Here is a 144,179-nt window from a genome sequence, read left to right on the forward strand (position 1 = left end):
AGCATGCCTGGATAGCTACAGCTATTAGGGCATGTTGGGAGTTGTAGTTTTGCAACAGCTGGAGGGCCGCAGATGGAGCATCCCTGCCTTAGATCATATACATTCTCTTTGGGATACAACTTATTTCTCTTTAATTCTCATATTAAAAAACACACAACAAATGCCAAACCAAATAATCTGTAATCTCAGCCCCACCATTAGATGGCGCCTATAAATCTCATAGCATATAGGCCATCTGCACACAGGTGCGGGCGAACGCACATATGATCCGCACAAATTTCCTTGCAGATTTATGTGCGTTTCTGCAGCACATCCGCACTGTCTAACAGCAGTTTTTAGGGCAGATTTGATAAAGATCTCACGTTTCCACTTAGGCCTCATGCACACGACCATTCTGTTTTTTGCGATCCGCAAATTGTGAATCCGAAAAACACAGAAGCCGCCCGTTTGCCTTCCGCAATTTGCAGAACGGAACAGGCGGCCCATTGGCGACCCGCAAAACGGACAAGAATAGGACATGTTATATTTTTTTGTGGGGTCACAGAACGGAGCAACGGATGCGGACAATATTACACATGTGGTATATGTATTCCATGCATATATTATACAGTACATGGTATATAGTAGTCATGTATGATTTCTACTATATCTTAGCTTACAAAATAATACTGTAAAATAAATATATATGGTTTCAACCTATGGACACTGATGTGGTTGCAATAGTGGTTTATGAGACCACTGACTCCCCCCCTCCCCAGCAGAAACAGCGCCACCCTTGTCCGTAGGCTATGTCTGGTATTGCAGCTCAGCCTCATTCAAGTAAATAGTGACAAAGTGACCATTTTAATTTCTTTTTCACCCCAGTACCAAACTACACTGAAAAGGTAAAGGGGTTATCCATCACTGGAAGTAGATTTTGGGGGAGATTTATCACGAGGAGAATTTGTTGAGGTCAGTCTTCTTGAGTCTGCATTTCTGTCATTTGCAACAAATGTATCAAGCATTGCATGTTTAATAAATTTATGTATATTTACATATTTCTACTTTTGTTCCTCCAGTTTGTAGGTCGCACCCTTACTAGAGTGAGGTTGCGCCAATTTTTGCAGGTTTATGAAAAAAATCGTATTTGTTCAATTTGATTTTCACCTACTCACCTGGCTAACCATTCTCAACTTCCCACCCACCTATTAAAAGTAATGAGAGTGATGACAAATAAAAAAAAACAACTTGCACACTTTTTTGGAAAAATGGTGTGTGCCAAAACTTAAAAAAAAAATTACGCCATAAAACTGGCATGAAAAGCTCAATATATTCATGCCTTTGTGTCTTTTCCATAAAACTGTGCTAATCTTCTCCTTGGGCTGCAATACCAGATACAGCCCATGGGCAAAAGTGGTGCTGTTTCTGGGAAGTAGAAAATTCCTCAATAGTTTTCTTATTGTATTCACTTCAAATTTGCCTGAGATCCATTTTTCCATCACAATGGAAGAATGGAAGAGATCGGTTAATCAAAATGTGCCAGAATCCAGTCACAAATTGTGTAAAATCAATCTGTTTTAGACAAATTTTATACCTAACATTTGGCAGTGTTGAAAAAAAAAATGGGTGTGGCAAAGAAGCGCCAAATTTATTAAAACCGTGTTGAACTTTTTGGAATTAAATCTTGGTGAATATGTATAGTAGGCATGATGTGGAGTAGAGGAAGGTGTTAAACATGCCTATGGAGGTGAGGCAAATTTATCATTCACTACCCTGGGCTCACTTTGTCATAAGCTCTACTCATTCAATTCTTATTAATGTCTTTTTTAACCAGTTTGAAAGTTTTCACCATTCTGCCCTAACTGCCAAGGGCACACTACATGGTTTCCTTTAATATGTTCAACTTTTGGTAACATCACCATATTCCCAACAGAGCTAAAACATAACAATAGTTCAATTTTTTTTTTACAAGAATGTCCCACAAAGTGTAGAGCAAATGGCCAATTTCCTTCCAGTGGCAAGTTCATAAAAAAATAAAATAAATACAGTTTAAATGCTGCCAAGACTCATAAAGAAAGCCTGTGACTGTGAGTCCTGCTTTCCCCCTACCCACTTATAGAGAAAGTCTGTGAGTCTTGCTTCTCCACCCTCTCACAGATAAAGCCTTTGACTCCTTGTTACCTCCCGCTCATAAAGAATGCCTGTGAATCTTGCATCACCTGCCCACTCATAGATAAAGCCTGTTAGTCCTGCTTCCATATCCCACTCATAGAGAAAGCCTCTGAGTCCTGCTTCCACTTCCCACTCATAGAGAAAGCCTCTGAGTCCTGCTTCCCCCGCCCACTCATAGAGAAAGCTTCTGAGTCCTGCTTCCCCCGCCCACTGATAGAGAAAGCCTCTGAGTCCTGCTTCCCCCTCCCACTCATAGAGAAAGCCTCTGAGTCCTGCTTCCCCCGCCCACTGATAGAGAAAGCCTCTGAGTCCTGCTTCCCCCGCCCACTCATAGAGAAAGCCTCTGAGTCCTGCTTCCCCCTCCCACTCATAGAGAAAGCCTCTGAGTCCTGCTTCCCCCTCCCACTCATAGAGAAAGCCTCTGAGTCTTGCTTCCCCCGCCCACTCATAGAGAAAGCCTCTGAGTCCTGCTTCCCCCGCCCACTCATAGAGAAAGCCTCTGAGTCCTGCTTCCCCCTCCCACTCATAGAGAAAGCCTCTGAGTCCTGCTTCCACTTCCCACTCATAGAGAAAGCCTGTGCATCCTGCTTCACCTGCCCACTCATAGATAAAGCCTGTGAATCCTTCTTCCCCCAGGTAATCCTAGTGAAAGCTTGTGAATCCTGCTTCTCCACCCATGCAGAAGAAAAATTTGACTCCTGTTACCTCCCACTCAGAGAAAACCTGTGAGTCCTGCTTCCCCAACCCAATCATGGATAAAGCCTGTGAAACCTGCTTCCCTCTACCCACTCATAAAGAAAGCCTGTAAGTCCTACTTCCCCTAACCCTCTTAAGAGAAAACCTGTGAGTTCTGCTTTTAGCACCCACTCATATGGAAAGCCTATGGGTCCTACTTCCCCTCACCCACATAGCAAAAACCTGTAAGTTCTGGTTCCCCACCCACTGATACAGAAAGCCTGTGAGTCCTGATTTCCCTGTCCCTTGATAGAAAGCCCGTTAGTTCTGCTTCCTGCCCACTCATACAGAAAGACTGTAAGTCCTGCTTCTCTTGCTCACTCATAAAGAAAACCTATGCTCTGCTTCCCCGACTAATCATAGATAAAGCCTGTGAGTCCTGCTTCCCCGACTAATCATAGATAAAGCCTGTGAGTCCTGCTTCCCCGACTAATCATAGATAAAGCCTGTGAGTCCTGCTTCCCCGACTAATCATAGATAAAGCCTGTGAGTCCTGCTTCCCCGACTAATCATAGATAAAGCCTGTGAGTCCTGCTTCTCCGACTAATCATAGATAAAGCCTGTGAGTCCTGCTTCCCCGACTAATCATAGATAAAGCCTGTTAGACTCATTGCCCTATCCACATACAATGACTGACAGTTCTTCCTGTATACAAAGTCAGACAAGAAAGCTGTCACTGTCTGTGGGTGATGAAAAAAGGACTCACAAGCTTTATGAGTCCTGGCAGCAGATAACTAGCATTTTACCTTAAAATACTGAATGAAATCCTAGAAAACGATATATCCCCAAGCTGAGCTCTTTTATCATCTACTGCCCTCAGTGTGGAGACCTGACAAAGGCACTTTTACAGCGGCATGATCAGTAGAGCAAAATTGCCCTTTAGGTGATGCTACAGCTTTAATTAGAAGTAAAAGGTTTCATCCATACAGAATATAATTCTCTCTCCTCCTTATATCTCTGAATAAGTTTACACTGATAAATATTAATCCGTAGAAAAATAAAAACAAGCTCTTATGTCACACGTCTCCATAGTTAAAAAGTAGAATTCTGCCCTTTCCTTCTTAATAAAATACATTTCCCTTCACAGAAGAGTATTATCGGGTAAAGAGCGGCAGAGCATAGGCCCACAGCTCCTGGGATCTGCCCCTAGAACTCATACATAAACTCATTAAAAAAACGGGACTGTAAATCGACTAGGGGGGATGTCTAGTCCACTGTTCAACCAGATTTCGTGAATGATTTGTTCTCGACGTTCTATGCGTTCCGCGAGGTCTGCAGCGTCTTCTGTGCAATGGACGGGACGGGACGTTTTGCATAACTCACGGAACTCTTGGGAAAAGTGAGACTTGGTTGAAGCTTCGTCCTCTCCTTCCTCCTCCTCACTGCTGTCTCCATCCGTCTCTTCACAGTCTATCCCTTGCACAATTTGTCCGTTCACTTTCTGGTACTTACGACAGTCCTTCCTCCAAGAGATATGGATCACTAATGCGAAAAGCGTGACGATCAATCCGATGCAAAGACTGCACACAAAGAATAAGGACGCCCTTTCTGGATGATCTAGAGACGTACAATGAGAAGGATACAGAATATACAGTAAGTAGAGTATATAGAAATATACACTCATTAGAGATGGTCTTTATGGTGCTATGGGATTATGGGATGTCACGTCTTATTAGGAATGCATGGGGCCACATAAAGGATCCGAGCTGCTCAAAAGTCACCTCTAAATAGGGTTGTCTCCTGCTGGACCTATGGAACGGGTCTACTGAAGGACCCTCTGATATTCTGGGTGCTGCAATATAAGGTATGTTCATGACGTAAGAGTCATGCTTGATTTCCAATGATAGATTGAAAAATGTGTCTCTCAAATCCTCACCAGTTGTCCAGGTCTAGTGCTAGCCATAAGAAATACCCTATAATGACTTTATTCTACGTTATACATTGTCTAAGGACTAACATTTGACTATGCCAAACTGCCAGGATATATTCCTGTATGTATCTGCCATATGAAGGGGTTAACGACATGGTAAAATTCTAAATTTATTGCATTGCTTTAAAAGGAGTCTGTCACCAGAAAATTCACCGTTACACCAGGCACAGTGCCTTGTAGGACTAGCTCAGCTGAAAGTAATGATACCTTTCACTTAGAGATCTGTTGCTTCATTCTGGAAAAAAGTGCAAATTAGCAGTAAATTGCACTGAGGGCGGGTCCAAGCCACTCTGTGCACCTCCTACTTCCTCTTCAAGCCCCTCCCTCTTCCTAATCGACAGGGCCAGATGAGATGACTATTCAGGAACATGTCCCTCAAGAAGGAGAGGGAGATGCTGGCAGAGGAAGACAACCAGGCAATGGGTAGTACGCGGTCTTCTCATCCAGAATTAAAATAATTATCAGGATGGGCAAAGATAAGATCAATAATAGTCTGAAGACCTTTTTGCACGGGCCAACAGGCCAGGCAATGTTTGGGAACAAACATTGATAGGAGCGTTCATTCCTAATCATTGCCACTTTGATTGGGAATGTATGGGGATGAACAATCGTTAGTGCGATCATTTGTCCCCATACCGATCCCTGTTTGCATAAGCCAATGTGCTGCCAACTAATGATGGTTTTTGGTGCCACCTGAAAGATACAATAACCCAAGTGCTTGTTCATTTGTTGACTGCAATGCAAAGGGCCTTAAAAGACAGCTATAGAAGGGAGCAGAGTTACAAGAATCTCAGGTGGACCCTGGATTGTGTCTGGCAGCTGTGTTCAGATTTACTGCAGGAATCTTTACATATCTCCTGGCGATCAGCTGTTAGCGGTTTTCCTTCAAGCCGGTTTATGATGAGGCATCAGACCCCCAACCTGTGAATATTTCCCTGTTCAACGAATATCCGATTTGCTCTGATCAGGAGATACAACAGCCCAGACTGAGTCTTTACTTCACAGCACATACTTATAGGGCTTTTTGGGGATGGGAACATATTTGGCAAGACACAACTGAAACTTTGTTAAACAATACTGGTATCTGCTATATACAATACATGAAAAGGGTTATTTTACACGTTGAACAGGTTTACTCTACATGCTAATACGTTGATGACTTGTCATAGGTTGCTGTCATTGTATGGGAGATGTGATGTTAAATAGCCTTTTGTTAAGGGAGGCTGCTATTGTGTCCAGCAACTGGCAAAGGGTGTGAGATGTGCTAATTCGGGGTACTGCATTCCACAAGAGATGAGGCTTGTATAATCTATGTATAATCTGTGATGTATCAATAGTAAAATTATGGAAAATCCCTTTCACAAGCTATGTCTTGCCAGACACCTTCCCTGCAAAGAAAATGTAGCATCACATGGCAACCGTTTAAATTTATGCATGGATGTACCAGGTCCACCAGAGCAAGAGCCACTCTGACACATCACCTCAAACTCTCTCCATGACATCCAGATGCTCTAATTCAGGGTTTCTCAACTCCGATCCTCGGGACTCACCTACCAGTCATGTTTTCAGGATTTTCTTAGTATTGAGCAGGTGATATAATTAGTGTCCGTGCATCAGGACCACAGGTATTCATTCTGTGGGATATTCTCAAATCCTGACCGGTAGGTGGGGGGATATGCACCTAGCCTTTCTACTGCCTGAAGCAAAAACTGAAACGACGCCCCCCCCCCCATGCCAATTTCTTAACCTAACCCCTTTGCTACAATGAAAGCGCTCATTGCCCATTGCCCTTCTGCTTCCCCCTACCTGGTGCTGCCTGAGGCGATCGCCTCACCTGGCCTCATTGGTGGTGCACCCCTGTCCGAAGACCGGAGTTGAGGAACCCTGTTAGAAAGGAAAGGATCTGCTGCAGTGAGACAACCCTTCTCAATCTACCAGGCCTACAAGTCAGCACACTACTATAGTAATTTGCTTTGAAATACCCTTACCTCTTACATAGGAATACGCTGCAAGAAGGTCACTGAAGAAGAGTCCGTCCTTGCTGGGAAGCCGCGATTCTGAGAGGTCAGGTTTGATATCTGCGGTAAAAGAAAATGTAAAAGAATCACATGAAGTACAGTAGATTCTAGGAGCTGACGTGTCCTCCTCAGCCATTGTAGATGACTAGAATGGTTTATACCCAAATTATACATAATCCATGAAATGAGGCGTGTCAGTGTGATGAAAAGCACATTCTGATCATACTTTAGTATCAAGTAGTAGGTAAATAGGGGAGAGGCAGTAAGCTCTAGAGACGGGCCATGCAAGCTAACCATGCCGTACATGCAATTCACCACTAGCCAGTATAGGGTTCGTACACTACATTTCACACAGACTGTCAAGGACGTATATGTTCTGCTTTGGTATGGTGAATATGTGTACAATGATCAGAATTACTGTATTATTTCAGCATTATTTTTCCTAGAGAAGCCTAAATTTGCAGCCATTCAGCGATCACCTGTGATCTACTGCAGAACCTGGTAGCATTTGCTGCAGCGCCACCACAGGAGGAACAAGGCATTACACAAAGCAATGCTCATTGATGCTGTCTTTTGTCTAAAATGTAGGACACCCCTATGTGAACTCAAAATAGTCTAATGAGATATTTTTAAAACAGTTTTTCTAAGCTAGACAATTCCTTGAAGCTGTTGGTACATGCACTGATATATGTAAGATCCATTGACTATCTATTGAAAGGAGACGCATGGATCAGTCATGTTGGACTTCGAATTAACCTTTCGTTTGTTCTCCTGGTGTTTGATTGCTGTTTACCCCCTCTCCCCCTACCAGTACACATGAATGCTCTGCTGATCACAGTATGTATGTTCATGGGGAAATTGCAAGACCCTTGTCAACACTGCTCCCAGCACAGCTCTTGCGTTGGAGACCCAGCAATTCCCTTGGAGACTATAGGGGCCAAAATAACGTCCCTCTGTGTAATATCATGAGACCAGTAGTATAACTGACATGTCTTTTTTGGGGCCCAGTGAATATTCTGGAGCTTCAATTTATCCCTCAAAAGTTGAGATACCAAGCAGAAATGATGGACAAATCTATTGGTCACAGCATGGTCTTCTCTATTAAAGGTTGTGACTAAACCAACTCGCCACAGTGTTTTGGAGGGGGCTGTTTGCCAGCCTCCTGCCCCAGGATTACGGCCCTTTGAGATACTTTTGCTAACTTTTAAACCCCTCAACCTATTCGAGTGAATTTTGGATGGGTTTGTCCCCAAGTTATACTGGTTGGGTTGATGTGGGTTATGTGTATGTACAATGTAGGATCACAAAGTTGTGGCAATTTATGAGAGGTGTAACTTTTCAGCTTAGGAGATAGTTTGGTAGATACAGAGATTGACTCAATTGTCTCCTAGACAGAGGGGAGGAATATGCTGGGTGTGTTTCTATTGTCCCATTGTGCCATTGTCCCATTGTGTGTTTAAATGGTGATTTCTGTCCTGTTGTCTCCACATGTGTATTAGCGATTTCCCTTTGTCCTAAGAGATAAGTGGATTGCTCCTCGGGTGTCTCCAAGGCAGAGAGGAGGAAACCATGATGCATGCTGCATATCGTCCTGTGTCACAGTCTCCCTTCTGGTCCCCTAGGGGCGTGGCCACCAGATGGGGACCTGCATAAATACGGGCGAGTAGCCCTCAATAAAGAGTTCCTGTTTTATCCTTCATCATGTTGAGACTTGTGTTTGGATAACTGATCAAAACTGGGGGATTGCTATACGCTGAAGATTTGCTATACTCCCCTGGCATAACTACTAGCTCTTGTGAGAGCTGTTCCTGCTCTCGGGATTTAGGAGAGGTTCACCCACTGGAGCCTGGAGCCTTGTCGTAGGTCCAGGGTGGGTAGGAGACGGTGAGACCTCAACCAAGCTTCGGCGTTCGTGGGGTCTGCAGTGCGTACGGTGTCAAGTGGAGTGCTTGGAGTCCTCGGAAAGCACTAGGAGCATCTATCGACGGAGGTACCCGATAAAAACCAGAGATGCAGTAGCTATAAACCATCTGATCTCTGCTACAGGCTGAAGCAAACTGCCCAAAGACACAAGAATTTACCCTTGTGCTGATACATAGCATAAAAATATAAATAACCTACATCCCAAAACCACTAGTAAGGGTGGATGTGCAAGACCTTGGGTGGTATTCTCGTCTAGTGCAAAGAAACTGTCTTGAGAACTATTTTATCCCCTCACTACAGTAGGGCACATGGGGTGATAACTCAATACCTTCCTACCGGATGGGCCAACCTTAGCTGCTTAAATGCTACTTCCTGGCATTGTGAGAAGACTTTAGAGGCACTTTCTAGCTCTCTTGGTGGAGACCAGTAGTATAACTGACAAATCATAGTTGGGTCCCTAGGCTGTAATGATTCTGATTGGGGACCCAGGAGCTTCAAGTTATCCCTCAAACAGTGAGACATCAAGCAGAAATAATGGACAATCTATTGGTCATAACATGGTAAAACAGAGATAGCTGTAAACCGTCTGGTGTGTGCTACAGGTAGGAGCAGGCTGCCCACTCAAAAAGCAAAGATTGTACCTGATAAATAGGCTATAATATACAGATAACAAATGTAATCTTACACCCCAAAACCTCTGATGAGGGTGGACGTGCTAGACCTCAGATGTTATTCTGATCTAGTGCAAAGAAAGGGGTTTATGGGGTACTCTTTGGCTGACACTATTTATAGGGTACTCTCTGGCTGATACTATTTATAGGGTACTCTCTGGCTGACACTTTATAGGGCACTCTCTGGCTGACACTGTTCATAGGGTACTCTCTGGCTGACACTGTTCATAGGGTACTCTCTGGCTGACACTGTTCATAGGGTACTCTCTGGCTGACACTGTTCATAGGGTACTCTCTGGCTGACACTGTTCATAGGGTACACTGCTCATTTCCATGATTACGACCACCCTGCAATCCAACAGCGGTGGCCATGGTTGCACACTATAAGATAAAGCACTAGCCTATATGCTGTCCCATGGTCCCAGCCACCAGAGACACCGTTGCTTTTTCCTATATTGTGCAAGCATGACCACTGCTGCTGGATTGCAGGGTGGTCGTAACCATGAAAATGAGCAGTGTATAATGCGATGGAAAAATAAATCAAGCCAGCAAAGGAAGCAATATGGATAATCACAATACATCAGTAAGTGCCTTGTATTAACTTCCTCTACATAATAAATTTCATTTGTTGAAGTGAGAGAACCCCTTTATATAAATAGGGCTCCTTTCAAATCCGCATTTAGAAATATGGCAGGCTGTTCCAGATAATGCTGCGAACCACCGGACCCCCATTGACTATAAAAGTATCCGATGGGGATCCGGACGCTTTCTGACATAAATGCTGACTTTTGGCCAGACAAAAAAATCCTGCATGTCCGTCCGAGAGTCACCAAATGGATCAGGAATGTTGAAATCCAACATGCCTGACTTTTCTCTCCCCTGATATCTGCCATCAGGAGGCCCCCAAACATAGAGTATTAGTTTGTCGGCCGATCCCAGCATAATTGGCAGGTTTGGCCATCATACAATATAATCGGAAAGTTTTCAGACCCTTTGACTTTTTTCACATTTTGTTATGCCGCGGCAACAATTCTAATTTTCTGCCATTCTTCTCTGCAGATCCCCTCAAGCTCTGCCAGGTTGGTTGGTGATCATCAGTGGACAGCCATTTTCAGGTCTCTCTAGGGATGTTCAATTGGGTTCAAGTCAGGGCTCTGGCTGGGCAACTCAAGGACATTCACAGAATTGTCCCTAATCCGCTCCTGTGTTGTCTAGGCTGTGTGCTTAGGGCCATTGTCTTGTTGGAAGGTAAACCTGTGGCCCAGTCTGAGGTCCAGAGCACTCTGGATCAGGTTCTCATGAAGAATATCTCTGTACTTTGCTCCTTTCATTTTCCCACAACTCTGGCGAGTCTCCCCATCCCAGCGGCTGAAAAATACCCCCACAGCATGATCCTGCCATCACCCTGCTTCACTGTAGGGATGGTTTTGGGCAGGGGAAGAGCAGTGCCTGGTTTCTTCCAGGCATGTTCCTTAGAATTGAGGCCAAAAAGTTTTTTTTTTTTTGCAAACTTTCAGGTGTATTTTACTTAGGATAGGCTTCTTTCCGCCATAAAGACCCAGATTGGTGGAGTGGTGGACCTTCTGGAAGTTTCTCCCATCTGCAGGATCTTTGCAACTCAGCCAGAGTGACCATTGGGTTCTCAGTCACTTCTCTAATCAAGACCCTTGTCCCCTTATTACTTAGTTTGGAGGGGTGGCCAACACTAGGAAGAGTCCTGGTTGTTCCAAATATCTTCCATTTAGGAATTATGGAGGTTACTGTGCTCTCGGAAACTTTCAGTGCAGCAGAGATTTTTTATACCCTTATCCAGATACATGTGCCTCCACATAATCCTGTTTCTGAGCCCTACAGGCAGTTCTTTCCTCCTCATGGCTTGGTTTTTGCCTAGATATACCCTCAGCTGTGAGACCTTATATAGACAGGAGACTGACCTTCCAAATCATGTCAAATCAGGTGGACTCTAATCAAGGTGTAGAAAGATCTCAAAGCAAAGGGTCTGAATACTTATGTCCATGTGAAATTTTACTTTTTCCTTTTTAAATCATTAGAAAAAATGTCTATAATTTTTCACATTGTTTTCACATTGTCATTACATTGTCATTATGGGTGATTAAAGGGGTTATCCAATGAATAATATAAAAAATGAAAATCAGACCTCATATAGTCCATGACGATACCTTTCTAACAAAGTTGGAACCAGCCCTGTACCTCACATGGATCCAGAGATCTATCCATTCATTGCTCTGCTAGATTTATATCAAGCTGACAGCTCAAAGGGAGTGTCTTTTCTGCTGCAGCTCAGGGGGCGTGTCCGTGCTCTCCCTATCACAGCTCAGGAGGCAGTTGAAAGATGAAACTGAGCATGTGCGGCCTTCTCAGTGAGCAGGACAAAGAAATAAGAAATTAAGTGGCGCTATACATAGTAACATATTACATAAGGCCGAAAAAAGACATTTGTCCATCCAGTTCGGCCTGTTATCCTGCAAGTTGATCCAGAGGAAGGCAAAAAACAACTGTGAGGTAGAAGCCAATTTTTCCCACTTTAGGGGAATAGAAAATTCCTTCCCGACTCCAATCAGGCAATCAGACTAACTCCCTGGATCAACGACCCCTCTCTAGTAGCTATAGCCTGTAATATTATTACACTCCAGAAATACATCCAGGCCCCTCTTGAATTCCTTTATTGTTCTCACCATCACCACCTCCTCAGGCAGAGAGCTCCATAGTCTCACTGCTCTTACCGTAAAGAATACTCTTCTATGTTTGTGTACAAACCTTCTTTCCTCCAGACGCAGAGGATGTCCCCTCGTCACAGTCACAGTCCTGGGGATAAATAGATGATGGGAGAGATCTCTGTACTGACCCCTGATATATTTATACATAGTAATTAGATCTCCCCTCAGTCGTCTTTTTTCTAAAGTGAATAACCCTAATTTTGATAATCTTTCAGGGTACTGTAGTTGCCCCATTCCAGTTATTACTTTAGTTGCCCTCCTCTGGACCCTCTCCAGCTCTGCTATGTCTGCCTTGTTCACAGGAGCCCAGAACTGTACACAGTACTCCATGTGTGGTCTGACTAGCTATTTGTAAAGTGGTAGGACTATGTTCTCATCATGGGCATCTATGCCCATTTTGATGCAACACATTAATCTTATTGGCCTTGGCAGCAGCTGCCTGACACTGGTTTTTGCTGCTTAGTTTGCTGTTGATTAAAATTCCTAGATCCTTTTCCATGTCAGTGTTACCGAGTGTTTTACCATTTAGTATGTACTGGTGACTTGCATTATTCCTTCCCATGTGCATAACTTTACATTTGTCAGTGTTAAACCTCATCTGCCACTTATCTGCCCAAGCCTCCAATCTATCCAGATCCCTCTGTAGCTGTATATTGTCCTCTTCAGTGTTAATTACTTTACACAGTTTAGCGTCATCTGCAAAAATGGATACTTTACTGTGCAAGCCTTCTACAAGATCATTAATAAATATATTGAAGAGAATAGGGCCCAGTACTGACCCCTGAGGTACCCCACTAGTGACAGTGACCCAATCTGAGTGTGTACCGTTAATAACCACCCTCTGTTTTCTATCACTCAGCCAGTTACTTACCCACATACAGACATTTTCTCCCAGTCCGAGCATTCTCATTTTATATACTAACCTTTTATGTGGTACAGTGTCAAATGCTTTGGAGAAGTCCAGATATACGACATCCATTGATTCTCCGCTGTCAAGTCTAGAACTTACCTCCTCATAGAAACTGATTAAATTAGTCTGACATGACCGATCCCTCATGAAGCCATGCTGATATGGCGTTATTTGCTTATTTCCGTTAAGATGCTCTAACATAGCATCTCTCAGAAAACCTTTAAACTGTTTACCCACAACAGATGTTAAACTTACCGGCCTATAGTTTCCAGGCTCTGTTTTTGGACCCCTTTTGAATATTGGCACCACATATGCCATGCGCCAATCCTGTGGGTCATTCCCTGTCAGTATAGAGTCTGCAAATATCAGAAATAAGGGTCTGTCTATGACATTACTTAATTCCCTTAGGATACGGGGGTGTATGCCATCCGGTCCTGGCGATTTGTCTATTTTAATCTTTTTAAGTCGCTGATGTACTTCTTCCTGGGTCAGACAGGACACTTTTAATGGGGAATTTATTTTTACATTCTGCATGTCATCTGACAGTTTATTTTCCTCAGTGAATACATTGGAGAAAAAAATATCTAACAGCTTTGCTTTCTCCTCATCGCTCTCTGCGACTTCCCCCTCATTACTCTTTAACGGGCCGACACCTTCAGATTTATACTTTTTAACATTTATATAATTGAAGAACATTTTAGGGTTAGTTTTACTCTCTTTGGCAATTAATCTCTCGGTCTCTAGTTTGGCCGCTTTTATTTGTTTTTTACATGTTCTATTTTTTTCCTTATAGTTTTTCAGTGCTTCCGTGCTACCCTCCTGTTTTAGTGATTTATATGCTTTCTTTTTGTCATTTATTGCCTTCTTTACAGTTCTGTTTATCCACATTGGTTTCTTTTTGTTCCTTAACCTTTTATTCCCATACGGTATGTACCTCTTACAATGAGATTTTAGGATGTTTTTAAAGATATCCCATTTTGTGGCTGTATTTTTATTTTTGAGGACTTTGTCCCAGTTATGGCCTCTCTTAGTTGGCAAAATTTAGCTTTTTTGAAGTTTGGTATTTTTGTTCCTCCCTGTAGAAACGCTCTCTTGAATGATAATTGGAAGGTTATTACTTTATGGTCACTATTTCCCAGGTGTCCCCCAACCTGCACGTCTGTTGTTCTGTCAGGCCTATTGGTTAATGCTAAGTCCAGTATGGCCGTCCCTCTAGTCGGGTCCTGAACCAGTTGGGAGAGGTAATTGTCTTTGGTTATTGCCAAGAACCTGTTTCCTTTCTAGATATACAAGTTTCAGTTTCCCAGTCTATATCTGGGTAGTTGAAGTCCCCGATAATAACCACCTCATTATGATTTGCCGCCTCGTCTATCTTGTTTAGTAGTAGATTTTCTGTGGACTCTGGTATATTAGGTGGTTTATAGTAAACTCCTATTAGTAATTTATTATTGTTTTTAGCTCCATGTATCTCTACCCACAGTGACTCCACATGTTCATGTCCCTCACTTATATCTTCACGGAGTGAATATATACAGATATATGTAGATATATTTTATTGAATAACTTAGTAGCTATACCACATTTTTAATTAAATGCAATTACAAAAGTATTCAGGTCCAGGTGCTGGTTTGAAAACTGTAGAATATTTTTCGTGGGACAACCCCTTCAAGTGCAGAATGATGGGGAAAACGTGATTTTTTTATTCTTGCACAAGGCCGCAACATAACAAAATGTGAAAAAAGTAAAAGGGTCTGAGAACTTTCCGAATGCACTGTACTGTACATTAAATGTGTATGGCCAGCTTTAGGATACGGAATGAATTTCATATCGGGTGAAGTTCTTTAAAACACATAAGATATTTTTAATGTTAGCGCATAATGTTAGTATTATTTAAAGCTTGACTGATGTCAATGATGTGCATAGACGACAGGCGGGCCCACGGCAAATTTCTAAATGAGTACCCAATTTTGGTTCTGGGTTTACAGAATAATAATGAAAATGTATAAAAAAAAAAGTGGAAATTAGGATTTTAATTGATGGCCTATCTCCACCAATCGTCCTGGCACCTTCATTTTTTATCCAGGCACAGAGCCATGCATGCAGGTGTGGCAGGGTTCCGTACTGCAGCTCAGCCCCACTCACTTGAATAACAAGCTGCAGTACCAGACACAGCCACATGGCGTCCCAGGGGTCTTACACTGACTGGATAGTCTCAGGCCGCAGAAAACCCCTTTAAGGTGACCATACACATTGATGCATGGATCCCCCCCAAAAAAGAAGGATGCAGCAAACACAGCATTATTTCCTCCACAAAATGACTCCAATTTATGGTCAAGAACAGAAAACATAAAAGAGTAGTGGTGATAATTTGTGATAATTACCGTATTTACCATCGTTCAGCTTCGTAGGGGGCATTACATAAGAGACCTTGGGGTCAACCTCTTTCAGTATGATATTTGGAACTATAAATGAAAAAGAAATATTGTATTCCGTCTACCTCAATTATTAATAATTGCAAGAGATGCATCATTTTTCCGAAGTATTTTATGAGTACTTCTGACTGCTCAGGGTCAGACTGACCCACCAGATCGGAGGATCCTCCACTGGGTCCAGGCTGGGTAGCAGCAGAGGTTTATCACTTTTTTGGGAGATTATTGCATGCATGTTCCTGGTATAATATACAATTAAAGGGGACAAGCACCTCTGCTTACCACAAGTATAATTTACAGTAAGATATTTGACGACTCCAGGCAGACAGGGACTTCCGAAATGTTTATCGTGGACCACCATTCTGCATCTTTGTTTCCCGTAACACCTCTGTGCCAGAATGTTCAGGGCGGAATACGATACACAGTCTGGAAAATAGAGGAGGACAGGAGTTTTTTAGAATGTCTGCTTTTGGGGGATGTTATAGATTCATTGTTAAAGGGGTTTTCACAGAAAGGGGTATTCCCTTCTAATAGATATCTTTTGGATATGCCATAAATGCAGGATAGGTGTAGGTGTCCTCTGTCCACCAACCTATGGAGGTGGCGCTCTTCACAGACTTCAGTGATGAGGACCCCCTCTGAGCACCGCGGTACGAATCCGCAAACAGAGGTCAGGTCGGTGGAGGTGACTTCCTGTGCCGTTAACTGGGTTATTATGGGTGGCACAAGCACCAAAAGGGAGAAACAAGGTGATGTCAATGCTCAAGACCATAGGGTGTGGAGGTGGATAGCTGTGCAGTGTGGTCTGACTAATCACCTGCTCCACTTGCTGCCCCCTCTTCCCCTCTCACATCATGAGAGTGGCACACACAGGCTGAGACTGCAGCTGCACCTCCTCCTATCCCTCCTTCTCCTACTGTTTTACTGTAGGTCAAGCTTGTTAGTAACTGAGGAGGTTTCTGAACAGTCAGAGAGTACAGGCAGAGCCGCAGACTGTTGACATGGATGCCACTTTCCCCTTATCATATATATTACAAAATATGCAGTGACCAGGTGGTTCAATGTAAATGGGTTAAATTGTATTCAATGCAGTTGGTGTCCCAGGGTTAATTGTTTGACCGCCTAGATAAAGTTGCAGGGTGTGGGCTGGTCCCACCCTCTTTTAGTTGGTTGCTATAGCTGTGTAATTTGCAGTCTGTAGACAGTGAGAGCAGCTGGTTTGAGAAGCTAATGTGTCTAGATGATGTCTGTGAAGAGAAGCAGCAGACTGAGATACAGCAATTTATCAGACCTAAACAAATGCCAATCTCAGATAGAGAGAAGAATTAAACCCAGCAGAAGGTTTAACAGCCATGTTTAAGGGACAGTGGATGGACAAGAAGTCAGTGAAGGTAATGCATGTATTTTGACTGTGTGGACTTCACTGCATTCGGTTGGGGGTTAGAGACTTCAGGTTACCCTATCATATTAAAAGAGACAGATTGGCCATCTATTTAAGAACTATACCCCGCAGGTGGGAACTGTAGAAATATTAACTGAACTAGAGAATATAGTGAGAGATAAATTGCACCTCTTGTCAAAATTGGAAACACTGATCAGATTAAATGGTTAAAAGATTTGGATTGGCTCACCCTCCAATTATAGTGGAATGGGTGCTCCCTCTAAAAAGATATCCCCAATCTTCTAAAATATATAAGTAACTAATTGTTTTAAGAGGGGCACACCTGCACCTGAATAATCACATGGAGCTGCAGCCAATATGTTAAATACTATTTATTTATATCAAATATAATAAAACAGGTGAGGTACCTCAAATACTATACAATACAATATAAAATGTGTTCACTTAAAAGCGTATAATATGATATACTATCTGTAGGGGCTAGATGTTATATACAATAAAATTCCCTCAATTGTAGGTTTCTGTGCCGTGAGAGATCGTGATTGTACAGGTTTGTATAAAGTCCTTGATACAAATTACAATGCGCAAAGTTGGTTTGTAGCGCTATGTCTCTACTGATAGTAAATAGCAACTTTGACTGGTAGTTATAGGGTTAAGCATACAGTCTCGTTCTTTTAGTTGGTTACCTTCACAGCATATATCGGATAGTGTGCTGTTAAATATTCCTGTGTGTGTACACACTACTCACTGTTCTGGAGCGATGGAGTGGCCGATCCCTCGTGCTAAACGTGGCGTCCCACGTATTGCAGCATAGGTGATTTCAATTGCGGCCGCTCTTGTAGATGATTACACAGAATGCCGCAACAAGGAAAAAACTGTCCGTTTAGACGCCGGGGTCTGAGTGATTAAGACCCACTAGGAGGAAGGAGTCACTGCCAACTCCGAATCTAGACACAGTGTACACCAAGTCTCGAGTTAGGAAAGAAACCGCAGCATAGCATCTGCGCAACATATTTGAAGCTTTGGAAGCGCTTCTCTACAGCCGACAGGAAGAAATCTAAGTCCTGCTGTGTCTAGATTAATAGACACCAAGTAACGCCGAAGCTCCCAGTGGGTCTTAATCACTCAGACCCCGGCGTCTAAACGGACAGTTTTTTCCCTGTTGCGGCATTCTGTGCAATCATCTACAAGAGCGGCCGCAATTGAAATCACCTATGCTGTAATACGTGGGACGCCACGTTTAGCACGAGGGATCGGCCACTCCATCGCTCCAGAACAGTGAGTAGTGTGCACACACACAGGAATATTTAACAGCACACTATCCGACATATGCTGTGAAGGTAACCAACGAAAAAGAACGAGACTGTATGCTTAACCCTATAACTACCAGTCAAAGTTGCTATTTACGATCAGTAGAGACATTGCGCTACAAACCAACTCTGCGCATTGTAATTTGTATCAAAGACTTTATACAAACCTGTACAACCATGATCTCTCACGGCACAGCAACCTACAATTGAGGGAATTTCTATTGTATTAACATCCAGCCCCTACAGATAGTATATCATATTATATGCTTTTAAGTGAACACATTTTATATTGTATTGTATAGTATTTGAGGTACCTCACCTGTTTTATTATATTTGATATAAATAAATAGTATTTAACATATTGGCTGCAGCTCCATGTGATTATTCAGATGCAGGTGTGCCCCTCTTAAAACAATTAGTTACTGATCAGATTAACTAGAGAGAGACTCGGAGGGAGAGAACCACTTTATTGCCTATTCTTCCATATTTGCAGCTTTGGGACAACTGTCTATGAAACCTGAAGAGACTGTGCCTATTTTTGTGCCTGTGTCCACCATCTGCTGAGTTTCTTTAGTTGGCTTGTCTTCACCTACAACCGGCCCTATAATTGTGCCACAGTGCTGCCTTGCCTTGTACTTCAAGGGACCCCTGCCTTGTACCCTAAAACCCACTGACACCAAAGGCAGCCTCCGATCACCAGGCAGGAGGCCCCAAACCAGGGTGTGTCCCGAGGGAAAGAAAGGGTGCACCCCTCCCTTCACAGTATGGCCCAGGGAACACCAGAGTGAGGACTGCTACCATGAGTACTACTACTACTATCATCGCCACCACCACACCTGTCCTCTCCTGCTCTCCCCTCCCAGGCCCACTGCAAACGTATAACTGATTTATGCAAAGTAAAGATGAAGATTGGTGGATTATGATGGAAGAGGAAAAGAGAAAAAAACTAGTGTGAATATCGCCGATTCCTTATCGTAGGGTTACTACAGCAATCATTTTTTCCATGGATTTATTTAAGATTTTCATGAGGGTGGCCAGGATTTAAAAGACTGACACCTGTCCGCAGGTTGTGTGTGGTATAGCGGTGCACACACGATCACTTCAATGAAACTTAACTGCAGTGCCAGACACAACCCATGGACCGGTGTGGCGCTGTTTCTGGAAAAGAGCAGCCATGGTTTTCTAATCCAGTTCAGCCCCTGTGATTGTATTCCCTTGAGTAATTTGCAGCTGATTTATTTTAGCCACATGTTCAGATATTTTATCCCTTGCTACTCACCATATGGGGTCCCTCGGTCCAAATCATTGGTACAAGGGTTCTTTTCATTGGCAAACCTGCCGTAGACAGCGGAGTAGATATTGAGTAACTTTGGCTCTTTGCAGTGAAGCTTCAGCTCGTGGTTTTCACAGACAGATGTGGATTTGTATTCAGCTAAAAACAGAAGCATAAACTAAATAAACAGTCTGTACAAGTGTTAGCACTCTGCATCCTCCATACCACAAGGCCGGAGGATGGCAGACGGAAGGCTCGAAATAGTTCCTTCTGAAGATGCAAGACATCTGCACAAACTTTGCTCGGGACTGGAGCCAGTAGGCACTCAAGAACCTCTGGCCCCATCAAGTAGTCACAACTTTTTAAAACATTGGATACAATATTTCTTCTGATCTCTACATCTAGAAGGTTTCATCATCATCCGTGAGACTGCGGAACCCTGGGGGTTGTGTGATGTTTGGTTCATTGTAAAAGTTGTGATGTTTGGTTCATTGGTCTGCAAAAATATCGCAGGTTATGGGTTCTAAATGTATTTATTTATTTATTCTGATCTGATATATTTGGAGTCTGGAAGGAATTTAATGGAGTTCTCCAAAATTTCTTAAAATTAAGCAGGGAGCAAGGGATGTGTAAACTTAAAAACCTATCTTTAACATGTCCCTCAGCTCCCATGCTGAAGGTCCAGTCGCCCCTGGGCCTGTAGTTATGACGTCACATTCATCGTTCACGTGACCACTGCAACCAATCGCTGACCTAAGTGGTCACAATGTGCCAAAGCGACACGTGACCAAAGTGACTGCAGCGTTACGTGATTGATGACTAGCACAGGCCCCAGGGATAGGAGCAGCGGACAGCAGAGCAGCACAGGAGCATGGGGACATTTTAAAGGTGAGTAAGTTTTTTTATTTTTTTACACAGCTACCTACTTCCCGCCTAATTTTTATAAATCTTGGAAAATCCCTTTAATATGGGCCAATTGGTTAAGGCTTTATAGCTTTTTTTTTTTCCCCTCCACAGTAAGGCCTCATGCACACGACCGTTGTTCCGTGATCCGTTTCCGTTTTTGTTTCCGCGTGTCTTCCTTTATTTTTGGAGGATCACCAGACATGAAGGAAAGTAAAAAAAATTCTGTCAAGTTTGCGATGCAAATGATAGGAAAAAAACTGACGCGGATGACAATCTTGTGTGCCTCCGTGTTTTTTCACAGACCCATTGACTTGAATGGGTCCGCAAACCGTTTTCCGTGAAAAAAATAGGACAGGTTATGTTTTTTGGACGGACTGGAACCACGGATCACGGATGACAAACGGTGCATTAGCCGAGTTTTCAACGGACCCATTGAAAGTCAATGGGTCCGCAGAAAATCACGAAAAACTGAACAACGGACACGGAATGAAACAACGGTCATGTGCATGAGGCCTAAGGCCCCTTTCAGACGAGCGAGTTTTCCGCACGGGTGCAATGCGTGACGTGAACGCATAGCACCCGCACCGCATCTTGACCCATTTATTTCAATGGGTCTGTGCACGAGTGTTTTTTTTTCCCCGCATCAGTTCTGCGTTGCGTGAAAAACGCAGCATGTTCTATATTCTGCGTTTTTCACGCAGCCCTGGCCCCATAGAAGTGAATGGGGCTTCAGTGAAAAACGAATTGCATCCGCAAGCAAGTCCTCTCCTGCGCAACGGAAATGGGACGGATCCGTTATGCAGCACATAGACTTCTATTATGACGGAATGAATAATGGAATGCCTCTAAAGGCTTTCCGTTATACATTCAGTCAAAGATTTGCATTAGGGTCCGTGGTAACGGAATCCATAACGCAATTCTGCTTTTACCACCAAACGAAGCGCAAACGAATTTCAAAATATGAAATTCGCTCATCTATAAATGTGATCTCCAGGCACAGGTCCTCAGACAGGAGCAATCAATTACAGCACAGCCCCACCCACATTCAGCTGCTAACTGTGTAAACTTCAGAAACCCCTTTTTTGTTTCAAATGCACAGGTTTTACTGTAATCTTATATATTTCTTCAAGGCCTAAATCACGTCCCTTCTACAAACAGATGGACACTGCTGGTTGATACTGTATGGCGGTATGTTGCTGTGCTTTATTACAGGCGTCACGTAATATCTGCAATCGGTATAACTACAACAGGTATATACAGGTCCTTCTAAAAAAATTAGCATATAGTGATAAAGTTCATTATTTTCTGTAATGTACTGATAAACATTAGACTTTCATATATTTTAGATTCATTACACACAACTGAAGTAGTTCAAGCCTTTTATTGTTTTAATATTGATGATTTTGGCATACAGCTCATGAAAACCCAAATTTCCTATCTCAAAAAATTAGCATATCATGAAAAGGTTCTCTAAACGAGCTATTAACCTAATCATCTGAATCAACTAATTAACTCTAAACACCTGCAAAAGATTCCTGAGGCTTTTAAAAACTCCCAGCCTGGTTCATTACTCCAAACCGCAATCATGGGTAAGACTGCCGACCTGACTGCTGTCCAGAAGGCCATCATTGACACCCTCAAGCAAGAGGGTAAGACACAGAAAGAAATTTCTGAACAAATAGGCTGTTCCCAGAGTGCTGTATCAAGGCACCTCAGTGGGAAGTCTGTGGGAAGGAAAAAGTGTGGCAGAAAACGCTGCACAACGAGAAGAGGTGACCGGACCCTGAGGAAGATTGTGGAGAAGGACCGATTCCAGACCTTGGGGGAGCTGCGGAAGCAGTAGACTGAGTCTGGAGTAGAAACATGCAGAGCCACCGTGTACAGGCGTGTGCAGGAAATGGGCTACAGGTGCCGCATTCCCCAGAAACAGCGGCAGAAGCGCCTGACCTGGGCTACAGAGAAGCAGCACTGGACTGTTGCATGTCATTCGGAAATCAAGGTGCCAGAGTCTGGAGGAAAACTGGGGAGAGGGAAATGCCAAAATGCCTGAAGTCCAGTGTCAAGTACCCACAGTCAGTGATGGTCTGGGGTGCCATGTCAGCTGCTGGTGTTGGTCCACTGTGTTTTTATCAAGGGCAGGGTCAATGCAGCTAGCTATCAGGAGATTTTGGAGCACTTCATGCTTCCATCTGCTGAAAAGCTTTATGGAGATGAAGATTTCATTTTTCAGCACGACCTGGCACCTGCTCACAGTGCCAAAACCACTGGTAAATGGTTACTGACCATGGTATTACTGTGCTCAATTGGCCTGCCAACTCTCCTGACCTGAGCCCCATAGAGAATCTGTGGGATATTGGGAAGAGAAAGTTGAGAGACGCAAGACCCAACACTCTGGATGAGCTTAAGGCCGCTATCGAAGCATCCTGGGCCTCCATAACACCTCAGCAGTGCCACAGGCTGATTGCCTCCATGCCACGCCGCATTGAAGCAGTCATTTCTGCAAAAGGATTCCCGACCAAGTATTGAGTGCATAACTGAACATAATTATTTGAAGGTTGACTTTTTTTGTATTAAAAACACTTTTCTCTTATTGGTCGGATGAAATATGCTAATTTTTTGAGATAGGAAATTTGGGTTTTCATGAGCTGTATGCCAAAATCATCAATATTAAAACAATAAAAGGCTTGAACTACTTCAGTTGGTGTGTAATGAATCTAAAATATATGAAAGTCTAATGTTTATCAGTACATTACAGAAAATAATGAACTTTATCACAATATGCTAATTTTTTTAGAAGGACCTGTACAGATGTAACATAACAGACAGCAGTTTATGATCAGTGATGGTCAGTTCGCCAGCGAACACATGCGGGCCGCCATCTTTAGTGAGGTAGACTCACCCGTCTGGCGATGCACAGGTAAGCCCTTACCCGTGCCTGTGCCGGGAGCCGGTCTGAAATCAAACGCAGTCACAGGGAGCAGGCAGTTCCGAGAACAGCCCGATGAAGGCCCCCGGCGGCTGTTCTCGGAACTGCTTGCTCCCTGTGACCGCGTTTGATTTCAGACCGGTTCCCTGTACAGGTAAGGGCTTACCTGTGCATCGCCGGACGGGTGAGTCTACCTCACTAAAGATGGCGGCCCTCATGTGTTCGCTGGCGAACTGGCCATCACTGTTTATGATTGTTTAAAACCCGGCAGAGTATGTCAGTACTGGCAAAAACTTTTCCGTTTGGTCCTCATGCATTCTGAATGGAAAGAGGTGCGTCAGGAGGTTTTCCATTCCGGAAGTATTCCATTTTGTGACTGGACACAAAACTGCTGCAATCTGCGGTTTTGAGTCCGGTCATAAAAACTTAAAAAAACGGATCCGGCACTGAAAACAATGTAAGGCCTCATGCACACGACCGTTGGGCGGCCGCGGCCGTATTGCGGCCCGCAAATGGTGGGTCGTCAATCCACCGCCCCCGGCCGCGTGCACTATGCATCACGGATGAAGACCCATTCACTTGAATGGGTCCGCCATTCTGGAGATGCGGAATGGAACACCAGAAGCACTACGGAGTGCTTCCGTGGTGTTTCTTTCCGTTGTTCCGCACCGCAAATAAATATGACATGTCATATTTTTTTGCGGTGCGGACAGACCACGGACCCGTTAAGTTGAATGAGTCCGGCCCACTGCAAGGATGTTGCCCATGTGCCTAAGGCCTCATGCACACTACAGTATTTTTTAGCGGTCCGCAAAACGGGGTTCCGTTGTTCCGTGATCCGTTTCCGTTTTTGTTTCCGTGTGTCTTCCTTTATTTTTAGAGGACCACCAGACGTAAAGGAAAGTAAAAAAAAAGTCTAAGACAGGTTTGCCATGCATATGATAGGAAAAAAACGGACGCGCGGATGACAATCTTGTGTGCCTCCGCGTTTTTTAGCGGTTCCATTGACTTGAATGGGTCCGCGAACCGTTTTCCGCAAAAATAATAGGACAGGTTATATGGGTCCGGAGAACATCACGAAAAACGGCACAACGGACACGGAATAAAACAACGGTCGTGTGCATGAGGCCTAAGTCAAAGGTGACAGATCCATTTTTTTGGGAGCCTAAAAAACTGGATCCATCACCCATTGGCTTTCAATGTATTTAGTGACAGATCCATATTTTTTTTTTCGTTTCTTTTTCCGTTTTGATTTCACACAACCGCATCCTAATGGAACGGATGCATCCTGATGTTCAAAATCAAAATGGATCCAATTAATTCCGGTATTGAGATTCTCTGCCGGATCTCAATACCGGAATTACCAACACAAGTGTGATAGTAGCCTTACTTGCCCCTTGGCAAAGCTCCTTTCATTTTTCAAAGGTCATTTTGGAAGATGAAAGGATTAAACTGATTGGTTGCTATGGGCAACAAAGCCATTTTTCCTTTGCACCAGTTTTGATAAATCTCCCCCTGCCTGTAAAAATCTGCCTGTAAAACGCTTTACAAAAAACGCAAGTAATTTTGAGGTGTAAAAATCTGCTTTGATTCAGCCCTGACTCATGGGCGTAGGGATCACTATAGCAGCCATAGCAATGGCTATGGGGCCTTACGCCACTGGGGGCCCAGACTGCCGGCTGAGGATTTTTTTATTTTTTAAATTCATGCGGCGTTGCTACAGGGGTTGCAGGCCCCTCCAGGACAGACAGAGAAAGCGCTATCTGCAGGGCCTGCAGGCTGTCGGCGGTGCGATAGGGGGCGGCTGCAGGCAGAGAGGTGTACCTGCAGTGAGGAGAGGGAGTGGTCGCGCTCCCAGTGTGGGCGGCAGTCCTACTGGCTAGAAGTGGAGGAGCTGGAGCGTACAGCGAAGCTGCGTGCTGCTGGGCCTGGCAGCGCTGCTGAAGTGTGGGCGTGCAGACGTTCAAGTGGCTGTGAGGTGAGGGCTGGCTGACTCTGGGACTGGTGAAACTTACTCTGGAGTCCTGGACCATTATATCTGGGGAGGAGGGGGGAGCAGTACCCTGGAGGTCTGGACCAGTACATTTAATGAGAAGGGGGAGCAGGACCCTGGAGGTCTGGACCAGTACATTTAAAGAGAAGGAGGGAGCAGGACCCTGGAGGTCCGGTCTAGTCCATTATATAGGGGGAACAGGACACTGGAGGTCTGGACCATTATATCTGGGGAGGAGGGGGGAGCAGTACCCTGGAGGTCTGGACCAGTACATTTAATGAGAAGGGGGAGCAGGACCCTGGAGGTCTGGACCAGTACATTTAAAGAGAAGGAGGGAGCAGGACCCTGGAGGTCCGGTCTAGTCCATTATATAGGGGGAACAGGACACTGGAGGTCTGGACCATTATATCTGGGGAGGAGGGGGGAGCAGGACCCTGGAGGTCTGAACCATTATATTTAAGAAGTGGGGAGCAGGACCCTGAAGGTCTGGAACATTATATACGGGGGAACAGGACACTGGAGGTCTGGACAATTCTATTTAGGGGGAGCAAGACCCTGGAGGTCTGGACCATTATATTTAGGGGGGAGGGGGAAGCAGGACCCTGGATGTCTGGACCATTATATAGGGAGGAGGGGGGAGTAGGACACTGGAGGTCTGGACCATTATATTTAGGGAGGAGGGGGGAGCAGGACCCTGGAGGTCTGGACCATTATATATGGGGAGTAAGGGGAAGGAGGATCCTGGAGGTCTGGACCATTATATAGGCAGGAGGGGGGAGCAGGACACTTGATGAAGAGGGGATATCTGTGACATCAGGGGGTTGTATAGTATATGATGCAATTATATGTCATGGTATTATACACGGATATTTGGATACAGTTTTAAGTAAGTATAAAAGAATAGATGGGTAGTATTGTGTGTTTACATTAAATCTTAAAGGGACACTGACAGGCCCAATAACCATAATTAGCTGTACATATGCATGCACAGGTCTTCTAATGTGCATTAAAAACATATAAGTATCCCCCCTGTCCACATTATGAATACAGTTAACTCACGTTTTATAACCTGAACTAATCGCTGTTCTTTCTGCCCAAGGGGCGGGGTTTCAGCTCCACTTGCGCCCAGCCAGCATCAGCCCAACCGCCGCTTTGAAGCGCCGCCCAGCTCATCAATATTCACTTAGCTGGGCGGCTTCTGCTGTTCCCGACCTTCCGAGATCCGGCGCATGCCCAATAGAAAGCTATGGGCATCGGACTCGCTTTCAGCTTCTGCGCATGCGCCCGGCACCCATAGCTTTCTATTGGGCATGCGCCAGATCTCGGAAGGTCGGGGACCTTATATGTTTTTAATGCACATTAGAAGACCTGTGCATGGATATGTACAGCTAATTATGGTTATTGGGCCTGTCAGTGTCCCTTTAAAGCTTTCCTCTTTCCCCTCTCCTTTAAAGGTAACGTTTAATGATGACACGTCAGGAAGTAAAAAAAAAAAGCAAGTCTGTGAAGAGGACACTTCACAACTAGTGAACGTACAGGTCTTACAAGTAAGTCTAATTTCCCCCGCCCCCCACCACACACACACTTCACTTTAAAATACAATTACTAATTATTCGGTTTTTTTAATTCTTCATGTTTATCAGATTTGTCACTTTATCAGTTACTGAATGGTTTTCAATTTTGACTAAAAATGTTCAAATACTTATTTAGTTTTTCCTCTGACTTTTCTATGCTCATGGCGGTGGGAGATTTAGGATGGGTGTGGGGGTAGGAGGTCTAGGAGGGGTGTTTGGGTGGGAGCTCTGGAAGGGGTGGGAGGTCCGAGAGGTATGTGGGGGTGGGAGATCCGGGAGGAGGGCCCATAATTTTTTTTGCTATGGGGCCCAGACATTTCTAGCTACGCCTCTGCACTGACTTGGTGTCTTGTTATCAGTCTGACCTCTGGTGGTTGTTTTTTAGTATGACAGGTTTATATTCACTTAGGCCCCTTTCACAATTTCCGCCCGGGTGCAATGCATGACTTGAACGCATAGCACCCGCACTGAATCCGCACCCATTCATTTCAATGGGTCTGCGTTGCGTGAATAATGCAGCATGTTCTATATTCTGCGTTTTTCACGCAGCCCTGGCCCCATAGACGTGAATAGGTCTTCGGTGAAAAACGCATTGCATCCGCAAGCAAGTGCGGGTGCGATGCGTTTTTCACTGATGGTTGCTAGGAGATGTTGTTTGTAAACCTTCATTTTTATTTTTTTATTTCAATCATTTTTATTGAAAGTTTTTCAATACAAGCTAGAATAGACACCATCAGATACAGAAGGTATTGGTCAAACATACATGTACACCTCGATGGCGATGCATTCCAGTTAGCAATGGGTAATCTAATACAAGTATACCAGTATTAGAAAGCCGAAAATAAAACAGAAAATAAAACAAACAAACAAACATAACAGAAAAAGGAGTCATTGCCTTTGTGTGGAATAACATTATGGTCCATACCGACAACATCACAGCGATATGTCATAGGGCTGGCCCTGGGCTGAAACTGCATCCACAGCCCCCATTGGTGTAAGAACCTATCCACTCTGTGTTCCTTATAAGCCATAATTTTCTCGTATACACAGTTGTTATGGACTCTAGCTACTATTTCAGCTTTGGACGGGATAGAGGCTGATTTCCAATATTTGGTTAGCAGTAATTTAGTGACCAGAAATAAATGTGCTACCGGAATTCTACACTTAGATGGGATCTCATGTATACCCCTGAAAAACAAAGCCATGAACACACTTTTATTGACCGTGTAACCACAGAACTTAGAAGCTAACTCAAATATGTCAGCCCAAATGTTTAATATCAAGGGGCACTCCCAGAGGATATGTAGTAACGTACCAGAGCAACCGCAACCCCGCCAACAAAAGTGAGACGTACCAGGGTACATTTTGCTCAGTCTGTCAGGGGTGTAGTACCACCGCAAACATGACTTAACGGCCGCCTCATACAAGGATACGCTCCGAAAAGTCTTGGAAATGAATTTGAACGATGCTATCCACTCTTTTTCAGGGATAATTACTTTTAACTCTTTATCCCATGCTTGAAGTGGGGCAGATTTAGAGAATGTGGATTTCAAGCCAAGCGCTTGATATAGAGAACCAATCCCCTCCTTGCGGTCAGTACTAGATGGCCGGGCCCATACCTCGAAAATCCCCTTATGCGCAGTCACCTGATAAGGTGATATTGATTGCAAGAGGTGTCTAACCTGTAAAAATTTAAAGAAGTCTCCCCTGGGGATCTCAAATTCTTCCTGTAGCTCACCAAAGGATTTTAAAGAGCCATTATTATATAGTTGACTGAGTGTGTTGATACCTAAGGGCCGCTTCACACGAGCGGATGCCGTGCGTGGCATCCGCTCCGTGAAAGAGTGCCAAGACCCGCTGCAGACTGCAGAGGCACGGAGCGGTAACATGACTGTTAATGCTCCGTGCCTCTCTGTGATCTCTTTACTACGAAATCACAGTTGTCACTGTGATTTCGTAGTAAAGAGATCACAGAGAGGCACGGAGCATTAACAGTCATGTTACCGCTCCGTGCCTCTGCAGTCTGCAGCGGGTCTTGGCACTCTTTCACGGAGCGGATGCCACGCACGGCATCCGCTCGTGTGAAGCGGCCCTAAGAGGCTCCATGATGATAGGTCTAACTCAGGAATATGTAATTCCACTAATTGTAAAGGTGCCATATTTAATAGTGAGAGTGGAGTCGGCCTACAGCTTTTATGGAATAAGCACCAGTGATGTAGTGAAGTCTTCATTACAAGGGGTAAAGGAGGAACCTTAGATCTAGAGACACCTAGGCTGTCAATCAAAAGAGCTTTAAACCTTCAGTTTTTTATCACACGCGTGAAAAACGCATTGCACCCGTGCAGAAAAAAATGCAAAATGGTGCGAGTTTCACTGAACGCATCCTGACCTAATCTGTATCGTTCGTGTGAAAGGGGCCTAAGGCTACATGCACACGACGGTGTGGCGGCCGTCTAAGTAATGGCCGTCACACGCCCATTTTTAGCACCAGTGAAAGTCTATGGGGGCTATTGTCCTATTTTTAGCGGTTTTCACGGCCGGACGGACCCCATTGAAATCAATGGGATCGTTTTTAACGGCCGATTGACAGGAGTGCACCGGTCTAACGGCCGTTAAAAACGGGTACACAGGACATTTAGGGGTTAAAAAAAAACCTCACCTCATCCACTTGCTCGTGGTGCAGCAGTCTCTTCTCTCTTCATTGAGCAGGACCTGCCGAAGGACCTGCGATCTGCGTGGTGACGTAAGGAAGCGCGCAGTGCCGTCATCGCGCACCTTCAGCAGGTCCCGTTCTGAGAAGAGAGAAGAGACTGCTGCAGCGCGAGCAAAAGGATAAGGTGAGGGTTTGTTGTTGTTTTTTTTGGGCTGCGGGACACTATGGGGGCATTATATAAACCATTATAATGCTGGGGGCCCTAAAAAAAAAAAAAGAAACATACTATGGGGGCATTATATAAACCATGGGGGACATTATAAAGCTGGGGGCCATAAAAAAGAAAAAAAACACACACACTATGAGGGACATTATTTAAGATGGGGCCCTACATTGGGGGCATTATTAAAGCTAGGGGCAGTTAAAAAAATTATGTACTGTACAGTCTGGGGGACATTATTTTAGCTGGGGGCCTACTGTCCTGAGGGTGTTCTCAGAAGGGTGGGTCAAATTCATCCATTTTTCATGTCCGTTTTTAACGGACATGAAAAACTGATGCAAAACGGATGCAAAACAGACACACGGCCAGAAAATGGATGCACACACTGATAAAAAACTGACAGTGTGTCCATTTTTAGCGGACGTTTTTGTTCACTGTTGTGTGCATGAAGACTAAGGCTTCTCTCACACTAGCATTTTTGCTGGATCCGGCAGGGTTCAGAAAAAAACGCTTCCATTACTGATAATAAAACCGTCTGCATCCGTTATGAACGGATCCGGTTCTATCTTTAACATACCCAAGACGGATCCATCATGAACTCCATTGAAAGTCAACGGGGGACGGATCCGTTTTTTATTGTGTCAGATTGTGTCAGAGAAAACAGATCCGTCCCCATTGACTTGCATTGTGGGTCATGACGGATCCGTCTTGCTCCGCATCCCAGGGCGGAAAGCAAACCACAGCATTCTCTCTGGTATGAGAACGTAACGGAAGGCATTTTGGAGCAGTCTGTTCTGTTCAGTTACGTTTTGTCCCCATTGACAATGAATGGGGACAAAACTGAAGCCTTTTTTTCCGGTATTCGCTAGTGTGAAAGTAGCCTTAGACTGGTCTAATTAGGTTGTGCATCAAAAAAGTCAGATTTGTGCAAAGAAAAGTAGAAATTAGACTGTTTTCGAGACAAATTCAGGTGCAAAAAAAAAAAAGGCGCACCGACATAAATAGGTCAGAAAAAAGTTGCAAAAGTTAGAAAACTTCTGAATTAGTCTAAAAAAATTAAAATAGTCGAAGGAGGCACAATTTCAGTAGTAAAAGAGATTCAAAAAAATAAGACTGTCTAAATCAGCATTTTTTTTTCACTAAAAACAGGCGAAAACACATTGGTAAATGTGCCCCCTGCAATTGGATTGGATACATGTACTTTTGTAAACATTTTTGACTCCACATGTAAAGGGGTTTTCTCAGTGTTTAAAATGGATGACCTATACTCAAGAGGTCCCCCCTTTTCCATGGAGTCTGGATGTTTTGGGATAATTTGTATGATTGCAGAGCCTATAGGAGTTTTGGGAGCTGGGATTGTCAGTTTTGCCTTCTGCATACCGGACGGCGCAGACAGTAAAGGTGATGACCGGGTGGTTGCTACATTTTCAGGTGGTAAATGAACGTCTGTAATCTCCCCTCCTGAACCAGACGTAGGGAAACAAGTCTCTGGTCATTTGCCAGAGACAGAAAAATCTCTTTCTACTGTTGTAAAAAAAAGCCTCTTCCACTCTGGCAGAGAGCACACACTTGTTTAATAGGATTACTCCCTCCATTCAAGCAGAAAACAAAGTCCTTTTCTATGTCCTGTAATCAGCACAATACGATGGAAAACATCTCAAGTTTAGACGTAGCCGTACAGGGCAGCCGATGGTTAATAGTTCAGTGCCTGATATAGGGAATTACACAGAGAGGCAGGAATGTGCCCTCAGCGGGGAAAAGTGAGGGGTAACGGGCTATAGGGTAGCATGGTGGCTCAGTGGTTAGCACGAATCTGACCAAGGACAACTTCTGCATGGAGTTTATATGTTCTCCCTATGTTTTTGTGGGTTTCCTCCGGTTTCTTCCCACGTTCCAAAGACATACTGATAGGGAACTTAGATTGTGGGCCCTATTTTATTCCCCTAAAGTGAGGAAAATTGGCTTCTACCGCACAGGTTTTTTTTGCCTTCCTCTGGATCAACTTGCAGGATGACAGGCCGAACTGGATGGACAAATGTATTTTTTCGGCCTTATGTACTATGTTACTATGTTACTATGTTACTGGGGACAGAGTGATGATAATGTCTGTAAAATGCTGCAGAATATGTCAGCGCTATATAAGTGAATAAAATAAATGATTAAACATTTACAGAGTATTTGCCCCTAAAATCCCAAATATAAGCATATCTACTGCAATACGACTTATTGTTAAATCACATCTTTTTATATTAAAGAGGACCTTTCACCGATCCTGACATTGTGCACTAAGTATACAGACATGGAGAGCGGCGCCCGGGGATCTCACTGCACTTACTATTATCCCTGGACTCCGCTCCGTTCTCCCACTATGCCCTCCGGTATCTCCGGCCACTAAGTTATAGTAGGCGGAGATTCCAGTCACTAAGTTATGGTAGGCGGAGTCTGCCCTTGTTCTGCTGTAGCGCTGGCCAATCGCATCGCAGAGCTCACAGCCTGGGAGAAAGTAACCGCCCAGGCTGTGAGCTCTGGAATGCAATTGGCCAGCGCTACAGCAGAACAAGGGCAGACTCCGCCTACTATAACTTAGTGGCTGGAGATACCGGAGGGCATAGCGGGAGAACGGAGCGGCGCCCAGGGTTAATAGTAAGTGCAGTGAGATCCCCGGGCGCCGCTCTCCATGTCTGTATACTTAGTTCACAATGTCAGGATCGGTGAAAGGTCCTCTTTAAACACATTTTTTTTAAAAAAAATTGGTGATTTATGTTTTAATTTCCCATGTCACTATATTAAAAAAAAAAAATACCTAAAATCGTGCAGTTTTCATGCTGGCTACTAAATGCAATATGTCGAGACTTCCGCATCTCTACAGGGAGCTTCCCAATAGTCATCTCATTATCATCACAGGCTGAATTACAATGGCAGGTATCACCTCTGTTGTTTGTATAGATAACACAGGATCCACCATTAACAATAGGTGATAGAGCAGCTCCCTCCTGACCTCTGCACAGATCCCAGGGCATGTCTAGAGAACTTTCCCACAGAAGTTAATGGGATCCCCTCCTGTCCACTGTGTATATAATAATACAATACCATTCTGCCTTCAGCCGCCACTAGATGGAGCTCACTGTTGTAGGCTATGATTTAGTTGTTGGTTGTCGCTAGCTTTTTTTATTGCTAGTTTTTGTTTATTGTTTGTTTTTCTAAACATGAGAGTAGTTACAGGGATTGCAGGTGTTGTAGTCATACTGTGTGGGGGCTGGGTGCTGGAGGGGATACAAGTGCCGATTATTCATCTGGCCCCAAAAGCTTCAATTTACACCTTGGATACAGGAAATCTAGGCAATAATCCATACTGGAGATGTAATAGCAGCCATGTTGGTTGTCACTCTGATTTTTCTAAATACATAGAAATGGCTGAATACGATTTTTTATCAACTTTACAGATGATTTTTCAAGAATTTATATTTACAATAATTAAAACTTTCTTGATGAAATGATTGTCAATTATGTAAAATATGTTATTTTCCAGGGGAAGAGAACTTGTCTCGCTAGTGCCACCATTTGGAAGTGGCTCCCAATGAGTCTGACTTTTTAAAGGAAACCTGTCACCATGATTTTAAAAAACGTTTTTATTGATATGCAAATGACCTGATATGAGTCCTGTAGCCGGAGATGAGTCAAGCGGAAAGGAGCCCAGCACCGCCCCGTGTCCTCCGAATCTCCTCCTTGCTGGCTAACGTCACAGAGCTGGAGCGCCGAAATCTCGCGATGCGCGAGCTAGCGCATGCGCAGTGTCGGCATCATGTTCATTCCCTGTGCTGGCATCAGCACAGGGAACGAACTACGCATGCGCTAGCTCGCGCATCGCGAGATTTCGGCGCTCCAGCTCTGTGACGTCAGCCAGCAAGGAGGAGATTCGGAGGACGCGGGGCGGTGCTGGGCTCCTTTCCGCTTGACTCATCTCCGGCTACAGGACTCATATCAGGTAATTTGCATATCACTCAAAACGGTTTTTTAACACAATAAAAGCGCAGAGAGCTATGGGACCTGGGTACTGCAGATGTGCTAGCGGCCATCTAGCAGCCCATGTCCCCAGCTCTATGCGCAAAATCATGGTGACAGGTTCCCTTTAACAGGCATTGGGACATGGCAAGGCTATTTTACACCCATCAGAGACTTCTCTCATGTACATCGGTGGCAGAATCGACATATTTACCGACACTGTCATTGGTACATTTGGTGTATATAAGCCCCTATCCCTCAGAACACCTCAAACCTACAGAGACCTCCTAATTACAGACAGAGCTTACATATGCCACATCCATTTTCAGCTTGGGACAACTCGAATTTGCCAAACTGACTCTGAAAATTAGGGAAAGTCTCTAAAAAATTCAGGACCGACGGCAGCTATGATATAAATATTTCATGCCAAGAGTAATAATATCATATGGCAATATAAAAATCTATTTAACATTTACATACTGGGTTTGCACTTGTAGGTCACCAAAAGGTACTTGGTTATGCCTGGGCATGGGTCTGTCCCAAAAACACGACTATTCACAAGGAGCTGGCAGGATCTCAGATTCTGGCATTCATCCAGGACTTTCTAAAAGAAAATAAAAAATAAATAAAATGTGAACCATGTGAATACATTGTACCCACGCACAATGTATATAAAATACATTCAGAATGTCTCCTTATTATTGTTACACAGGCGCTTTACACTTTCAGTTACTAACGCTGCGGTACCGCAGCGGTATCGCCGCCGCCGCTGCTGTTTCACAAGTGACAAGTATATTCTATGTTCAGGTACTGCACGATGCACTCCCTGTCTAACTTCCCTGGTAGTAAGTGCCAAAAAACAGTACACCGTGGCTCTACAACTTCAGATTGGTATTTACCTGTTTCTGAGTTCTTGTCTGTTCGCCTATGTGTCCTGTGTCTTCTTCTTTCTTGCCCTTACATCCAAAGTGAAAGGGGATATTGGGAGGCTGGACCCTATTATTGTTAGTTATACTGAGCCTGCCCCGGGCCGGCGGCACCGCTCAGTTTAAAAAGTCAGCTCGCTCTCGCACAGAGCGCTGTGTGATGTCACAGTAAGAGCTACAGATAGCTAGGACGACCAACTTACTACCAGGGAAGTTAGACAGGGAGTGCATCATGCAGTACCTGAACATAGAATATACATTCAGAATGTCTTCATTTTTCACATTTTGTTATATTACGGCCTTGTGTTAAAAAAAATAAAAATAAAAATAAAAAAATCAACTCTTTCCCCATCAATCTAGACTCAATACTCAGTAATTAAAAAGTGGAAACAGAATTTTAGAAATGTTTGCTTATTTATTAAAAAGGAGAAACTAAAATTTTGCATGGACATAAGTGTACTGTCCCAGCTAGTGGTTCTCATCTAGATTTCATATTATTGTATTCTGTTTTATATCTGTTATCCACTATACTTAGTGTGCTTTGCTGCTATGTAGTGGCCATCTTTATATTTGGTTTTAAGAAGTTATCTATGCTGTAATTTCCATTTTATTTATCCTATAACTCGTCTTCTTCTTTCAGCTTATAGCCTTTGCACTTCAGGTTTTTTTTTCTGTTTGCCAGACATGCATCACAGAGCTGGAGAGATTTTCCTTTGCCCTCTATCATCATTTCACAATGGAATATTCAATAAATCACCTAAAAGCATATTCATTGTATCTCCCTCACTGGAATTGTACATGCAACCTGGTGTTACTAGGAGAACAAGAATTGCTTGTACAAGAGATTGCCACTCACATTCATCAGAGACTTCTCTCATGTACATCAGTGGCAGATTAATAAATATTTAGACAATTTGCTATGACACTTTAAATTTACCTCTGGGGGCCTCTCATTCCACTTGAACTACTTTGAGATGTTTTTACACCTTGATTAGAGTCCACCTGTGGTAAATTAAGTTGATTGGACATGATTTGGAAATACACAGCCCTGTCTATTTAAGGTCTCACATCTGAGGAGTAAAGAACTGCTTGTAGAGCTCAGAGACAGAATTATCTGGAGGCACAGATCTGGAGAAAGGTACAAATAATTCTGCTGCACTGAAAGTTCCCAGTAGCACAGTGGCCTCCATAATTCTTAAATGGAAGATGTTTGGAATAGCCAGGACTCTTCCTAGAGCTGGCTGCCCCACCAAACTAAGTAATCAAGAGAGAACAGCCTTCATAAGAAAGGTGACCAAGAACCCAATGGTCAATCTGGCTGAGCTCCAAAGATCCTGTGAGAAACTTCCAGAAGGCCAATCATCATTGCAGCACTCCACCAATTTGTCCAGTGGCCAGAAAAAAAGCCTCTCCTCAGTAAAAGACACATGAACGCCACCTGGAGTTTGCAAAAAGCAGCTAAAATGTCTCTCAGATTGTGAGAAACAATATCCTCTGGTCTGATGATACCAAGATTGAACTTTTTGGATTCAATCCTAAGTGTCATGTCTGGATGAAACCAGGCACTGCTCATCAGCTGCCCAATACCATCCCTACAGTAAAGCATGGTGATATCAGCATCATGCTGTGGGGGTGTTTTTCAATGGCTTGGACAGGGAAACTGGCCAGAGTTGAGGGAAAGCTAAATGGAACACAGAGATATTCTTAATAAAAAACCTGATCCAGATTGCTCTGGACCTCAGACGTGGCCTAAGGTTCACCTTCCAAATAACCCAATGACACTAAGCGTACAGCCAAGACAACACAGATGTGGGTTAGGGACAGCTCTGTGAATGTCCTTGAGTGGCCAGGCCTGAACCCTGACTTCAACCCAACAGACCACATCTCTGGAGAAACTTGAAAATGGCTGTCCACTGACGGACCCTATTCAACCTGACAGAGCTTGAGAGGATCGACAGAGAGAAGGGCCGAAAATCTCCAAATCCAGGTGTGCAAACCTTGTGGCATCATACCTAAGAAGACTGGAGGCTGTAATCGGTGCCAAAAGGGCTTCAACTGAGTCCTGAGAAAAAGGTCTGAATACTTATGTCAATGTAAGATTTTAGTTTTTAAATTACCAAAGATTTCTGATATTCGTTTTTTACTTTCTTTTTATGCGGGATTGAGTGCAGAATGATGCAGAAAAACTAACTTTTTTAAAATTTATTTAACACAAGGCCACAACATGACAAAATGTGAAAAAATGGGAAAGGTTCTGACTCTGAAGACTTATCAAATGCATATATATATATATATATATATATATACACATACGAACAATGGTATGGTATCACATGCTCATAGTGTCCATCTGTAATCACTCCATCTTATCTCGTGCTGGTTACTACAATATAAGTATTACGTTACATGGTTTAAAGGAAGGAAACCCCGTCCCCTGTAACCTTCCTGTTCCACCTCTTATCTACATACTTAGCCATCTTAAGTGTTTCTTATCTACATATGAAAACATGATATATGAAATAATTTCCGTTTCCTGTTGGGAAATTAAGTAATTCTATAATAATGACATATGTAATTCTGAGAGGATTCCGGGAGATCTTTGTGTAAATTGAAAAGGTTCTCCATCTTCATATATTTTTGGGAAAATCTGATTTTGGATTCATTAGAACAGAGCCTTCTTTGGAGAGTCTATCAAAAATGCCCAGAGAATGTTGCGCTATACTGTCTGGTAAAATACGGACATCATGATGGAATGGACTATAGTCAATGGGGTCCATCGGTTGTCACTGGTGTCCATCATATGACAGATCCAGGACTACCATTGTTTTCCTTGTTCTGCTTCGAGTACGGAGTAGAATAATGGAAATAACACAGCAGATATGGATGAAGCCTAATAATCCAGGCTGAGACGTTGCACAATGGTTCTGGCTTAACCACAATAGCTCCAGTCATAACTGAAGTCATGGAACATGTCCACAGGTTCTAAAGCTGAAAACAAAAAATGCACATAGCCAGTACAAAAACAACCTGATGGATCTATGAACAGTTAGAAATCAAAAGGCAACAACTCCACCTTGTCCAGTTCAAGATTTACATCTCAGGAGCCTGAGGGAACTGATTATCTGGCGCATTAAACTCCACCCATCAAGTAGCTCACACCTAAGAGGGGTTATACCATGATTGATGTAAAAATTTAAAATCGGACATCATACAGTGCAATCTTCTTCTAACAAAGTTTGGACCAGCCCTGTACCTCAGATGTACTTAGAGGTTTCTTCTTTCATTGCTCCATTTACTGTGGTAGACGCTCTTTAGGCTGGAAGCTCAGTGGGTGTGTTCTTTCTCAGGCGTTATGCCCTTTCCGCCGCAGCTGCCTTCCCATAACAGCTCAGGGGGCATTTCCTTTCTGCAGCAGCTCTCACCCTGTAACTGTTACAGCTTCTAAGAGTAGAAATGGCTGATGGCAGTTCAAGGATGGAAGTGAGCATGTGCGGCCACCTAAGCAGGTGGACGTGCATATTACTATACAGATTAAACACCAGTAACTATTTTTTAAAGCTGAATTATATTAAAATATAACATTTAATGGTGGGACAACGCCTTTAAGTCATATGTGGCCCAATTTTTGGAAGGAGCATGACCAAAAAAAGTAAAATTAGCAGATATTTTGTGCCCAACCTCCTGCCCCCTGGATTTCAGTCCTGGATCTATCTTTGTTCTGCGTTGCTAACTCTAATCTTTACTGGGGTATACAATATAACTGTAGCTTTCCTATCGGGAAGATATATTGTATTCATCACTAATGACACTTACCTGTAGTGCAGTTTTTGCGAGGCACTTGTGATGTGGACTGTACATGGTTTCTGGTGATAACGAGGCACACTTTGGAGGGTTATGTGAAGGACGCCCATAGGACGCTGACTGGATGCTGACGGTGGAGTGGCGAGGGCACTGGAGCATCAGGTGTTCCCCGTCACAGGCGGACACAGTGTGGTTCTGCAGCAGTTTTGTCAGATACCCTGGGACAAAGGAGAAAATCACCCAAATCACTCACTACAAAGATGACTCCAGCTAGGCCAGAACCAACTATATTGTCATCTGACTCTATTTGGAAAGACATTCTGTACTTCAATTCTGTGTGCTTCACTCACTCAGGGTTGCCAACCTGAATTTTTTCTTATTTTTTTCTGGACAATTTATCCCCAAATTACGGACAAATTGGAAAACCTTATTGAATGATAAAGATTATAAGAAATACATGTCTATAGCTTTTTATGGACTGTCCAGAAATGTCTGGACGGTTTACATTCCTGCCCCCACTCCGGCCATTTCCAAGGCTCAACATACAGGCCAGAAACTAAAATATTTGAATAGTGTTGGTACTCTTCACTCTATTTGCACAGCCCCAGGTACTGAACTGATAGCAATGTTTATGTACTGTACCTACTTTTGCCAGTACCTGTACCCTAAAAATTGTACCTATGTAGTGCCCTGGAGCAGGCGGACTTCGAAGTCTGAACATTTGTGGACATTTGCCTGTTTCCCCTATGCAGTATTTCACTTTAAAGGGTTAACTTGCACTGACGTATACTGTTTAATACTGTGTAACTGTATTTTATATGTATGTTGTCATATATATCCTGCTTATTTGCACAGCACTGTGGGAAGGGTTAATGAACACTGAGAGACGTTTGGGACTTTCTAGCTAATAATGAAAAGATGGTCATTTTCCTCAGTTCCACATAAGGTTTAAAGAAGAGCATGTTTTGGAGGGAAAAAGCCAGACTTGTTTACCACCAAAACCAGACAGACTGACCTTTTAAATGTCTGGTTAAGCTGTCCAAAGACCTGCTTTTGTCTGGTAAAACTGCTGTGTCATTGCCATTGAGTATCACTGAAGCTCTAATGCAAGTTTATGAGAGATAAAAAGTGTAGCACTGTATTTATTTGTGTTGAATTTCTCCACTCCACCCCTTCCACTCAATGGTTTTAGTTCAGCTAAAAACTGTATATAAGGAGAGCAGTCAGAGCCCCTGGTGTTCTGCAGTTAGGGAACAGTGCTTAGAAGAGACTCTGCCAGACTATTTGTATGACCAGAAGAAGATACTGAGACAGGGATACTCTGCCACAGACCCTGGATCATCAGCCTTTGGCAAGGGTACCGGCCTTCTGAGAGGGAGAGAGAGAGAGAGAGACAGCTAACTCATGCCTTTCCTCAGCATCAAACCCTTCTTCAGCACTATGCCTCGCCTGTATTGTTTTGCACCTGAGTTCCTTCAGTAAAGAAGCACACTGGTTTACTTCAGACCCTGACTCTCTGGACATATTTCCCATTGGGGTGCACCACGCCTTACCGTCCCCTCTGGAGAGCAGCAACACCTGGTGACATCTTAACGGTGTCCAAGGGACCCAGCATAGCTTTGGGGACACCCCAAACCTGCCCAATGCACCTACTGCCACAAATACGTGTATTTCCACTTTGCCGTTTTGTTTGTTATAACAAAACCAGCTTCATCACTGCGGACTGACTCACCAACACTCACCGGAACCAAGGGCACCCTGAACCACCATCAGGCAGGAGTCCTCCACTAGGATGTGCCCCAGGAGGAAGAAAGGGAGCGGCTTTCCCTTCACTGCATGTGTTTGACTCAAGGAGAACTGGAGAAGGATCACTGCCGTTAGTACTTCCACCAACCTCCTCACCGCAGCCACCACTCCCATCCTCTCCACCTCACACCTGCGGGCTGCTGCTTAACAGACTTTTACTGCTCTCAGAAATACTTTTTCTCTAATACTTATATTCTGTGTTCATCAATGGGGCTCACAACTTAATTTTTCCACCCCAGACACACACTAGAACCAATTCAATAGGAAGCCAGTCACCTATCAGTATGTTTTGGGTTGAGAAAGGAAACCATGAAACTGCAAAACCTACACAAACACAGGGAGAACATACTAATTGCATTCTGATGTTGTACTTAGTCTAGATTTGAATCCAGGACCCAGTGCTAGAAGTCAACAGTGCTAACCTCTAGCCACCATGCTTCCTTTATGTAAACTTAAAGGCTTTGGGGGCAATTTTTTTTTTTACTATTGCATTGTACTCATCTTGAGCTGAAAATCATTTTTTCAATTGGTCTTTATTACACATTTTGAGCCCCTTACTCTGTACAGCCTTGAGATTCTTTAGTAGCATGCTCTGTGTTTTTACTGTGTTCCATCAGGAAGCTCAGCTGACGGCTCCTGATCTGACCTTATAAACACTCATTATAGCTCGGTTCTTATCTTACTGATAAGAAAGTGGCTTAAATAAGTGTTTATGACCTCTTAGTAATTTAGAGTTAAAGGTTATTAGATGACCGACACAAAGTAAAAGTGAAAGTACCATTCACAAAAACAGTTATCCCTTTGTGACAGAACGGCTATTTTTAATAAAGACCAACTGAAAAAAATGATTTTTAGCCCAAAATGAGTAAAAGGCAATCATTGAAAAATTGCCCCCGAAAGTTCACATAGCCTTTAAAGGGGTTGTCCCACGGTAAGAATTCTGATCAGTGGAAGACTGATCACTGGGACTAGCTTCAGATCATAGAGCCGAAGTCGATTCATTAGAAAACTTTAGGGAAAACCCTAGGGAAACAGCATTAAAATGTATGGGCTCCGTGTATCAAAATTTGTCTCGCCTGAAGTTGCGCGAGACTTCGGTGAATGAATTCAGTATTCCTATCTGTGCATTTAAAAACATTTTTAAAATAGGAATCCGAAGTTGGCTTTGGAACCCAGGTACCAGCCAGTACCAAAGCCGACTTCGGATTCCTATTTTAAAATGTTTTTAAATATGCAAATACTAAATAGGAATACCGAAGTCATTCACCAAAGTCTCGTGCAGCTTCGGGCGAGACGAAGTTTTGCTACAAAGAGCATTTTAATGCTGTACCGAAACAGCATTACAAACAAAGTTTTTTTAACAAATCGACTTTGGGTCTATGATCCAAAGCTTAGTTGCTCAAGCCTAACTGGGACTCCAACTGATCTCAAGAAATCACTACGGGAGTCCCTGGAGAAGCTGATGCAATGATACACACTGCAACTTCATTTAGTCTGTATGGGACTGCCAGAGATAGCCAAGGACTACGAATGGATGGACAGCGCACATGTTTAAACATTACTCCGTGTATTCCAGGTAATCTGGGACCCCGTTCTTGTGATCAGATACTTATCATCTATTGTGTGGACACCGCCTCTAAAGGGGTTATCTCATGAACAACATATCCTGTGGATAAGGGCTATATGTATGATTACTTCCACCCAGGCATGGGATTCAGCCAGTTCCCTCAGGTTCTCCAGATCTGGTTATTAAAATTACAGTCTGATCGGAGAACCGGCTGAATCCCGATCCGGTGCTCTTGCCGCAGCAGCTGGAGATGAGCGCTTCAATTCCATAGTTTAGCGCCTTAGGCTTTTTAAAAGTTGGGTGGTATGTGTGTGTAGTGTATATATGGGGTATATGTACCATACATATGGTGTATGTATATGTAAACATGTGTGGTGATGCCGCTGTTTAGTAGGGAAACTGTTGTTAAAAATTAGAATCCCACCCCTGCTTCCACCGATCACTAGAGCAGGGGTCCCAAGTCCTCGTTCTGTAGGAGCTTGAATGGATTGGTGGTCACACATGTGCACTGTCGCTCTGTTTAATCTCTGTAGGGCTAACAGAGATAGCCATGGTCATGATATAGCAAAAAAATGGGTAACAAGGCAGCACTCCGGTCTTCAGTGAAAAAAGAGGATCTTTTATTAAAATCAATGGATTTTTTTTCAGTGAAAAAAGTGGATCTTTTATTAACCCGTTATAGAATCGCGTATTAACACAGGTGCACTTTATGACTTTTATATTAATGTCAGTGAATTACAATTATGGATTTTGAAGAATATAACGCATCCTGCACATTGGAATTGTACTTTCTATATATCATGCTTGATCACTGACTCTGACTTTATAATTATGAAATGCACTTTATTCTGATTATATTGTTTTTATACTATTTTTATGTGGAAATCATGTTCATTGATTGATTAATGATAATGATGTGTATTTGATAACCACCCCCATATATACTTGTTGTGAGCACTGTTATCACTGCTTGACAAAGGCTCCATAGAGATGAGCTGAAACGTTGCATTGGGTTTAATAAAAGATCCACTTCTTTCACTGAAGACCGGAGTGCTGCCTTGTTACCTATTTTTTTTGCTGTCGATTGTGGATTGTACTGGTCTGAAATCCTGCAAGGACTTTGCACCTGGCACCTTGGAGTGCTGCTATTTTTCTATTATGTATATATCCTCCATTATCCTGGTGTCATTGCACCTACAATGTATTTGGATGGTGCCACCATATTAGTCGAGTTTAACAGGTGATATCAGGAGCATTGTGAACGCAATGTGCATCATATGGGTGGTAAGGTGTATCACGTGTTATCCCATGAATGTATAACTTAGGAAAAAAGTCCTCCCTTTTTTTTTTTTTTTTTTTCTGTGGGTGGGCAGAAGCTCAGATGAGATATCCAAGCCCCTTTATCAAGGGTGTATTGTGATTAGCTCTTGCTAACCCTTTCCAACCCCTACATTGAAAGTAGTCCCCCACGTATAGCCCAGAGATACGTATGTTATGTAATGTCTCCACAATTTCCTTTTCTACTGTCTAGAGAGAGATATAGCGATATATCTCTATGAATTTTGAAGTAGGGATGAGATGTCTGGCCCGCTTTACCTGCTTCATATGAGGTCACTACACCAGAGAGGAGGAAGGGAACTGAACACGTTAGTCAGTCCACCTATGAATACAGGAGAAGGTGGACTAGAAGGATAAACAGCAGGGGGCGCTACCAGAGCAGAAATGTAAGGTATATAATAAACCTACAATATTTTTATTACATATATATTGCAATAATACTTCAATTGAAATGCCCTGTTTGTTGCCTAGTGATACATTTAATATATTCAATTCTCTCTTCTCTTCTGTCATTGCAGAATGTTGAATAATTTTCCAGCTAGAACAACATGCTAGGAGTTGTAGTTTTGCAACGGTTGCAGAGCCACAGCTCAAGGACCACTCATGTAGAACATTTTGCCACCATTTATATGAGATGACAGCGCATTTTATGATCATGTTGCAAAAAATAGAATTACGGTATTTTGAAGCATCTGTCAAGAGCTGTAAGATCTATGGTGATGCCACCGCTATCTACAAGCCCCCATCACATTAAGGTATGCAGAAGGAGCGTACCCTGGTATTTCATGTTTTGGTATGGCCCAATTACCTTTTCAAGAAGGTGTGATGATGCATTCAAAGATGTCAAAACTGCAGGTGATTTAGAGATTGTGAGTGAAGTGGAGCCGGTATTCCCTGTCCACAGTGGCTCAGCAGTCCTCTCCTCATAGGAGTCCAGAGATGGAGGTCCACGGCTGACTGGTTACACACCTTAAAGCAATTCCATGTAGGTGAAATTCCTGTCTGAACATCTAATTGCATTAAAACTTCATCGTTTCTGCTTTGCCGCCATTGAAGTTCCTTCATTCCTGGAGTTAAATTCCAGACTTTTCCTCTAATCTCGAGAAGGTTGATCTAAAAACCGTCGCTGGACAGCTGCCTGAACTCATGTGGTCTCTGCCTAGCAAGACTGTCTTGTACGAGCAGGAACGGCCATCCAGAGGATGGTGCCCTGTGTGGTGCGGTTTATTGGTGCTGCCCTTCATGTAACGTACAAATAATCAATTCATGCAGGATCTTATACAGTCGTCATATAGTATGGTGCCCATATAACACTGCCATATGTTTCCAAAATACAAGTTCCATACAGTATAGCTGTCAGACAGTATGGTGTCCATATAAAAGTGCCTTATGTTTCCCAAATAAGAGTTCCACACAATATAACCGTCATACAGTATGGTGCCCATATAACAATGCCATGTGTTGGCCAAATAATAGTTCCATACAATATAACCGGCAGACAGTATGGTGCCCATATAAAAGTGCCTTATGTTTCCCAAATAACAATCCCATACAGTATAATTGTCATACAGTATGGTGCCCACTCCACATAACAGTGCCATACATTGGCCAAATAATGGTTCCATACAGTATAGCCATCATACAGCATGGTGCCCATATATACCTTTACCAACACATAGGCTGAGTTCACACATGCGAGATTTCCGCGCGGGTGCAATGCGGGAGGTGAACGCATTGCACCCGCACTGAATCTGGACCCATTCATTTCTATGGGGCTGTGCACATGAGCTGTGATTTTCATGCATCACTTCTGCGTTGCGTGAAAATCGCAGCATGCTCTATGTTGTGCGTTTATAACGCAACGCAGGCCCCATAGAAGTGAATAGGGCTGAGTGAAAATTGCAAGCATCCGCAAGCAAGTGCGGATGCGGTGCGATTTTCACGCATGGTTGCTAGGTGACAGTCTATTCACTGTATTATTTTCCCTTATAACATGGTTATAAGGAAAAATAATAGCATTCTGAATATAGAATGCTTAGTAGGTGGTCAATTGAGTTTTTTTTTTTTTTATTAACTCACCTTCTCCTCCTGATCGCGTAGTTCCCAGTCTCTTCTTTACTACTTTAATTATGAACTACCGGCTAAAGGACCTGTGGTGACGTCAGATCACATGCTCCAACCACATGAAAATACTGGTACCATACAAAAACACCCCTTTATATTGTGCACCAGTACAAAAAAAGCCCCTATATAGAACCCTAATTGAGACCCCCATCTCAGACCAAACCCCCTTTAGACCTCTATGTCAGACCCCAGTTTTAGAACTCAGATCAGAACCCCCCATTAGACCTCCATGTAAGACCCCGACCCAATATGAGACCTCAGATAAGACCCCATTAGACCTCTCCAGACCCCCAGTCAGACCTCCAGACCCCATTAGACCTCTCCAGACCCCCAATCAGATGTCTATACCCCCATTAGACCTCTCCAGACCCCCAGTCAGACCACTAGACCCCCAAGTCAGACCTCCAGACTCCCATTAGACCTCTCCAGACCCCCAGTCAGACCTCCAGACCCCTATTAGACCTCTCCAGACCCCCAATCAGATGTTTATACCCCCATTAGACCTCTCCAGACCCCCAGTCAGACCACTCCAGACACCCCTAGTGGACCACTCCAGACCCCCAATGAGACTTCCAGAACCCCCATTAGATCTCTCCAGACCCCCAATCAGACCATTTCAGACCCCCAGTAACACCTCCAGACTCCCCATTAAAACTTAAGACCCCCAATAAGACCTCCATATCAGACCTCAGCTCAGACTGTAAAATTATAAAATAACTTACCTCTGCTGTCTCCTGCTGCCACTCTCCCTGTCCTGGTTCTCTTCTCAGGTCCCGCGCTGCACAGTCTTCTGACCTCCTGCAGCGTCAGGTCAGACTCTACGTGCGCTCTCTACGTCCTGACGCTGCAGGCAGCCAGGACACAGCAGCGTGGGACCTGAGAAGAGTAAGCAGGGGGAGGGGTAAGTACCGCGCTCACATCGCTTCACCCCCGCCTCCTCCTCCTGCATACTAGTGAGTGCTTCCATTATGGAAGCGCTCACTAGTATTCTCTTTATAAGATGCACTGCAACCGCTGCGACCCCTATAGCTACGCCACTGGAAGGAACACTATACCGGGACTGCGCATGCGCGAGATTACAGCAATCTATAGTTGATGAAAGGAGGAGATTCGGAGGACATAGGCGGTGCTGGGCTCCTTCACAGGCGTGGCTGGGCACGGCTGGGCACAAGGAAGGTTAGTACAGCCCCTTGGACACATACAAGACTAATTTACATATCTATAAAATCCTTTTTTAAAGAAATTAAAACCACACAGCCCTGTAGCACAGATATATTGCGGACATGCTAGCGGCGATCTAGCCGTGCATGTCCGCTGCTCTATAGCCCAAAACTTGGTGACAGAATCCCTTTAAAGAGCAAGAAAAAAAATCGTGAAGGAGTCATTAATTATGCTTTGGGCGGAGTTAGAGGCGTGGCCTAGTATGAAAAAAACTGCCGCGATGCGCGCCAGCTTATATTGTCCCTCTTTGCGATTTTCAAAAGTTGGGCGGTATGGTGTCCCACTATAAACACCCTTCTATGAGCCGTTCAGTAAGTGCCCCCCAACTCAGGCCAGCTCATTGATGACCACCATGAATTACTACTTTACATGGTCAATGCCGGTGAAACTTAGCAGACCACAACTTCCATGTGCAAAGTCTGATGTTCACCATGAGTTCTCAGGGCGGATGTGGTGCAACTGCAACCCCACTTACAGGGAACCTGTCATCTGGATTTTGGGTATAGAGATGAGGATATGGTCTGCTAGATGGCCGCTAGCACATCCGCAATATCCTGTCCCCATAGCTCTGTGTGCTTTTATTGTGTAAAAAAAAGATTTTATAGATATGCAAACGTTATAGATATGCAAACGAGGCTACTAACGTTTCGGGAGCCCAGCCACGCCCACTGTGAAGGAGCCCCGCACCGCCCCACATCCTCCGAATCTCCTCCTTGCTCCCCGACGTCACAAAGCTAGAGCACCGTAATCTCGCGATGCACGAGCTAGCGCATGCGCAGTTTGTTCCCTAAGGCTGATGCCAGTACAGGTAAGGAACACTATGCCAACACTGCGCATGCGCTAGCTCGCACATCGTGAGATTACGGCGCTCTAGCTTTGTGACGTCGGGGAGCAAGGAGGAGATTCTGAGGATGCGGGGTGGTGCGGGGCTCCTTCACAGTGGGCGTGGCTGGGCTCCTTCACAGTGGGCGTGGCTGGGCTCCAGAAACGTTAGTAGCCTCATTTACATATATATATAAAATCATTTTTTTTACACAATAAAAGCACACAGAGCTATGGGGACTGGGTATTGCGGATGTGCTAGAGGCCATCTAGCAGTCCATGTCCTCAGCTCTATACCTAAAATCCAGGTGACAGGTTCCCTTTAAATTAGTGGTTTCAGGGGTCTAGCTAGGGGGCTATTGAGGCATGGGTCTCAGGCGTTGGTTACCAGGGGTGCACCAACAAGCCATTTTGCCTGGGTCATAGCAATGGTTGAAGGAAACCCTAACTACCACCCCCTGTTGTTTGGACATCCTCTATTGTTAAATGGCATTCCGGATTTATAAATGAGGACCTGTCACCTTTCCTGACATGTCTGCTTTATAACTACTAGTATTCTCCATGAAATAGAAATTCTGGAGGTTCTATTCTCATGACTGTATGGTGGCCTATTATTCCTACTATAAACGTATGTATACATTACCACTCTCCTTGTCAGAAGGTTGTGTCTCTGCACAGCCTGCCACCGGCAGCACAGATCGCAAAATGTCAGACTGTCCAGGGACACCCCCCAACTGGTAACACTCAATTGAACATTTGTTGTAGGAATAACAGAGGAATGGCACAATGTGCAATGTTAAGAATAGATGCTCCTGAGTTGTCATTTCATGTGGAGTACAATTATTTGCTGTAACAGATACGTCAGAAAAGGGGACAGCTCCTCTGACTCTGCCTGCCATAATGGCCAGATCTTATGCACACCCGTAGAAGCTGCTGTCGGACCCAGAGCTTCATGAGGCCCATTCAGGTTAAATAACAAATTTATAGCAAATATGGTACAATTTTTTTATTTAAATTTTTTTTTGTCCACTGCCGGATTAACAAGGTTTTAGTATTCGCGATCCTATAACTTGGAAATGTCTTTGAAGTAAGGCAGGGAAGACATCCATTGTCTCCCATCCCACGTCACCTTCATCAAGTCACAACAAACCTCCGGACGACCACGTCTGACATACCTTGCAGGATGAATTACCTTGTGTGTAAACAGCTGCCTGCGCTCTAACGTCACACGGAAATCTTTAATACAAGAATGTTCCTGCTTTATTTGTACTTGTTCAGAGTGGCCTTTGTTGTACTTGTTGCACCCGTGTTGTGGGAGGTAATTCTATACTCTCCGTTCCAACGCTTTCTAAAAAATGTTAACAAGGTTTTTGACTTTTTAACTAATATAGTATGTAATTGGTGGGGATCAGACACCCGGGACCCCCTACGATCAGCTGTTTGAGAAGGTACCAGCACTGCTGTTAGCGCTGTGGGAGAAGGGAGGACTCACAGGACTGCTGGTGCCTTCTCAGGGGATAGGTCGTCAGTTAAAAAGTATTGGAAAACCCCTTAAAGGGGTGGTCTCACCTCAGACATTTGGGGCATATCACTAGGATATGCTCCCAATGACGGATAGGTGAGGGTCCCACCTCTGGAACCTGCACCTCTTTTTAGAACGGAGCCGGCAAAGAGAAGGAGCGGCTACCCTTCATTTATTTATATGGGAGCGCTAACAATAACCAAGTGACGCACTCTGTACACGGGGAAGCAGCAGCCATCTTCAACAGAAAACTGGATACAACACACGATGCGCCACTGGCAAAAGGTTTTGGCGTCATCTCAGTTCCTTATCCTTCCCTGCACAATGACCTTTGTACAGGTCACAGAGCATGCCCACAACACTCTCCCATTGAAAGTATGAAGATATGAAATCAGAAATGAAACAATAGGGACTAAACAACTGACAGTGGACATGAAGTCTATGGTGGGCTTTATGTTGGCTGATCAAATAAAACGTGAACATTGTGGCCCTAGAACAGGAGCACTAGGTAGCCCAGCGACAATGGCTAGGGTAGGGGGAATAGGCACATGGTCATCGATGCCATTATAAATTAGAAGGTAATGGTGAGCCATCAAATACTTGGGGGGTGGTAAAGACCTACCCATGTCTGGTGGGTAATTGAAGAGTTGTAAGACTGGATCATGACACTACCTCCTATGGTGTATGGCTAGAGTGACTGGGCCATATGTTACCTTAGGCCAATTTGGCACTTAGGGGGCGCATAAAATGTGTTATGACCTTGACAGTCAGACACAGGACTGGAACCTCTTGAGGGGGATCAGTTGTGGTAGTCATGCATGGCTTGCCCAGTGTGAAGTTGAGGAGTTGGCGACAGGTGGACCCCAGCTCAGGGTCCATATAATTATTTTCCATCAATAGGTCCCATCCCAGGGCACATGAATTCTGGGATATGCAAACTACTACTAAACTGCTTCCTGCCCCATTTGTGTGTCATCGCTACGTGCTGCACATCCACAAGTGGGATTTTGGTTATTCCATCAATACAGCTATCTCCAAAGATCCGTTTGTCCTGCCAAATTTCGATTTTTACACACAAGGATGGACGAAATGAAAAACTTTAGTTTTCTCAGCGGGGGCAGCTGTGCTAATGTTCTCTGCGGCTCCCCAGACAATACCAACCCCCCATAAATAAGCTGAGAATCCTAATAGATCATGGAAAGTATTTATCTCAATCTGTGAATCTGTGTCCTGAAATCAATGCAGAAAATAAACAAAACGCTCCAGAAATGTGACATCTGCTGTTCTACATCAGCTTTTCTCACAGATTTACTAGCTATTTATATGCTTTTGTGTATAGATGTAACTTAAAGGAGACCAAACAGAAGAAAATGATAAAAAAAATAAAAATAACATTAAGTAAAGAAAATTCTTACTTGGAATGTATAATCAGAAAATGGAATACCTAAAATAAAAGTTTATATAATAAAATGTATTTTTTATGTTTTACAGCGTTTTTATTTTTTATGTCACTATCCAAATAAGCCAAAATAGAATCTTGAAATATTCCAGTTCCCCCCTGGCCACTACATTACAGGCTGCTGCTCCATGTTTTTTGTGGTTTACTTTTCAGCTTTGTTGTATAGATTGGGGCAGAATGTGCAGAGTCATCTCATTATTATTAGGCAGGTTATTGATAGCTCTGTTGCACTGCTGGAGGCCTAGAAAAGGCAAGAAAACATCAATATACACTATACACATCATCCCTGTCATTCCCACTTTTGGTAGGTACTAACCACTGCATGCTGGTAACACTCCACCAGCCGTTTTGGAGATGCTCTGAACCAGTCGTCTAGTCATCACAATTTGGCCCTTGTCAGAGTCCCTCCAATCCTTACCTTTGTCTATTTATCCTGCTTCCTACACATCAACTTTAGGAACTGACTCTTCACTTGCCGTCTAATATATTGCATCCCTTGTCAGGAGACATGGTCACAGGATCAATGTTATTCAATTCACCTGTCGGTCACAGCTGATCGCTAGCTTATAAAAGGTAAAAAAAAAAATACAACTTTATTATACAAGATCTGATAATTGTAGCAGTGACCGAAAATACACCGTTAATGGCTGCAACTATGACGTGACTCTTTCACTAATGATGAGAGTTTCCTCCACTTGGATAAACCTAACGTTGCTTTCTACTCCCTTCCTCTCTCATAGGGCTCTTCCAGTTCTCACACGCACGCCCTCGTCCTTTACACCGCTGATTACTTCCCCAGGTCTATTTTCTGTAAAGTACCTTCTTGTCACCTTCACGTCTCTCATTCTCACACCAGCGCAGGCTCGCTCACTGTCGGTTAAGGATATAACATTTCCTTTCCTTAATTTAGTGAGGTTAAAAGCTTCCTCGCATTGTCCCCACTTGGACGTGCGGCATAACTCGGCTTCTCCGTTTTTCTTTTGAAACACCTAGTGCCAGTGCAATGTCTTTTTCTAGTAACTGATCACACAGCACCATGTGTGACACGGCTGTAGGGAAGATGGCACCTAAACACTGTGATCTATGGCCTCGGCATATTACAGTGCCAGGGGTGCCACATGAGCCTCAGTGGGCTACAACAAACCCAGGACCAGAGTAAGGCTTGGCACCAGCTACATGTTTTGCAGGTTGTTTGCTTAGTGCCCAAGGGGCGACTGTTACTGTATAATTTATTTGCGCCCTTAGGCATAATCATTAGGTGAAATAATATGTATGAAGTATTCATAGGGAAAAGAGGGTTTATCCCCTACACTAGAGGGTTCATACCCTACATTAGCAGCTCCCTTCCTGGGGTAAACAAGTGTCCCATGGTGCTCCAGGTGTTTTCAATGTCTATCTGCACCCCTGACCCTAATATCGCCCATATGAAGTGCGACCCTGAGCGGATAGCTGGTGGCAGAGACAAGAACTCGGTGTTGAAATTGGAACTCTTTGAACAGTTGAGTGTTTCTTCAACCACTTAACCAACCATGAAATACGGAGCGGGCTCACATGCTTAGCTTGCTCCATACATGGTGGGTGCCAGCTTGGAGGGGTTAGACAGGGGGAGCGGGTGGAATTGCAGGACACTGATGGGTTGATATGACAGCCCGGGGCCTTGCGAAGGCTCCCAGCGCAGACATGGTGATCTGCCTGAAAAGCCAAGCCTTAGGCAGGGCCTGACAGGTAGCATGTGAACATCCCATAGACTGCAATAGTATTCTATGGGACAAAAGTTCAGTAGATCACCTGGACAAAAAGTACAGTAGAAATGTTTTTGTTTTATTTAAAAAATAAAAAAACACCAAAATATTAAACATTCAAATCATCCCCTTTTCCAATTTTACATATAAATATAAATTATAAAAAATAAACTTTGGGGAGGTCCGTTCTAGAGGTGGGGCCCACCCCTATCTACGACTGACCTATGACTGAGGTGAGGCAACCCCTTTGATATTATTTGGTGACACAGAACTTAATTTTGTGGAAAAATGGGTTTATTGCTGTTTAAGGCTTAAAAAAGATAACGGTCGATTCAGTTCAGACAATTATCCTGCAATGAGGAAAGCAAGAGCCCCCATGATGCAGGGGTCGGTTGTCCAAATCTTAGGAAATTTATTGTTGCCTCCATATCTGGCAATGAGAATAAATCAGGAACACAGAGGATAATGAGAGTGGTTGTCCAGCGCTCGTCTCCTAAAATCACCAATGGTTACTGGTTCTAATTAAAACCATATCAATCTTGGTAGCCATAAAAGATGCTTACGCGTTTAAAACCACTCCATGGGTCACAGCATGTCTAATACAAGGGAAGTTCCTGTTTTGAGAACAAACAGCACGCCACACAAGTGAAATGTCATTCAGATTAACCCTTGGTTGTCTATACTACAGTTATACTGCGGCTCGACCATCTTTCCCTTATTGCAACTTGTCATATTACATAAATGAGCTAATATACTGTACATTGCATCACTACATGAATCATGAGGTCAGATTTCACCAGGGTCTAAATGTTAAGGGCTCATACACATGAACGTATTTTTGGTCCTTGTCTGTTCCGTTTATTGCTGCCTGTATGCAGAACCATTCACTTCAATGGGGCCTCAAAAAAACGGAAATGATTCCGTGTGCATTCAGTGTCCGTATGTCCACATGTCCTGCAAAAAAAATAGAACATGTCCTATTATTGTCTGCATTACGAACAAGGATAGGACTGTTCAATTATGGGTTGGCTGTTCCACACAGCCGGTATCCGTGTTTTGCGTATCCGCAATTTGCGGACTGCAAAACAACAATGGTCATGTGCATGAGCCCTAAGACTGATTTGAAATATATCTATTATTATATAGGGTTAAGGCTACTTTCACACTAGCGGCACGGACCTCTGGCAGGCTGTTCCGTCGGGTGAACAGCCTGTCGGATCCGTTCTGCCGCTAGCAAACGTGTGCCCCCGGACTGCCGATCCGTCCCAATTGACTATAATTGGGGCAGGGGCGGAGTTCCGGCGGAGGCACGGCAGCACACGGTGAAAGGCTGCCGGAATAAAACGACGACATGTCCGACATTTATTCCGGCTGCCTCTCGCTGTGCGCTGCCGTGCCTCCGCCCCGCCCCCATTATAGTCACTGGGGACGGAGCGGCAGTCCAGGGGGCACACGTTCACTAGTGGGAGGACGGATCCGACAGGCTGTTCACCTGTTCACAGCCTGCCGGAGTCCCCTGCCGCTAGTGTGAAAGTAGCCTTATTTAAAGGGGTTATGCCATGATTGATGTAAAAAAATGAAATGAAAATAATAACTCATATAGTACATGACAATACATTTCTAACAAAGCTACAACCAGTCCTCTACCTCACATGGATCCAGAGATCTCACCATTTACTGATCTAATTGCTCTACTAGATTATACTTAGCCTAGCAGCTAAGGAAGTGTGTCCTTTCTGCTGCAGCTCAGGGGTTGTGTCCTTTCTGCTGCAGCTCTCTCCCAGTAACTGCCACAGCTTCTAACAGAACATATGTCTGGTGGCAGTTGAAGATTTAAACTGAGCATGTGCGACCACCTCAGTGAGAGGGACAAAAAATAAGATAAGAAAAGAGCAAGCAGCAGGTGGCGCTATACTGATGTATTTTATTGAATAACTCAGTAGCTATACTACATTTTTAGTGACATGCAATTACAAAAGTGTTCAGATCCAGGTGCTGGCTTAAAAAATTTAGAATATGCGTGTGTGGTGTGCTGTATGTTCTTAAAACAGAAACTTCCCTTGGATTAGACATGCTATGGCTGAGAACCCATGCAGAGTGGCTTTTACGGATACCGAGGTTGATATGATTTTAATTAGAATAAACAATGATTGGTGATTTTATGAGGCGAGTGGACGAGCGCTGGATAACGCATCATCATAGTCTAAGTTGCTAACCCATAGCTGACATGGGGTGTCCTCCGTGCACCTTCTGCGACTGTGGATTGTTTGCCGCCCATGTGGTCTTCCGGTGAGCTGGATACTGGATATCTTATTGCTGAGAGTGTTAATCACAACTAATCTCTGGATCAATGACCCAAAAAACGTCAGAGCTGTAGCTACGTATTTCTTCACCCAAAGATTCAGCATGGCGTACCCACCTCATATACACGTTCACACACTAAACTTAACTAAATTTGACCCCCATACATAACATACACACCACTATGCTGCACAAATACAGAACACTGCTATACCACACACAAAGTACTGCTATACCACACATATATTATACTGCTGTATGATACACACAAATACATACACGTTACATAATACAAATACACAATACACATATACTGTGTATGTGTATATATATATATATATATATATATATATCCATTACACAAACATTACACACATTAGACATACTTAGCTCTCTTGCAGATCTGTCATACCCCAGCAGAAGAGAAGTGAACAGAGCATAGACTCTCTGCTGACTCCATCATTCCTTTTCTGTCTAGAGGTGCTGCCTGGATCAAGTCACAGCAGCCAGAAAGAAGCTCCTGCTGCTGTAACTTAAAGTAACACAGGCAAGAGAGGGAGGGAGAAGGCAAGTTCTATAGACAACCTTATCCTGTGCCTTCCTCCACATCTCTACCAGACTGTGCCCAGAGCAAGTGCTGTAGCTCTTTCCCTGTAACTGCTTGTAACAGAAGATACAGCTTATGGCAGTTTAAGATTTAAACTGAGAGTATGACCACCACAGTGAGATGGACACGAAATATGGAAAAGAACAAACAGCAGGTGGCGCAATACAAAATACAGTTTATTGAATAACTCAGGGACTATACACAATTTTTAATTACAAGCAACTACAAAAGTATTCAGAGCCAGGTGCTGGTTTGAAAAATGTAGAATATTTTTCGTAGCACAAACCCTTTAATGTTGGTGTTCTGCAACGTTCAAGAGTATTACCCTGCCAAGTGTATGTGTAACCAATAAGTATTGTGTGCCACTTACAGTGACAGTAACAGCTAAGCTTCTGTGCCTCTGTGTACTACGAGAAGTGTCTTCAGCATCCAAGTGGTATATGGGGCATACATCATAGCCTTCCATCTGAAGTGGACCTGTGGGAATAGTCCCAATATAGCTTTATTGGAAGGCTGCCACATATTTTATTGAATAGGGAAATGTCGCCCATTCATTTAATGTATGCCTCTGTACAGGGAAGCATAGAAACCTACTCTTTCCAATGTAGGACAGTCTTGTACCATACACTGGGGCACTATGGATATGCTCGGCGTAGGTGTTTGGAGCTTTGACTTTGCAAACATCGAATGTGTTCACAAGAAGAGACTCACAATGTGTAATTGTATGCAGAATGGTGTAAATACGGTAAGAAGTGAAGTAATGTGATGTGTTCAGGCTGACTGGTCGTAACAACAAGTTAATATACTGTAGTTAGAGCCGTGTGGTCAGGTAAGCAAATTCCTGCGGTTTTGTATCATAGTAACCTCTGCCAACAATAGTAAAGTTGTCATTCTGCTCCAATTACTTAGAAACTCTAATACGGCTCTTAGTGATTTAGTGCCGAAGTATACGGCAAATACTGCGGATTGTGCCCTTATAGTGCTCAGATATATCAAAGTGGATGCCGATCCGCTGTGTCACCTGAACAGATCTGGCTTGGGACTACTCATAAGGGCGTTATTTAAGTGGCTCTCTAGGTCTTTACCCTTTATCCCCTTTAGAGGAATCCGGACTCTGCTGCAGGGGAACCACCCGGTCGCTACCTCTTGTAGTGATCTCTGTCCCGGTGACTGCTGCCCCACAGGGGATAAGAGACACTGATGTGGAACACCAAGGGATATGACAAAACCATAGTCGGGGAATAGCCAAGGTCAGGCCAGGCAGAGTAGGAGCAATCTGATAAGCAGTCCAAGGTCAGGGTGGGCTGCTCAGGGTTAGATCGAGATAGGGTAGAGGTCAGGTAGCAAAGGGTCAATTCTGGGTCAGGCAGAAGTTGGTACATAGAACAGGCAAAGTGAGAAGTAGCACACCTTTTCAGGAAAGGAGGAAGCTAGAACCTATTTCTCAGGCACCTTCCCACAGGGGAGGGTGCTTGAAATACCCCAGGGTAACCAGAATTTAGGTTGGGCAAATTAGGGAATGTGCAATGGTCCTTTAAGACCAAGGGAGATGGATAGAGGTGTTGCCATCAAAAGGCAAGCCTCAGCACTGTGTGAAAGGAGTATCGGTAGTCTAGAGGCTGGGACCACTGGGCAGGAACAGGGAAACACCAGCATGATAGGACCACCGGACCCCTGTAGCAGGGAGGCAGACGACCACCAGAACATCAGATATCAATGTGTGACATGAACTCCTATAATAACCCTTTTTACATGGGCACTACCCTGGTCATAGACCTGTCATATGGATCAGATCACCATCCACATTTATTTAATTTATGACATACACGGAAGTACCTGGAGCAAACCCACACAGACACGGGGAGAACATACAAACTCCATGCAGATGCTGTCATTGGTTGGATTCGAAACCAGGACCCCAGCGCTGCAAGGCACCAGTGCTAACCACTGGGCCACGTTGATGCACACACACCTGTATTTTTGGATCCGCATCCGTTCCGCAATTTTGCAGATCCCATTCATTTCAATAGGTGCTGTCCGCATCCGTAGTTCCGTTCTGCGGCCCCGTAAAAAAGATAGAGCATATCCTATGCGCAATCAATACACATTTCTATCAGAGGGCCGGCCATGTGCGGTCCGCAAAATGCGTAACGCACACGGCCGGTATCCGTGTTTTATGGATCCACAATTTGAGGCCCGCAAAACACTTACAGGCGTTTGAATGGACCCTAAGGCCCCATGCACACGGCCGTTGTTCACAGCCGTGTGCGGGCCGTGGAACCGCGGCCTGGATCCCTCCTGAGAGCAGGAGCGCACGGCGTCACTGGTTGCTATGACGCCGTGCGCCCCCTGCTGCCGGCACAGTACAGTAATACACTGGTATAGATCGTACCAGTGTATTACTGTACTGTGCCGGCAGCAGGGAGCGCACGGCGTCATAGCAACCAGTGACGCCGTGCGCTCCTGCTCCCAGGAGGGATCCAGGCCGCGGTTCCACGGCCCGCACACGGCTGTGAACAACGGCCGTCTGCATGGGGCCTAAAGGGAATCTGTCACCAGGAAATGTATTGATAAACCTTGTGAATGCCTTGTAGGACTAGCTCAGCTGAAAGCAATGATACCTTTCACTTAGTGATCTGTTGCTTCATTCTAATGAAAAACTTTTAATCTGTATGCAAATGAGCAATTAAGTGCACCAGGGGAGGGTCTAAGCCACTCTGTGCACCCTAGTTCCTCCTCCTTCCCCTGCCCCTCTCTCTCCTTCTTCATTGACAGAACGTAGCCAGATGACTATGCAAGATCCTGGCCCTAGCATCATGAAGGACAGGAAGGGAGACAGCGTCGGACTAAAGTCCCTTGGGCCCACAAGAGGAAATTATTCTGAGGGCCCACCTTTTCTGTATATAGGACTTTAAGGGCTCTGTTTTATTAGGAGTCCATTATTGTCAGAGCTTGGTCCCACCGGAGGATCCTCTGGTGGGCCTGTCTGACCCTGGAGGGAGATACTAGGTTCATAAATGGCATATGAAATGTCACCATGAAAATCTAAACACGTTCTATTGCAGGAGTAGCCGAGCAAAATGATATATAGGTTTGTTGGAAAATATTCAGTATCACTCATTTGGATCCCTGGTCTTTCTATGCTTAGGGGTCCAGTGGGCGGTCCTATCAGTGACTGACAGCCGTTCTTTCCGTGTGCCTGCAGAAAGAATTGTCAGTCACTGATTAGGACCTCCCTCTGGACTCCTAAGCATAGAAAGAGCAGAGATTTAAATGACTGAATTACAAATGATACTGAATCTTTTCCAGGGGTGCGCCTCCAATGAGGCCAGGCAACGAGACTTAGAGACAAGAGGGGGCAGAGGCAGAGCCATTGTGGAAGTGCTCATCTCTCTATATCCATGTGTTTCACAGTATGCCTTTATCAGTAGGGGGGGGGGGGGGGGGGGGGCTTCGCTGTTTCAATTTTCGAGGCAGCAGAAAGGATAGGCGCATGTCTGATCTTTTCCAACAAAACTTTATTTAAATCTGCTCGCCTTCTCCTGCAGACCAGACACCATGTTCAATGTGACAGGTTTCCGTTAAGATACGCCTCTGCTCATAGATGCCCCCAAAATGTAAAAGGCCCAGTCTTCCCATTAAATCCTTGGTAAAAGCTGCAAAGTACTTGAGGGAAAGTAGATGGGTTTTACGGGAAGCCTCCTGTTTATTAGGCGAGGCGATCACCTCAGGTGGCGCGGTCCTGGTGACAAGTGGGGGGCAGTAGCAGGGCACAGGCAGATGAGCGCCTCCATTGTGGAAGCGCTCATCTCCATAGTCATCTGTATCGCAGTCCTCAGGACAGCGATACAGAGGAATGGTGCGGCAGGGCAGGGGAGAGGCGTCTCCCTTCTCCATTCCTCTGATAGGCTGTAGGCCTAGTGCCTGAAGCCTATCAGAGGCTGATGCAGGCGGCGCAATGACGTCATCGCGCTGCCTGAGCTGTACAGCGCGGGACAGGCCGGAAGAGGCCTGCATCGCATCGCTGCCAGCCTAATGGAGGTAAGTATGTGAGTTTATTTTTTTTATATGTTACAATACAGGAGAGGAGCGCTATGGGGGCACTTCTTACTGGCACATGATTGGGGGGGGATTTGTTACTGGCACAAATGGGGGCACTTCTTACTAGCACATTATTGGGGGGCATCTACTGAGGCAACAAAGAAGGAGTATTTTATAAGGGGGGCTCTGTATAGGGGCATTTTATACTGGGACACATTATGGTGAGTACTATGAGGAAGGGGGGAGAGGAGTACTATGAGGTCATCTCCGGGGGCACTAAGAATGGGTATTTTATACTTGCAAATTATGGGGGACACTGAGGGCATCTACAGGGGCACTATATAGGGGCATTTTATACTGCTACATTATGGGGGGCACTAGGAGGAAGGGGGGAATCGAGCACTATAGGGGCATTTACTCTGGGCACTAAATAGGGGTATTTTATACTGGCACATTATGGGGGCACTATGGGGACATTAGCTCAACTCGGGGCATTAAAAGGGGGTGTTTTTTTACACTGGCACACATAAGGGGGCATTTTTTGTACTGTCACATTATGAGGAGAATTGTTACTACTGGGGGGCATTATGTGGGCTTTATTACTACTGGGGGGGTCTATGGGGAACATGATTACTAGTATGGGCACTATGGGAGCATTATTACTTCTGGGTCACAGTGGGCACCTGTTTTGGGAGCACTATTACTGTGGGGGCACCATAGCACAGTATCAGCTTACCAAATTAGTTTTGGGGGACGTTAGGTTTACACTATTAGGCCCCTTTCACACGGGCGAGTATTCCGCGCGGATGCAATGCGTGAGTTGAACGCATTGCACCCGCACTGAATCCCGACAAATTCATTTCTATGGGGCTGTTCACATGAGCAGTGATTTTCATGCATCACTTGTGCGTTGCGTGAAAATCGCAGCATGCTCTATTTTGTGCGTTTTTCACGTAACGCAGGCCCTATAGAAATGAATGGGGTTGCGTGAAAATCGCAAGCAAGTGCAGATGCGGTGCGATTTTCATGCATGGTTGCTAGGAGACGATCGGGATAGAGACCCGATCATTATTATTTTCCCTTATAGCATGGTTATAAGGGAAAATAATAGCATTCTGAATACAGAATGCATAGTAAAATAGCACTGGAGGGGTTAAAAAAAATAAAAAAAAAATTTAACTCACCTTAGTCCACTTGATCGCGCAGCCCGGATTCTCTTCTGTCTCCTTCTTTGCTGTGCACAGGAAAAGGACCTGTGGTGACGTCACTCCGGTCATCACATGGTCCGTCACATGATCTTTTACCATGGTGATAGACCATGTGATGACCAGAGTGACGTCACCACAGGTCCTGTTCCTGCACACAGCAAAGAAGGAGACAGAAGAGAATCCGGGCTGCGCAATCAAGTGGACTAAGGTGAGTTAAATTATTTTTTATTATTTTTTTAACCCCTCCAGCGCTATTTTACTATGCATACTGTATTCAGAATGCTATTATTTTCCCTTATAACCATGTTATAAGGGAAAATAATACAATCTACAGAACACCGATCCCAAGCCCGAACTTCTGTGAAGAAGTTTGGGTACCAAACATGCGTGATTTTTCTCCCGCGAGTGCAAAACGCATTACAATGTTTTGCACTCGTGCGGAAAAATCGCGTATGTTTCCGCAATGCACCCGCACATTTTCCCGCAACGCCCGTGTGAAAGAGGCCTTAGTGTCAGGGGCAGTATTTGCTGGGCGCAGTTATTTTAGGACACTGCGTCCCAATAATTATTAAAGGGCACTATCTGCATGGTACTACTATTATCAGGGGGTTTATCTGTTTCTACAGTATAGTATTGGGGAGCACAGCGGCACAGTATTTGGGGTGGTAGGATGATTTGTTCAGAAGATGGGAGGATGATGGAAAAGTAGTAAACTAAGATATATTTTTTGTCAAACTGCAGAGACGAGAAATGGCTGAAAACTGGTGGTCTGGTCTGAAGGTCTGAAAGGAGAAGATGAGGAAAGAGAACATCTACATCAAAGGAGACGTCACTGGATGTAAGAGGTATGTGGTGCTGTATTAGCCTGTATTGTTAGGGGTTAGGTTGAGAATTTGGTATGGGTGTGGGAAGTGGTGCTTTTTCAATTTTCGCCTCAGGCAGCAGAATGGCTAGGTGCACCCCTGGTCTTGTGCTACATATAGCCGGTGACACGAGACATTGCTGAAGGTTGCCGCGCTCCGTTGGATTTTCTTGGTAGCTCTGTGGATTCCATGGATGATAGTTGATAAACCACCTCCTGTAATAGAGACTGGACTGCCGGCGTCACAGATAGCATTGTTCCCTGCGCTCAGGAGCAGCTGGACTATTTTAGTACTTTCACATATGGACACCGGGCCCGGCAGATATAAATAGTCCTGGAAGCAAAGGGTCTGCAGCTGAGAGTCAGTGATAAGTAGTGACATCCGGCCGTGGTAGACAACTCCCTGGAACGAGGTCCCAGACAGCTCCCTGTCTGGATGATATCGGTCTTCTTACTTTCTACTGAGCGGAAACCTAAAGTGCAACTTATCATCATTACTGAGAGAGTCTTGATTTGTGGTCCGGCCAGTAAACAATGCAGGAGACATTATATTTACCAACAACCATTCTTTGTACATAGCAGCGATGCCGTCTCCTGAAATAGCTAAATGGGAAACATTTGCCCTTTAAAAAAATAAATGAATAGTGCTTTCTTCTAAATGTAGAAACCGCGAGAAACGCTGAACACAAGTAAACAAGTAAAGCGATACTGTAAAGACTGGGACTTATGGAACAAATACCTAACCCTCTCAAAGGGTTGTCCAGTGACAGTTCCATCAAAAAGGGTATTATTTTAACTTAGTATTCATAGAAAACTTTTTTTTTCCTTAAAATTTTTGGGTTGTTTTTCCTTTCTTATTTCAGCAGTATTATACCATTAAAAATGAAATGCTAAATACTGTCCTTCTGTAGCAGTCGGCACAAAGCATAAGACCTCCTAGATAGGAGGTAATCCATGTTCAGTTTACTGCTGCTGCGAGAGGAATTATCGTGATAATAGTAGATGTAGAATTGGGATAACAGTATGTCAGTGCTATTGTTCTCCCGATAGGCCTAGATAAAGATGTCCAAGAAGAGCATTGCGTTGGTTATTGTCATGTGTGAGGCTGTAACCGAGGTTGGTGTGGATGATGATTAATAACAAACATACATATCTAAATGGCGGGGGGGGGGGGCCTGACTTGAGTCATCTACTGATCAGTGATCATCAGAGCATTAGAGCTGCAGGCATAAATAACATCTAAATGTCTGGTGGGGTAGATGGGGGGGGGGGGGGCACACTTGGGCAGCTCAGCCTCTGTTGGTGGTGGACCTTGTCCCAGCCCTGACTAGATTGTCCTTGGCTGGCAGCTTTGGGGTGTGTCCTATGTGCTGCAGCTCTCTACATATCACAGCTCGGGGGGGGGGGGGGGCTTTTTGCTGTAGCTCTCTACATATGACAGCTCAGGATGTGTGTCCTATGTGCTGCAGCTCTCCTCCCATCATAGATCAGGGGGTGTCTCCTTTTTACTACAGTTCTCTCCCTATCACAGCTGTGGGTGTGTCCCCTATGTGCTGCAGCTCTTTCCCTGTAACTGTCACAACTTCGAACAGTAGATCTGGCTGTGGCAGTGGAAGGATGGAACTGAGCATGTGCGGCCACCTGAGCCTGTGGACATGGAAATTGCAATACAGATTAAACATCAGAGGGTGACTTTTCTCTGGAGCATGACCTTTCTTAGGAGGTGTGTCCTTTCTGCTGTATCTATTTCCCTATTACTGTAGCTCAGGGAGTGTGCCTTTCTGAGGTGGCTGCAGTTCTCTCACTATCACAGCTCAGGGGCGTGTCCTTTCCTCTGCATCTCTCACCCTGTAACTGTCACCACTTCTAACAGTAGATCTGGCTGATAGCACTGGCAGGATGGAACTGAGCATGTGTGACCACCTGAGCAGGTGGACATTCATATTACTATACAGATTAAACATCAGGGGGTGCCATTATAAAGAAGGGGCATGCCCTTTCTCAGGGGATGTGTCATTTCTGCTGCAGCTCATTCCCTATCACAGTGTTTTAGGGAGTGTGTCTTTCTCAGGGGGCATGTATTTTCAGATTCAGTTCTCTCCCGATCACAGCTCAGGGATGTGTCCTTTCCGCTGCAGCTCTCTCCCTGTAACTGTCACAGCTTCTGAGAGTAGATACAGCTAGTGTAATTTTAAGGATGGAACTGAGCATGTGCGGCCACCAGAGCAGGTGGATGTATCTATTACTATATAGATTAAACACCAGGGGTGCCATTATAAAGAAGTAAAGAGAATATCAGATGCAGTCTGAAAATACGGTCATGTGCATGAGTCCTTAGAATGGGGCTCCCTCTGTCTCCAGAATACTCTGCCTCACCCCACCCATCATACACTCATGGGATGCCGAGCAGTTGTCATGGCCTTATGAATATTCCTTAGGGTACAATTTAAAATCACAATACACTGCAATACAGGAGCACTGCAGTGTATTGTACAGGCGATCATGTGATCAAGTCACCTGAGAGACTTTCCTTAAAAAATATTTGAAACTACAAATATTAAAAACTTGTAAAACCCTTTCCCTGTTTATCATAGAATAAACAGACATAAAGCCTGCAGCTCACAAAACGACAAGTCCTCACACAGCTCCATCCACAGAAAAATAAAAAAAACTTAATCGGTGTCAGGCTATGACAACACATTAAATTTTTTTAAATATAACAAATATTTTATAAATTTGGTACCACCATCATCATAATGGCCAACAGAAAAAGGCCTCATGCACACGGCCGTTGTGTGGCTGTAATGTGCATTGGGGACCGCAATTTGCGGTCTCTAATGCATGGGCAACGTCCTTGCGGCGGCCGGGACGGATCGAGACCCTTTCAACTTGAATGGGTCCGTGATCTGTCCGCCCCGCAAAAAAAATAGAACATGTTCTATTTTTTTGCTGTTCGGAGGCACGGACAGAAACACCACGGAAGCACTCTGTAGTGCTTCCATGGGGTTCCGTGACTCCGTTCCGCACCGCAGCTCCGGATTGTGGACCCATTTAAGTGAATGGGTCCGCATCCGTGATGTGGGGAGCACACGGCCGGTGCCTGCATATTGCGGACCCGCTGTTTGAGAACCGCAATACGGCCACGGCCGTGTGCATGAGGCCAAAGACTGATGACATTTTTTACTGCACAGTGAAAACTACTAAAACAAACAAACAAAAAATTCCATTACATCCTACAAACAGCCCCCTCCCTCCAAATATATATCTGTTTTTATTGCATCCTACAAATATTTTTTGTCGTTTTTCAATATATTTAATGGAACACTGGTAAAAAACAACAAAAAAAACTCTCACATTGCTATGTCAATGGAAATGAAAAATGTTATGGCTCTTGGAAGATGGAATGAAAATATTTGGGTTTCTCCTTAAAGGGGTTGTCCACTCCTTAAGTATGGATGGCCTATCCATATCTGAGTGGAGGGGGTGTAATACCCTTGCACCTCCACTGACCAGCTATTTCCGTGGTGCCCTGGTGCTGGAACTACACAGCTACTGCACGTCCATTATGTAGAGAACGGGGCTGGTAACTTCATTCACTTCAATGGGAGCAGCGCTGCAGTACCAGCTCCGTCCACTGCATAATGGATGGCGCTGTGTCGTTCTGGCACAACTCAGAAACAGCGGATCGGCAGTGGTGCAGGGGGTTGGAACCCTGCCGATCAGATATCGTAAAGGCGTGGACAACCCCTTTAAGGGGATAAGTTCCAACAAATTTTGATGCGCTAGTTACTGGATTTGTGCTAGCAATGTAACTTGACAACGGGCGCCTAAACTTCTGCATAAACTGCTATTGTAGAATGTTTGGACATCATATAATTTTGCAGGTAATATACGCCTCTTCCCTTTAGAGTAATGCACTTCCAGCACAGACAAAAGACGGTGTAACCCTAGCAGGTAGGCGCGTTACTCAGAGCTCCACATTAGAAGCACCATTTAGGGCTTACATCAAATGCAATGAAGATCGTGCCAAGAGCGTTTATCAGATAGAGAAATGTCATCGGCACAATGAAAAGCCCCGAACCAGGAATTTCTCTGTTTCAGTTCCAAATGTCTACTAATGATGGAATCTGGCATTCCTGCCACATTCTCTGCCCTGCTATAATCTACTTTACATCATGTCAATCCCGGGCGCAGAACAAATGTGCTACATCGCTATGAAGAAGTCCGGGTGTTACGAAAATGTTCTCCCCCAGATCCAAGATACACTCATCACTCGGGGAAGACGTCTTCGCCGCTTCTACTCAACATATACGGAGAGGTCCTCCTATATAAAGAAGACGTTGTGTCCTGCAGCTGCTCCCTGCACAGCCGCCTACTATAGTCTCAGATAAGGTTTTCTCTACATTTCCTATTTGATCCGTCATCTCTCTAGAAATGTCTCTTCTACAAAATAATTATATTCCCCAGAGAACAATTCTGGAGCATCTTCCTTATCCCTTTACTCCGTTACTCTTCCTGGAAATTTTTCATAAATTAGCAACTGGGTCTTACAATTCCCCTTATCACTGACCGGAGAGTTTGTACATGAGAGATAGAGATAGATATATGATAGATCAATAGACAGAGAGATAGATAGAGAGATAGACAGAGAGCTAGATAGAGAGATAGAGACAGACAGACGGCTAGATGGATAGACAGACAGATGGATAGATAGACATGAAATAGATATATGATAGATCAATAGACAGAGAGATAGATAAATATTAGATAGATAGATAGACTGATAGATAGATAGACAGATAGATAGATAGACTGATAGATAGATAGATAGATAGATAGATAGATAGACTGATAGATAGATAGATAGATAGACAGATGGATATTAAATAGATAAATGATAGATATTAGATAGATAAATGATAGATATTAGATAGATAGATAGATAGATAGATAGATAGACGAACGGATAGACAGAGACAGATAGACGGCTAGATGGATAGACAGATGGATAGATAGATATGAAATAGATATATGATAGATCAATAGATAGACAGATAAATAAATATTAGATAGATATGAGACAGACAGATAGATAGACGGATGGACAGATGGATAGATAGATATAAAATAGATAAATGATAGATTGATAGATATTAGATATGGGATAGATAGACAGACGGACGGATAGATGGATAGACAGATGGATAGATAGATATACGATAGATATGAAATAGATATATGATAAATAGAAGATAGATTGCCGTTTTAAATCACATATCAGAAACAGCCATACAAATCCAGCTATCCTCAGTCTCTCCAGGTATAAATTCCTCGGCGGCAGTGAGTGATTGACGGTGAGTGTATATAATAGGTATAATTAGTATCAGCCATGACGTGATCGCAGTGTTTGCTGGCTCTTCAGGGCAGGGTGGAGGGCTTGGCACGTGCTCCTTGTACATGTTGCATGCTGTATGTGTAGGGATCAGTTCTTTCTTAGTTCTGGATTAAGTAAAAACATCATAAAACGTGCATCAAGAAGAGCCACACGACACAACGAGAGACGTTACCGCATCCGGACCCTACCGGGACATGGCAACCTGTGTTATAATACAATACAGTATCCCCCAAATTCCAGTTTATACACAGCACTGTACATGTCGAGGATTAAAGGAACTGAATACGGAGTCTGATCTGCAGGTGGCACAGTATAGAGCAGGAGGAGCTGAGCAGATTGTTATATATAGTTTTGTGACATCTCCGCTCATTCTATGCTTAGGAGTCCAGTGGGCGGTCCTATCCAGTCACTGACTGCTCTCCCTGAAGGACTGTGTGTACAGAGATAACTATCAGTCACTGATAGGACCGCCCACTGGACTCCTAAGCCTAGAAAGAGCAGGGACCTGAATGAATAAAATACAAGTCACACTGAATCTTTTCCAGTCTGCTCAGCTCCTCCTGCGCTATAACCTGCGGCCTGCATCTTCAATGTGACAGGTTCCCTTTTTTATGTCAGGCTAGCCCCACCTTCCGATATATGGTGTAAACCTGCTCAGTCATCCCCCCCTCCTCATACACAAGGTAGCGGGAACTGGGGTGAGGCTTTTGTCACCCACAGGAGTGAGGATAGTAGCCCCCATGCCCAATTTTATTTTTTTTGTCCGCCGTGTTCTCCATGTGGTGATTTATGAATTGTAAGAAGAATTTCTAAATTCCTCCACAGCCCTAATCCTCCCCCTCTTAACGCTGAGTGAAGACGTAAGTGAGAAGTATTTATTGTGCAGATACGGGGCCTGGGCTCGATTATCTCTTGGCTCTGAACCTCCCATGTTTCCTCTGGTATGCATCCATCTAACGTACTCCGATCCTCCTAACATTTCCTTATAGAAAGCCATTACCACAGTCAATTAGGTGCAACAAATTGTCGTCAGGTACTCCATGCTTTGAAGGATCACATTACTGGACTTGCTGAGGTCACCTTATACTCATGGTGGGAGGGCGGTGGCTTTTTTATTTTCTTGTAATTTTTTTGTAATTTTTGCTTTTAATTAAAAATTTACAGCCGTTTGTTTTCTGCATCCGGCATGTTTTCATATCCAATGCAGGCTTCTCAGTCCCATCCAGAGTAAAATCCATCAGGTGAGCTTCCTGGCATCTTTAGAACCAAGCAAAATAAAGTTAAATCAACAAGATGTCCACTTTAAAGGCCGTTCAGTAGAATAGAGATAATGGTTACAGGGTGAGCCGTCTGACGGGTTTAATTCTGAACGGGACTGAGCAGCCTGCTATCGACATGAAGAAATGCAGGCTGCAGAAGACAAATGGCTTAGATTTTTATTTTATTATTTAAAGAGAGAAAATCATAAAAACAATTTTATCACATGATAGATATGTTTCACTAAAAATGCTGCCATATGTGTCTTTAGCCTTTAAAGGGAGTCTCATCACTTTTGACTATGCTACATTTGCTGACATCACTAAGTAGGGGCAGGAGATACTAGTACAAACATACCTTTGCGTGGATTTTCTCATCAGGAGTAGTGTGAATATGTAGGTTTTATTCTGCCAGGTTTTGCTATCTCAAATACCCAGGAGGAGTAGCTTCAATGGTAATCTTTGAGTGAAAGCTTTAGTGGTCTCCTGGTTGGATGCTACAGCTGTCACTCAGAGCAGAGGGGAAAGGTAGCGAGACAGCTTACTGTATTTAATGTTATGATTATTTCATTTTGACTTTTTTAAACATTCCATAGCGGAGGCCATATGGGAAGCACAAATTTACTGGGCATTTATGCTTTATGGCAGCCGCGATAAATGTCAGTTAGTGGACAGAAATGTGTCAATAAACTGATCCTGTCTCAAGAAAGTGATAAAATGCAGACTCCAAGACAGAGATGTGTGTGTTGTGCATTTATCCAGCCTTATGTAAGCCCCCAGCAGTACAATGCAGCTGTCATTAAATCTGCCTTCTAATGATAGTGAAATGACTGTGCTGATCTGTCCTGGACTACACAGCAAAGCTGAAAAGTGACCTGCAGGAAACAAGAAGCGTCAACCTATTGTGTCTGTCCCAGTGATCACTGAAAACTAAAACCCGATTAGTAATAAGTCATTTTCTGATATATTGTACATCGCAAAAAAACAAAGTTAGACCAGCACCTCCAAACAATGGTGCACATTACCATAGCTGCAATTTAAAAGCAAACAAGGACTACAAGTAGAAGCACGCACTAGAAACATGCTTAAATGTAAATTGCGTCACTGCTGTACTTGCTATATGTAAATTACCTCTTTGCACACATTTTTGATCAAAATTGTGTTGGTCTCATCTACCAGCGACAAGGATTCTATATTACCCTAAATTTGGTAGACCAAAAGCCTAGGAGAGGCAAGACTGTTAGTGTAGGTGCCATCTGTTGGAAGACACTTTGTCGCTGGTAGATGGGCCCAACACAATTTTGATAAAACAATATGCACAAAGAGCTTCTACTTTCATATAGTGTGTATAGTAGTAATACAATTTACATTTATTCAAGTTTTCAGTGTTTGCATGTGTCTTTGTGCATGGCAATGTGCTGCTACTTGTAGTCCTTGTTTGACTATATACTTGCAGTGACCGGGTTTGGGGTGGCCTCAATGCTAGGCTGGGCCCCCCAGACACGTGCTGCTGCTCTCCGGAAGAGATGGTAAGGCATGGTTCACCCCAATGGGGAATAAATCCAGACAGTCAGGGTCTGCAGTAAACCAGTGGGCTTCTTTACCTGAGAAATTCAGGTGCAAAACAATACAGGAGAGGCATTGGGCTGGATTCTCCAGTCTCCTCCCGGGCAGAAGAAAGGTTTGATGCCCAGGAAAGGCCTGAGCTAGCTGTCCCTCTCTCTCTCAGAAGGCTGGTACCCTGGTCCAAGGCTGGTGATCCAGGGTCTGTGGCAGAGTATCCTGTTCTCAGCGTCTTCTGGTCACTCAATAGTTTGCCAGAGTTTCCTCTTCTATGCACTGATCCCTAACTGCAGAACACCAGGGGTTCCGACTCCTCTCCTTATATACAGTTTCTGGCTAAACTAGAACCTTCTAGTGGGAGGGGTGGAGTGGAGAAACTCAGCACAAACAAATACAATGTTACAAATCCCATCTCTCGTAGACTTGCATTAAAGCTGCAATGATACTCAATGGCAATGACACAGCAGTTTTTCAGACAAAAACACATTTTCAGACATAACAAAAGAGCTAAACCAGACATTTAAAGGGTCAGACTGTCTGGTTTTGGTGGCAAACAAGTCTGACTTTTCCCTTACAAAACATGCTCTTCTTCACACCTTATGATAGCTGTGGAAAATTACCAGCTTCTCAGGCTTAGCTAGAAAGTCCCAAAAGTCTCTCAGTATTTGTGAACCCTTTCCACAGTGCCATGCAAACACAGTCCAAATGACCAGGATATATATCACAACATACATATAAAATACACAGTATTAAACAGTATAAGTTAACCCTTTAAAGTGAAATAAAGGAGTTCATTACTTTGCATAGAGGAAACAGGGGCAAATGTCCACAAATGTCCAGACTTCAAAGTATCCCTGCTCCAGGGCACTGCATACTGTACATCTAAATAGAAGCTATAAGCAAGTCCTGATACAATCTCAGATAAAAGGACTATACTGAAGCAGTCCTGGCAAGAAAATTGCATCTCCTGACTGCAGCGACCCCGCTGTTTGACTCTGCACAGTAGATGGACAATATAATGGGACGCACCTGCACTGCTCCCCATTCAAGGTGTTATTTCATCTGCACTCGGTACTTGTGGCCAGCACATCATCTGAGGGTTCTTTGTTGTTGGAGCAGGCAGATACTGTGACTAATGTGTTCATATTGACTGAGCAAGGATTAGAATCATATTTCGCGGGTGTTTATTAGTCTTTTAACTCATTATTTGCAGCACAATCTAAAGCACATAAATAAAATGGAGACGGAACGGAGCCAAACTGAGCCAAACTGATGCATTCTGAGCGGATCCTTATCCATATAGAATGCATTAAGGGCAAAACTGATCCGTTTTGGACCGCTTGTGAGATCCCTAAACAGATCTAACAAACGGAAACCAAAACGCCAGTGTCAAAGTAGCCTAAGTTGTACATTATATCATTTAATACTCAATACATAAAAAAACCTGAATAAAAATACAACGGAATAAGACAAAAAAAAAGGATAAAAAAATCTGCTTGTTTAGATTCTAATATGTTCTCGTATTCAAACTTGATCCATATATTTCAAGATGGTGGCTCACTCCAAAAGGATTATTGGAACAGGTGCTGCTAACCCAAATGAGAGGGACACCCACCCTCTGAATGGATATATACAATAGATACTAAAGTAATGGGTGAGCACACTTCATTTGGACTTGACAATAAAATTTAATTAAATCAAGCAATTGAATAGTTCACACGTGTGTAACTTAATAAAATTATATAAAACACTGTAAAATCCTGTAAAATCAAAGTAAAAAATAGAAAATGCAATGTACACAGCAACACTTAATCGAATAGAGTCCACACAATTAATGGATACTTCCAGATTATTGGTAAATTCACACTGTAGTCAGCTGACTGTGTGGTACTGAGTATCCTGATAGTGTGGGTAGTAATCGCATACAGGTGAGTCCATATATGGATGCAGGTCAATACCTGGAATATGACTCGATATTCAAGTTGTTAAGTCTTTCTTCGATTATTTCGAGATGTTATTATCGTATTGCCAGTGATAGTTGACAGTTAACAGTTCTTAGGCATTCATTGGTAATCGCTGTATTTATAGGCAAAGTTCCTCTTACCTTCCTCGATGTTTGGGATGGTTCAGACGCGTTTCGGGAATAGCTTTCCCTTCATCAGTGGATCACTGAAATCTATCTGTAGAGCGCCACCTGCTGTTTGCTCTTTTTCTAATTTCTCTGTCCTGCTCGCTGAGATGGAAGCACGTGCTCAGTTCTATCCTTCAACTGCCACCAGCTGCAGCAGACGGGACGTGTCCCCTGAGTAAGGACGTGCCCCCTAAACTGCCAGCTTGAAATAAATCTTGCAGAACAATTGGAGCAATGAATGGGGAGATCTCTGGATCTATGTGAGGTCCAGGGCTGGTTCTAGCTTTGTTAGAAAGAGATTGTCATGTTCTATATGATGTCTGATTTTAAGTTTTTACATTATTGGGGTCCTTCAGGTACCAGTTGTGATGGCACTGAATTGTGGCATCCATTCATAACAGAAACCATCACGCGGAAGTGAATGGAGCCTAAAGGGTTTACATTTGTAGCCGATCCGCTACGAGTCCTATATAAACTCATGCCAAGTGGGTGGAGATCAGGGGCTCTCAGACACCTCTGTCACCACTTATCTCTCGGTGAAACAAAAGACTCTTCTCAGGCGTTGCGGGTGACGTGCGGGAAAAGATGCAGGTGCGTTGCGGGAAAACGCATGATTTTTCCCCTTGAGTGCAAAGCGTTTTGATGCGTTTTGCACGCGCGTGAGAAAAATCGGCATGTTTGGTACCCAAACCTGAACCCGGAGTTCTTCACAGAAGTTCGGGTTTGGGTTCGGTGTTGTGTAGATTTTATTATTTTCCCTTATAACATGGTTATAAGGGAAAATTATAGCATTCTTAATACAGAATGCTTAGTAAAAAAGTGATGGAGGGGTTAAAAAAAAAAAAAAAAAAATTGTTTAACTCACCTCATCCACTTGCTCGCGCAGCCCGGCTTCTCTTCTGTCTTCTTCTTTGATGACAGGAGGAAAAAGACCTGTGGTGACGTCACTGTGCTTATCACATGGTCCATCACCATGGTGATGGATCATGTGACGGACCATGTGTTGAGCGCAATGACATCACCACAGGTACTTTTCCTCCTGTCATCAAAAAAGAAGACAGAAGAGAAGCCGGGCTGCGCAAACGAGTGGATGAGGCGAGTTAAAATATTATTCATTTTTTTAACCCCTCCAGCCCTATTTTACTTAGCATTCTGTGTTAAGAATGCTATTATTTTCCCTTATAACCATGTTATAAGGGAAAATAATAATGATCGGGTCCCCATCCCGATCGTCTCCTAGCAATCATGCGCGAAAATCACACCGCATCTGCACTTGCTTGCGATTTTCACGCAGCCCCATTCACTTCTATGGGTCCTGCGTTGTGGGAAAAATGCACAATATAGAGCATGCTGCGATTTTCCCGCAACGCACAAGTGATGCGTGAAAATCACGGCTCATGTGCACAGCCCCATAGAAATGAATAGGTCCGGATTCAGTGCGGGTGCAATGCGTTCACCTCACGCATTGCACCTGCGCGGAAATCTCGCCCGTGTGAAAGAAGCCTTACTTTCTCCTGATAGGGAACACTTTGGCGGTTATTTATTATAGGTTATACGCAATTTTTTGGTGTATTTAACCCACTCACGCCACTTTTGAGAAGTGGCAGAAAAAGTTTATAGTGCGGAAAATAGTCTTAAACTATGCCAACAAGGGATCTGGCGTACATTAGAGCATGTTGCACGGCCTGCGGCGGCAAACGCTACAGTTATGTAGAGGCCTGTGTCTCTACATAACTTTGGCGCATCCACCGGCGGCACAGAGGGATTAAGACCGGCGTCAAAATCGCAGATTCTAATAAATGTCCCCCCTTTGTCCTTTTGTACATATTGTTGGTAGGTTCTGACCGGACTCACTGGGGATTTCTTAGATACGGCTGCAGCCTTGGGTTACAGTGCTGGCGCTGAGGACACATTGCCATGCTGCGCCATTCACGCCCCGCACATACGTGTAGTTACATGGTTTCCCGGGGTAGTTTGCACTTGGTTAAACGGCTTTTATGGCGCCTGGCTGAAATGTTACAACAAGCAGAGTAATGATATATCCCTAGTTAATTACACCGCTCCCAGAGTGTATAATTAACACTTAATGGGATTTTTCTAAGAAAGTCGCCCATTTACAATATGCACCGGAAATGTGCGTCCATGAGACGGACTCCATGACACCAATGGATGTCAAAAAGGTATTGGCCAACGTTTGGCGGGGTTTCCATTTGTTTAGCTCCATGGTCTTGTGGAGCAGAGGTATATTGCGTGGAATATTAAGTTTACGGCAAAGGATCAAGACGCAGTGTGAAAAGGTCCTTCACAAAATGGAAACAATTTTGCACTTAAATGGAATATAATACGGAGCATCCATTTTTGCTAATTAAAGGGGTTATCTAGTAATATATAATGATGACCTATCCTCAGGATATAGTGTAGGTCAGGCATTCTCAAACTGCGGCCCTCCAGGTGTTGTAAAACTACAACTCCCACAATGCCCTGCTGTAGGCTGTTCGGGCATGCTGGGAGTTGTAGTTTTGCAACAGGTGGAGGGCCGCAGTTTGAGGATGCCTGGTGTAGGTCATCATTATCAGATTGTCAGGGGTCTGAGTCCTGGCACCCCCGCCGATCAGCTGCGGTCCCCGGAGCTCTTGTGAGCAGCGCAGGCTCCTGGAACCTCCCCAAGCACAGCGCCGTACATTGTATAGCAGGTGTACTTGGTATTGCAGCAACCAGGCCACAGGGACGTCACACGGCCTAGGAAGAGGCTGCGGTGCTCATGGTATGTTGGTCTCTTCAAACAGCTGATCAGCGTGGGTCTCGGGTGTTGGACCCCCACCGATCTGATATTGATGACCTATCAATAGGACAGGTCATCAATATAAATTACCGGATAACCCCTTTAAAACCAGATACTGATAAATATTCTTTCTTGTAATTAGTTTTAATTGCAATTTTTTATAGTTTTGGGGGGGAGCGTTATGGAAACGCTCCCAAAGTGACAAGGGACATGGGACATGGGACCCCCCCCCAAATACCCATAAGCCCCGACCCGGTTCCCAGGATTGCCCTGAAAAAAAAATGTATTTTTGAAATGTTTGAGGGAGCAGGAGGGATTCCACATGGGGAAAGCAAAATGGCGGTCCCAAGGCGAGCGAAGCATAGCCCACTGGATGACTATAGAAAGAGAAAACAGGAATTTGGAGCGCTACCTGAGAAAAACCTGAATTCTAACCCTTATAAGAAGTCAGAATCAGAACCCGTTCAGAATTTAGGTCACGCTTTCCAGCTGGAGACCACCACCATTAACCCCTTCACCACCCTAAGATGTACAGTATAATAATAAACTATAGGGCTATATTACTAAAGAATAATCAGTGGCTAACCGGTAAAAGACCCAAGACCTCCAGACATAATAAATACAGACCCATAACCATCCCGGACAGCCACAGATACAAGAATTAACCCTTTCATCGCCTCCAGGGATATTACAAGAATACGCGATCTCTCCGTGCAAACACATGTGATGTAGGACGTGTAGAAAGTTATGACACTGAATAGAATTGGGCGCGGAGGGTGAATCTTACAGTCTCCGGAAACCTCTCTTTAAATATTCTGCATTCGCGTCAGTCGATTGTCTTCTGTGTGCTTTCCACTTCCGTATGTCTGTTCTGCAATGGATAGAACATGTCCTATTCTTGGCTGCAAATGTGGACCATGGACCCATTAAAGTCAATGCCCCCCCCTCCCCCCCAAAAAAAGGATGCAACACAGAGGTTATCAGTATTGAAAAAAATACATATGAATGTGTGAATGTCCCCGAAGGTGGTGATGGGGGCAAATTCTGGCTTCGCACCGAAGCCCATAAGTTACTGCTATGTCCCCCCCTCCTACGTGTCCAGCAGGTCGCGTCACAAGAGACATTTTATATTTAGCTGCCGCGTTAAATTCCCATTCAGTCTGAGAAAAGTGAAAAGCTGGAAAGGAAAAACTCGGACTCATTGTAAGTTTTCTTCCTGAGCGCTGGCCGCGAGTGTGAGAACTTGTAGGCGCGCAGGATAGGGAAGGCCATGGGGGGCAAACGTAATGTTGTTTTATGCATTCCCTCTCAGCAGGCGTGGAGGCGATTAGAGAAAGCCCCAGAACGTGCAAGGAGGGATAAGAGCACAGGCAGGGAGATAGCTAAAGGAGAGATCCGATCGTACAGATTACACAGAGCGGAAAACCCAATGACCCAAGAAAGAATTCCCCGCAATAATCCCCCCCCCCCCCCCCCCTGCAAATGTACAATCCCGAGTTCTCCGGAGAAGAGGAATGTTCTGGAGCCAGGGACGGAACCTGCCGCTATACTATTACTGCTGCCGGGTCAGCAACCTTTCCAGAAGGTTGTCAAACACAACTCTCAGCATGCACACTTGCTCAGCTGTTCTCAGAACTTCCCTAGAAATCAATGGAGCTGCATGCTGGGAGTTGTAGTTGCACAACAGCTGGAGTACTGGAGGTGGCTGACCACTGATCCGCGCTGTGTATAACGACAACCGATGTGCAGTATGTCTAGCTCTCCACTTTGCACGATAAGTCATCAAAATCTGATTGGTGAGGGTTCAGCTCCTCCACCGACCAGGGGCTGCGGCAGTTGGAAGAGCACGGCGGCCTTTTGCTCGGCCTGTGATGTCATGTCCATTAGTCACACGGCCTTTGTGCAGCTCAGTTCCATTAAAGTGAATAGGATTGAGCTGCAATACCAAGTTCAGCCACTATATAACGTATGGCGCTGTACCTGGTATACAATGAGAAGACTGCAGGCTACAGCCCCTTCAAATAGTTGATCGATGAGGGTGCTGAGAGTCAGACTCCCACCTATTCCCTGAGGATAGGTCATCAATATTTAATTCTTGGAAATGCCCTTTAATTGTGCAAAAAAACTATACGAATTTGGTATCAAAGTAAGGGCTCATTCACACGACTGTAGTGTTTTGCGGTTCGCAATTTTCAGATGCGCAAAACACGGATACCGGCCCGAGTGTGTTCTGCAATTTGCGGACCGCACATGGCCAGCACTATGATAGAAAATGTCTATACAAGAATCGGACACGCTCTATCTTTTTTGCGGTGCCACGGAACAACGGATGCGTAAGGCTCATGGTGTGCTATCCCCATCTTTTGCACCCCCATTGAAATGAATGGGTCCGCACCGGGTTCCGAAAAATTGCGGAGCAGGTGCGGACCTGTTTATACGGCCATCTGAATGAGCCCTAACTGTAAGATTACTTACACCACATGGTGAATGCCATAAAAAAGGTCCTAGAAAACAGTAGAGGAAACAGTGGCGTACCTTCAATAGAGGCAGACCACGTAACTGCTACTGGGCCCAGAGGGGAAGGAGGGGCTGGTGCTTTTCCGGACAAGAAAACACTGCATTTTCCTGCAGCCGCCACTCTGGGGAAGCTCAATGCCAGAGATTATTTCAACTGCCATTCTAAATGGTAACTGTATACATTCCAATGCACTGAGCTCCCCCTAGTGGTGGCTGCTGGCAGCCAGCTTTGTTATAGAAGGGAAGCCAGAGATTTAGGTCTGGTGCAACTACATTGAAAAATATGGCGGTTAGAATGAGCGCCATACTTATGAAGCGCCTATTCCGCTTTTTTCAACACAGAAATCTGATAACATGGTTGAGGTGGAGGGCAACTTTTTTATTGCAATTTTTTTATTGAGATTTCATCCATTTGAGGGTCTTTAATCATTTTGGGGGACTATTTATTTGGGGATCTGGTCTGGGGAATTCATTTTGGGGCGTGTATCTATTTAGAGGATCTGGTCTAGGGTTTGTAGTTACGTTAAGGGTCTGGTCTAAAATCTTGTAATGGGGTCTGGCTGGAGTTCATATTTATTTAGAGGCTTTGGGGATCTGTTTATTTAGAGGGCCTGGTGCCTGTAATAATCTTTGGGATATGTATTCATTTCAGGGTTGGGCCTGTGGGTCTATTTTTTTCTGGTGTATATATATTTATTCATGGGTCTGTATCCTGTGGTCTAGTCTGAGCAACTGATCAATTCTATGGTCTGTATCTATTTAGAGGATCTGGTATGGAGTCTGTAGGTATTTTGGAGCTCTCTGTATGGGGGTAAATTTTTATTCTGGAGTCTGCATTTATTCAAAGGTCTGGTCTAGTTTATATTTATTTAGGGACTTGGTGGCTGGGTCTAGGTGGAGGTCTGTACTTATTTCAGGGTCTGGTTGTGTATTTTAGGGTGCAGACTGCGGTTAATCGGGGGATCTGTTCATATTTTGGGATCTATTTATTCTTAGGTAAATTAGTTTTCTGCAATGCACTTCACACTTCTTGGAATCTTAGGCCCCTTGCAGACGAGCGTGAGCGGCTTAGGTCCGGATGCATTGCAGATGCGTTCAGTGAAAAATGCGCAATTTCGCATGCAACTTCATTCAGTTTTGTATGCGATCGCGTTCAGTTGTTCAGTTTTTATTGCTAATGCGTTTTGCATGCGCCTGAAACACCATCTCTTGGCAACCATCCATGAAAAACTGAGCCCCATTCACTTCTATGGGGCCAGCGTTGCGTGAAAAACGCAGAATATAGAGTATGCTGCTATTTTCAGGCAACGCACAAGTGATGCGTGAAAACCAACTCTCATGTACACAGACCCATTGAAATGAATAGGTCCGGATTCAGTGGGGGCGCAATGCATTCGCATCACGCTTTGAACCCGGGAGGAATACTCGCTCGTCTGCAAGGGGCCACTGAAAACAGTGTCTGTCCATATGGCGGGGTTAACATTCTGCATCAGAGATTTTGAACTCCTCCAATCTGACACTTGGGATTCTTGAAGAACGAAGGACATGGATATGACTGGCAGTGACAGCAGGATATGCTAGCTTCCTTGTGCAGTCCTTGACATTATAATACCGCTTGATTCAATGGAGAAATGTCAGCTTTTGTTTTTGGTTCTAAGAGGGAAGTAAAAGTACACATCCCCCTATGTCCTGCCAACAAACTAAATCAACCTATGTTTTGAGACTACAAATCAGAAGAAGTCATCATTGTCTTATATCTCAAAATGAATTCAAACTATAAAATGTCCAAACATAGATACCTACCCCAGACCCAAACCCTAAATGTACAGTATTCATACTCAGACTCCTGAAAAAGATTTGGGCCCTAGAGCAAATCCCAAAATAAATTCAGTCCCCAGAGCAGACAGACTCTAGACCAGATCTCAAACTAATTACTGACTCCAGACTCAACTCCAAAATAAATTCAGACCTAAGACCAAACCTTAAAAGTGTTTTACGTTCCTCTCCTTGCACCCATGGGGTGCAGTCCTCTTCACCCCCAGGCAGCACTCCACATTGCTCATCACTCCTGGAACCAGATTTTGGTACCCAGATGATTTGCCTGCTGTTCTGGGAGTCCAGATAGTCTCTCCTTATTTTGAAAGTCTACCTGAAAATCCAGAAGTGTAGGCATGTATGGCCTTAACATAGACATTAAAGGGGTTGTCTCATCATGGACAATGGGGGCATATCGCATTGTCTTATAGATGCGAGTCCTACACCTATATCGAGAACAGAGCCCCGCAAGTGAGAAAGGCACACTGCGCATGCACAGCTGCCCTCCATTATTTTTCTATGGGGCAGGCGATAATAGCCGAGCATTGGCTCAGCTATTTCCGTCGTCCCATAGAAATAAATGGGAGCAGGGGCCGCGCATGCGCGGTACGCTCCCATTCACTTCTATGGGGAGCCAGCTGGGTGGTGGCCGGACCGGAGTCCTCCAGCCACCAACTTGCAGGGCTCCATTCTAGATATAGGTGCGGGTCCCAGCAGTGGGACCCGCACCTATAAGACAATGGGGGCATATCCTAGCGATATGCCCACATTGTCCATGATGAGACGACCCCTTTATTAAGGGTCCTTAGTCAAAATCTGTATAGCCAAAGGTGTAATAAAAACGAATCCTTCTAGGAATCTGCACGTTGATTATGTGGTGCATAAAATGAGACTCTAGAAATTCTCTGGATGCCTCAGTCAAGCAGCTCCAAAGCTGGTGTAGCTGACTAGTGATCAGGCAGTTATAACATATTCAGTTCATGTTTCTTACGACCATTACACGGTACTCGAGAATGACACAATGGCCCACATGGTAGTTCCACAGGCAACTGCCAATAGAAACAGGACCGTCTCTACAATTCCACAGGCAGTCATCCCTAGCAACAGGACCAGGGGCATAGCTATAGGGGAAGCGGCTGCTTTGGGGCCCAAACTCAGAAGGGGCCCACCCAGGAGAAAGACTAACAAATTGTGTTTTCAGGACCCCTCAACCGTATTATAAAATGACATTATATACAGTGACACTGCAGGAAGTGGTAGTGGCTGCCGGGCCTGGTCTGAGAGTGGGGGTTGCACGGTAGGAGGGGGTTGCAAAAAAATTAGTTGGGGGTTGAGAGGGCATTCAAAAATTTGCTATGGGGCCCAGTCCTTTCTAGTTAACCAACTGAACAGGACAGTATCATGAGAGAGGCGACAGTATGGCTCATGTTACAGCAAGTACACCAACAGCGGGTGGCTGCAAGGCTTAGAAGACCGGCCAGGCCACAGAATATCATCACCAGCTAAATCCGGAGTATAATAATAATCTATTTATATAGCACCAACATATTCTGCAACACTTTACAATCATGGGGTTCAAGTATCTGACTGGAGCCTATGGTCCCTATGGTCTCTAGGTTGGAAGTGGGTCAGAACTACTTGCAATGTCCAAAGTGATCGTGATCTCTACTTCTGGAGCAAGTGCTCCATCCAACAGGCCCAATCAGCAACAGTAACCCAGTCCAGTTTCAAGGCACAGGTGGCGCTCCGTAAACTTCCCATCGGATCTCAGGGTTTCTTTCTTTCTCAGGAGGCCCAACTCTAACCATGGATCTCCTCACAGCTGGCTAACTCAATGCAGGTGCGCCTTGGCTCAGCAGCACTCCAGCATACGCTCTCTCACTGACCACAAGGTGCATTGAGCCCCCCTTCAGCCGTCCACTGTACCTAACAGTACAACACATCTTAAAGGTACAGTACCTGCAATAAAGTGAACATCAAATAGCACATGTCTACATGCACAACATAAGACGGCATAACGTAGAGTAGCTGTCACAGATGTTCCCGCGACAGGTGGCAGGAGATCGGTGAGACTGGCAACATGTGGTTTGATCTGACATGTTTTTCGTTTAGATCACATGACGTCTGTGTTGTTTCTGTGTTCATCTTCTTTCCCCAGGTGTTGCTATTAGGGTCATTAAACCTTCTCTATTTATAGTTGCTTTTCCCACAATGCTGTGCGGTTTATAGATTCTGTTTGGACCTTTGGATAGATTATGGTTGGATCTCGGCTGAGTTCCTGGTGCTTCCATTGCTCCTTTAAAGTTAAGTCTTTCCTTTCCCTTTTGTATTTTGTTTGGGTTCTTTGTGTTGCATTTACCTATTGTTTGTATTAGGCCTGATGGTAGGAGACTCCTGTTCGTCTTTCCTTTTGGAGGAACAGGTAGTCCCATCCCTCCCATTAGTACCAGGGTCCTATAGGGCTAGATGGAACTCTAGGTATTCCTGTGTATGAACTCACCTACCTTTGGGGTCTGTTTATACTGGTAGTCAGTCAGGATTTTGGTTAGGGTTTTCACTAGGAGTGTCCATTTTCCTTCCCTTGTTCTCAGGCCTAATCCCTTGTTCCCCCCTTCCCTCCTATGCTCGGTGTTCCCCCCTTCCCTCCTATGCTCGTAGCGTGACAGTAGCATTGCTCACCAATTACTTCACTTTGCTGGAAGGGGTTGGTTCAGTTCTGCAATGGTCCTCATCGGGACCCCCCCATACATGCATATGCCATAAAAGTTATATGTTGGAAAGCCTATGTAATTTGCAGAAGACTGGTAAGGAAATTATAACGTATAACTGGGCAGTTACAAGTATGAATGGAGAATTTAAAAATCTATTCACGATGACCTGCCCCATAAAATAAATAATAGAATTACAATTAACAATGCTAGATCATGGTCCAAAGACTCAGCATCTTAAAGTATTAGGAGGGAGCAGGGTGTGCCCCTGCCCTCCAGGACCTGGCAAATTACACTAGAATTGCTACCTGAGGGCAAACACAGTTCTTTTACACAGAATTATCTATTGCTCATCTCTAAAATTATACCTCATTACGGTCTACGGAATTTTGCATTGTCATGTAAGAGCGTTTATAGATTAAGGCCATATGGATATGGTGTAAATTCCGATCAGATTTGTGCAGAAAATATGCAGCGAGGGCTCATGCACACAAACGTATTTTTTTCGTTTCTGTTCCGTTTTTTTACAGGTCAGTATGTGGAACCATTCAGTTCAATAGGTCTGCAAAAAAAAAATGGAAATGACGTATGCCCGCTCCACAAAAAAATAGAACGTGTCCTAATCTTGTCCGTTTTGCAGGCAAGGACAGTCATGGTTACAATGGATCCGGAAAAAAAAAGAAAAAGAAATGGATGCAATGCAGATGTCACATGGATGCCATCCGTTTTTTGTTTTGCAGATCTGTGTTTTGCGGACCGCAAAATACATACGGTCGTGTGCATGAGCCCTAATACAGTGACAGCTAAGCAGATGACTTTTTCAAAATCACCTCCTCTCTACACGGTGCTGAAATTTCCAGCGCGTACATTGATCTGTGGTGCGGATTTTGAAATCCTCAGCATGTCAATTGTTTTCGTGGATTTTCTGTGCAGATTTCATCTGCAATACAAAGGTCGAAATCTGGGGCAAATCGCGCAACTAAATCTGCATGTAACACATGTGGCTTCTGGTGCGGATTCGGAGCGGAAATGCAGCACAAAAAAATCTGCATGGAAAATCCACATAAACTTCACTTCCATGTGGATGTAGCTTTTCAGATTCCAATGCCGAGTTGCTGCAGAGGTGCAAAAAATGATGCAAATTTTACTCCGCAGATTCACGTGTGGACATTCCTCTTATTTCAGTAGCTTCATAAAAATCTATCTGCACAAAATCCACAATGAAATCCACAAACCAAACTACAAGAGGGGATTTCATTGCTGCTTTGTTTTTTCCATTAAAATCAATAGAGAAATTCTGCAACAGTTCTGCAGCAAATCCGAGACAGAAGGAGCATGGAGAGATTTTTTTCTGCTACGTCTGTATGATATCATTAAAATTTTGCCCTAACCCCTTCCGTTCCAGTACCATACATGTACAGCGGAAAGAGGAGTTTTAAATATGTTGCCCACTCGTGAGCGCAGCAGTCGTCATAGCCACTGTGTCTCTGCTGTTTCAAACAACAGAGGCCCAGGACTAGTGTCTGCGACCGGCAATAACGTCAATCTCAGATATTTAACCTTTTGGATGCCGTGGTCAAATGTGACCACAGCATCTAAATGCTGAAATTCCGGAAGCACATGCTTCCAGGTCAGGAACAGGTCCCCTGTGTGGCAATCGGGGGAGCCGTTCCTTTGCTCTGATGCACTGGGTCTTTTTGAAGAGACCCAACATATCAGAGCTGAAGTTCCTATGGACACCTGCCGGTGGCAGGGCTCCATAATATAACCGCAAAAGGAGCATAGATTGTAGTTCTGTTAAACTACAGTGTAAGGCCCCATGCACACGGCCGTTGTTCACGGCCGTGTGCGGGCCGTGGAACCGCGGCCTGGATCCCTCCTGAGAGCAGGAGCGCACGGCGTCACTGGTTGCTATGACGCCGTGCGCCCCCTGCTGCCGGCACAGTACAGTAATACACTGGTATAGATCGTACCAGTGTATTACTGTACTGTGCCGGCAGCAGGGAGCGCATGGCGTCATAGCAACCAGTGACGCCGTGCGCTCCTGCTCTCAGGAGGGATCCAGGCCGCGGTTCCACGGCCCGCACACGGCCGTGAACAACGGCCGTGTGCATGGGGCCTAAGGCTAGTTTCACACTAGCAAACAGCCTGCCAGATCTCTCTGCATTCCGGCATTTCCGGAAGCTAAAATGTTGTTGTCTGGCCCCATTAACCATAACGGAGACCGGCAGAGATCTGGCCGCAACCCGGCAAATATGCCAAGAATTGGCCGGACGAAAACCGCTGCGAGATCTGGCAGGCTGCGTGATATTAAGCGCTAGTGTGAAACTAGCCTAAGCCAAAAGTGATCTGAAGATCGCATATTTCAGCTTCCTAAGGGGGCTAAAAAAATATATATAAAAAAATAAACTATAAAAAACAAAGATCATGGGCATCACCCATGTCCAAAAATACCTGAACTATTAAAATACAAATATATTTATCCAATACGCCGCCTAGTATAATGGAAAAAAATTAAAATAGCTGATTTGACATTTTTTCATCGCTTAAGGCTACATACACACGACTGTTGTGTGTTTTGCGGTCCGCAAATTGCGGATCCACAAAACACGGATGGCGTCCATGTGCATTCCGCAATTTGTGGAACAGCACGGACAGCCATTGATATAACTGCCTATTCTTGTCCGCAAAACGGACAAGAATAGGACAGGTTATATTTTTTTTGCGGACCACGGAACGGAGTAATGGATGCGGACAACACACGGAGTGCTGAAATATTTCAACGAGGGTCAGCCGGCACTCCGTTTGTAGGCGTGGTGCACGTGTCCAGGGCCGAAGTCCAAGTACAAATGAAAGAAAGAAAAGACCGGCACTCACTTTATCTTCAAAGGTTTTTTTCCTTTTATTCGCCACGCATAGAAATATTCAGTGACGCGCGTTTCGGCTCTATAGCGAGCCTTTCTCAAACCAATGGCATAACGCGCGTCACTGAATATTTCTATGCGTGGCGAATAAAAGGAAAAAAACCTTTGAAGATAAAGTGAGTGCCGGTTTTTTCTTTCTAACACACGGAGTGCTGTCCGCATGTTTTGCGGCCCCATTGAAGTGAATGGGTCCGCATCCGAGCCGCAAAAACTGCTGCTCGGATGCGGACCAAAACAACGGTCGTGTGCATGTAGCCAAAGGCCTCACGCACACGACTGTGCTGTTTTTTGCGGTCCACAAACCGCGGATCCGCAAAAAACGGAAGGCGTCCGTGTAGCCTTCCGCAATTTGCGGAACGGAACGGGCGCCGGCAATAATAATGCCTATTCTTGTCTGCAAATCGCGGACAAGAATAGGACATGTTATATTTTATTTGAGGGGCCACGGAACGGAGCCACGGATGCGGACAGTATTAAAACATAACAAAAAAAACTATATAAATGTGGTATCCTTAAAATTCTAGTGACCTGGAGAATGAAGGGAACAGGTCAGTTTTACTGCATAAGGAATGCCGTAGAGAAAAAAAAAAATAAAAATGCAAAAAAAATTGCATTTTTCCCCCTAATTAAGCCCCATTTGGAATTTTTTTCCCGCTTCCCAATACATCATATGCAATATTAAGTGGTGCCATTAGAAAGTCCAACTTGTCCTATAAAAAAACAAGCCCTCATAGGGACTCCAGGGGTTAATTCTATAAAATAACTCGCCGCTGCAGAGTGTCGACATTGGAAATCTGCAGCCAATTCATCTGATCTCACTGAAAGTTTTGAATTTGCAATCTGTAACTCGAGACACCAGCTACACAACTCAATAAAATTCTGCGTCATCACAAAGTATCGACATTAGGGATGGGTTACCTGAGAAGTCGGCCAGGGCAGAGACCTCTGTGGTCCAGATCAAGAAGATACAAAGGGCAATGCTGGTGCGGATCACTGGCTTCACCTGTCTCCCTTCATACCCATCTCGCTTGATCATGGTGTGGAGCTCCTGCCTGGGGACTCACATGATCTGGTCTTCTATCCAGGCTATCCCGGGAAGCAAGGAGTCATGCCTCAAAGACCTACGGATCCAAGTTGTCAGGACTCTTCATATACAAAGTGACTCAGGGTAGATTCCTGATGTGTCACTTCTGCAGGCTTCCCTACACACACACCCTTTCCTGCTGCTGGATCTGTTCTTACGTGTCCTTATACCTCTTACATCATTCAAGAAGGGCACCCAGGTACTCCAAGGGGGCACAGCGAAGTAAGTTGTTGGCCCCAGGGTGGGCTATGTATCACCAGATGGGTCCAGTTTCTTCTTGAGTAGTCTGTGCCATCTTCACCGATCACTGGGGATAAACAGAGGAGCCCTCCCTGTTCTTCTGCTGCACGTGGAATGTTTGGTGACCCAGACATATCCTCCTACTTACACAACTTCTGCTGTTTGGGAGTCAATGGGGCTCAGGAACATGTGAGACTGAAGCCATCTAGTGGCAACCTTCCGAAAGAATGGTATTTGTGTTTTGGGAAATGCGTGCCAACCAGAATTTGTTGCCAGCCTAGATCTACTGTGGTGGGTGCCCGGAGACATCTTCATGTCCCAGATCCTAGAATCGTCACAATATATGAAGTTAATAGAAGTTAGGAAATAGGTTCCCTAGTGGGGGTGAATTGAGCTGCACCAAGTAATTTGCATGCGAATCAAGCTGTTCAGTACCCCCCTAAACTTTTCATGCATGGTCTATTCGTCTGTCTATCTAGTGCGGTATATCTATCTATCTATCTATCTAATATCTAATATTTCCAGGCAATAAATTGGGTCATCACCCTTCACCTTGATCTGAAGTGCTGCCTGATTTTTTGGAAATATTGTACAGTGGAATGGTTGCCTACCTTCCCTGAGGATTTGCACCCGATTTACTTTTTTTTCTAACTGTGCTGCTGTTGTATTTTTGTTTTTTGTATCTATCTATCTATCTATCTATCTATCTATCTATCAAATTCAAATCAGTTTTATTGGCACGACTAAATACATATTAGCATTGCCAAAGCAAGTAGGAAAGAAGTGGGTAGGGATTGAGGATGGGGACACATTCAGGGTGGGAGTATAATGAACACAGTGATGTCACAGTACAGAGGTAATATACACAGTGATGTCACAGTACGGGATAATAAACACAGTGATGTCACAGTACAGAGATAATACACACAGTGATGTCACAGTACAGGGATAATAAACACAGTGATGTCACAGTACAGAGATAATAAACACAGTGATGTCACAGTACAGGGATAATACACAGTGATGTCACAGTACAGGGATAATAAACACAGTGATGTCACAGTACAGGGATAATATACACAGTGATGTCACAGTACAGAGATAATATACACAGTGATGTCACAGTACAGGGATAATAAACACAGTGATGTCACAGTACAGAGATAATATACACAGTGATGTCACAGTACAGAGGTAATATACACAGTGATGTCACAGTACAGGGATAATAAACACAGTGATGTCACAGTACAGAGATAATAAACACAGTGATGTCACAGTACAGGGATAATAAACACAGTGATGTCACAGTACAGAGATAATATACACAGTGATGTCACAGTACAGGGATAATATACACAGTGATGTCACAGTACAGAGATAATATACACAGTGATGTCACAGTACAGGGCTACAGATAATAATAGGAGGATATTGTACACAGTGATGTAATTACAGTAGAAAAATACAGAGATAATAAACACAGTGATGTCACAGTTCAGGGATAATAAACACAGTGATGTCACAGTTCAGGGATAATAAACACAGTGATGTCACAGTACAGAGATAATAAACACAGTGATGTCACAGTTCAGGGATAATAAACACAGTGATGTCACAGCACATGGATACTGATAATAATAGGGGGATAATGCAGTGATGTCACAGTACAGAGGTAATATACACAGTGATGTCACAGTACAGGGATACAGATAATAATAGGGGGATAATCTACACAGCGATGTAATTAAAATAGAAAAATACAGTGATATAAATACAGCGATGTCTCAGTACAGAGGTAATAAATACAGTGATGTCACAGGGCAGAGATAATAAACACAGTGACGTCACAGCACAGAGATAATAAAGTGATGTCAGATAAACACAGTTATGTCACAGGACAGAGATAATAAACACAGTGACGCCACAGTACAGAGATAATAAACATGTGATGTCACAGTACATGGATAATAAATGATGTCACAGCACAGAGATAATAAAGTGATGTCAGAGTAAAAGCAATTATATCACAGTACAGAGATAATAAACACAGTGATGTCACAGGACAGAGATAATAAACACAGTGATGTCACAGGACAGAGATAATAAACACAGTGACGTCACAGTACAGAGATAATGAACACAGTGATGTCACAGCACAGAGATAATAAATACAGTGATGTAACAGTACAGGGATACTGATAATAATAGAGGGATAATGTACACAGTGATGTAATTATAATAGAAAAATACAGAGATAATAAATACAGTGATGTCTCAGTACAGAGATAATGAACACAGCGATGTCATGGGAAAGAGATAATAAACACAGTGATGTCACAGCAAAAAGATAATAAACACAGTGATGTCACAGCACAGAGATAATAAACAAAGTGATGTCACAGCACATAGATAATAAAGAGATGTCAGAGTAAACACAGTGATATCACAGTACAGAGATAATAAACTCAGTGATGTCGCAGGACAGAGATAATAAACACAGTGATATCACAGTGCAGAAATAATAAACACAGTGATGTTGCAGAATAGAGATAACAAACACAGTGTCACAGGAAAGAGATAATATGTTATCCATGCAAACAATAGAACTAGAGATTAAGGATTATTCTGGATTACAGAGGTACTGTACCTACTATACATGAAAAATAGAAGCTCTTTGCGCACATTTTTAATCAAATGTGTGTTGGGCCCATCTACCAACGCCAAGGTGGCTTCTGAAGATGGGTACCTAACACTAACATAACTGCCTCTCCTGGGTCTAACCTAAGCATACAATGTACAGGGTGGTGTAGGAACCAGCTATATGTATACTCTGCTTAGAATCCCTGGGCAGATGGGTGGGAAGTTCTTAAAGGGGTTATCCCATGACTAATGTAAATGATAATCAGACATAATATTTTACATGACAATCTCTTTCTAACAAAGCTAGAACCAGCCCTGTACCTCCCATGGATCCAGAGATCTCCCCTAGATTTATATCATAGTGACAACTCAAGGGGAGTGTCTGTTCTGCTGCAGCTAAGAGGGCGTGTATATACATACCCTATCACAACTAAGGAAGCAGTTGAAGGATGAAACTGAGCACGTGCGGCCTTCTAAGTGAGCAGGACAAAGAACTAAGAAAAAAAAACACAGCAGGTGGCACTATACAGATACATTTTATTGAAAAACTCAGTGGCTATGCTAAATATTTTATTTATTTTTGTAATCCTTTATTATTTTCTGGAGCAAATATACAAGTTCTCATATCAACCAGTTAAAATTTACAAATATACTTTATACAAGTTAATACACTTGTTCCTTTTAACCCACCCCATCCCTTTTGTTTCCCTGCTGCGGGATCCGTCCGCATGTTAATATCTACCTTGACTTCTGTTTCCAAAAATTCCCAGTATAAGGGATCTTGGGAGCCTGAAGCGAGTAAGGGAGCCTGCCCCCTCGGGGAGCCATCACTCCAATTTCCTTGCCACTCTTCTATAGGCCTCAATAGTGTCTAGCCGAGCCCTCCATTCATAAAAACTAGGGCTATTCTTCGTACCCCAATATTTAATTATCAAGGCCTTTGCCACCATAAAACCTTCCATGCTAACTCGTAATTGGTAGGGGGTCAGCTCAGAGCGGGGAAAAAGACCCAATATTGCCTGCGTAAAACTTTGCTTCAATTTGATCTTATATCTTTTATATAATTCCTCATAAATACTAGTCCAAAACCCACGCACTTCTGGACAATTCCATAGTAGGTGGCTATGCTAAATTTTTATTTACATGCAATTGAGGTGCTGGTTTGAAAACTGAAGAATATTTTTTGTAGGACAACCCCTTTAATCTAAAGGATAGGATTTTAGTGTTAGGTAACCATCTGCAGAAGCCACCTTGACGTTGGTAGACGGGTCCAACACACATTTGTTTAAAAATGTGCACAAAGAGCTTCTATTTTTCATGTACAGTAGGTATAGTACCACTGTAATCCAGAATAATTCCTAGTTCTATTGTTTGCATGTGTAACAGCCATACGTATTTAAGACTGTTGTACACCAGTGGTGGATCTGCCTAAATTATGTGGAGGCCGGCGCCTCTACATAACTTAGGCGCATTAAGCCCCAGCGCAGGGTTATTAAAACCGGCATCTAAAACATCGGTCTTAACAAATGACCCCATTGGTACTTGTTTGCCCCCAATCTATTTCCTTGCGCCCTGGATTAATAATATTGCATATCCTATGAAGAAGGAAGCCATGCACCAGTTTTTATCACCTGTTAAACTAAGCGGTGCGTCCATCCAGGGCACGAGCTCCATATCTCCAGGGTTTCATTGTGGTCGCATGGGCAGCTTTTATGGTACAACCTTGGCTCCTGTTTTTTTTTTTATCCTCTTTTAGGTAAATCTGTGAAGGTTCTCTTTCATCCAAGTCATGGCATATCATATCAATAGTAATAAATCAACTCAACTGGACTTGTTTTTTCTCTTTTAGGGCTCATTCACACAACTGTAATATACGGACATCTGCCGTGTGAATCCCGTATTGCGATGTGGACCCATTGACTTGAATGGGTCTGTGATCCGCAAAATACGGCAAAAGATAGGACATGTCTTATTTTTTGCGGTGCAGAGGCACAGACCCGAAAGCCCAAGGTAGCGCTTCCGAGTGTTTCAGTGGGCTTCAGATCCGTGCCTCCGCTCTGCAAAATATAGGACCTGTCTTTTGCTGTATTGTGCAAATCACGTACCCATTCAAGTCAATGGGTCAAAATCTGCAGCCCGTGTATTGCAGACAAGCTGTTTGCAGTCCCCAACATGGGCCTGGGACCATACGGTTGTTTGAATGAGTCCTAAGAAACTTCATTAGTCATCTTACTGGCTTTCTCAATTAGAATGACTTGTACAAGAAATCCCCCAGAATTAAATACTGGTGACTCATATTTCAGTCAACATAATCTGCTTATCACAATCAGGGACCTCATGGAGGTAAAACGTTGATGGCAACTTGTATGACTGAAGCTATTATGTGTAATTAAACTGCCTCAGGAGAGGTATTAGAACAGCATTGTGAGTGGCAGACACTGGATGATTCACTTTTCCACCTCTATTCAAGCATAGTTTCTCCAATTTGACATAAATACCGTGTTTCACACCTGTTATTGAACCAGTCCTCCCCTGTGTTTAAGAAGCGAACCCCGTTGTTATCAAACGAGTGTCCTTTGTCCTTAACCCTTTCTACCCCAGGCCAGTTTTCACCTTCCTGCCCAGGCCATTTGTTGCAAATCTGACATGTGTCACTTTATGTGGTAATAACTTTGGAACACTTTTATTTATCCAAGCCATTCTGAGATTGTTTTCTCAAGTCGTGACACATTGTACTTCATGATAGTCTTACATTTCACCTTTATATATGAAAAAATCACAAATTTACCACAAATTTAGAAAAATTAGCAATTTTCAAAATTTCAATTTCTCTGCTTTTAAAACATAAAGTGATACGTCATAAAATATGTATTACTTAACATTCCCCATATGTCTACTTTATGTTGGCATAATTTTGTAAATGTCATTTTATTTTTTTAGGACGTTAGAAGGCTTAGAAGTTTAGAAGCAATTCCAAAACTCACTTTTTAAGGAGCAGTTCAGGTCTAAAGTCACTTTGTGGGGCTTACATAGTGGAAACCACCCATAAATTACCCAAATTGTGGAAACTACACCCCTCAAGCTACTAAAAACTGATTTTACAAACTTTTTTTAACCCTTTAGGCGGGGCTTTTTTTCTCTGAGAAAAGGTGGTGGAACTCACCCCCCCTCCCCTGGCCACGCCCCTACCCACCCCTAGGACCGCCCCCTAAAACCACCCCTTTAGAGAACAGGGATGCAAGTGAAATTTGGGGGGGCTATAAAAGTCCAGCCCAGCAAAGAAACCCCCCAGATGGGGATGGCACTGTTAATGGGGGATCTGGGGATGGCACTGTTAATAGGGGATCTGGGGATGGCACTGTTATGGGGTGGAGGATCTGGGGATGGCACTGTTATGGGGTGGAGGATCTGGGGATGGCACTGTTATGGGGTGGAGGATCTGGGGATGGCACTGTTATGGGGGATCTGTGGATGGCATCCACAGATCCCCCACCCTATAACACTGCCATCCACAGACCCCCCCCTTAACACTGCCATCCACAGACCCCCCCCTTAACAGTGCCATCCACAGACCCCCCACCCCATAACAGTGCCATCCACAGACCCCCCCCACCCCATAACAGTGCCATCCACAGACCCCCCCCCTTAACACTGCCATCCACAGACCCCCCCACCCCATAACAGTGCCATCCACAGACCCCCCCCTTAACAGTGCCATCCACAGACCCCCCACCCCATAACAGTGCCATCCACAGACCCCCCACCCCATAACAGTGCCATCCACAGACCCCCCCCCACCCCATACCAGTGCCATCCACAGACCCCCCCCCACCCCGTAACAGTGCCATCCACAGACCCCCCCACCCCATAACAGTGCCATCCACAGACCCCCCATTGCTGCTCCAGTACAGGTATAAAATGTGTAATTCAATTAATAATGATTCATGCTGCCCCCTCTGTAGTATAACATTCAATATATCCTACTCACAGGGCTACTGTTATATCGTAATGCAGGCCGGCCGGGCAGACGAGCGGCAGCATGACTGATTGACGTCATGTGCCTGCGCCGCCTGCTTCATTCATAAAGTAGTCACACTGCAGCTCGTCTGCCCGGCCGGCCTGCATTACGATAACAGTAGCCCTGTGAGTAGGATATATTGAATGTTATACTACAGAGGGGGCAGCATGAATCATTATTAATTGAATTACACATTTTATAACTGTACTGGAGCGGCGGGGCCGGAGCACAGTGAACGCACCGGCCCCCAGCTCCTCCTCCCAGTCCCTCCCCGCTGATACATCGCAGCCTGCGATGCTGGAGCATGGCAGGCTGCGATGTCAAAAGGTGGCGGAACGCCGTTCCGGTGCGTTCCGCCAGAAAAAAAGCCCTGCCTTTAGGTATTCCACAAGAATTTAAGGAAAATGAAGATTACATTTCAAAATTTCACTTTTTGGGCAGATTTTCCATTTTAATCCATTTTTTTCTTTAACACATCGAGGGTTAACAGCCAAACAATATTCATTGCCCTTAGGCCTCATGCACACGACCGTTTTTTTTGCGGTCCGCAAAAACGGGTTCCGTAGTTCCGTGATCCGTGTCCGTTTTTTCTTCCGTGGGTCTTCCTTGATTTTTGGAGGATCCACGGACATGAAGGAAAAAGTCGTTTTGGTGTCCGCCTGGCCGTGCGGAGCCAAACGGATCCGTCCTGACTTACAATGCAAGTCAATGGGGACGGATCCGTTTGACGTTGACACAATATGGTGCAATTGCAAACGGATCCGTCCCCCATTGACTTTTAATGTAAAGTCAGAAGTCCCTATTAATATACCATAGGATCGGAGTTTTCTCCAATCCGATGGTATATTTTAACTTGAAGCGTCCCCATCACCATGGGAACGCCTTTATGTTGGAATATACCATCGGATTTGAGTTAGATCGTCAAAACTCAGATCCGACAGTATATTCTAACACAGAGACGTTCCCATAGTGATAGGGACGCTTCAAGTTAGAATATACTAAGAACTGTGTACATGACTGCCCCCTGCTGCCTGGCAGCACCTGAGGGGTTAATTGTGCTTATCATAGCCCCCTGTAAGAGATCAGGTGCTGCCAGGCAGCAGGGGGCAGACCCCCCTCCCTCCCCTGTATTTAACTCATTGGTGGCCAGTGAGGCCCCCCCTCCTTCCCCTGTATTTAACTCATTGGTGGCCAGTGTGGCCCCCCTCCCTCCCTCCCCTGTATTTAACTCATTGGTGGCCAGTGCGGCCCCCCTCCCTCCCTCCCCTGTATTTAACTCATTGGTGGCCAGTGCGGCCTCCCCCCCTAATTAAAATCCCCCCCACCCCCCATCATTGGTGGCAGCGGAGAGTTCCGATCGGAGTCCCAGTTTAATCGCTGGGGCTCCGATCGGTTACCATGGAAACCAGGACGCTACTGCAGTCCTGGCTTCCATGGTTACTTAGCAATTTTAGAAGCATTATACTTACCTGCGCTGTCTGTGACCGGCTGGGAGCTCCTCCTACTGGTAAGTGAAAGGTCTGTGTGGCGCATTGCTTATAGCACAGACCTGTCACTTACCAGTAGGAGGAGCGGCCGGCCGGTCACAGACAGCGCAGGTAAGTATAATGTTTCTAAAATTGCTAAGTAACCATGGACCGGGGCATAGAAGGGGTTAATGCACCGGCATCTGTGTTTTCACCGATGCCGGCGCTTACAGCAGGGGTCCGGCTAACGGGAACAGCCGGTCCCCTTCAGCTGATCGGGCGGGTGCAGCTCCTGCACCCACCTGATCAGCGGGCCGTAATAGTACGGCGCTGGGCGGAAAGTTGCATCCCGCTGCGCTGTACTATTACGGCGCTGGTTGGGAAGGGGTTAAGATGTAGGTACACAGCTAAGGCTACTTTCACACTAGCGTTTTTGCTGGATCCGGCAGGGTTCAGCAAAACGCTTGCGTTACTGATAATACAACCATCTGCATCGGTTATGAACGGATCCGGTTGTATTATCTTTAACCACTTCCAGACCGGGCCATTTGCCCCCTTCCTGACCAGGCCTAATTTTGCAAATCTGACATATGTCACTTAATGTGGTAATAACTTTGGAATGCTTTTACTTATACAAGCCATTCAGCGATTGTTTTCTCGTGACACATTGTACTTCATGATAGTCATAAATGTGAGTCAATATATTTCACCTTTATTTATGAAAAAATCCCAATTTTACCAAAAATTTGCAATTTAAAAAATTTCAATTTCTCTGCTTTTAAAACAGAAAGTGATATCTCATAAAATATTTATTACTTAACATTTCACATATGTCTACTTTATGTTGGCATCATTTTGGAAATGTCATTTTATTTTTTCAATTTAACTTTTTTAGCAGATTTTCCATTTTAATCCAATTTTTTCTTTAACACATCGAGGGTTAACAGCCAAACAAAATGTAATATTTATTACCCAGATTCTGCAGTTTACAGAAACACCCCACATGTGGTCATAAACTGCTGTATGGGCACACGGCAGGGCGCAGAAGAAAAGGAGCGCCACATGGTTTTTGGAAGGCAGATTTTGCTGAACTGGTTTTAAGATGCCATGTCCCATTTGAATCCCCCTGATGCACCCTACAGTAGAAACTCCCAAAAAGTGACCCTATTTTGGAAACTATGGGATAAGGTGCCAGTTTTATTGGTACTATTTCTGGGTACATATAATTTTTTGATCATTCATTATAACACTTTATGGGGCAAGGTGATAAAAAATGTTGTTGTTTTAGCACAGTTTTTATTTATTTATTTTTACAGCGTTCACCTGAGGGGTTAGGTCATGTGACATTTTTATAGAGCAGATCGTTACAGACGTGGCAATACCTAATATGTATACTTTTTCTTATTTATTTAGGTTTTACACACTAATAGCATTTTTGAAACAAAAAAATTATGTTTTAATGTGTCCATGTTCTGAGAGCTATGTTTTTTGTTTTTTTTTTAGCGATTTTCTTATGTAGGGGCTCATTTTTTGCGGGATGAGGTGACGGTTTTATTGGAACCATTTTGTGGGACATACGCCCTTTTGATTACTTGGTGTTGCACTTTTTGTGATGTAAGGTGACAAAAATGGCTTCTTTTGTTTACACAGTTTTTATTTTTTTACGTTGTTCACCTGAGGGGTTAGGTCATGTGATATTTTTAGAGAGCTGGTTGTTACGGACGCGCCGATACCTAATATGTATACTTTTTTTTTCACTGTAACACAATAATAGTATTTTTTAAACCCAAAAAATTATGTTTTAGTGTCTCCATGTTCTGAGAGTTATAGTTTTTTTTAATTTTTGAGCGATTTTCTTATGATGGGGCTCATTTTTTGCGTAATGAGGTGATGGTTTTATTGGTGCCATTTTCTGGGACATACGCCTTTTTGATCACTTGGTGTTGCACTTTTTGTGATGTAAGGTGACAAAAATGGCTTTTTTTGACACAGTTTGATCATGTGATATATTTATAGAGCCGACCGTTATGGACGCGGCAATACCAAATATGTATATTTTATTTATTTATTTCTATTCTTAACATTTTTTTTTAATTCCTTACTTGGGGATTTTTTTTTTTTTTTTACATGTGAAACATTTTTTGAATTTTTTTATTCTACACTTTTCGTCCCCCATAAGGTCATACAAGACTTCTGGGGGACATTTAACTTAATTTTATTTATTTTTTTCACTATTGATTTCTCCTGTAACTGGGGCTGATATCGTAGCCGCAGTTGCAGGGGAAATACACCCCCCAGAGAGGCTGTACAGCCTCAGTGCAGGGCTGATCGAGGTCTGTGAAAGACCCGACAGCTCCTGCACTCACCCGACTCCGGTGGTCACCTGGGCACTGTCCCTGCCTTCCCTCTGGGTTGCCCTGCTGTCACTGACAGCGGGCAACCCGATCTGCAGCTGCACGATTAGCGTTCAGAAACGTCCATTCAGAGATAGAGAACCACCTCCCAGACATTTATAGTCAACGTGTGGATGGGAGGTGGTTGACATAGCCAAGATGGATCCGTCATGAACTCAATTGAAAGTCAATGGGGGACGGATACGTTTTCTATTGTGTAAGAGAAAATGGATCCATCCCCATTGACTTGCATTGTGGGTCATGACGGATCTGTCTTGCTCTGCATCCCAGGACGGAAAGCAAACTGCAGCATGCTGCTCTCTGGTATAAGAACAGAACGGAATGCATTTTGGAGCATTCCGTTCAGTTATGTTTTGTCCCCATTGACAATCAATAGGGACAAAACTGAAGCGTTTTTTCCGATATTGAGCCCCTATGACGGATCTCAATACTGGAAAATATTAACGCTAGTGTGAATGTAGCCTTAGTCCTGACTGTAGGAGTTCTTCGGTGCTGCACCATACGCTGTTGTATCTGCTTTTTTGGTTCCCATTAATGTAATTTTAATATTTTTAACCATCATCATCCAGTGAAATAAACAACGTTCCTCCGATCCCTGATGGAAAAGAACGCACTTAACACTGGGCGTAAAAATAGATCACGAGCAGCTGTGTCAGACGCTGGAGGTGATATAGGCCCTGTGTAGGCAGAGACTTATCTGCTAGTCTTGAACCATTGCCAAAAATGTAATCCGGGACTCCTATCACAAAAACTCAAACAAAACGCGGTGAAAACTCAAACAACACGATACACACAGGGCATCGGGGGCCTGAGAACCTGCCGCTGGTAATACTAGCCCGCCTATCACACATTCCATCCTCATGATTTGATTCCTTTGATACCCGCCTCACCAAAGCTATATATTCCCCTCCATTGAAATGGTTTTCATTAGAAACCTGTAAGACAAGACATTATAAAGAATGCTCAGAATCACTCCCGCGAAGATCGCACACAGCGCAGAGAGGATCGGCCGTCATCCTGGTGCTTTTATGGCTTGGAGGGTAAAGGTCCATGAACTCCAATACTTAAAGGGGATCTCTGCTTTAGGCAATCCTTTCATCTACGACCAGGCTCACACCCCCTTTTATTTGATCCATCAGAAGAACAGAAACATCAAGAAAAAAATCGGGGCCACTAATGGGGGCATTATTAATACAGGGGGCTACTAATGGGGGCATTATTAATACGGGGAACCACTAATGGGGGCATTATTAATACGGGGAACCACTAATGGGGGCATTATTAATAATAGGGCCACTAATGGGGGCATTACTAATACTGGGGGCCAATAATGGAGGCATTATTAATACCGGGGCCACTAATAGGGTCATTATTACTGGGGGCCACTAATGGGGGGCCTTAATACTGGGGACCACTAATGGAGTCATTATTAATACCGGGGCCACTAATAGGGGCATTAATAATATGGGCCACTAATGGGGGGCATTAATACCGGGGCTACTAATGGAGGCATTATTAATACTGGGGGTGACTAATAGGGGCATTATTAATACTGAGGGCCAATAATGGTGGTATTATTAATACTGGGGGCCACTAATAGGGGCATTATTAATAATGGAGGCATTATTAATACTGGGGCCACCAATGGAGGCATTATTAATACCGGGGCCACTAATAGGGGCATTATTAATACTGGGGACCACTAATGGCGGCATTATTAATAGTGGGGGCCAATAATGGAGGCATTATTATAGGGGTTGTCTGGATTCAGAGCGGAACCCAGACACACCCACATCTTCACCCCTCCGACCCCGCTGATATGAGCAATGGAGCATTTTATGCTTTTTCTGGACATCCGGTGACATACCGGGCTCTCCATAGGGTAACCCTAGCGTACCGGGCTGTCCGATAGACATACAGCAGTGGAGGAGAAGAGAGAAGGCACATGCACACTTCCTCAAACAGCTGATTGGCGGGGGTGCTGGGTGTCGGACCCGCCGATCTGATATTGATGACCTATCCTGAAGATAGGTCATCAATATGAAAAAGCCTGGAGAACAATCCCTCATACCACTGAGACTAAGGGGCATTACTACTGTGCGGGGTATAACTACTATGTGGGAGCACTAAGGGGCATTACTACTGTGCGGGGTATAACTACTATGTGGGAGCACTAAGGGGTATTACTACTGTGTAGGGGGCATCATGGGCATAACTAGTGTGTGGGGGCATTCTGGGGGCATACCTATTTTGTGGGGGCACTGACAGAGCATTCTTTCTGTGAGGGGATACTAAGGAGACATTCTACTGAGCGGGGGCACAACTAACGTCTGGGGGTACTAAGGGGGCTTGGGTGTGTGTAAATACCCATTGGGCGGAGTTAAAGCCATGGCTTAGTAAAATAAATTGCCTCTGCTGTTGCCCCTCTTGGGCTTTTCAAGATTAGGAAAGTGTCCCTCATATAGCTATGCTCACTGGAAACAAAGACACCCTGAGGGAGATCTATGAATACTCGTGTAAAGGAAACCAATCAGATTCCACCTTTTATTTATCACAGCTCCTTTGAAAAATGAAAGGTAGAATCCGATTGGTTGCTATGGGCAACTAAGCCAGTTTTGATAACTCACCGCCTATGGCTTTGAAATGCGGAAGTCAAAACATTTTTTGAAATCGCCCTAACTAGGAAACTAGGCCGCGACCGTAAGGCCACGCCTACACGACGACATTTGTCGCGCGACATTTTGTTGCACCAATGTCGCGCGACAATTTAAAGGCTAGGTCTACACGACGACATTTGTCGCACGACAAAAAGTCGCGCAACAGTTGCCGGGCGACATTTTGTTGCACCAATGTCGCGTGACAATTTTTATGATGGCAGTCTATGGTGTCGCACTGCCTGCAACATGCGACAAGTTGCGACTGCGACGCGACAGTCGCAGAAAAATCCATCTTGAATGGATTTTCTGCGACTGTCGCGTCGCAGTCGCAGCATGTCGCATGTTGCAGTGCGACACCATAGACTGCCATTATAAAAACTGTCGCGCGACATTGGTGCGACAAATGTCGTCGTGTAGACCTAGCCTCTGGTTACAGCCAGACGCATGTGTCGTGCTGTAATAGACTGTTACTGCCACCCTGTGGTAATGACTAGTACTGCAGGACAAAATCCCCTGATCGTGGAAAGAGTCGCCTGACCAACATTTTTGGGCTTTTTCGGGAAGTTCTCTAAATTCCTGGTTATATCAGACATATAGGCTATTTAAATTACCGCAGCTGTCACCTTTTTTCATGTTTTGCATTTTTCACCCGGTCGTGGCCTCCAGAACCTTTTCAGACTGAGCCTTGTTTCCGGGGGAGCGTGTTGTGCGCGGACTGCTTCCTATGTGCTGTTCCCACGTGTTTTGCTGCTGGTGACAGTAGGGAAAGTGCAGGCAGCGGATGATGGAGAAGAAGCGGAGGAGTTCGGGAGCCGGGGAGGAGACGCCGGGGCCCCAGGCCAAGAAACCGAAGTCCCCGGTAGTGGAGTTCACAGGGACCCTCTTCAAATCCTTGTTAAAAGACCCCCAGTCTGCCCTGAGAGGTGGGAGACGTCAGCAGTGTCCTGCATGAGCACAATGTGTATTCTGTATACCGAGCCTATAGCCTGCTTATATGTGTTTCTGGGAAAGCTGGGTGACAGCAGATATGGTTGCCATGGCAGCTGTTGTCACCCAGCTTTCTTGAAGTCCTGCAGATCTGATGGGCGCTCACTCTCTGACTGCTCTCTAAACAGCTTTCCATTCACAGTTGTGGGACATTAGACTGCATCGCTTATAAGGCGTGATCCTGTTTCCATCGCACGTTTACGGGGATGGGTGTGAATACTTTTGCAGCATTTCATTAATCATTATTTCGGTGCATTTACATGAAGGAAAAAAAAAAAATTAAAATTAAAGGGGTATTCCATCCAGAAGCAATAGCATAGGTGAAATAGAGCCCGGCTCCTCCAGTCACTACTGTGGTTGCATCGGCTTCTTGCTTTGGGGATTGGAATACAAGGGTCCCCCATCCTGGTCATCGGTGGGCCCCCAGCAGTTGGACTCGCACTGATGGATCGGTAATTGAGAATTACTTTGAGCTGGAATACCCCGTGGCAAGTCCTAAACCTATCCCCTCTCAATGGGAATGAGGGTAAGCATCTGACTGCGGGGGCCCGCTCCAATCACTAGAATGGGGGGGGGGGGGGTGGAATGGAGTGGTGTTTGAGCAAGTGTGCGTCTTGTACGTGAGATTGCTGAGCAGTCCCATGCAAATAATAAGTTATCCTCTAACTTGTAATAACTATGATACCCCTTTACCTGGGTTGTCCCAGTACAATATGAATTGGTTCCAGGACGACCATTGTAAGCTGAGTAATCGGTTCCAAAGGCCAAAATGTCATCCAAGATGAGAGAAAATGAATATTTAGGCTCCATTCAGACGTCTGTAGTGCGTTGCGGATCAGCAATACCCCCAGCCGGAACCCTATAGAAATGCCTATTCTTGTCCACAATTGCGGGCAAGAATAGGACATGCTCTATTTTCTTGCGGAGCCGCGGACCAGAAGATCCGGGCCATGCTCCGGAAATGCGGAGAGCACATAGTGTGCTCTCCGCATTTCTTTCGGCCCCATAGAGAATGAATGGGTCCGCCCCCGTTCCGGATAATTGCGGAACGGATGCGGACCCATTCTATGGACGTCTGAATGGAGCCTTAGGCCTCATGCAAACGGCCGTTGTTTTGGTCCGCATCCGAGCCGCAGTTTTGGCGGCTCGGATGTGGACCCATTCACTTCATTGGGGCCGCAAAAGATGCAGAGAGCACTCCGCTCCGTTCCGTGGTCCGCAAAAATAAATAAATAACATGTCCTATTCTTGTCCGCCCTTTTCGGACAAGAATAGGCAGTTATATTAAAGGCTGTCGGCGCCGTTCCGCAAATTGCGGAACGCACATGGACGCCATCCGTGTTTTGCAGACCGCAAAACACACAACATTCGTGTGCATGAGGCCTTAAAGTGGCTCTGTCACCAGATCACCCCTATTAAACCAACAGTGAGGAGGAAGGTATTTTAAACTGCAGGATCACCGCTGCTAAGCTCTTTGCTTGGTTTAATAGGGATGATCTGGTCGCTTTAAGAAAAATAAGCAGATAACTAAGACAGATAAGACAAGTCCTCACATATACAGTCAGGAACAGCTGCTAACTAGCAAGTAATCCAGCTATTATACCGGAGAAGTGGCCTGGATTGGTGGGAGTCTGGGACATTGTATGTTGAGTCTAGATCCAACTTACAATGGCTCAGAAAAGACCACTGTATGCTGAAAGTATGGTATCCGGACTAGACAGAGGATACGAATCTGATTGTTGGGGGCCCATAAACGGCGATCCTCTGCCCCCTGTTTGAATGGAGTGTGATTGAGTGAAGACTATGGGACCGTCCAAGTCTCCAGCGGCCCCAAAGAGTTTGATGGGATGACAGCCAACATGCTCTACCACTGCTGCATTCAGTCAGGGGACTCAAGACCCCCATTTTCTTGATTGGTGGGGGGTCCCAGCAGTTGGACCTCCACCGATCAGAAATGTATAACCTATCCTGTAGATAGATGATAAGTTGTTATTCTGGTACAACTCCTTTAAAGAGGTATTCCCATCTCAGACAATGGGGGCATATCACTAGGTGGGACCCGCACCTACGAGAACAAAGCGGGGAGAGCTAAGGCTGGAGGACCCCGGATTTCCCGGGGTCCGTCCACCACCAAGCGCTGCTCCCATAGAAGTGAATGGGAGCGCACTTCGCATACGGGGCCCATGCTCCCATTCATTTCTATGGGGCAGACGGCAATAGCCGAGCCAGCGCTCAGCTATTTTCGGCGGCCCCATAGAAATGAATGGAGGGCGGCTGCATTAATTTCTCTGCTCCGTTCTCATTGTAGGTGCGGGTCCCAGCGGTGGGACCCACACCTAACAGACAATGGGGGCATATCCTAGCGATATGCCCCCATTGTCTGAGATGGGAAAACCCCTTTAAGTGTCCATACATGTGACATAACCGCTGCCCCCTAGTGCTGACTGCTGTAAAAAGAGCAGGAGGGGCCGCTGCAGAGAATTTGTTTTCCATGTGCCTGCACTTCTCTAAAATCTGACGCGATTCCCTTTTGTAAGGAGCGTGAATCGGGTGATGGAATGAAATTGCTTGTATTGCAATTTCCTTACATACAGGATGCGGACCCATTCATTTCAATGATGCGGACCCATCAGTATGTCCGTTCCGTAGCCCTGCAAAAAAGGTGCCCGTGCATTGCAGACCACAATTTGTGGTTCACGGCACGGGACACCAACAGTCGTGTAAAAAAGCCTTTAAAAGAAGTATTTCGGTTTCAACAAATGATTTTACTTTTTTCCGATACGCATCCTCTATCAATTCCTCATGTTTTCCAACATCTCTGCTTGCTGTCGCTCAAGAGGTGCTTTTTATTGGCCTCTTTACAGCTCGTCACAGGACACAACTCTGCTGGCTGTATGTAACATGCCGCCCACCTGTTGGCCCATCACACGACCAGGACACATTAATATCCACCGGAAACAATCTAGGAACATTTGTGCTGAATCACAGCAAGCAGAGATTTTGAAAACTGTAAGGAATTGATACAGGAAGTATTTTGGAAAATTGTCTAACTTCATCATTCATAGAGTAACCCTTCTTTGCTGCGACCAGAATACCCCTTTAAATTCTACTTTTATCTTTCTTAAAGGGGTTCTCTGGGAATTGAGAAAATGAAAATAATTAAATATTACTTCATTATAAATATATTACCAAATGCCTTTCGTTAGTTATAATGGCTCATTTTGTCCAGGGAGCAATCATTAGGAAAAATAAAATGGCCGCCATCCTACTAGTCCACACAAAACCTGTCCTAATTACACAGGAGGACAAGTTAAAGAGCTGCACCATCATCTTCTGTTACTTGTCAGGGATTATGGTCCTGAATACAGTTTAATATGATCTTCAGCTGAATCTCTGTAGGAATGGAGTTCATGAGGAGACATGAAGTACAGAGAGGAGGTGGGGTATAGATAATGAGCAGCAGCACTTGTATGCAGTCTCCATTACCACAGTCCTGTCTGTCCTCTCTGTACTTCATGTCTCCTCATGAACTCCATTCCTACAGAGATTCAGCTGAAGACCTTATCCTCTGTATTCAGGATCATAATCCCTGACGAGCAGAGAGGAGGATGCGGCAGCTCTTTAGCTCCGCGTCGTGAAGTAACTTGTGCTGCAGTGTGATTAGGACAGGATTTGTGTGTACTAATAGGACGGCAGCCATTTTGTTTCTCCTAATCATTGCTTCCCAGACAAAATAAACCATTATAATTATTGAAAGGTATTTGGGAATATATTTATACTAAAGTAATATTTTTAGTATTTTCATTTTCTTAATTCCCGGAGAACCCTTTTAAAGGGGCTGTCCGGTATTTTTCTATTGATAGCTTGTTCTTAGGAGAGGCCGTCAATATCTGATCAGCAGGGGTCCGACACTCCGTACATTAGTGGGAGCAGCGCTGCAGTTACCAGCTCTGTCCACTACACAAAGGGCGGAGCTGTATTTCTGATGCTGGAGCTGCAGCGGCTGATCATGGGCGTGTGGGCTGCCAGACCCCTGCCGATCTGATATTGATGCTCTTTTTCCTCAGGATACGCCATCATTCGCAAAATTCTGGAGCACCCCTTTAATGATGATTACTGACGCGTGATTAGCTAGTTATTTTGATGCTTTTATTTACTGATAGTTTATCTTCTTTCAAGGTTTGCAGCAATTTATCAATTTATCAAGAAAACTGCCAAATCCCGCTCTGTACGATGTGGTGGAGGGTTACATTAAAATATCTGTGGAGTGCCTCGAAATCCTGAAACTTCTGGATGGGGAGAAGCGTCCGGAGAGTGAGGTGAGAGTCCCCCGCCGGATCTGCTCGTATACTAAAATACTGATTGGTTGATTAATTCACTATAATTTACTTGAACAGTCTTGGGCCAGACACATACGAGTGAGTTCAATGCGAGGAACTCGCAGCGTGTGTCAGTGACAGGTCCCGTTCTGACCTCCGCTCCTCTGACAGCATCGCGCAGTGTTATAATGAATTATATAATTTATATTTATAATATTAATGACACAATGCTATCAGTGTACTATAGTACTATAGGTTCCAGGACTATCAGGGTCACACAGTGTTAGAAGTCATTATAATGCTGGCGATCCTGTCAGGAGCAGAGGTCAGAACCGGACCTCACACTGACACGCTGAGAGTTTCTCGCTTTGAACTTGCTCATGTGTGTCTGGCCTTAGGGTTTCCTCCAGTTGGTACAATTTTAAAATTGTATGCATTACACATGTGAAGATTGCAAGCCTGGTGACAGTGATATTACAACTTAAAGGTCCCTTTACACTGGCTGATTTGTAGGAATTGCGTTGTGTAAATGTACTGCAGATCGCTCAACGAGCATATTCTCCATCGGGTAAAAGCCTCACTGAAGCAGACACCAAAATCATTGTTTCCCTTTCGCCCATGACAGCACCCTTGAGAGACCGCCTCCATCCAGGACAGGAAACAGGAACTTTCGTGAAGAGCTCATAAGGAGGAGCATGGCCCCGAGACCACCAGTTCCTGTTTCCTGTCCTAGACAGAAGACGGTTCGTGGAGAAGAGGAGAAAAGCTAGGCTGCAGGGCCCCGGAGGAATTTATCTAAGTGGGGTTACCTGTTCCGGCATAAGTCTCCTCTAGGAGCCGCCGGCCGGAGTCTGGTGTCTGCTGCTGGGGTCTGGCTTACGCTGCGCTGGACGCTACTCTGCAGTCCCGGGCTCACCGAGAGGTGCGTTCGGCACGCCGGTCCTTCCTGACAGTGTTCAGGCGGGCCGGGGCCTCCTTCTCACCTCGCGCAGGGGGAACCAAAATCTCGCGATCCCAGCGAGATCCGGGTCTCGGTAGAGACTTCCGGTTTTTGGAACGCACGTAGCGTGCGTTCCGGAAGTAGGAAGTGCCTTCTCCTACTTAGGCCGCAGAGGGTTTCCAGCAGGACCCGACCGAGGAGATTGGACCCACAGGCGCACGGTCAGCAGCAGCCCAGCCAGCCAGCCTTACAGGAAGCCAGATTTCCTTTGGATCCGGGGAGTCACTCTATCCCACAGCAGTATGGAGGAGGAGAGTGCCCAACGCGCCGATCAACAGGAGGGTCATGAGAGCAGACCGGTACTCCTGGTGGGGTAAGGGGGATCATTCCCCACCATTTATTTCCTTTTTAGTTAGGCTAAATCTCCTTTCCCTCTTTTTTCTTCCTGCATTTAGACTACAAAAGAGGGCCCTAGAAAGGCAATTTCAAAGACCAGAGGGAAGGAGTGTGCCGTCTGTAAAAAGAAACTGGCCCCCTCTTGGTTGAAAAAACTATGTCAATGTTGTATTGAGAAACTAGTGGAGGAGGAGTCCCCATCCCTTCTGCAGAGTATTAGGGAGATGGTGAAGACGGAGGTCTTGGATTCCCTGAAAGATTTCAAAAAGAGCTTTCCCTCTGTAGCCTCTACCTTCCTGGGAACCAGATCAAGCACGGCTAATAAATCTGACTCTGATCCTTTAGAGGATAGTGATACAGGAGAAATCCTAGATAGCCCAGACTCGTCCCAGGATGAAGAATCCACGGGCAGGCCACTTTTTTCCCCGGATGATACAGAAGCTTTACTAAAAGCAGTTTGTGCGACTATGAAAGTAGACGAACCCAAAGACCCAAGATCCGTTCAGGATATCATGTTTGGTGATCTCGGGCAGAAAAAATCTAGAGTATTTCCCGTAAACGAGAATATAAAGTTTTTAATACAGAAGGAATGGAAAAGACCCGATAAAAAATTTTTTGTTCCAAAAAATGTGAAAAGGAAATATCCCTTTGACGAGGCAGACTCAGTAAACTGGGACAGACCTCCTAAATTGGATGCACCTGTTGCAAAAATCTCAAAAAAATCGGCCCTTCCGTTTGAGGACTTGGGTTCTCTTAAAGACCCTATGGATAAGCGAGCAGAGGTTTACCTAAAAAAAGTTTGGGAGACCTCAGCTCAAGCGTTCAAACCAAATATTGCCGCCACATCCACTGCTAGGTCTCTGAAATTATGGCTAGAAGAATTAGAATCTCACATTCAGAACAAGACCCCGAGAGATCAATTGTTAACCGTTTTCCCCACTCTACTTAAAGCAGTAGATTTTATTTCTGACGCATCGGCAGATGCTTTAAAATTAAATGCTAGGTCAGCTGCTCTTTCAAATTCAGCCAGACGAGCTATTTGGCTAAAAGGTTGGTCGGGAGACACTGGATCTAAAAATAAGCTTTGCGCAATTCCTTGTCAGGGCGATTATCTTTTTGGATCCGTCTTAGACGACCTTTTGGATAAAGTCTCGGACAATAAAAAAGGATTCCCTGTCTCCAGACCCCCGAAAAAACAACGGTTTTTTCGCAAAAACAAGAAGGATTTTTTTAGGGGGCAGAGGAAAGACTTCAGAGCTGACAACAAGAATAGGAAAAGCAAGGGGTTCCTCTTCAGTTCCCAGTCCTCCTCAACCTCTAAACCATCATAGCAATGACGGTTTCTCTCCCGTGGGGGGCAGACTTTCTCTCTTCCTCTACGCCTGGGAAAAAATCTCCTCAAGTCCCTGGATTTTAGGCGTTATAAAGGAAGGGTTTTGTCTAGAGTTTGTCTCCCACCCACCGGACAGATTCAAAATCACGAATTTTCTAGGGAACCCGGGAAAAAATCTAGCTTTACAACAAGAGATTGCATCCCTACTTCGGAAAAATGTTCTAATTCCGGTGCCGGAGGCAGAGAAGGGCGAGGGTTTTTACTCCTCCCTTTTTCTGGTCCCCAAACCGGATGGAACATTCAGAACTATTATAAATCTAAAGGATTTAAATCAATTCCTCTCTTACAAAAAATTCTGAATGGAGTCGATCCAATCAGTTGTAAGACATCTATTCAGGGGCTGCTTCATGGCTACGATAGACGTAAGAGATGCGTACTACCACATTCCTATTCGGCTAGACTGTCAAAAATTCCTCAGAGTCGCTGTTTCTATAGGAGGTCACATCCAGCACCTACAATATACAGCCCTTCCCTTTGGGATTTCTCAAGCTCCCAGACTTTTCACGAAAGTCATGGCAGAAGTCATGGCTCATGTAAGGGAAAAAGACATTTTACTGATTCCTTACCTAGACGATCTCCTGGTGGTAGCAGAGTCAAAATCCATTCTAGAAGTACACCTCAAAAAAGTAGTGCAGATCCTAGAAGACCTCGGCTGGCAAATAAACGGAGAAAAATCCCATTTAATACCTTCCCAAGTTTGTGTCTTTTTGGGGATGATGCTGGACTCAAAGAAACTACTCTGTATTCTACCCCAGGACAAGATTCAGAGATTAATACAACAGGTTCAGTCCCTGATATCGACAGAGAACCCTACTATCAGACAAGCAATGGCGGTCTTGGGCAGAATGACTTCCACTATACCAGCAGTCAGTTGGAGCTATCTTCACTCCAGACCCCTACAGTGGCAAATGATGAAGGAGTGGCAGGGTTCCCTCCGCCCATTAGATACACCTTTCACACTCACCCCCCAAGTGATCCAGTCCCTTCACTGGTGGCTGAATCCCGTAAACCTGTCCCAGGGGCTCCCTTGGATCCAACAAAATTTTGTTACCCTTACCACCGACGCAAGTCTTTCCGGTTGGGGGGCCTGTTGCCAAGGGTACTTAAGACAAGGTGTTTGGGAAAGAGAGCAGAGTCTAGACTCCCAAAACATGAGGGAACTGAGGGCGGTCTTTTTCGCCTTAAAAGAGTTTCTTCCTTTACTACAGGGAAAATCTATAAAGGTTTTTTCGGACAACGCCACAGTTGTCTCCTATCTGAACAAACAAGGAGGAACCAGATCAGAAAATCTTATGCAGTTAACAACGGATATCTTTTCCCTTATAATTCCTTCTGTTCCGTCCCTTATGGCAATACATCTAAAAGGTACAGAAAACAAGGTGGCAGATTTCTTAAGCAGAAATACACTAGACCAAGGGGAATGGTGTCTGAACCAAATGGTGTTCGATCAAATAATTCGACTTTGGGGTCGTCCTCATCTGGACTTATTTGCCACCAGAAAAAACAGAAAGTGTCATCTTTTCTTTTCCCTCAGCGCGAGAGATTCACCAACCGGGATAGATGCCTTCTCCCTTCCCTGGCCGAACCAGCTCCTCTACGCCTTTCCTCCATTAAAACTTCTTCCAAGATTCTTACAGAAGTTGAGACAAGAAAGAACGACAGTGATCTTAATTGCTCCTTTCTGGCCCAGAAGAACCTGGTTCACCTGGTTGAGGAAGCTATCCTTGACGGACCCTTGGATTCTCCCGGAGAGGCAAGATCTTCTATCCCAAGGACCAGTCAATCATCCGAGTGTGAAGCAGTTACACCTAACAGCATGGCTCTTGAGGGGGAAATCCTAGAAAGTAGAGGACTCTCCAAGAATGTAGTTTCCACTTTACTATCCTGCAGAAAGGATGTCACCTCCTCTATTTATCTCAGGATTTGGAACACCTTCCAGAAGTTTGCCAAGGATCCAGTGAATCCTTTAAATCCCCCACCTATGTCTAGGATTTTAGATTTTCTGCAAGCTGGACATGAAAAAAATTTGAGGCCAAGTACCCTTAAAGTACAGGTATCCGCTTTGAGTGCATTCTTTGATTCTCCCATCGCTAGCCACCCGTGGGTCCGAAGATTCTTTAAAGCCATCAGCAGGCTTAGGCCTATATCTGGACCTTCAATTCCCCCCTGGGACCTCAACTTGGTCCTCACTAGCCTCACAGAACCTCCCTTTGAGCCACTTATACAGTTACCTATAAAGATCTTGTCTTTCAAAACAGCGTTTCTTGTGGCAATTACCTCAGCAAGGAGGGTTGGTGAGATTTCGGCCTTCTCTACCTCGCCTCCTTACACTAACATCTTAGATGATAGGGTTCTCATTAAACCAGACCCTTCCTTCTTACCGAAAGTGGTTTCTATGTTTCATAGAACGCAGGACATTATCCTTCCTTCCCTGTGCCAAAATCCGAGAAATGAAAAAGAGGAAAAACTGCACTGTTTAGATGTAAAAAGATGCCTATCTCATTATCTAGAGGTTACTAGTCAGTGGAGGAAAACCTCAAAACTCTTCATTCAGTTTAGTGGGAAAAATAAGGGTCTCCTAGCCTCTTCTAAAACCCTTTCCAGATGGATCGTGAGAGCCATTAATTTGGCCTATTCTTCAGCTGGAAAGGCTTCCCCGGGGGGTTTTGGTGCTCATTCCACAAGATCAGTCTCCACCACTTGGGCAGAAAGGGCTGACGCTACCTTAGAACAGATTTGTAGAGCAGCCACATGGCAGTCGCCTGGCACCTTCTTTCGTCACTATAGATTGGACCTAGGCAATAGAGAACAGCTAGCCTTCGGTAGGAAAGTCCTCCAGGCGGTAGTCCCACCCTAAGAAATAAAAGGATTTCTATTCTAATCGTCTCTCAAGGGTGCTGTCATGGGCGAAAGGGAAATTTAAGATTACACTTACCGGTAATCACTTTTCCATAAGCCCATGACAGCACCCGGGTTTATTCCCACCCTGTATAGAATTAATGAAAAAAAAAAATATATATATATAATAAATAAAAAAAAAAAAAAAAAATATATATATATATATATATATATATATATATATATATATATATATATATATATATATATATATAAAAAAAAAAAAAGAAGAGTGTGGTCTAGGACAAGTTCTTGCAATTAACTGGTGGTCTCGGGGCCATGCTCCTCCTTATGAGCTCTCCACGAAAGTTCCTGTTTCCTGTCCTGGATGGAGGCGGTCTCTCAAGGGTGCTGTCATGGGCTTATGGAAAAGTGATTACCGGTAAGTGTAATCTTAAATTTCTGGGCAGCAGAATGATCGTTGTCAACAGGGATCTGCTGCCCAGAAATAATAAATCTTTTACAGGGAGAGAACAGGACACGGCATTATCTCTGTCTACATTGTTTAGAGGAAGGCAGTGCTATCTGTGCCTACAACATTTACAAGTATAGAAAAGGAGGCAGTACTAGCTGTGCCTATATCACTTACAAGAAGGCAGTACTATCTGTGCCTATATCGTTTACAAGGAGGCAGTACCATCTGTGCCTATATCGTTTACAAGAAGGCAGTACCATCTGTGCCTATATCGTTTACAAGAAGGCAGTACCAGCTGTGCCTATATCGTTTACAAGAAGGCAGTACCAGCTGTGCCTATATCGTTTACAAGAAGGCAGTACCATCTGTGCCTATATCGTTTACAAGAAGGCAGTACCATCTGTGCCTATATCGTTTACAAGAAGGCCTATATCGTTTACAAGTAGGGTTGTTGCGGGTATCGAAATATCAATACCCAATCGATACTTTTGTCCCGGTATCGGTTCGGTACTGGGATCTGCCTTTTATCGATACTAGGCTGCGCTACTGCGCAGCCCAGTATCAGAGAACATGGAGTGCGCTGCTGTCAGTGCAGTCACGTTCCCTCAGCAGCACAGGGGAGAAGGAGTCACTCTCTCTCTCCCCCTGTGCCGCTGCTGCCAATGAGGAGAGACAGGCGGAGGAGGGGTGGGCGCACTGCGCCACCAAAAGAATTAACGTCTAATACAGATACAGGAGGCGGGTGCGGCGGCAGAATCACATAGCCTGCACCCGACCTCTGTGACGGGATGCTGGGTGCTGCACCTGAGGGGTTAACTGCCGCGGATCGCAGCGCATGGTCATAGAGGTCGGGTGCAGGCTATGTGATTCTGCCGCCGCACCCGCCTCCTGTATCTGTATTAGACTTTAATTATCAGTATTAAAATCATTGGTGGCACAGTGCGCCCCCGCCAGTATTAAAATCGGTGGCGCAGTGCCCCTCAACCCATCCAGTATTAAAATCATTGGTGGCAGTGGCCACAGGGTCCCCCCCTCCTCATTGGTGGTGCAGTGGCAGCTTCTGATCGGAGCCCCAGCGGTGTAATCCTGGGGCTCCGATCGGTTACCATGGCAGCCAGGACTCTACTGAAGCCCTGGTTGCCATAGTCAGCTCTCTGCTGCTGTGTGCACAAAGCTCAGGGCAGCAGGGAGAGTGTGAAGTCCTATTCACCCTGATAGAGATCTATTAGGGTGACTAGGACAAGGGATCAAAAGATCCCAGGTTCTAGCCCCTAAGGGGGGGGGAAATGGTTATTAAATAAAAAGTAATAAAAAATACAAATAAAAAATAAATAAATAAAATACCAAAATATTCAGTATCCCAATTTTACATATAAACAATATAGTCTCCTTGTCCCCTCAAAAAAAAAGATCGGACTGTTCGATTATGGGCCGAACGTTCCATAAAATGCAGAATGCACACGGCTTTTTTTGGTATTTTATTTTGTTTGCGTGGTATCGAATAGTATCTAGTAGCGCAATACTTTCTTATGGTATAGAAACCGAATCAAATTCTTGGTATCGCAACAACCCTATTTACAAGGAGGCAGTACTATCTGTGCCTATATTGTTTGCAAGAAGGCAGTACTATCTGTGCTTACATAATTTACAGGAAGAGGCAGTACTATCTGTGACAATATCATTTACAGGGATAGACAAGGATATATTATTATTTGCACTCACATCATTTGCAAGTATAGATGGGGAGACAGTGCTGTCTGTTCCTACATCACTTATAGTAAGAGACAGGGAGGCAGTACTATCTGTTCCTACATCACTTATAGGAAGAGACAGGGAGGCAGTACTATCTGTTCCTACATCACTTACAGGAAGAGACAGGGAGGCAGTACTATCTGTTCCTACATCACTTACAGGAAGAGACAGGGAGGCAGTACTATCTGTTCCTACATCACTTACAGGAAGAGACAGGGAGGCAGTACTATCTGTTCCTACATCACTTATAGGAAGAGACAGGGAGGCAGTACTATCTGTTCCTACATCACTTATAGGAAGAGTCAGGGAGGCAGTACTATCTGTTCCTACATCACTTATAGGAAGAGACAGGGAGGCAGTACTATCTTTGCTTACATCATTTGTAGAGTGAGATGGGGAGGCAGTCCTTCTCTGGGCCTACCCTTACAGGGTGCACAGTACAATCACTTACATGGGCACCTAACACTGTACCTACCTACCATAGATGTGCTTGTTCTTGTTTGCTGCTCTGGTGGTCCAGAGTGGGGAGACTTCCATCTTTGATGTCAATTTGTCTTAACTTAAAGGGGTTTTCCCAAGATTTACCGTTATCTACCATCCACAGGTTGGGTATAGGTGTCTGTGAGTGCAAGATCCAACGTCTGGGACCTCTGCCAATCACGAGAATGGGGCTCCTGTGTCTATCAACTGCCTCTACGTTAATACGAGGGCACAGGACCCCGTTTCTCATGGTGGGGGGGACATCCTAACAGTTGGATCCCCACCGACTAGACACTTTTATGGCCTGGGCATACACTTAAAATTAAGTCTTGGGACAACCCCTTTAATAGGGCATGTGGGCAGGGGTTCAACTATGTTAGAAACAGGACAGCTATTGCATAGAATGGGAAATGGCTTCTTTCCCTGGTTGCCATCCTGTATTCTCTGCGTACACTTCTGAGACCTTCAGGAGAAGATCATTCACATTTGTTTCCCTATTTTCAGATGATCGTCATCTTTCAAGCCCTGGAAGCCATTTTGCTGAGGACGGCCGGTGACTTGGCACATCTCGGTGTAGCTGGGGTCAACATAGTGAAGAACTTGCTGAATTCGCACATGAAGCTGATCTATTCATCCGTCTACTCAGAAACCCACAGGTATAGCCACGCCGCCATAGGTCCTAGGCTCACCCCCTATTGCCTCGCCGGTAGATTCACTCCAGCAGGAGAAACCCCGGCTTCAGCATATTGGTCATTGATTTTCAGTCCGATCCTAGAAAGTGATGTTTCCTTTTCTTCTTTGACCAGGATGTCCCGCATTGGCCTCAATTTACTGTCTGCGATGGTCACACAAGGTCCGGACTGTGCCAGGGACGTCTTCAGCCATTTTGATTTTACTAACAAATTTTTAACAGGATTGTTAAAAAAGAGAGATAAGCAGGTAAGAGGCGTGGTCGTACTGGACCGTAATACTGGGATAACCTCTAGTGACCAGTGAGGGGCTGGAGGATTTAAATGGGCTGGCCCATCTCACACATTGGTGACATATCGTAAGGATATGCCACCAATGTCTGATGGGTACGGGTCCCACCTCTGGGACCTGCACCTATTTCTAAAACGGAACCCGCGAAGGGAAGGAGAGCGGACCGCTCGTGTGTGGCTGCCCTCCATCCATTTCTATTGGAGTGGCATGCTCGGCAATTTTTTCACCTCCCATAGAAATTTATGGGAAGCGCACGGCCACCGCTCCTTTCACTTCCATGGTGCTGACGGAATTAACCGCACCAGCGCTCGGCTGTTTTTGGCAGTCCCATAGGAATGAACGGAGGGTGTCTGCGTGGTCCGCTCTCCTTCTCTTTGCAGGCTCTGTTCTAGAGATAGGTGCGGGCCCCTCCTCTGGGACCCACACCTATCAGACATTGTTGGGATATCCTAGCGGCGAGGCGAGACAACCCCTTTAATCCTCTGTATGGCTAATCTCATATGATCTTTCATCACAGGGTAGACCGGATGTCCGAATGGCTTATATCCAGTTTGCACTTTCCTTCTTTATGTCTGGTGACAACAATACAATTACTCAGGTTCTGGAGCTTAAAGGTAAGTGAACACAGAAATGCTGGTTGCAGATGATACATTTTGTCACAGTACAGCGTAGTCTAGCCTTTCCTAGGTCAGAGGACTGGTGTAGTGTGTAACAGTGGCCAGTAGATGTCACTGTTGCACCTGTTATCTGCTAATAGTGTGTATTACGGAGGACATGCATTCAGACAGGCGCATTGAATATTATGAGTGTCGTGGCCACAATACATGCATGATGTTTAATACATAGTGGGGTCCTTATGTCCACAGTAGTACACAGACCTGGTGACTTCAGGACCCTTGTTCGTGGAGGAAGAATAGTATTTGCCCCAAGTTTCTCTGCGCGGACCCTTGGTCCTTGTAGAAAAAAGGAGATGTGAATTGCACATGCGGAAATGGCACCCGTCTGAGGCAGCTGCTGTTTTCTTTGTGCTTATTTTCTTTTATTGTATTTTGTTGCATGATTTGTCTTTATAGATTTTCTCGGAGAAATATTCAGCACCGGAATAAAGGAAGACCGAATGTCAACCATAAACCTGTTGCTTTCTCTACTGCAGACCAAGGTGATGGCAAGGCGGTAATTGAATACGGCTTTAACCACCTAAGGCTACTTTCACATTAGTGTTTTTTGCTGATCCGTCATGGATCTGCAAAAACGCTTCCGTTACCATAATACAACCGCATGCTTCCGTCATGAACGGATCCGGTTGTATTATGTCTTCTATAGCAATGACAGATCTGTCATGAACACCATTGAGGGACGGATCTGTTTTCTATTGTGTCAGAGAAAACGGATCCGTCCCCATTGACTTACATTGTGTGCCAGGACGGATTCGTCTTGCTCCGCACCACATTGCGGACAGAATAACGCTGAAAGATGGGAGCGCAACCAAACGGAACGGAATGCATTTTCGTTCAGTTCAGTTTTGTCCCCATTGACCATGAATTGGGTCAAAACTGAAGCGTTTTTTTCCGCTATTGAGATCCTATGACTGATCTCAATAGCGGAATTGAAAACGCAGATGTGAAAGTAGCCTAACTGTTCTGCCCCAGCTGAGCTTGGGCAGAAAGTGGGGGGGGGGGGGGGGGCTGCTTTAGATTAGATGCTTGTATCTCCTCAATTGTAGCAACTAGAAACATGAAACTGGTCTTGTTTAAAGGGCTTCTGTCACCCCACTAAAGTGATTTTTTATTTTTTTGGCTAGTTACATTCGTTATAGTGCGATATATGAGAATATAATGTTGTCACTTACTTTCATGCGGCCGTTTCTTGAGAAAACGAAGTTTTATAATATGCAAATCCGGTCTCTACCAGCAAGTAGGGCGTCTACTTGCTGGTAGCCGCCGCAAAAAAACGCCCCCTCATCGTGTTGATTGACAGGGCCAGCCGTGATCTCCTCCTCCGGCCGGCCCTGTCAGTATTTCAAAAATCGCGCGCCTCTGTTCATTCGGCGCAGGCGCTCTGAGATGAGGAGGCTCGTCTCCTCAGAACTCCCTCAGTGCGACTGCGCCGATGACGTCTTCTCTTTCGGTGATGTCATCGGCGCAGGCGCACTGAGGGAGTTCTGAGGAGACGAGCCTCCTCATCTCAGAGCGCCTGCGCCGAATGAACAGAGGCGCGCGATTTTTGAAATACTGACAGGGCCGGCCGGAGGAGGAGATCACGGCTGGCCCTGTCAATCAACACGACGAGGGGGCGGTTTTTTGCGGCAGCTACCAGCAAGTAGACGCCCTACTTGCTGGTAGAGACCTGATTTGCATATAATAAAACTTCGTTTTCTTAAGAAACGGCCGCATGAAAGTAAGTAACAACATTATATTCTCATATATCGCACTATAACGAATGTAACTAGCCAAAAAAAAAAAAAATCACTTTAGTGGGGTGACAGAAGCCCTTTAAAACCATTAGTCCAAGCAATAGAAGAGATATCACTTTTAGAAATCGAGTCGGGAATAATCGCAGGTAAAACCTGCTTTTACGTCCAGCTGTATTCACTGCATCCCAATTTCTAACAGTGATATCTTCCCATGTAGTGAAGATATTGCTGTCATTCTGGTATTGTCTGAAAGCTTGGAGTCAGCTTTCAAACAATACAAAGCCCATATCTGTAGCTGGTACCAAACCAGAGATATGAGCATCTAAAGCTGCCCCCCTCCCTTCCTGTCAGTGTGGAGGAGAATGAGGGAGCAGCTGCAGAGCTGCAAGAGGAGAGAAAAAACTGTAAAAATATATAGAAATGTGATATCACTGTACGGACCCAAATAATAAAATTACACAATTTTTACCAAACAGTGAATGCAGTAAATAAAACCCACAAAATAATGTAAAAATTGCTGTTTTTTAATTCCCCCCCCCTAAAAATAAAATAATAAAGGTTAGTTAGTACACTATATTTACCCCAAAATTGTTCCTAAAAAAACCTACAGCTAATCCCACAAAATAAAAAAAAAATTAAGTTATGACTGCTAGAACAAAAAGGGGGAAATATTATTTGTCCTTAAGGCTAAAATTAATGATGTCACTAAGGGGTTAAAAATGCAATATTGTCCCCTGAATTGTGTGACAACAAGATTTACTGCAGACCGATCTGATATTAATGACCTATCCTGGGGAAACTGGCCAACCCCTTTAAAGGACATACTGAAGAATATGGAGTCCTGGCTGCACACCACTGTGGAGCTTGTCACTCCTCATACAGACTGTATTTTTTTGTCTTTCAGGTCATTCACAATAAGGCAGTCACAAAGACTCAGAAAGTGCGCTTTTTTACGCCCATCCTTTTAAACCACATTGCCTCCCTTTACCGCTGGAACGGCATTATAGACGTGAGCACACAGGACGTCCAGGTAACCGCACAGCACTTCAGTTGCCTGATATAATGTGGCTGCCACGTCTAAGACCACTACGCACGTGACTGAATGCGTATGTACAGATCTGCTGCTGACGCCCATAGCCCGATCAATGCTTTCATTGCTAATATTAATGTGAATCCTTTTGCTTTTAGGACACAAAAGATCCAAAAGAATCTGGAAGACTCATGATCCGGGAGCTGGTGCACAACTTCCTCATGGATCTTTGCTGCTCCTTGAAGCACGGCATCAACTTCTATGACCCCAGTCTTGGGACAGCTGCAAGGTGACTACATGGAATATATATATAATCTCAAGCAGCACAATAGTGAGTGCAGCTCTGGATGTAACTCAGGATCAATACAGGATAAGTAATGTATGTATACAGTGACTCCACCAGCAGAATAGTGAGTGCAGCTCTGGAGTGTAATACAGGATGCAGCTCAGGATTTGTATAAGTAATATAATGTACCATTTTTATTGGTGTGAAGAGGAACATCTTCTCTCAGTTATCAGTAATGCTGTTCTTTATGACTAGGGCTGGTAACCTGGTCCTTCTGCGTTTTATTGTTGGACTGAAGACTGCAACTGAAGATGAACTGGTGGGGACTCTGGTGGTGAACATACTAAAGGTTTGCCCGGACTTGCTTAGTCGATATTTTAAGGAAATTCAGTACTCCTTTATTCCTCGAATCAAGTCGACTTGGCTGGATAATGTAAAGCTACTTAAAAAGGTCAGCACTAAATGTTCTCCTCTAAACCCCCTCCTTCCCTACAGGTACCACCATATGAATTATTAAGGAACATTTTCCACTTAAAGGGCTTTTCCGGGATTATCATATTAATTGTCCTCAGGATAGGTCATCAGTATGAGATCAGCGAGAGTCGGATGAGCGGTATGAAGAGGCCCCGGTGCTGGGTGAGCCTTAGCCCTCCTCTTAGGTCATGTAACGTCATATTCATCGGTCACATGACCTAGGCGCAAATGAATGGGCGAGCTGCAATGCCAAGCACAGCCACTATCCAGTGGATGGCACTGTGCTTGGTAAGCTGCGAGGAGGCCACGGCTCAAACTGATATTAATGACCTATCCTGAGGATATAAGGCCACCTGGTGCTTGTGGTATCGGTCATGTGGCAGATCCTACACTGCATTGTTAAAACAACGCAGATGTTAACGGATCATGAGAAGCTGCTAAGTGTAATTTCTAGCATTCTGACTGGAGGACCTGTGTATTTACTGGGAATAGTTTGCAGCTGATTTATTGTGACGCTTATCTTTTCAGATTTATGAGGCCCAGCCTCCGGTCTCTGTGGCTTTCAAGACCACCGAGTTTGTCCCGCTCCCACGGCTGATCAGTATGGTGATGATAACTACTGTGGCTCCCGTTTGCAACAAGAACATGTTCACCCAGGGGTTAAATGTGAGTTCATGACAGTGTCCGCAAATCAGCATGCGGGATGTTCTTTAAAAGTAGGATCGTCCAATCGTTTACACAGTTCGGTGATTGAAGGGAGGTTTTAGGCCACAAGGCAGAAACTGTTTTCTGTTGGATGTGGCCTTAAAGGGGTCATCCCATTTAGAGAAGCCATTTATATGCATCCTGTTAGATAATTCTGAGTTCATAGGTGGTTGGAGGGGGTAATCCTCATCTCTTGGCCAGAATGATGTTACCAAGAACGTCTCTCTTGCTCTGGAGGACCGGTCCTGTCCTCTGACACGGACAGCCCACTGATGTAAATGGGCAGAGTGTAATGCTTAATTTCTCCTGTGGCGGTGCTGCAGGGAACTTGAGCACTTACCGTCCACAGATTGCAGCTGATCGCTGAGGTCTTCTGAAAAGTAGGAACTGTTCAAATTGGAAAAAAACACCTTTTAAATATCCAGCAGATCTGTGTTGCAGTGCGAATATTCATTTTTGGGGATTGTTATTTTATGATATAATTATCTTTTATAATTCTTCTCCTACTTTCTTAGGTGCCAAATAAAATAGTGAAACACACCATCTTGACGCTCATGTCCTCTGTCCTGAAAAGGGCCGAGCAGAACATCAATCATTGTCTTAAAGATGACGTCTGGCAGAAGTCTGACATCTACACTCCTGCCACCATGGCGGATTTTGCCCAGAAATACAGAGAGGCTCTGGGCAAGGTGAGGATGGCATATGTCTTTTATTAAAGGGATATTCTGGTTATATTATCTACTATACACAGGATAGGGGATAAATATTAGATTGGTGGAGGTCCTACACCTGGGACTCCCATGATCACAAGAACGGGGGCCCCGTACCTCCTGCAGCCCCCTGAAAAGAACAGAGTGGCCAGTCGAGCATGCATGTGTCCCACTCCATTTATTCCGAAAAGTAGCTGGTCTCCCTCAGTCCCCTAGGAGCCTTTTCTGAAGGTTCACCACTGGGGACCCTTTGTGCAGACTCCCACCACTGGCAGTGGTAATCATACTTACTTACTTGATCCTCGGGTCTGCTTTCCGCCCCCATCGTCCCCCCGCCGGCTTGGCAGCTCTCGGGTCTCCCCTCATCAATATCCGGTTTGACTTGGGTCACATGTCCACTGCAGCCAATGATTGGCTGCAGTGGTGACGTGTTACCCATGCAGAGAAGGTCCACAGGGGTGAACAACCCCTTTAAAATTGAGATCACAGCCCCATCAAGTGATGTAGAGGTGTGCACTGATGTGGTCTTCCCTCCCATTCAGCTCCTGCCGGATGTTAACACCGTAGTAGCCACCTGGCAGTCACTGCTAAAAGCAGAAGAGATGGACCCTGGGGAAAAGGGAGAAGATGTTAAAGGTCTCGATGCAAAAAATGTGACCTCAGCGTCTGAAGAGTTTCCAGGACTGGAAAAAGGGGACAACAGTAAGTATATTAGTATACATGTACATGATATACATTCTGGGTGAGAAACCATTATGGCTCCCAAGGGGTTTGTTACCTGTTGTTCCTAATCATCTAGCTATTTACACAGTGATACATGAACCCCCCGCTCCCCTATCACTACTTCAAAAACAGCTCCACACCTGTCCGCAGGTTGCGTGCAGTATTGTAGCTCAGTCCCATTCTATTCATGGACTGCAATACCAGATACAACCCATAGACTGATGCGTTAGCCATGTTTTTTTACTTATCCCGACATCCCCTTTAAATGGGTTTTCTCATGACAGGCTTTGGTGGCATGTTGCTAGAATATGGCGCTAATGTCCAATCGTCCAGGGTGAGTTTGTAGGACAGGGATACTAGGTAAGCCGAACGTCACTTTGTCTGCTATTGGCTTTTTTCTTGTGGCACCTGATCAGCCATTATCGACTATAATGGACGACCATGTGGCCCGGCAGGAGACAAGGTGACGCCATGCTTTCCTGGTATGCCTACCACTGACAGTTGTCTGGGTCTCAGTAGTCGGACCTTGCGCTGATCTGACATCGTTGGTGTATTTGTTGATTACTGCCCCAGCGTCTGTCATGGGAAAACCCCTTTAAGGCCTCATGCACGCGAACGTATTTTCTTTCCATGTCTGTTCCGTTCCGTTTTTTTTTTTTTTTTTTGCGAACTGTATGGGTCCGCAAAAAAAACGGAACTTACTCCATGTGAATTTCGTTTCCGTATGCCCCCCATGTCCGTTCCGCAAACAAATAAAACATATCCTATTATTGTCCGCATTACGGACAAGGATAGGACTGTTCTATTAGGGGCCAGCTGTTCCGTTCCGCAAAATACATATGGTCGTGTGCATTCAGACATCCAGGAAAGCTGGGTGACGGCAGTTATGTAATGGTGTCTGTATTACTCGCCAGCTCAAAAACAAATAAGAATAAGAAATGGCTGAGTAGAAATTTTGATAGCTTAACAGATTAGGACAGATCAAAATCTCTGCATCCTGTCATTGAATGGGAAAGTTCAGATCTAATACTGAGTTTGCTATCCTTGTGTCCTGTCTAGAGAGCAATCTGGGAGATAAACACAGTTTGCTACAATGTATCCGTACAGCTAAAATGTATCATTCTGGAGTCCCACTTGTTAAAGGGGTTGTCTGACCCCCCCCCAACAGCAGTTTTACTAATGGACTTACCTGTTCACCAGCATTGGAAGCAGCTGAGATGGGACCCTTGATGCTGAAGTGCCGGTGAATAGGTGAGCGGCTTTTTCTTTCTTTCGGCAGAGCACCCTTCTGACCATAAGTTGGGGTTGGACAACCCCTTTAACAATCAGGATGTCAGAATGATTCTCTCCCATTCTATGACAGTAAGAGGTTTTGAAAATGCTTAGGAATTATAGAACAAAATATGTTAGAAAGCTGCTTAACTTTATATTGTCCAGGGGTTAAAGGGATTTTCTTTGACCTAAAAACATTACGGAAAGATTGAGAATGTTCTAAAATGAGAAAATAAATCTTACCCGCCAACTGAATCCCTCACCGTTCCAGCATCTCTGCCCTGGTGCTCCTGGCGGGCTCCGCTTCCAGTGCCGCAGCAATGTCTACACCGCTGCAGTCAGACAATGGCCTCAGTGGTTATGTGGGGTATTTGGAGAGAGCCCGGCGCTGCAGCAATGACGTGTCTTGGTACCCCAGGGGACTACTAAGGCCAGTGATTGGCTGCAGTGGTCATTCGGAGCTGTCAAGCACGTCTTTGCTGCAGCACTGGAAGCACAGACCGCCAGGAGCATCAGAACGAGATGCTGGAATTGACTTAGGTTTTTAAACCAAGGACGGTGCCGTGCATTGTATAGTGCAGGGATCAGCAACCTTCAGCGCTCAGCTGCTGTGGAACTACAACTCCCAGCATGCACACTTAGCTATTATTTTAACTCCACTAGAAGTGAAAGGAGGATTCTGGGAGTTGTAGTGTCAGAACAGCAGGAGTGCCGGAGGTTGCCGATTCCTGGTATAATGGCTGTACTTGATATTGTAGCCTAGGCCCCTTCCCTTGAATGGGACTGAGCTGCACCTAGGCCATACGACCGATAAACGTGACGTCGCTGGCCTAGGAAGAGGCTGCAGTTCTCACCGGAGCGCTATGGCCTCTTCAAACAGGTGAGGGGTGCCGGGAGTCCCCCCCCACCGTTAGGATAGGCCATCTATATTGTACTCCCAGAAAACCACTTAACCTTTATATGAAACTGTAGAACCCTTTTTGGAGAAATTTTGGCAACTGTCTCATTCACGTGCTGCAAAAACAACAGCCCTGTTTTTTTTTCGAATACATATTTTAGTTGCAGAAATTTCTGCCACAAATCTGCTGGTTGTGAATACGCACTTATGCCTCTGCTACAAGCGGGTGTGCCCCCATAATTTAGGCCCCCCGCACTAACTAATGTTCTGTTTTTGTCAGACGATTTCCAGAGCACTCTCTTGAAGGCCTCTCTGCTGCGCGTCCTGTGCTTGTACCAGAGGGTGGTGCCCCATTTAGTGTTGCAGAGTAATTTCGATTTCAGTAAACTGCTTAGAGGTAAGTACAACGCTCGTCACCCAGCGGTGGCTCCCAAAACCGTAACAGTTCATTTCCTGGCCGCATCCTGGGGTCTCCGAGGCCGAGTTTCCAGTTTCTATTTTTAAAGAATGAATATGAATCCGTTCTCTTCAGAACTCGTTCTGGATACAAGTGGGGTTTAAGGGTGGGAGGTAATTGAATTTCACACTTCCTGGCTGGAATCTATTATTGCTCTGGAACAGTGCGGTCCTTATTGTATCTAGGTTACATGCCAGCCTATTGATTGAGAAGTTTAAGTGCTGCCCTCGCAGTCTATTTATGTCTTGTTTGGTGACTAATCGAACCTCTCGGATCGAAGTTACAAATTTAGATGTGATGTAAACGGCGATTTTACTTTTCCGTGTCAAGTTTATCCTACTTTTAGTGAATGGTAGGTGTCTGCACCTAGAAAAGTCTGCTTAAAGGGCGTTTCGCATGCAGACAGCCCCTGTCCATATGATCTGTTAGGGCAGGGGCCAGCAACCTTCAGCAGGCCAGCTGCTGTGCAACTCTCAGCATGTACACTTGCTTGGCTGTAGTTGTAACTCCCTTTGAAGTTAAAGGGGTATTCCCATCTGAGACAATAGGGGCAGACTGCTAGGATTCCACCGCTTGGACCCGCACATACCACTAGAAGGAAGCGGGAAAGGTGGTGGCTGGAGGACCTGAGTTTCGCCGGGTCTGGCCATCACCAATCGCTCTCCCCATAGTACTGAATGGGAGCGCACCACTCTTGCGCGCCCACCGCTCCCATTCATTTCTATGGGGCCAATGGAAATAGCCAAGCTAGAGCTGGTGCAGGTCCCAGCGGTGGGACCCGCACCTATCAGACAATGGGGGCATATACCACTGATGGGTAATTTCAGAACAGCTGGAGTGCCAGAGGTTGCTGATCCCTGCATTAGGGCATATCAAATCATAGATGGGGGTCCACCACTTGAGACCACCCTCTGTGATCCAGAACAAAGATCCATTCTACGACAGAGGTTCCCATTCTGGCGGACTTGAGCCATACGTGTACTTGTGTACAGTGATGGCCAGTTCGCCGTGTTCGCCCGCAAACACATGCGGGCTACCATCTTTACTCACAAGTCTGGCGATGCACAGGTAAGTCCGTGCCTGTGCCTGGAGCCGGTCTGAATCAAATGCGGTCACCGGGAGCAGGCAGTTCCGAGAACAGTCGCCGGGGGCCTTCGTCGGGCTGTTATCAGAACTGCCTGCTCCCGCTGACCGCATTTGTTTCAGACCGGCTCGCGGCACAGGCACAGGTAAGGACTTACTTTTGCATCGCCGGACTTGTGAGTTAAGATGGCAGCCTGCATGTGTTCGCGGGCGGACACGGCAAACTGGCCATCACTGCTTGTGTATACAGCTCCTATACAGACAGAAGTGTCTCCTTGGTCGCTGTCTTTAGACTGTGTGCAGTATGAATGTTCTGTCATATATAACTCCACGTGCGCCTTTTCTTACTACACAACAGATAGTAACAGCGGATTGCAGCGTCTGACTACGCTCATGGTATGTTTGTAGTCTGTAACTATGGAGACAAAGCTCTACATAATAGCTTCAGACATAAAACAAGGTTTCGGAGTTAACTTGTTTTTCATCATAAAGGCTATGGACACCTTTTGGACATTTTATTTATGATTTTAATCATTTGGGGCTAAAAATTATTTTTTATTAATTGGTGTTAATTAAAAATGTTCATCTGTTTTTGGGATACAGGGGTTAAAAGTAAGTCTGTACAGAGACGGACATTGTACACTAGATTTGTTACATTGCTTTATTCGACATTATGGTTGCTGTACATCAATGCGTCTGCATAATGCCTGGTTATACGAAGTGTTTGTACCTGATATCATTGTACATTCAGTCAATGTCTCGTAATGATAATATCGATTTTTTTTATTTTATTTTTTTATTTATTTATTTTTTCCCCTGCCATCCAGGGATTATGTTGGGTCATTTTTCTCACCAATGGGGGTCACTTTGCCCCCCTTTCCGTGCATCCCCTTTTATGTAACCTTTTGGAGCTTTTTTCACCTTCCCAGCACCCTGCAGGATCAGTCCGCCGAGGTTGCCTCATTTTCGGCTACGCTATCTACTCTAGCCCCCGGCTTCTGCCGGGACTAGGCTAAACTCTTTCCCGTCATTTTTTTCTGGCTTCCTGTTTTTTTCTAGGGGTGTTGCCTCCCTCATGGCCTTCTAGAGGTCTCTGCATGGAAATTCTGGTGGGAGGGCGAGATGTCCTTCCCAGAGGGTGCTTTCCCCATCTTCACAGTGCCCCCCGCCCGCATGTAGCGGAACGTATTATCTTGGGCCCCTGTTCGGTAGTTCATGTTGTGGCAGGTCCCCTTGCCCTTCATCCCTCCCCCTGGGTTGCATCTGCTCCTGCGGTGGCTGGTGGTTGCTGTGCTATCAGCCTGGCTGGCCTGCATGCGGTGACTGGATCCTGGGCTCAGTCGGGTTACCCTAAACTCTGTTCAGGGGTCACCTTCTCCCCACATGGGTCCCTCAACTCCACCGTAGCCTGCGCCCATACTCAGCTATGATGAAATTATAGCGCTCTTCCCTGCCCTCATGCTTGCCACCTCTCCAGTAGGTGGTACTTTACCGCCACCGTGTTCAGCACACCTATGTGGTGTCCCAGGTATGTACGCCTTCCCCCTCACAGGGGGGTACTTGTACCACTGCCAAATGCTGTATCCGGCAGACTTTCCTGGTTCCAATGTATTTCCTGTTAAGCTGGAGTAATTTCACTATTACCAGTGGCTATATTCAACACACCCTCCTAGTCCGAGAGTGTTCCAGGCCACCGTATTACTTCCCCAGACGCTGTAGCCAATACACCATCCTGATGCTAGTGTGCACCATGTAGCCACATTACTCCTTTATTAGGTGAAGTACCTGTACCATCTTCAGATGCTATAGCCATTTCGCCTGTATGGTTCTAATGCCCCCCATGCACCATATTACTCCATTATTAGCTGAAGTACTGGTACCATCTCCAGAGGCTGTAGTCGTTATACCTGTCTGATGCTATTGTGCACCATGTAACCACATGACTCCTTTATTAGGTGAAGTACCTGTACCATCTTCAGATGCTATACCCATTTCGCCTGTATGGTTCTAATGCCCCCAGTGCACCATATTACTCAATTATTAGCTGAAGTACCGGTACCATCTCCAGAGGCTGTAGAGTAGAGTTGCAATTGTTAGATCCAGTATATGGCTGGCCTGTTCAGATCTGACACCCGGTGCAATACCCCCTGACCCAGGCCCTCTGAGTGCACCAAGTCTTCTCATTGCCCCTGTGCTAGGCATGATTTTTACTTTATTGCTTGACGCACTATTTAACAAAACCTCAGTCCTGTTATGCACCAGATAACCACACTCCCTCCGCCATGGGCAGGTTGTTGGCTATCATGCTAGGTTTGTTCTTTGTCAACCCTATAAAGTACTCCTGTATTCCGCACAGCCGCGTTACCCCGTTTCATGGATGGAGTACTCGGGTGGTGGTTGTTGCTCCTCTGCTTTTTCACAGAGCTACATGGCCCGTTCCTGGCAGAGTATCTGGATCACCACTGGATGCTCTATCCTGCAGGGATATGCAGCATTGTGAGCACCAGCTGCTACTGCAGTTTTCCGGTCATCGCTGGACGTCCTCTCTGATATGGCTGTGACAGGACTAGTGAGTGCCCCACACCTACTGCTGCTCTCTCTGTTATTGGACATGCTCCCGTAGTTCTTCCATCGTCCGGGCGTTCTTGGTACTCCCTTATGTTCTCTGATTATTGGTGCTACATGACAGAAGTGCCGTCCCCTTGGGCCTTTGCTGTTCTCTGTACCTGTCAGTTTCTTCCCTCTTCCTTGGGGGTTTCATTGTGCTCTGCTGGTAGCTGGTTTCTCCATGTCGGTGTAGTCTCTCCTGGCTTCCCCTGGCAAATTCTGCATCCTTTTCTGACATATGGATGTCTGGTGATTCTTTTACAAAATCTAGGCTGCTGTACTTGCCCCTACCGGGGCAGTGTTATACAGTATGCTAGTCATTACACTTAGGATGGTTGGTTAACCATGGCTGATGTTTTTTTCGCTATGGTTGCTACATTTCATTTTTCCTTTGATAATCTGGCTATTATTGTCCTCATGTGGTTCAGTTCTGTGGACCCTACTTGAGCCTCTGCTTGGAGTCCCTGCCCCAATGATTCTTAGACCCTCTAGCTGGCCGGTTCCCTCTGGGAAAGCTACTCTTGGCATCTCTGACAGCACATGCTCTGTTTGACAGCTGCTTCTTTGGGCCCGGTTTGGTTCTTTTTCCTCCTGGGTCCCCATAGGCTTGTTTCCCTCTTGAGATTCTAACCTCTCTTCCCGTTTCCCCAGGTTCTGGTCCTGGTACCTGGGAGTTTGTTGATCCAGTTTGCAATTTACATTCATATTGGCCACTTCTGAGATGGAGCTTTCCTTCCATTTCAGGACTGTTCCTCCTTGGGCTGTTTGGGGTTCTCTCTCTCCTACTCCAATATCTCTCAGATGAGTGTGTCTCCACTTGTATTACCAGGGCCTGTGACTGGTTCCTTTTTGCCTGAGACTTCATGTGGCCGGGGATTTCTCTGGTCTTACATTTCACAGTGATATTTTGTTCCATTTTTTTCTGAGGCTTGATTCTTGCCTTCTTTGTGTGGGAATCATGTCTTTACGTTCCCTTCTCCTGGCCATTACCAAGGACCTCCTTCTCCCCCAGGGGTTGACTGGCAGGATGGGGTTTCCACTTTCTCTTAGGGTCCATTCACACGTCCGCAAAATGGATCCGCATCCGTTCCGCAATTTTGCAGAACGGGTGCAGACCCATTCATTTTCAATGGGGCCGGAATGTGCTGTCCGCATCCACATTTGCGGATCCGCACTTCCGCTTCCGTCTCCGCTAAAAAATAGAACATGTCCTATTCTTGTCCGCAATTGCGGACAAGAACAGGCATATTCTATTAGTGCCGGTAATGGGCGGTCCGCAAAATGCGGAAAGCACATTGCCGCTTTCCGTGTTTTGCGGATCCGTGGCTCCGTGTATCCGCAAAACAGGTTGCGGACGTGTGAATGGAGCCTTAGGGTGTTTCTCTTTTCCCACCTGCCTTGCAGTGGAAGGAGGCTTGCTCCCTTCCCATGGTCAGTCTTTGCTATTCTTTCTCTCAATCGTTCAGCCTCCAGTGCTTCCTTGTTTCCTCTCTACCCTGGCCTTCACATGGTGTTTGCCACGGATAGGCCATGTTTTTTGGTCTGAGACAATTTGGAGTTTTTTCCTTGCTGGGGCCTCTGGTCGGGTTCCTTTGCTTCCAGTCCTTATGGAATTGCCTTCCTTTTGACGAGGGGTGGTCCACAAGTTCTTCCTTTAGTTTGTCCCCAGGAAGTTTTTCCTTGATTCAGGACTGCTCCTCTCCTTTTCCCAGGCATTCTCTCTCCTGCCAGGTTCCCTCGTGGTCTAATTTTTCTTGTTGGGTCTGTCGTCCTCCTGGAGCATCCCTCTATTTATGCAGAGTGCTAGGCCATTACCAACAGATGCCTTCCGGTTGTGCTGCTCTCCTGTTTCTTCAGGGGGAGCCCTGGTTCTTCCAGATCCTTCCTGTGGCTCTCTAGTGCACACTTGTTCAACTCTTGGTTCTTGCGCAGGACATCTAGCTCTACTCCCTATCCTCTAGCTTCTTTATTTTTCCCACCTTGGGTGGAGCTGGGTGTTTCCCTTAGTTCCTTTCTTGCATATGGCCTTTTTTCGCAGGCACTTGTCCTTGGGATCCTGGCGGTCTCCCACATTTTTTTTCTTTGGACTCTTCCTGGTCCTGGAGCCTCTCGGCTCACTTCCTTATCTACCATTTCATGCTATGGCCTCTCCTGGTCCTGTTGGGTCACAGGGTTCTCCAGCACCTGTCTGTGCGCCCAACTTTTTGCATGAGATTTCCTTCCTACCCTTGGGGACTGCTTTGGGACGTTCTTATGGTGCTGTGTCCCCCAATGACATTAACGAGAAAATTGGATTATTACCGTAAAATCCCTTTCTCGTTCAGTTCATTGGGGGACACAGATCCCACCCTTTGTTTTTATTTCTCTTCGTCACCGGGCTGCTGTTATCGCTTCCTTTCCCGGTCCAGGACATGTTGGTTCTTTGGTTCTTTGCTTTTGTTTCTCTCTCCTACTATTGGTTCAAACTGATTAGCCTAGTGTCTGTGCAGATGGCATAGCCCCCCTGGGCGGAGCCAACCTTTTTTATATCTAGTGTCGCCTCCTAGTGGTAGCTGGGCGTATACCCATGGTGCTGTGTCCCCAATGAATTGAACGAGAAAGGGATTTTATGGTAAATACAAAAATCTAATTTTTAGCCCAAAATGAGTAAAATGAAGTCATAATAAAAAGAATTGCCCCAAAGGTGTCCATAGCCTTTAAGTACATCGGAACAATATGATTAATGGTTGCTACCCTTTAGCCTAACATATTATGGGGTAGTAGTCCTTTTCTTCACAGAAGAGTGACCATGTATATCCCACTATTAGTCCCGCAGTGATCAGAAATTGATGAGATCTTTAATCAGTATCTCAGGCCTCTACCCCTCCGGCCTGTGGTGCTTGTTCTAGCTCTATTACTCCTCTTGTGTTACTATGAGTCTCAAAACTACGACTCGCAGCAGGCACTGACAACCTTTTGGGTCGTAGGGGCAGATTAATGTAATTACCCTTGTCTTCTACCTTAGGAATCGTGGACGAGGGGGGCATCCGTAAGGAGGTGCCACCAGTGCTCCAGTACCAGATCCTTCAGGTGGCGCTAGAGCTTCCAGCCAGCAAGTTTTCTTGGTTTAAAATGCAGGTTTGTCTTTTTATCATGAATCTTTCTCCTCATCCAACCAGTGTTTTACTTTTACTTTTAGATTAGAAACTACTGCTCTTCAAATGATACTAGTGATGGAAAGTAGAAACTGCAAGTGCTGGTCGTGGCAGTAGACGTCGCTATGCCTTCTGACTACCACCCATCCTCCATGGAGGCAGTTTTACTGGTTTTAATAAAACTGTCTCCAGACATTGTGCTGGTGCCTAATTAATTAAAGGGGTTTTGTGACTTCAGAAGTTAGTGGCATATCCTAGCGATCAGATAAGTGCTGATCCCACCACTAGGACCCACGCGTGCGCAGTGTGGTCTTCATAATTTTTTTGGGGGGGAGTTCTGAAAATAACCAAGAGAGTGCACTCTGCTATTTTCAGAAGTCTCATAGAATGAATGGAGAGAGCACTGTGCAAGCGCGGCCACAGCTCCATTCACTTCTATGGGACTGCTGGAAATAGCGCAGCCAGCACTACAGGTGGGAATTATGGAAACTACCTGTATCCCCCCCAGAGTAGAAAGGCAATGCATGCTTTAGGGTGGAGTATCCCTTTAATGAATGTTCTTTCTTTGACATCTTAAAGGGGCCCACTGAAAACAAGAAGGGGTAGCTCATGACCATGGAGCCAAAAAACGCTGTGAAAAATTGGAATCCAAAAGTTCCAGCTTAAAGGGGTTGTCCAGCCGTTAATATTGAGGATCTATCGTCAGGATAGCTCATCAATATCTGATCGGCAGGGGTCCGACACCAGGCACCCTCACAATGTCTTTATTGAGAAATTCCTACTTTTATTATTGCACTGCAGAAGTGCAGTGTAGTACAAGTTATCAACACAGAAAGTTCAAAACTTCAAAGTTCGGCGTTCAGCACCAGGGACAACACATTGAAGACATCAAATAGCTGTGCATCACAGGGAACGTTCCCGGTTGTTGTTGCAGCTTTCTGTGTTGATAACTTTTGAACCACAAGAGATATTGCAAATCTGATTGCGGCAATCGATCTCGGAGAAAATTATGGTCTTCTTTAAAGGGAACCTGTCACCCAAAAATCGCCTATTAAGCTGTTTACAGTACCTTATAGTGCTGTATAGTCGTTTCCTGATGCACTTTTTGTTAGTTTTGCAGCATGTATGCTCAGTCAGAAATCGATGTTATATTCAGCTGCTGCCCCGTGCTTCAAGTCAGGCTTGAAGTCACGGGGGCAGCGGCCTCGGCGTCTTACATGGCCCTCTCCCCGCCCCCTGCCTCTGTGACTGACAGCCGAAATCCGATTCCGGGACCGCGCTCAACGGCCGCATGCGCAGTAAAGGGCGGCAGGAGCGCGGTCCCGGCTGCCGCGCGTACTACGCGCCGTCTTACTTTCGCCGCACTGCGCATGCGCCCGACATCCTGTATCAAACGCGCCCGCGCCCGGCATCTGGGCGCGGGCGCGTTTGATACAGGATGTCGGGCGCATGCGCAGTGCGGCGAAAGTAAGACGGCGCGTAGTACGCGCGGCAGCCGGGACCGCGCTCCTGCCGCCCTTTACTGCGCATGCGGCCGTTGAGCGCGGTCCCGGAATCGGATTTCGGCTGTCAGTCACAGAGGCAGGGGGCGGGGAGAGGGCCATGTAAGACGCCGAGGCCGCTGCCCCCGTGACTTCAAGCCTGACTTGAAGCACGGGGCAGCAGCTGAATATAACATCGATTTCTGACTGAGCATACATGCTGCAAAACTAACAAAAAGTGCATCAGGAAACGACTATACAGCACTATAAGGTACTGTAAACAGCTTAATAGGCGATTTTTGGGTGACAGGTTCCCTTTAATACGCTACATAACCCCCTTCCCATTGGAAAAATTTGCCCTTGATCCAATAAGGCAGCTTTCAAGATGGCAGCCATGTTCCAGACATCGCCTAAAAGATAGGCCCCCTCACCCATTACTTGCTGGGGTATTCAGATATTTAATTTTCCCTTTTGTTTCTGAAATAAAGGGTGTCCTGCGACTTTTGACTCGCCCTGTATGTAATAAGCAATTGTACATTAATGAGAGCGTGCCCAATATACGTCAAATAAGCACGTATACATAGAGAAAAACGCCCTAGGATTGCATGTATAGTGGTCATATATTTATCGCCTATGATGAAACATCCTTCAGATAAGTCCTCATTCCGTCAGATCGTTGGGGGTCTGACACCCAGCACCTTCACCTACCAGCGTTTTGGAGCAGGCATGGGCGCAGGAAACTACACAGTGGACTGGGCTGGAAGCAGAAGCTCAAACCACTATGTAGTCTCCAGTGCCGGGAGTCAGACCTCTACTAGTCTAATATTGGTGACCTATGTGGAGAATGATTATTCATATCTAAAAGGCAGACAATCCCTTTAAATTGTAGCCTGAAGATAACTTAATGGCCTTTTTATCCTTTGCAGGATGTGGCAGATGTTGGAGGGGAAAAGTCTGTATTTTATCTGCTCCTGAAAATGTTTGCGACGTGTAACAAAGCGCAGCTCAAGTCATCAACCCGAATGTTAGTTATTAAGGTAATCCACTGTATTATTGCAGGTTGTGTTCCTCTATTAGGACTAAAATTCCTCACTTAAGGAGTTTCTTCGTGAAGCACTGAATTTGCTAGAAGTCAGATCTGGAATTCCCAGACATTTCGAGACCAAGGGGAGTGCACTTCTCAAGAATTTTGCAGCAAGGATCAATAAAGCTGTGTGAAGACGTTGTGGCACGGTGCCTTTTCTCTAATGATGTTGAGGGTCTCCATGCTCCGTTCAGTGTCCATCAGTAGGTAGTAAGAGCCTTCTAAACGTATCTGTACCTGTATGACATTTTGGTGGTCCCTGAATGTCCAGGAAAATAACCTCTCACCAAATCTGCTCAAGTGCTCAGCTGGATGGGCTTTTCTTTTCAAAGTGCCCTAACGTCCCAATGCTTATTTCCCTCTCCCCTGGCATCACATTGATGCGGCTGGGCGCGCTCGGCACTGTGAAAAGAAAAGCTGGTCCAGCTGGGCACTTGGGCGGATTTGCTGAGGAATGAAAGGTATTTTCCTGGACATCCAGTGACCAACAAACTGTCATACAGGTATGTTTAGGATGCCTTTCCCGCATCATGAAGGAGGCTGGTAGTTTAAGTCCATGACGGGCTCCTTTTAATGGCATGTCATAGGGATATGCCACCAGTGTCTGCGTGGAAACAACACCTTTAAATCAAGGAGCATGATCAACCCTAGTAAACCAGCGATGCTGCCTAGTAGGGTTGATCATGCAAAGTGTAAGGACCCCTGTCTTGAAGCAATCTCAATGTGTCTTTATTGAGAAATTCCTACTTTTATTTTTCTGCTGATGTGGTTCCAAGGGCGGGCCTAGCTTCCCGGACCCCTATTCACCGCCACCTTTCATCCTTAGTCACTCTCTTTAATCCAGTGATTGACGGAGCCAGCATCACTGTTCCAAAGCTTGACCCTGAAATCTTGCGCAGACAAGAGTTCAATGAACTCTCGCCGGCGCATCGGTGAGGATTCAGGGCCTTGCAGAGGAACAGTAAGGATGCCTGGACCCTGTCAATCACAGAGAGAGAGAGAGTGACAGTGGTGGAAAGGCAGAAATAAAGAGGTGTTGCGAGGTGCTAGGCCCACCACTCGGTGCTCCAAGCACCTCAAAATAAAAGGAGGAATATCTCAAAGGCGCATCGAATTGCTGCAACCATCGGCACCATCAACCCTACCAGGTTGGAAAGACGCTTACCATCTTTTATGCATGCATGCTGCAATAACATACAGTTCATTTGTGCATACATTGCGGACTTCAGGTATAAATGAGTTAATTTCTGTCTCTTGACTGCTCCCAGATTCTGCGCGACAGCGGTGTATTTGAGCATACCTGGCCTGAGCTGGAAATGTGGCTGAGGAGACTGGATAAAGTACAGGAGAGCGCCCAGGAGGTGGTCATCCACTTTTTAGAACAGGTAGGATCAATGCACTTTACACAACCTTCTACATCCATAGTGTACCTCTCCATTTATATGCGCCGTAGTGACAAGCCAGAAGTTTTGATCGGTGGGGGCTCTGGGTGCTGAGACTCCCACCGATCACTAACGCGAAGAGAGACGACTGCTGATCTTCAGCTTTAATTGGCTGTGCACCACAGAGAGGAGAGGCAAGCGTGGGGTGTGCAGATTTGTGTACTTTCTATGGGTCCGTATACCGCACTCTCAGCTTTCCAAGGAGAGTGCCGAAGTGGCACTGCGCTCAGGTAAGAATTTCTGCCCTTCCAGTTTAGGGAACATTTTCTCACCTACCAAAACTTCTGGCTTGTCATTATAACATGTCAAAGGTTTTCTGAAATGGTAGGTACACGTTCAGCCAGGAAAGAAAATATGGGAAAGGGATCAGAGCAGGTTTAAAAGTGCTTCCAGTGCTTAGCGGGTCCCCGGTGGTCTCTGCTTATGGATCACATCTGGACATACAGGCAATGCCAGTAAATGACCGCTCAGATTTGATTGGCTGAGCAGTCTTCTATTGGAGAGACCACGAAGCAGAAACCATGAGGGAGCCAGTAGATTCTGAAATGGGAGCGGCGAGGAAATTGGTGAGTATCACTTCTTTTAGATTTTAAACTCACTTTGATCCCTTTTCCTGTGTTTTTATTTTTATTTTTTTCCTGCCGGACAAACCCTTCAATCTTCATAAAACGTTGAGGAAACCTAGATATCGTGTTCTAATCCTGAGTTACAGTCTCTGTTATAGCAGATTTTTCAGCACCAGAAAAAAAACATCAGGAGTAAAGCACCGCGTGAGGAGATGGGAAGAAAGGTTTCCCCTCCCGCTGCCTTTGTAAACCTTATAGTTCCTTTTGCTAGAATAAAAATGTTAGCAGGAAGAAGAGTCCCAGGGAAAAAGACGGTGGAGATTTTTGATATCCAAGAACAGGAGGTTCCTGTTTAACTCTCTTGTGACCGGCCTGTTTTGGACCTTAAAGCGGTCGTGTCATTTCAGCAAATAGCATTTATCATGTAAAGAAAGTGAATACGAGGCACTTACTAATGTACTGTGATTGTCCATATTGCCTCTTTGGTGGCCGGGACTGTGGTACAGCACATAGGCTAGTGCATTTTTCTAATGACCAAGTGTTTTGTTTTTTTATCGCATTCGAAGAGCTTTTAACTTTATTTTTCCATCTATTCAGCCGTATGAAGGCTTGTTTTCTGCGGGACAAGTTGTAATTTTTAATGGCAACAATTTGGGGTACACATAACTGACTGATTAAGGTTTTTTAACTTTTTGGGGTGGATGGGAGAAAAAACAGCAATATTGCCACCGAGTTTTTACATTATAACTTTTGCAGCGTTTATTCTCTGGGTCAGTATGATTATAGCGATACCGAATACATATAGTTTTTTACGTTTTACTTTTGCACAATAAAAACTATTATAAAAAAAAGAAAAGAAAATTATATATATATATAATGTTTTTTGCATCACCGCATCCGAAGACCCATAGCTTTTTAATTTTTCACACTACAGAGCTGTGAGGTTGATTTTTGTACTTTTTATTTGTATCATTTTTGGGTACTAACTTTATTTGATCAATTTTTATTTAGTTATTTTTTTTTGTTGTGAATAAGCAAAAAAGAGCAATTGTCGTGTTTTTTTTTTTTTTTTTTTTTTTTTTGGTGTTCACCCTACAGGATACATGACATGATAATTGTGTAGTGCGGGTCATTATCGATTTGATTCTATTTTTTTTTTATTTTCTTTTTACAGAAAAAGGTGTATATTTCTCCTCCATATCATTGGGGGACACAGACTTGACCATGGGTATAGCTGTTGCCACTAGGAGGCGGACACAAAGCACAAAGGTGTGAGCTCCTCCCCTTCAGCTATACCCTTCCTACAGGGACTAAGCTTGATCGGTTTTAGCTTAGTGGCTTTCCTGCAGTCGGGCATGGACTTGGGGCTGGCTCTCAGCTCCCTCATAGGGCAAGTTTCGGTTCTCTACATAATTTTTATATTATTTTTTTGCGGAATTTGGCTTTACTTTCGGCGGTTCGGTCTTGGCCCTGCCGTGCGACGCGCTGGTGATTCTGTGGGGTCAGTTCACATTTCCTTACGTGTTTCAGCCTCTTCCGCTCATTCCGCGTCTCCTCCGGAAGATCAGGTCCGAGGGCCTGCCTGTCATTCTCGTGGCACGTGTCTCTAGTCGCCCTTCTCGCCGACGAACCCTGGCGTCTTCCTCTTCGGGCAGGACCTCCTGTCGCAGGGGCCGATCTTCCACCCAAATTTAGGGTCGCTACATTTAACGGCATGGCTGTTGAAGCCGTCGTACTGAAGGCTCAGGGTTTCTCAGATGCGGTGGTCCAGACCATGATTCTGGCCAGGAAACCATTGTCTTCCCGAATCTACCATTGAACCTGGAAGTCCTACTTTAGTTGGTGCGAGCGGCATCAGCTGACTCCCGTTTGCTTTTTTTTTTTATGCGACTCTTGTCTTTCCTGCAGTCGGGCATGGACTTGGGGCTGGCTCTCGGCTCAGGTTTTGGCTCTCTCCATTCTTTTTCAGCGGACTTTGGCTTAACTTTCGGTGGTTCGGACTTTTCTGCAGGGGGTGGAGCATGCTGCTCTCCCTTCCCGTCGTCCGTTGAATCCTTGGGATCTTAATCTAGTGCTTAACGCTCTCCAGTCTTCACTGTTTGAGCCTTTGCAGCAGGTGTCTCCTCGCTTCCTGTCTTACAAGCTGCCATTTTTGGTGGCCATCACTTCCATCTGTAGGGTGTCGGAGCTCGCGGCTCTTTCATGTTGGTCGCCTTTCCTAAAACTCCCTCAGGATAAAGTGGTCCTTTGCCCTGTTCAGTCTTTCCTTCCGAAGGTGGTGTTGGCATTCCATCTAAATGAGATTATTCTCCCTTCATTTTGTCCGGACCCATCTCATACTCTGGAGCAGTCGCTCCACACTCTGGATTTGGCACGAGCCATTTGAGTCTATCTGTCCCAGATGTCATCTCTCCGGCGGACAGATTCCCTGTTCGTGATTCCAGAGGGGCCGAGAGGCGGCATCGAAGACTTTCATTTCCCGAAGGATTCGTTTGGCCATTGTGGAAGCGTACCACGTTAATGACTCGTCCCCACCCTTCCGGGTGACTGCTCATTCGGCTCGGACAGTGGGGGCCTCTTGGGCAGTGCATCACGGGGCTTCAGCCCTTCTGGTATGTAAGGCGACTACCTGGTCGTCTTTGCACACTTTTCCAAGTTTTACAGAGTGCACACCTTTGCGTCTTCTGATGCTTCTCTGGGGCGTAGAGTTTTGTAGACTGCAGTTATCTGATTGGCAGGAGGGTTTCTTGTTATGCCCACCCTTGGAGACTACTCTGTAACGTCCCATGGTCAAGCCTATGTCCCCCAATGATACGGAGGAAAATACAATATTTTTGTACTTACCTGTAAAATCTGTTTCTCTTCCGTTCATTGGGGGACACAGCTCCCACCCGTTCTCTTGTTTACGGGCCTTTTCTGGCCTGTGTGGTTCTGGGTTTGTACATAGTGTGTTTTTTTTTTTTTTTTTTTGTCTGACTTCTCCTACTGCTTTTGCACTGATCTGATTTAGCTTAGTCCCTGTAGAAAGGGTATAGCTGAAGGGGAGGAGCTCACACTTTGTATTTAGTGGCAACAGCTATACCCATGGTCAAGCCTGTGTCCCCCAATGAACGGAAGAGAAACAGATTTTACGGTAAGTACAAAAATCCTGTTTTTTCTTTTTTTACTTCAGATTTTTTTTTTATTTCATGAAACTTGAAACTTTACAGAGAGGGTCCACTTCCTTTGCAACCACTTACATGCTGCAGTCACTATTGAAAGCTGCATCTAATGGGTTAAACTGCCAGGATCGGCGCTTCTGCTGATCCGGGCTGTTAGAGCACGAATGTGGCTCTCATGTAAGAGCCAAGCCCCCGCTATCCACTGCACGGGAGACCTGTGCAGCGCCTATATTGGGTTGCCGTAAAAAGGCTGCGGCCCGGCCTAAGGCCAGTTAGTGACCGCCGTAAAAGGTGTGTTGGTCACTAAGGGGTTAGGAGCCAGCTCTCTAACTGATTATCCTGGTGTTGTCATGGGCTCTGGAAAATCAAATTATCGGTGGGTATAATTATGAATTTCCTTCACAGCTGAATTTATAATTCAGCTAGCGGCAGTGCTCAAATTCTCTAGCCTGTGCTCTTTAATAATCAGCTGTAAGAGAAACCTGTTCTCCCTGAACGCTGTGCAGCAGGTAGCATAGCAGTACATGAGTGCAGCTCAGCTGTGAGCGATGTGCCTATTGACAACCTATAAACTAGTTTCAGTAGCAACTAGCAGAATTGTGAATGCAGCTCTGGAGTACAAAACATTCTGTGACAGGAGATTAATCGCAGTCTTTTTGTAGGCTTTTTAGATGTAATTAATGGACGATACCATGTCTGTGCATGCACTGATCACATGTTCTGATCTCTTTTTGCATAGGCGTTAGTCAAGGTGATATCAAATCCCTACCCGTTCACTGATAAAGTCACTGACTATGTACAAGAAGCCAGCATGCTGCAGATGAACGCCGGGAAGCAGGATTCAGACAGCGCCAGCATTCCCATCTCGCACATTGATGGTTTGTGACTCTATGCATAATGTCTATACCGTCTAGGACAGGGATCAGCAACCTGCGGCACTCCAGCTGTTCAGAAACTACAACTCCCAGAATGATTCATTCACTTCTATGGGAGTTAGAAGAGCAGCAGAGCATGTTTGCATGCTGGGAGTTGTTGTTTCACAGCAGCTGAAGTGCCGAAGGTTGCTCATCCCTGGTCTAGGAGAAGTTGCTTTCTAGGACTTTTATACTAATGACCTATCCTCTGGGTAGGACACCCGTATCTGATCAGAGGAAGTCCGACACCCAGGGCCTCCCTCGCTGATTAGCAGTTTGAGAAGGCAACGGAACTCTCGGTAGCACCGCGGCCTTCTCTTTTGCTTTCCTAGGCCATGTGATGTCACATTCATCGGTCATTTGGCCTAGGCGCAGCTCAGCCCCATTGAAGTGACTGGGGCTGAGTGCAATACCAAGCAAAGCCGCTATACAATGTATAGCAGTGTCTTTGTGTAAGGTCTGAGGAGACCTTGGAGCTCAGCGCAGCACCGCTGCCTAATAAAGTAGCTGATCGGTTGGGGTTCCAGGAGTCGGACTCCCACTGATCAGATATTGATGACCCGTCCTGAGGACAGTTCATCAATATTCTACTCCCAGAAAACCCTTTAAAAGTGCTTAGGAGCCTTAAAGAGGTCCTGTCACCTCTTCTGACATGTCTCTTCTAGTAAATAGTTGTATTCCCTGTGAAATAACAATTCTGCGGCATCTTTTCTTGGAACCTTGTGATGTGCCACTACTGTTATTCCTTCTGAAAATGGGTGAATAATTTGATAACTGGATGTGACTATTCCCCTAGTCATTAAAACCTGCCTCTACATTGTGATATACTGTATAATACCAGTCTTTACTAAACCAGACATGTTAGGAGACCGGACAGGAGCTCTTTAAAAGCTGTCAGTAGTTCTGAGCCCTCAAAACTGCTGACTGCATCATATATAGTTGACGGGGAGATCGGAGTTGACATACCCAGACTGATGATCATGTGGGTTGTATGACTATGAAATCAGTTTTCATTCAAGATTCCACCCCCTGCCCCCTTTGCACAACGACTCCAAGTGCCCAAGTCGGTGCCCTGCCTTGCAGTCGGTGCCCTGGAGGCGTGCCCCCCTTGCAGTCGGTGCCCTGGAGGCGTGCCCCCCTTGCAGTCGGTGCCCTGGAGGCGTGCCCCCCTTGCAGTCGGTGCCCTGGAGGCGTGCCCCCCTTGCAGTCGGTGCCCTGGAGGCGTGCCCCCCTTGCAGTCGGTGCCCTGGAGGCGTGCCCCCCTTGCAGTCGGTGCCCTGGAGGCGTGCCCCCCTTGCAGTCGGTGCCCTGGAGGCGTGCCCCCCTTGCAGTCGGTGCCCTGGAGGCGTGCCCCCCTTGCAGTCGGTGCCCTGGAGGCGTGCCCCCCTTGCAGTCGGTGCCCTGGAGGCGTGCCCCCCTTGCAGTCGGTTTTCTGTTTTGCGTTCAACCACATGTTCACACATTGTACTCAAGTGACGGATGGAGTAATGATTTGCTTCCCTCCAGATGTCATGGACATGGTGGATGTCATCGTGGAGAGCAGCGAAGGTCTGGATGAAGAAGTCGGCTTTTCTCTGGATGAAGAAACGATCCTCCAGACTTTTCCCTTTAGTCCTATGGTCAGTGTGGCTCTGGAGGCCAGAAATAAGCTGCTGACCTCTGAGGAGTCTGGAGATGGTAGGTCATTGATCATGTTCTGGTAATAAGCCGAGGTTCTGCTCCTTCTCCGTACGTCACCATTTCTTTTATTTCACTGCTCGTTTAGCGGACCCCGTGGTACGGTACCTAACCTCCATATTGACCGATGTGCTCCATAGCCAGCGGGACCCTCTCGCCCTCTGCCTGGCTCTCCAGTCCTATGATGAGGAGTTGCACTCTTTGGACACAAGTTCCTCGGTTTACGGTCGTCTTCAGAACTTTCATGACTATTACAGCTTGTGGATTCTGCCATCAGCTAAAAAGTCTCTAGTAAGTGACTTGGCGCCTGGTTCTGTGCTCGTAGATCCACATCAAACCTCCTCCATGCTGTTCTATGTGGGTTTCTAGAACTGCAGATAACAAGGTTGAGCACCCATGCTCTTACACATAACAGGCTAGTGGGAAGTAAACGGGTGTTGGACCAGGAAAAAATGTAGCTCAGTAGATTCTACATTGCAATTAGTGACACTTTATTATAATCGCCTTTTTTAATTTCCTATCCTTTTCCTGAGATCCTAACTGATGCAATTATACTTTAGCGTACTGCTTGCTCTGGGGTATCAACTGATAATTTCTCCTGTAATTGGACTTCCTGTCATTTGACCCTGTTTTAGTAAATACTTGTATTCCCCATGTAGTATTAATTCTGGAACATCTTTTTATAGAACTTAGTCCTCCTAGAAATTTATGAATAAGGGCTCATTCAGACAACCGTAGTGTTTTGCGGATCCGCAAAACACGTATGCCAGCCTGTGTGCGTTCCGCAATTTGCGGATAACACATAACTGGCCCCATCATAGAAAATGCTTATTCTTGTCCGCAAGTGTGGACAAGAATAGGACATGTTCTATCTTCCGGAACGGAACTACTGATGCGGACAGTACATGGTTTGCTGTCTGCATCTTTTGCGGCCCCGTTGAATGGGTCTGCACCCGTTTCACAAAATTGCGGAACGGGTGCGGACCTGTTCATACTGCCGTCTGAATAGGCCCTACATTGACCACTGTCTGTAACCAGTTGGGGGGGTGTCCCTACATGCTGACACTATCCTGCTGGTGTCATACTGTGTTAGAGCACACCCCATTTGACAACAGGTATGTTAGCACTTGCTTTTCAATTTAGTCATGAGTTTCTAGCAGCAGTAACAGAGGAACTGCATAATTCACCGTTCCCAGAAAAGGCTTTGCAGAATTGTTATTGTATGGGGAATGCGAGAATTTACTAAAATCGACATCAGGAGCGGCGATAGATGCACTTTAAAGGTGTTCGAGGTGGAGTTTTTTTTGACAGGATGTCCATGAGGAGCTGCAAACACAAAACTGTAGGGGGGGTTTTCAGAGTGTTTGCAAAGTTGCTTCCTTTTTTTCTCAAATTTTTAATTCATTAGCATCCATTGGATAATTCTCTCTCCTTGCCATGGACAGGCAGGTGCATGGCTCGTTACATACACCGCTTGTACTGTTGCGAGCCATGCGCCCGTGTGTTTGTCACATGAACAGGACAATGTTTCAATTGAATGACAGCAAACCGAGATCTGTCGAGCGCATGACATCATTAACTGTTGCTTGTTTCTCCAGTTCACCAAGCAGGCTAATGCCAGGGTGGAAGAGGAGGACGACGACTCCTATCATTCTCTCTTGAAGAAGGTGTTTGCGAGTAGTAGTATAGGAGAAGACTCCCAGGAGAAGCTGGAGGACTCCATCTCACGGATTCCCCAAGACGAGTTTCCGTTAGCGGTAAAACATACCCTACTGTGTCTGAAGACTACTGTGGACAACTTCAGCAAGGTACCGTATTCCTATCCTCCGTCTCTGATGTAATTAGTGTAAGTCCCTGATGAATTGTGCATATCTTTGATTCTAGCAATATTCCCTGATGCGTGTTTCCCTATGGATACAGTTTAACAGATGGTGAACATTACAGCGCTACCTTACAAATCTGTCTGTGGGAGGGGAAAGGAATCATTATATCTTTAGTCCTCTACATTGCTAACCCTACCCACGGCAAGCTCTAGGAGCATCAAAACAAAGGCGCACCACAGAGCTGTGCAAGACAGTAAAAATTGTATTACTTCTTGGCATGATCTGGTAAACATTCTGACACTTTTATAGGTACTTATATCTCTTATATATATAAAAATGTCTGTCTGTCTGGACGTTCTTTATGCGCGACCAAACGGCTGGACCGATCTTCACCAAATTTGGCACACAGGTACATCAGGTGCCCGGAAAGGTTTTAGACTGGGTCTCAGCTCTCTAGGACATACTATTACTGAGATATTACCAAAAAATTACAGTTAAAGGGGCGGTCACTGTGAAAGTCAGTTAAGGGGGCGGTCACGGTGAAAGTCACAGTTAAGGGGGCGGTCACGGTGAAAGTCACAGTTAAGGGGGCGGTCACGGTGAAAGTCACAGTTAAGGGGGCGGTCACGGTGAAAGTCACAGTTAAGGGGGCGGTCACGGTGAAAGTCACAGTTAAGGGGGCGGTCACGGTGAAAGTCACAGTTAAGGGGGCGGTCACGGTGAAAGTCACAGTTAAGGGGGCGGTCACGGTGAAAGTCACAGTTAAGGGGGCGGTCACGGTGAAAGTCACAGTTAAGGGGGCGGTCACGGTGAAAGTCAGTTAAGGGGGCGGTCACGGTGAAAGTCACAGTTAAGGGGGCGGTCACGGTGAAAGTCACAGTTAAGGGGGCGGTCACGGTGAAAGTCACTGTTAAGGGGGCGGTCACGGTGAAAGTCACTGTTATGGGGGAAACTGTTGATGTTTTTTTACGACACACGGAAACATAAAATGAAATAGATGAAATATACCCGTGCGAAGCCGGGTCCTTCTGCTAGTGTTTTATAAGGCTGGAGACCACCTTTAAGACTGTTGATGTGTATGGAATCCTTGAGCTTTGGGCGGATACCCATAGATTTGGTGCATGAATTGTGGTTGTTTCTGTGAGCTTCTTTGTGATGTTTTAATTGTGGCGGTAAAAGTTTTAGTTTTATGCTGGATTTATGCCACTGTGTTTTGCAGCGATTTTTGGGGGACTTTTTCATTGGGTTGTCCATACTCTTTAAGATAGCTTTCCTGTAACTGATGCAGATATAGACAGATTTACCAATATTGTCCCACTTTACACTGTCTAAGAATAGAAATCACAAGTCTTTATATTAGACAAATGTACTATTCTGGCGCAAAAAAAAACTGTCTAGTCTTTAACCACCTCCGGACCGCCTAAGGCAGATTCGCGTTCCGGAGGTGGCAGCCCTGCGCACAGTCACGCATATATGCGTCATCTCGCGAGACGCAGGAACGGAAGGTAAGCGAGTGGATCTCCAGCATGCCAGCGGCGATCGTTCGCTGGCAGGCTGGAGATCCGAATTTTTTTTTAACCCCTAACAGGTATATTAGACGCTGTTTTCATAACAGCGTCTAATATACCTCCTACCTGGTCCTCTGGTGGTCCCTTTTGTTAGGATCGACCACCAGAGGACTCAGGTAGGTCAGTACAGTCGCACCAAACACTACACTACACTACACCCCCCCCCGTCACTTATTAACCCCTTATAAACCCCTGATCACCCATGATCACCCCATATAAACTCCCTGATCACCCCCGTCATTGATCACTGCCCTGTCATTGATCACCCCCCTGTCAGGCTCCGTTCAGACGTCCGTATGATTTTTACGGATCCACGGATACATGGATCGGATCCGCAAAACGAATACGGACGTCTAAATGGAGCCTTACAGGGGGGTGATCAATGACAGGCGGGTGATCACCCATATACACTCCCTGATCACCCCCCTGTCATTGATCACCCCCCTGTAAGGCTCCATTCAGACGTCCGCATGATTTTTACGGATCCATGGATACATGGATCGGATCCGCAAAACACATGCGGACGTCTGAATGGAGCCTTACAGGGGGGTGATCACCCATATACACTCCCTGATCACCCCCCTGTCATTGATCACCCCCCTGTAAGGCTCCATTCAGACGTCCGCATGATTTTTACGGATCCATGGATCCATGGATCGGATCCGCAAAACACATGCGGACGTCTGAATGGAGCCTTACAGGGGGTGATCAATGACAGGCGGGTGATCACCCATATACACTCCCTGATCACCCCCCTGTGTAAGGCTCAATTCAGACGTCCGCATGTGTTTTGTGGATCCGATCCATGTATCCATGGATCCATAAAAAATCATGCGGATGTCTGAATGGAGCCTTACAGGGGGGTGATCACCCTGATCACCCCCTGTCATTGATAACCCCCCTGTAAGGCTCCATTCAGACGTCCGCATGTGTTTTGTGGATCCGATCCATGTATCCATGGATCCGTAAAAAATCATGCGGATGTCTGAATGGAGCCTTACAGGGGGGGTGATCAGTGACAGGGGGGTGATCACCCTGATCACCCCCTGTCATTGATAACCCCCCTGTAAGGCTCCATTCAGACGTCCGCATGTGTTTTGTGGATCCGATCCATGTATCCATGGATCCGTAAAAAATCATGCGGATGTCTGAATGGAGCCTTACAGGGGGGGGTGATCAGTGACAGAGGGGTGATCACCCTGATCACCCCCTGTCATTGATAACCCCCCTGTAAGGCTCCATTCAGACGTCCGCATGTGTTTTGCGGATCCGATCCATGGATCCGTAAAAATTATACGGACGTCTGAATGGAGCCTTACCAGGGGGGTGATCAATGACAGGGGGGTGATCCGGGAGTCTATATGGGTGATCACCCCCCTGTCATTG

General features: G+C 45.0%; 2 protein-coding genes across 3 annotated transcripts in view; one reads left to right on the forward strand and one right to left on the reverse strand.

Annotated features, from left to right (window-relative positions):
* Window positions 1-3,758: 3,758 nt before the first annotated feature.
* On the reverse strand, window positions 3,759-85,636 carry EVA1C (eva-1 homolog C). 2 transcript variants are annotated; one of them, XM_044284400.1, is made up of 8 exons: window positions 85,121-85,636; window positions 38,504-38,709; window positions 34,245-34,368; window positions 19,497-19,649; window positions 15,788-15,931; window positions 15,467-15,538; window positions 6,805-6,894; window positions 3,759-4,443 (listed from the first exon to the last, which is right to left on the reverse strand). In XM_044284400.1, the coding sequence occupies exons 1-8, from the start codon at window positions 85,236-85,238 to the stop codon at window positions 4,055-4,057; spliced, it is 1,296 nt and encodes a 431-aa protein (XP_044140335.1). In that variant the 5' UTR covers window positions 85,239-85,636; the 3' UTR covers window positions 3,759-4,054. The 2 variants fall into 2 exon arrangements, with proteins under 2 accessions (XP_044140335.1, XP_044140334.1); XM_044284399.1 differs by having other exon boundaries at window positions 15,458-15,538.
* A 13,826-nt stretch (window positions 85,637-99,462) lies between these two features.
* URB1 (URB1 ribosome biogenesis homolog) overlaps window positions 99,463-144,179 on the forward strand; it is a 57,843-nt gene continuing 13,126 nt past the window's right edge. The window contains exons 1-20 of the mRNA XM_044285914.1: window positions 99,463-99,647; window positions 103,891-104,030; window positions 112,809-112,960; window positions 113,111-113,243; window positions 113,803-113,899; window positions 114,359-114,444; window positions 116,603-116,728; window positions 116,887-117,017; window positions 117,270-117,465; window positions 118,017-118,154; window positions 118,709-118,882; window positions 119,446-119,605; window positions 122,077-122,193; window positions 128,948-129,060; window positions 131,485-131,595; window positions 132,911-133,027; window positions 137,551-137,689; window positions 139,232-139,402; window positions 139,491-139,693; window positions 141,001-141,210. Of these exons, the coding sequence (XP_044141849.1) occupies window positions 99,506-99,647; window positions 103,891-104,030; window positions 112,809-112,960; window positions 113,111-113,243; window positions 113,803-113,899; window positions 114,359-114,444; window positions 116,603-116,728; window positions 116,887-117,017; window positions 117,270-117,465; window positions 118,017-118,154; window positions 118,709-118,882; window positions 119,446-119,605; window positions 122,077-122,193; window positions 128,948-129,060; window positions 131,485-131,595; window positions 132,911-133,027; window positions 137,551-137,689; window positions 139,232-139,402; window positions 139,491-139,693; window positions 141,001-141,210 (2,856 nt within the window). The 5' untranslated portion in view covers window positions 99,463-99,505. The remainder of the gene's footprint in view (window positions 99,648-103,890; window positions 104,031-112,808; window positions 112,961-113,110; window positions 113,244-113,802; window positions 113,900-114,358; window positions 114,445-116,602; window positions 116,729-116,886; window positions 117,018-117,269; window positions 117,466-118,016; window positions 118,155-118,708; window positions 118,883-119,445; window positions 119,606-122,076; window positions 122,194-128,947; window positions 129,061-131,484; window positions 131,596-132,910; window positions 133,028-137,550; window positions 137,690-139,231; window positions 139,403-139,490; window positions 139,694-141,000; window positions 141,211-144,179) is intronic.

The sequence above is a fragment of the Bufo gargarizans genome, chromosome 3, assembly GCF_014858855.1.
Source record: "Bufo gargarizans isolate SCDJY-AF-19 chromosome 3, ASM1485885v1, whole genome shotgun sequence".
Classification (NCBI taxonomy): domain Eukaryota; kingdom Metazoa; phylum Chordata; class Amphibia; order Anura; family Bufonidae; genus Bufo; species Bufo gargarizans.

What these genes read in the sequence shown, in the direction of transcription:
- EVA1C (XM_044284399.1), bottom strand. Translation starts at nt 85,238, where the DNA reads ATGATCAAGCGAGATGGGTATGAAGGGAGACAGGTGAAGCCAGTGATC. An exon ending in TGCCCTGGCCGACTTCTCAG is followed by an intron (nt 38,710 to 85,120) that starts GTAACCCATCCC and finishes CCTTTGTCCCAG; the next exon opens with GGTATCTGACAAAACTGCTG. An exon ending in GGACCGAGGGACCCCATATG is followed by an intron (nt 15,932 to 19,496) that starts GTGAGTAGCAAG and finishes TCTATTTTCCAG; the next exon opens with ACTGTGTATCGTATTCCGCC.